This window comes from Amphibalanus amphitrite, unplaced genomic scaffold (genome assembly GCF_019059575.1).
Source record: "Amphibalanus amphitrite isolate SeventyFive unplaced genomic scaffold, NRLGWU_Aamphi_draft 000043F_arrow, whole genome shotgun sequence".
Lineage (NCBI taxonomy): Eukaryota > Metazoa > Arthropoda > Thecostraca > Balanomorpha > Balanidae > Amphibalanus > Amphibalanus amphitrite.
Genome location: NW_024881539.1, coordinates 584,927 through 719,558, shown reverse-complemented (window position 1 = coordinate 719,558; position 134,632 = coordinate 584,927). Strand labels below are relative to the sequence as shown.

General features: G+C 46.4%; 7 protein-coding genes and 3 long non-coding RNA genes across 20 annotated transcripts; 3 read left to right on the top strand and 7 right to left on the bottom strand.

The window, feature by feature from the left end:
* Nucleotides 1-43,449: 43,449 nt before the first annotated feature.
* LOC122377293 lies at nucleotides 43,450-45,388 on the bottom strand. Its single transcript, XR_006255837.1, has 3 exons — nucleotides 45,073-45,388; nucleotides 44,698-44,833; nucleotides 43,450-44,012 (listed from the first exon to the last, which is right to left on the bottom strand). It is a non-coding gene; the product is annotated as an uncharacterized LOC122377293 (long non-coding RNA).
* A 10,727-nt stretch (nucleotides 45,389-56,115) lies between these two features.
* On the top strand, nucleotides 56,116-57,711 carry LOC122377287. Its single transcript, XM_043357233.1, has 2 exons — nucleotides 56,116-56,324; nucleotides 56,594-57,711. Exons 1-2 carry the CDS (start codon nucleotides 56,313-56,315, stop codon nucleotides 57,518-57,520), a joined length of 939 nt encoding a protein of 312 aa, XP_043213168.1. The 5' UTR covers nucleotides 56,116-56,312; the 3' UTR covers nucleotides 57,521-57,711.
* Nucleotides 57,616-62,232, bottom strand: LOC122377274. The gene is made up of 8 exons (XM_043357224.1): nucleotides 61,551-62,232; nucleotides 60,745-60,866; nucleotides 60,293-60,423; nucleotides 59,721-59,833; nucleotides 59,233-59,438; nucleotides 58,964-59,051; nucleotides 58,554-58,753; nucleotides 57,616-58,289 (listed from the first exon to the last, which is right to left on the bottom strand). Exons 1-8 carry the CDS (start codon nucleotides 61,785-61,787, stop codon nucleotides 58,130-58,132), a joined length of 1,257 nt encoding a protein of 418 aa, XP_043213159.1. The 5' UTR covers nucleotides 61,788-62,232; the 3' UTR covers nucleotides 57,616-58,129.
* A 3,209-nt stretch (nucleotides 62,233-65,441) lies between these two features.
* LOC122377257 (endocuticle structural glycoprotein SgAbd-9-like) lies at nucleotides 65,442-68,932 on the bottom strand. Its single transcript, XM_043357217.1, has 3 exons — nucleotides 68,863-68,932; nucleotides 67,048-67,270; nucleotides 65,442-66,359 (listed from the first exon to the last, which is right to left on the bottom strand). The coding sequence occupies exons 2-3, from the start codon at nucleotides 67,060-67,062 to the stop codon at nucleotides 65,784-65,786; spliced, it is 591 nt and encodes a 196-aa protein (XP_043213152.1). The 5' UTR covers nucleotides 67,063-67,270; nucleotides 68,863-68,932; the 3' UTR covers nucleotides 65,442-65,783.
* A 7,531-nt stretch (nucleotides 68,933-76,463) lies between these two features.
* On the bottom strand, nucleotides 76,464-87,403 carry LOC122377265. The gene is made up of 3 exons (XR_006255831.1): nucleotides 87,191-87,403; nucleotides 80,932-81,076; nucleotides 76,464-80,399 (listed from the first exon to the last, which is right to left on the bottom strand). It is a non-coding gene; the product is annotated as an uncharacterized LOC122377265 (long non-coding RNA).
* A 2,874-nt stretch (nucleotides 87,404-90,277) lies between these two features.
* LOC122377242 (PAX3- and PAX7-binding protein 1-like) lies at nucleotides 90,278-102,203 on the top strand. 2 transcript variants are annotated; one of them, XM_043357207.1, is made up of 16 exons: nucleotides 90,278-90,367; nucleotides 90,668-90,915; nucleotides 91,840-91,973; nucleotides 92,302-92,512; nucleotides 92,814-92,928; nucleotides 93,215-93,351; nucleotides 93,571-93,656; nucleotides 93,930-94,093; nucleotides 94,543-94,732; nucleotides 97,798-97,921; nucleotides 98,612-98,815; nucleotides 99,529-99,734; nucleotides 100,095-100,254; nucleotides 100,511-100,920; nucleotides 101,203-101,321; nucleotides 101,793-102,203. In XM_043357207.1, exons 2-16 carry the CDS (start codon nucleotides 90,669-90,671, stop codon nucleotides 101,875-101,877), a joined length of 2,592 nt encoding a protein of 863 aa, XP_043213142.1. In that variant the 5' UTR covers nucleotides 90,278-90,367; nucleotide 90,668; the 3' UTR covers nucleotides 101,878-102,203. The 2 variants fall into 2 exon arrangements, with proteins under 2 accessions (XP_043213142.1, XP_043213136.1); XM_043357201.1 differs by having other exon boundaries at nucleotides 90,284-90,331.
* Nucleotides 102,204-102,272: 69 nt separating this feature from the next.
* On the bottom strand, nucleotides 102,273-110,854 carry LOC122377198 (transmembrane protein 267-like). 6 transcript variants are annotated; one of them, XM_043357167.1, is made up of 4 exons: nucleotides 108,500-108,629; nucleotides 104,008-104,170; nucleotides 103,281-103,749; nucleotides 102,273-103,016 (listed from the first exon to the last, which is right to left on the bottom strand). In XM_043357167.1, the coding sequence occupies exons 3-4, from the start codon at nucleotides 103,554-103,556 to the stop codon at nucleotides 102,693-102,695; spliced, it is 600 nt and encodes a 199-aa protein (XP_043213102.1). In that variant the 5' UTR covers nucleotides 103,557-103,749; nucleotides 104,008-104,170; nucleotides 108,500-108,629; the 3' UTR covers nucleotides 102,273-102,692. The 6 variants fall into 6 exon arrangements, with proteins under 6 accessions (XP_043213102.1, XP_043213123.1, XP_043213117.1 ...); XM_043357188.1 differs by lacking the exons at nucleotides 104,008-104,170; nucleotides 108,500-108,629 and adding an exon at nucleotides 110,834-110,854; XM_043357182.1 differs by lacking the exon at nucleotides 104,008-104,170 and having other exon boundaries at nucleotides 108,463-108,629.
* On the top strand, nucleotides 110,305-117,567 carry LOC122377159 (geranylgeranyl transferase type-1 subunit beta-like). 4 transcript variants are annotated; one of them, XM_043357137.1, is made up of 9 exons: nucleotides 110,305-110,529; nucleotides 111,651-111,749; nucleotides 112,650-112,771; nucleotides 113,017-113,215; nucleotides 113,775-113,907; nucleotides 115,636-115,755; nucleotides 116,086-116,196; nucleotides 116,440-116,569; nucleotides 116,903-117,567. In XM_043357137.1, the coding sequence occupies exons 2-9, from the start codon at nucleotides 111,658-111,660 to the stop codon at nucleotides 117,043-117,045; spliced, it is 1,050 nt and encodes a 349-aa protein (XP_043213072.1). In that variant the 5' UTR covers nucleotides 110,305-110,529; nucleotides 111,651-111,657; the 3' UTR covers nucleotides 117,046-117,567. The 4 variants fall into 4 exon arrangements, with proteins under 4 accessions (XP_043213072.1, XP_043213064.1, XP_043213057.1 ...); XM_043357129.1 differs by having other exon boundaries at nucleotides 110,484-110,518; XM_043357122.1 differs by lacking the exon at nucleotides 110,305-110,529 and adding an exon at nucleotides 110,537-110,881.
* Nucleotides 117,568-117,609: 42 nt separating this feature from the next.
* Nucleotides 117,610-119,563, bottom strand: LOC122377186 (dehydrodolichyl diphosphate synthase complex subunit NUS1-like). Of its 2 annotated transcripts, none has more exons than XM_043357151.1 (2): nucleotides 119,179-119,563; nucleotides 117,610-118,657 (listed from the first exon to the last, which is right to left on the bottom strand). In XM_043357151.1, the coding sequence occupies exon 2, from the start codon at nucleotides 118,645-118,647 to the stop codon at nucleotides 117,814-117,816; it is 834 nt and encodes a 277-aa protein (XP_043213086.1). In that variant the 5' UTR covers nucleotides 118,648-118,657; nucleotides 119,179-119,563; the 3' UTR covers nucleotides 117,610-117,813. The 2 variants fall into 2 exon arrangements, with proteins under 2 accessions (XP_043213086.1, XP_043213078.1); XM_043357143.1 differs by lacking the exon at nucleotides 119,179-119,563 and adding an exon at nucleotides 118,977-119,140.
* Nucleotides 119,564-123,604: 4,041 nt separating this feature from the next.
* Nucleotides 123,605-125,983, bottom strand: LOC122377153. The gene is made up of 3 exons (XR_006255808.1): nucleotides 125,750-125,983; nucleotides 125,189-125,332; nucleotides 123,605-124,666 (listed from the first exon to the last, which is right to left on the bottom strand). It is a non-coding gene; the product is annotated as an uncharacterized LOC122377153 (long non-coding RNA).
* Nucleotides 125,984-134,632: the final 8,649 nt, after the last annotated feature.

Here is a 134,632-nt window from a genome sequence, read left to right as displayed (position 1 = left end):
ATTTTTCAAATTTTAGGTGGGGGTGGATTTTCCCATTATTTGGTCTATTCTGATTCCATCTGTGCCAAAAATAGTGAAATTAAACGATTTCTAGGGGTCGCGAATTCAAAATGAAAATGCCAGTTTTAGCGAAAAATCGACCAAATTAATGCTATTTTATTTTGGAACAAGGTTACCATGCTAACAGGTGGGAGTCAATTTTCCCATTATTTGGTCCATTCTGATTCCATCTGTGCCAAAAATAACGAAACCAAACTATTTCTAGAGGTCACGTATTCAAAATGAAAAGGTCAATTTTAGCGGAAATTCGACCAAATTAACATTATTTTATGTTGGGACAAAGTTACCATGCCAACGGTTTAGGGTCGATTTTATCATTATTTGCTCCGTTCTGGATCTAGCAGTGACAGAAATAACGATATCAGACCACTTTTAGGGATCGCGAGCTTGCATTGGAAGTTTTAATTTTACTTGGAAAAATGACTTCATATGAATGGATATAAATGCGCAAAGCCTGATTGTGTTGCAGTGGTATTCGACGTGCAGCGGTAAAAGAGAGCACCAAAAATATCATTTTGGTCAATGAACAGCATATGCTCATTTACACTCACTGTGGCTTAGACCGTCATTAGTACCTACATATATACAAGACCGTAACTCTTAGAACGACTGGCTATGTAGTCAGAGGGCTCAAATCAGTGATCGAAGCTTTCTCATTAGGACCATTTAGTTTTCAATGAGTCGTCTTATTCAGCAAAAGAAATGACTGAACCCCAGGACGTAAACAATGAATATTGACACAATCTGGGTGGGAGGGGCATTAAAAGCCGTTACGGATGTGACGATATAACTCGTGTGTCGTATTGTAACGGAAATATGGCATGAAGATCTTTAACGAGATGAAAACAGCACTGAAGCTATGCCGGTATGCATGACCTTTGCCAATTCGCTAGCCGACCTCCCCTATAGTCCCGGAGTTGCAGACACGGCTGAGGGAGGGGCGCAAGCTTTACACCACCGCGCCGTTGGGTGACTGCTGTATGAGTGTAGCTTTGCCCCTCTCCCACAAACACCCACACCCACATACAGACTTTTGTTTAGACTGTTGACATATTGTTAACTTGAGACAGGTGCAGATATCATGTCATGGAACTAGTGCCTGGTGATGGCCGCTGCCAGCAGCGTCCTTGCAAGATAACGGACCTTACGCTGCACTCTACATGCCCAGTCCAAACCCTCAAATGGTGCTGAACTGAAGTCGAATGGCATTGGCTAAAGCTGGAAATTAGGAAGGTGCCAAGTCTAAACGACTCAGCCAACTCCGAGGCAGATCCGTTTACTGACTCCTGGCATTGCCTGGGGGCCGACACATTGGGTGGGCTATGGACCTTAGGTGGCGGACCTAGTTCTCGTCTTCAGCTCTGCACGCACACTCTTTTATATGACGCCGCGTCCTGGTTACCACCATATACGGCCCATGCAGGATGAAAATCTTCTGCTTCATTAGGTTCTTCAGATTCATACGCCAATCACCTCAGATCACAAGTGATCTGTGCAAGGAGCAGTGAAAGGTCTTCGTCACTTATCAGCTATGCACGTATCAGCGCATGGCTAGTCGCCCGTGGTCGAAAATGCAAAGTCGTAAATGATGTGCAATGTGCATTGTATCGGAACCTCTTACACTTAAGACGTGTACTCGTATCCCCACTGAAGAAATGGAATAGTAGGTACATGGTTGGTAGGCATGGAAAGAATCGACGCTTTGGAGTTTATGTTTTTGGATTAGAAGCTGATATTTTTGGGTAGAACACCCAGAGTTATTCTACCTTGTCTCATACGTGTATTACATCGTAGCCGTCAGCGACAGTAGCGGTGGAACGCCTTCAATTAAGGGGGGCACTGCCGACTTTTGGTCCCATTCTTTCCAAGCAACGCCCCTAGGGCTAATGTTAAAATGCCAAAATCAAAGGGGGGCACGGTGCTCCGGTGCCCTCCCCGTTCCGCCGCCTGTGGTCAGCGATCAGGACGGCGTGTCTTGTGGAAGTATACGGTCAAAATGGTTTAATCGTTTTTGAATTACATGGTTTGAAGTCCATTCGGAGCCATAACCTGTGAGATGTATCCTGACCTAATTTGCGGAAACTTTAATTGTATGGACACAAAAAGCCTGTCATGAACTGAGATGTGGCAACTGAAACGTCATATTTAAGTTTGACCTCACAGGTCATCAAAGGTCACCAATACCAAAGGTCACCAAAGGTCACATGAAGGCAGAAGATATAAAAAATGATTACACGCCGACCAGAATGATACCAACAACAGGAGCAAAACATCACGGCGCTTTTCACCAAATGTTGCAATATCGACTTGTATTGATCGCTAGTAAGGCATTTAACCGGAACCACGTGATGGAGCACATCGATGTGGATGAAAAAGGAGCGCTCAATGACCCCTCTAACCGACTTTCGAAACAAAAAGTTTGCCTTTGGTGCGATTTACTATCAGCGTAAAATAGGCATATTTCTAGGTAAATACGCAAATTTCAATCTCAATTCGCGACCCCTAAACCACCTTTGATTTCAATATTTTTGGCATCATTGGAATCAGGAGCCGCGAAATAATGGGAAAAACCACCCCCACCCTCAAATTTCCAAAATCGGGAAAAATGGGTACCCCTATTGTTTATACTTCGACCAACATCTATTCAATTGTCATACTATTAACACCATTTTTTACAATATACACCTGCCAGCTCAGTATTTTTCACCGCATCGCACCGCATAAAAAATGAGTTTGTTTCCGCATCGTGCCGCTGCCGCCTGGGCGCTCATTTCGGGTCATTGGATGCGATTAGTTCTTGGCTCATGTCCTCCTCATTGAACAAATATCGATCGGGCGGTGATGATGAGTCGCGCTCTCGGAAGTTTGGTCATCCGATCGGAGACGGAAAATGGGAGCCAGTGAGGGAGAGAGAAAGAGAGAGAGAGATAGAGAGAGAGAGAGAGAGAGAGAGAGAGAGAGAGAGAGAGAGAGAGAGAGAGAGAAGGAGAGAGAGAAGGAGGAGGAGGAGACTGGAGGGAGAGAGAGAGGATATATGTAGATAGTTAGATAGAGGAGAGGAAACTAGAGAGAGAAAGAGAGAAAGAAAGAAAGAAAGAAAGAAAGAAAGAAAGAAAGAAAGAAAGAAAGAAAGAAAGAAAGAAAGAAAGAAAGAAAGAAAGAAAGAAAGAAAGAAAGAAAGAAAGAAAGAAAGAAAGAAAGAAAGAAAGAAAGAAAGAAAGAAAGAAAGAAAGATAGAAAGAAAAAGTTATAGAAGAAAAGGTCTGGGAAATATGGAAAAGCGAGTTTCAAAAGTGAAAATATGATAGTGTCTCACAAACCATAAGGACTCACTTTGAATTCGGACTTTCAAGTAAAAATATTAGTACGAGTTGGCAAGTAAAAGTACGAGTCCAAAGTGCGAGTTAAACTCGTACTTAAAAGTACTCTTATTTTCTTACTTACTCGTACTTTAACTCGCACGCCTAAAGTACGAGTTAAGCTCGTACTTTGGAATCCTGCCACGTCTGATGAATTTTACCACCAACAGAAGGCAGAAGGCATCCAACCTCCAAGAAAAATAAGCTAAAATAAGCAAAGCTTTTGTTCACAGCTCATCATAATTCACCACCGGCACCCTAGGGATCGCGTATCGGGTTTCATCTGTCTCTGACTTGAGTTTATTTTGACCACATTGCATCTCGCCGCCTGTCGCCTTCTATTCCGTGGCGGCGATGCTCCCGACAGCAGTCCCGAAGCCACCCGTCGTCCCCCAGATTGCCTTTCCGGGGCTGCTATTTCCTGGGAGCCTCCTGCGCTCGTACGCCGCCCGCGGTCCGCCCCCGCCCCCGCCCCCGCCCCCGCCCCCGCCCCCGCCGCCCACAAGAGACCGACACCGGTGCCGTACGTGTTTAGAATATCCGGGCATCTGCCACTAGCTCAATACCGGCGTGCGACTCCCAACTGGAAATTGCGAACCATTGCCGCGCGCCGAAATCCCAGCCCGTCGCCAACACTTTGTCGAAAACCGGAACCGAGAGGCGCCTAGGAATCGCGCCGGAAGGGTGACTTTGTATCCATCGAAAGCTACGGCGTGTGACAAGATAGTGCGTGCTACGTGCAGCGTTTCTCCAGATTTACTGTCCCGATTGCCGGGATCGCGCACACCATTGCTCTTGTGAAGATTGGTCGTGCGGTGTCACGTAATGCATACGGCCGAAGCCTTGGTCCGGAGGGTGGATCGCAGCGCGATAGGACGCGGTGCGGGGCTCAGAGCCGGATTCCCAGACGTAATGGCCACGGCGCGGTAACTGTCTCGGTCTCGATAGCCGGTAAGATGGCAATCAAAAAGTTCATCCAGTCGATGGCTATTGCTGTGCTCTCATGTCCGAGTTTTCGAAAAGTTGGGATGTGACAACTCAATCTTCAGATGATATTCTATTTGCTATAGATGTACGGACTTTATACTGCTCTGCTAAACAAAATGTGAGGAAAAATCTTCATTTTCCATCTTCTTCTACACCAAGGTCTTCCCTACACCATGAGCTTCAAAATGCAGCAACGCTTTAAAAGAAAAGATGAAAATTAATTTCAATCTTTTTATTTATAAATTTATTTCACTGTTATTGGGATTCAGGTCATTTCTGAGGCCTGCAAATAACCTAAAACGACGATAATCCTAAAACTGAGCCGGGGCATTCGGGTCAGTTGGCGGGCTGCCGGACATCGGAGTCCCATCCTGGCCGGACATTGGAGTCACATTCTGCAGCTCACGCCACATCAGCCGCGACAGCCGGTGTCACGTCATTAGGTCCATTGGACGGCCGGCTCGTCACCCTGTTATCTCATCCAATCCTACGGCTGTCCTTCAGAGCGTGAGGTCCATTTCGCAGTGGCACGGGGCGGGGGTCGAGGGGATCGGGGGGCTGTCAGACTGAGATTCTTGTGCCAGCGACAGGACATTCCCAGAGCCGGGAGTATCAGACAGGTCACAAGACGTCAGTCACCAGTGTTGCGGGAGCCAGGTTCATCAGACGGATATTGAGCCAGGCATTCGTTTTCAGGTCTGCGTTACGAATCCATCCGGCCACATACATTTTGCAAAAGGCTGTTTGCCGTTGAAGCACCTGCATGACTTACTAGTACCTCACTTATTTTTGATGCTATGCATTTCCATTGTGAATATATTTTTTATCAGTGTGCTATCAAATCATGGGATTATATTTTTATATTTATGGTACTTATTTGGCAGCTAAATTCATGAAGCGTAACAATCTTCCAAGCACAAATGCTCGCTACAGAAAGGTGCGACACTGAGTCTGGGATCATTGTGATAAGCTTTAGGTGCGCTGCCTGGGCAGTCCGGGGCGCTCATTACATTAGCGGCAATCAGAGCGGTCCAGCCGCGCGGCACGTGCCGTCCAGGTCTGCAGGGAGGGGACTGGCAGACAGGGTGGGAGGGTAGCCGCTAACAGCATTACCAGACACACTCCGTCACTGCGGGTGACAGGGTGCGCAGCTGAGGTGTGCTGACCACGTCTGGTCAGAATCTCGGTCAACATGCATGGACACATCTGGGAATGCAGTACTCAGTTAGTATAGCTGCAGCTACAGATAGCACGCGGCTAACAGCATGATGGCCGGGAGTCCAGCTATTGTGTTTTATTGTGGTGACTGGCAAATGTGTGTTGCCTGCGTGGTCAGTGGCGTCTAAAGGGAAGATTCATGGTCTTTTGGGAGTGGGACACATCACCGCCAGCGCCGGCGTCTCCAACGCTCATTGGATGTCAGCATAGGACGGGCACAATTTTATAGCGAAGGACATTTGCTGAGAACATTGACGGTCTCTTGAATGTGATTGCGTACTGTGTAGTGCTTCTGGTAAGAACAAACATTTTCTTCTTGATTGACTCCTACATTGACTCTTGATCTTGATTGACTCCTACAGTTCAAAGGTGAACCCAACAAGAAAAGCCCTTTCCAATTTTTGTTCCAACGGGCAGGGGTTGATTGAAACGGCGACTGCTTTTATAAAAATTTTACAAACAGTGCTATAAAATTATGTAAGCTAACATTTGCTTGTCTCGGGAAGTTTCGCGGTTCTCGTTTTTGACGAGTAAATTTGGCCAGCTGTGCTATTATCACATGGCCTAAGGAGCCCGTTAATGTCGTCATAAATTGAGCATTTGGTAATTTCTTGCCACGTTGGCCCATAACGCTAGCCAGTAGCTTTCTCCGAGCTTCGGCCTTTTCTGTGATTCATGTCATTATGATGAATAACTGCTTTTTAGCATAAAGTTGAATCGGTGACATATTAGACCGAGCTGGCTAAAGAAAGTTGTTGATGGTTCAGAGAAAATGAGCAACTATGTTTTTGAGAAACTGGCATCTAATCAACATGCCTCTAGTAAGATATGTGAAAAACATTTCCCCACTGCAAAATTCAGCCTCCCATTTCTGCTTATACCTCGGACCGTCAGCCAGGCTTTTTCCAGTGAAGAGCCTCATTACTGGAGCGAGGGGAGATGCTCGACCCCTGTTAGCAGCGCTGCTGGAGTCGTTAGAGAAGTTCAACAAATTTGCCCAGAAAACCACACCTTTGTCGGGGCTGATTACGGCGCTGAGCACTTGAGAAGTTTCTAACAAGCTAACAACGAGAGTCATTTTTGGATGATACAAGAAAGCATCTAATCACTCACGCTAATGAGAGTGGTATCCTGGGAGTAAGAAAGCTGCTCATTATCCTCTGTAATTACAGGAGCTTTGTAGAGGGGTTTAGATGAAGGACTTACCTTTTTCAGGTGCGTCAAAAAGTGCCTGTATTGCATATTAGCGCCGCACCGTCTATGCTGTTCGCATTGAATATAACCTTTTTTGACGGCATGACGTTATCCTCGCTGGGAGCGATTGGCGGATTTTCGGCCGCTCAGCGGCCATACTGTTTGATCCTTCATAATGATGCATTGCTAGATAATAAAGAAAATCTGTTTGATGCGTCCTCCCTTATTGGTTGTTTACGAGGCAGATCGCCCAAGCAAACTAAAAACATGCATCATCTATAAAAGAACGGCATGCTTGAATTAATATTTCCCTTGTGAAACACCATTGCTCATTCTTAATTTTTGCTCTGCCATTTCATTGTGTTTGCAAAAGAAGAATCGAGAGACAAACGTTAACATCGAACTGCCTGTGGTTTGTGATCAATGCTTAAACACTATTCGTTAGCATTGCTAATGTTTTAATCGTTGTCATATGGGATACAAGGCTCGAAAATATTTTTGTCAAAACGCATGTGTAGCCATTACCAATTCAAAAAATAAAATTCATATATATATTGTATATATATTGAACGGCTCTGAATATATATATTGAACGGCTCTGGGAAAGAAAAATGGAAACCGAAGTCTTAAAATTGTGGGCACGAGGCGTAGCCGAGTGCCGGAGATTTTTTGAAGACCGAGGTTTCCATTTTTCTTCCCAGAGCAAGTTCAGTAATATATTTCCCATACGTCGTTTAATATCTATTCAGAAGCTCACAATTTAATTATTGAAACCACCTTTTTTAATATTTTTATCAAAAAATCACCAGAACTGTAGGTCATCAACCCGTGCCGGAAAACAGTGCAGGAAAGATCACGTGCAAATGTTTACCGCACGGCTAGGATAATGCTAAAGGGATATCTCGGCGTATGGGAAAATGTATTCCTACATGCCGGGGTATGTCTTGAGCACAGCACGAGCCGGGCTGTAAAACTATGACCAAGAAACTGTCGGTGTCAAAATGCAATGTTATTTGATAGGCCGGGCAGGAAACAAAAGTTTACTGCCCGGGTTTACTGCCCAGGGCAATGACCTCTAAACTACAGTTTATCGCATTAGCCCAGATGTATAATTGACAGGGAATGTATAATTGACAGCATTATTGCATGATATTTGCCGCGTAAAATTAGAAAACTAACATTTTTTGGTAAAAATATCTGCTCTGGGTTTTGAACTATTTTGTATTGGTTACAAAGCCGAAATTATGGTAAGATATGCGCCTATTAATCGAAATCCGTTATCGCTTGTTGTCTTATCTTCGTTTGATCTGTCCACTGATACCTTGGGCCTAAGTTATTGCGTTATTATTTGACAGATGTAGTCCTTTCCTCGAAACAAACATGTAAAATATGGAAAATATAATGTATTTCACGAAAGTTTAGCCATAGGGCATCAACAAAGTACCTACGATTACATAAATAAAGAAAAGATTCTTGTAAGAGCACTGGAAAATTCACGTTTGATAACTAGGAATATTATGCCTTCTTCTTGTTCTTATGTCGTGGCAAATTATTTATGTATTATGTTCCTTGGATATCCAGTTGTGCCATTCTGAGGTAATATTTTCAGAGACGATTCCGTTTGAAGTAAGGTATTTTGATGCATTCTCTTCTATGAATTTCCTTCAAAGCTTTATCCACAGCAGAAGCGCAATTATTGTTAGGAAATTATGGACAAAACAATTGTATAACAATAAAACAATTGTATACGTTTTAATAGGCATGCCAGGGTATATTGAATTAGGGGGAAGGACCAAGTTTAGTAGGCATGATCTCAGCAATTGTCTTGTTTTATATGGCGGTTTTCATTATCACAATATTATTTTTGATATCATGAAGTTTGTATATCTCGGTTTTCCGAAAAATAGTAGGGCAACAAAGATAAATTTCGCGAAAAATAATTTTAGTTGGAAACATCCATTCTGGTATGCAAAATTCAGTATGAAGCCCAGTATATTGACCGTCTAGTGTGCTTCCAAGGCTGAGTACCTGGTACCTGATACACGGACGTATAAATAAACTGGACTGACGATCCCAATGGACCTCCTATGGAAGATAGTGAAGCCGACAAGGCGCCATTTTACGTTGCCAAAAACCCGTGCTCTGAAAGGTCATCGAGCCAATACAATTGGAATTGCGTCTAAACGGATGATCGGATCGAGATGCTGGTGGTACCGTTCGACGGGTAATGCTTTGAGGCAGGTGATGATGCATGTCACAGGTCTCTCGGTGTCACGTAGCGCGTGCCACGTGCCGACAAAGTCAGGAAGGGCAAAACCTTTGAGCGACGCTCCAAATTAAACGGTGGGCGGCACAGGTGCCAAATTCACGGGTCACATGTCCCGGTGTTTGACCATTAACATATGGTATGCTCGGCAGCAGGGGGTGGGGAATGCACGCGCCAGGGGCGAAAAACATGTTTTGAGGAGGCATCCTCCGATTCCGGAAAACCTTGACCTAGGCACACCAAATTTGGCACACTGACACGACTGGACGAGCGCTTTAAGGCGCTGTGCAAATAGATGTGCTGGGGTACACGGTGCACGTGCTGTGCACGTGCAAACCTTTTGATGTTGCACTCTGTGTCACATATACGGGCAGAGCGGGTAGCGCTAGCAAGCTCAAAGTGCCAAATTTACACAGGCCACCCGGAATGCATTCCCGCATAGTTATTGAGCATATCCATCTCCTGGTGGACCCCGAAGGTGCGCTCTGCACGTGCAAAAAATTATCCGCGCCGGGCGGTGGGGATGCTTGGACACCCCATGTAGGTTTATGTAGATATCTCGAAAACGGCGTTGTGGAGCGCCGCCGTTTTTAGCACACCCTTTCATGCATCTTTTTCACACATGCTGCATAACTTTCAGACCCAGGTCACTCAAGGTTAGGTCACCAGGTTACGTCCAAGTGGCCTTACCTTAGCAAAAGTTAAAATGCCCGTCATAGCTACACAGACTGAACAATCGGTCTAAAACGTTGGCAGCGATTACTAAGAGCACCACAAAACGTAAAGTACCTCTACCTCCGGTATTTCACTGTCACTGTCCTAGGGTTCTGTTGATTTTGCGACCTTTCTATTATAGGTAAGTCAATGGGAGACAATTGAACTGCGCTTCTGTTGCACGAAACTCATATTAACATACTAAACAATGCACTCAAATAACGGGACACGGGTAGCAGGGAAACGTGACATATTTAATCGGGAAATTGCACCTGTGACCTCTACTTATGCCCTGGGGTTATTTCAGGTCATGACAGCCATCCACAACATTTTGACAGTAACCTTTGGTAGAGACATGCAAGAGCGCTGAAAACACTTTTGATATGTTTAGTTCAACTTCGTAAATTGAGGTTGTTGCGAGTTCTACGGGTCATTTATCAGGAATGTCATGTTTGTTTTGATCACAGCTGATGTTTTCATGCATTTAGGCCAGGTCGGGTCAGGTCAGGTCAGGTCAACCAGTAGGTGTCCTGCCGCTTATCCATAGTAGGTGCCAACCACCACTGATTGCGTCGTAACATGTTACGAAGGCAATGAAACTATAACTTCTTAAATGTTAAACTGAATGCTAAATTCGAAATCAGCTCCAAAAACTGTCCTAGAAACATGTAAAACTCGAAAAGGTGAACCAAGGTCATTAAAGGTCAGTGACCATGACCCAATTGTCACGTGACCTTGACACCCACCATATTGCATGTGACCAGCATCCTGGCCGATTGTTCAGTCTGTGTAGCTATGACGGGCATTATAACTTTTCCTAAGGTAAGGCCACTTGGACGTAACCTGGTGACCTAGCCTTGAGTGACCTGGTCTGAAAGTTATGCAGCATGTGTGAAAAAAATGCATGAAAGGGTGTGCTAAAAACGGCGGCGCTCCACAACGCCGTTTTCGAGATATTTACATAAACCTACATGGGGTGTCCAAGCATCCCCACCGCCCGGCGCGGATAATTTTTGCAAGTGCAGAGCGCACCTTCGGGGTCCACCAGGAGATGGATATGCTCAATACCTATGCGGGAATACATTCTGGGTGGCCTGTGTAAATTTAGCACTTTGAGCTTGCTAGCGCTACCCGCTCTGCCCGTATATGTGACACAGAGTGCAACATCAAAATGTTTGCACGTGCACAGCACGTGCACCGTGTACCCCAGCACATCTATTTACACAGCGCCTTAAAGCGCTCGTCCAGTCGTGTCAGTGTGCCAAATTTGGTGTGCCTAGGTCAAGGTTTTCCGGAATCGGAGGATGCCTCCTCAAAACATGTTTTTCGCCCCTGGCGCGTGCATTCCCCACCCCCTGCTGCCGAGCATACCATATGTTAATGGTCAAACACCGGGACATGTGACCCGTGAATTTGGCACCTGTGCCGCCCACCGTTTAATTTGGAGCGTCGCTTAAAGGTTTTGCCCTTCCTGACTTTGTCGGCACGTGGCATGCGCCACGTGACACCGAGAGACCTGTGACATGCATCATCACCTGCCTCAAAGCATTACCCGTCGAACGGTACCACCAGCATCTCGATCCGATCATCCGTTTAGACGCAATTCCAATTGTATTGGCTCGATGACCTTTCAGAGCACGGGTTCTTGGCAACGTAAAATGGCGCCTTGTCGGCTTCACCTGAATGGAGGTGGTTGTGGGTCCAGTTTATTTATACGTCCGTGACCTGATATCAACAGGAGTTGTTTACTATTTTGTCTTACGTTGCTAGGTGGTTACTAGGGAGCTAAGGATACTCTCTTGCGCGATCATTTGCGCATATTTTTCCTCATTATATTGACATATTGCTGTTTCTGAGACCTAACTCATGCTAAGAAAAACGCAGTTTTCTTAAAATGTGTATTTAAGTGCCGTAGTATTAACACAGCTATGCAATTCGGCTTAAATATCTGCAAAATCCTGACTTCCCGGAAAATTGTTGGTGGTGATGGGGATCGAGCCCGTCGATGAAAAGTAAGTCAATATTCAAAGGCTTCAAAACGTTATTAAGATATCTTCCATCAAATATAAAAATTCTGCCATTGTCTTGCTGTAGAACAGGGTTACTTTCAGTCTCTTGGGAACACGGTTTGCCGGTCTCAGATCGAAGAACACTTCAAAAAGCGGTAAAAGACAATGAAATTTCCCATCTGATAGCATCTCAGGTTTTTATATATCCTGTCTAGAATTTTCATAAATCAGACGTAAAAATGGCCAATTTCTTCAAATTCCGAATTTTTGCCATTGGGTCTAATGTAAAGCATGGCTACTTTCAGTCTCTTGGGAACACGATTTCCGTACCTCAGATTGAAAAACACTTCAAAAGTCGCAGATAGTAGACGATTTATTCTACAAGATAGCATCTCCCTTTTTCTGTATCTGGTCATGTATCTTCATAAAACCCTCTCAAATATAGTCAATTTAGCATTTAACCCTCGCACGACCAGGCCATTTCTCATAACACGAACGACCAGGGGGGGGGTTGTTACGACCCCCCCCTGGCGTTTCGAAACGGAAGGTCGTAGAGCTTAGCGGAAAAGACCAACGGATTGCTCTCAACGAGATCTCGCGATTGGTGGTATATTTTTTGGTCCTAGGTCAACATTTGACCTACTTTTGACCGGTCAAAGGTCAAATTTTCGGAAAAATAGACTTTTTTCAACTTTCGGCGGCGATTGCGGCAAAACGGTGGGAGATATCGACTTGAAACCTTCACTATCGTGTTCCTTGATCAATTCTCTATCGTTTGGTATGTATTTCGTTTCCCTAGCTCTAAAAATGGCGCGTTGGGAGCGCCGGAAGTCGGCAAGGTCACAGTCGGCGGCAGAAATTCGAAAAATCAAAATTTAAATTTTTGAAATCTGATTGTATTTTTGGATTTGGGAGGTCCATTTGCTCCCTGTAGAAGCTAATATTGCTGCATATTCCCATTGAGGTGACAAGAATTAGCAAAATAGTGGTTCGGGCGCTTTTCAAAAATAGTACCGGACGCTGTTCCTCTTGTGACGTCATAGCTCCGTGACCTGACCTGACCCGGTCAAATTTCTTATACCATATGATAGCCAATACTTGCCCCAACATGCATGGGAAGTTTCATCACGATCCATCAACCGATGTCCGTACCACCGGCAGGAAACCTCGGGCGTTGGCACTCAGTTTGTGAAAATCCGGCCGGAGGCTGTACCTCTTATGACGTCATAACTCCGTGACCTGACATGACCCGATCAATTTTTTTTCGGCAAAAGATGCGCAAAGGTTGCCCCATAAGGTACCCAAAATTTGGCGGCGCTGCGCGCCGCCGTTTTTGCACTATTTCCGAAAAACCTCAGGGGGGGGGTTGATACAACCCCCCCCCCCTAGGCGTTCTAGGGTTAAGTCTATGGATTTAGAAGAATTTTCATATCCGACTAGATTTGGGATACCATGTCTGTTGACCGGGGGCCGAGGCATGCGGCATGAAGGAAAAATCTTACTGACCGTTACTGACCTAAGCATATATGGCCTTGACCTGAGCCGTACGAAATTATTTGGAAACTCGGTTTGCAAAATTTGACTCCGGCCCTCGTGCTTCGCACTCGGGCCTACGTCAATTTTGCAAACCTCGTTTCCAAATAATTTCGTCGGCCCGGTCAGTAATTACGGAGCGAGCGAAGCGAGCGTAGTCTTTCCTTAGATTAACGGAAATTTCTGAGTATGAGCGGCCGGCCGGCCGGCCGGCCGTGCGGACGCTTTTGCGAGGCTTATATCTCAGCAACCACTTGACCGATTTACACGGGGTAATTTTTGTAGGGTAGCTTCATTCCTTCTACCAAGTATTGGACTATTCCCGATGCATGTGGGTGACCCCTTTTGCACGTGCCACGCGCAAAACGAAGAGGTGTCAGTTTTGTAATTGTTGCAATATCTCGGTAACTACTTGGCCGATTGCGCTGAAAGTTGGCATGTAGGTAGGCACCCACTAGGCACTGCATATCCATATGCCAGAGTTGGGGTGCTGCTGCACGTGCGCACGTGCAGGGGTCGTTTCCAGATCTCGAGAACGGCTGGACCGATGTCGCTCAAATTTGGTACACGGTTAGGGACCAATTAGTAGGGTGCCGTGCAAAAGTCAGTTGGGACCCATTCTGCACGTGCGCACGTGCAGGGTGCCGCTTCCAGATCTCGAGAACGGTTGGGCCGATTGTGCTCAAATTTGGCACATCGCTAGAGATCGGTTAGTAGGGTGCCGTGCACAAGTCAGTTGGAGGTACCCCCTCGAAATTTCGCACGTGCAAGGCTCACCCTCTCGCTCGCTCCGTTACTCGCCCCAAAAGGCGTTATACTGGTATATAATACTGAACGAGGTCGGTGTAAATAAATTTTCAAGACCGAGGTCCTTACTGAATTTTTGAACGAGGCCGAAGGCCGAGTTCAAAAATCAGTAAGGACTGAGGTCTTGAAAATTTATCACCGGCCGAGTTTGGTATGTATTTTACTGTATGCCAACGATAAAATAATTGTCTAGACCGAAGCTCTTAGCCGTTTTTTGAACGAGGCCATCCCAAAATGTTGACTTGGTAATTCGTTTTTGACCGTGGTCAACTTGCTTACACCAGTTATTACCACACCCCTCTGGCTAATGTATTTGAATAGGCCAGGCATACAGTAATATATATTTCCTCATTGCTTATTCCCTATAACCAGTAACCACTACTCCTCTATTCATTCATTCATTCATAATTCATATTTATTACGCACCAAACATTATGTATCTTATTAACCCTCGCCCATGTAGGGGGGGGGTTGGTGCAACCCCCCCCCTGAGGTTTTTCGGAAATAGTGCAAAAACGGCGGCGCGCAGCGCCGCCAAATTTTGGGTACCTTATGGGGCAAACCTTGCGCATCTTTTGATAAAAAAAAAATTTGACCGGGTCATGTCAGGTCACGGAGTTATGACGTCACAAAGGGAACAGCCTCCGGCCGGATTTTCACAAACTGAGTGCCAACGCCCGAGGTTTCCTGCCAGTGGTACGGAGATCGGTTGATGGATCGTGATGAAACTTCCCATGCATGTTGGGGCAAGTATTGGCTATCATATGGTATAAGAAACTTGACCGGGTCAGGTCAGGTCACGGAGCTATGACGTCACAAGAGGAACAGCGTCCGGTACTATTTTTGAAAAGCGCCCGAACCACTATTTTGCTAATTCTTGTCAGCTCAATGGGAATATGCAGCAATATTAGCTTCTATAGGGAGCAAATGGACCTCCCAAATCCAAAAATACAATCAGATTTCAAAAATTTAAATTTTGATTTTTCGAATTTCTGCCGCCGACTGTGACCTTGCCGACTTCCGGCGCTCCCAACGCGCCATTTTTAGAGCTAGGGAAACGAAATACATACCAAACGATAGAGAATTGATCAAGGAACACGATAGTGAAGGTTTCAAGTCGATATCTCCCACCGTTTTGCCGCAATCGCCGCCGAAAGTTGAAAAAAGTCTATTTTTGCGAAAATTTGACCTTTGACCGGTCAAAAGTAGGTCAAATGTTGACCTAGGACCAAAAAATATACCACCAATCGCGAGATCTCGGCGAGAGCAACCCGTTGGTTTTTTCCGCTAAGCTCTACGACGCTCCGTTTTCAAACGCCAAGGGGGGGGTCGCACCAACCCCCCCCCCCCCTGCATGGGCGAAGGTGGCAGATCGCCGTTTACGGGCGAGGGTTAAACTCATGTTATAATTCGTCTCAAAATATAAAATTTAACTGCTTTCGATAAAAGTTACCAATGAATTGGTGCAAAACTGTTCCTATTCCAGTTGTTTATTTGGCGACTCTTACTAACAGTGACATTGAAATAAGTGCGTTAGCGAGCTACTATATTTTTGACGACTTATGCTATGGGGAAATAACTATTTTTCATAGTTCTTTCATTCGACATAGCGAGAAAAGCGCACTACATTCCACTGTGTGCTAAGTTTTCTCATTTTTGAAAACTCACTGCCACGCGTAACCTGTTCGAAGCACGCCCATTTCTGCTGTGGTCTGTTCCAATCATGTGTACGGGCATAAATCCGTTTCCACTGGGCGTGCACGAGAATGAGACATCGGCGCTGGGTTGCGCGACGCTGGCGGCGGCGACGGCGGCTGGTTATTCGAACTGGCCCGGTCCCCGGGAGGCAGGCGAATGCCCTCTGAGACACAGCAGCGGCCATTGTTAGACACCGTCGTGCCGTACTGGTGGTCCAACTCATTTCCGGCTGAAAGACGTCCAACCGGGCTCCTTTCACGTGTGCTTCTAGTACTCAGCTGGACGGCTTTGAAGACATGACGAGTGGTATTCAGAGAAAACCGCGACCACTGCAGACCAAATAATGGACCCTTGGGGACGGACGAAGAAACACAGTAATGACTTAGATTTACACGTGAAATACCGGGGACATTTGCGATATGCGTGTGCTTGGTATGTGTGCCTTGAATACATACGCATCCTAGGTTGTAATGTACAATGCTTTTATCTATGTGCGTTTTTTTTGTGTGCAGCTTTTTATACATTTGTCGCATGTTAGTCAAGTAGGGCTCATTCCATCCAGATGCACAGCGCTATTCTTTTATAAATGACAGATCAACAGAAAAATAATGCTCCAAAATGGATCGGAATGATTTATTGGCTGAAGGCTGAGATATTGAATGACTTCCAGGGGCTGCCAAAACATGCCACGCTCTGAAATCTACGACTGTTTTCCCTTCTCGACTGGAATGCAACAGTTGCCCGCCCACGGGCCGCCATTATCCACCACCTCCCCCAACACACACTCTGATGTTCATCACGAGGCCGGTGTGGCCGGAGCTCTCATTTATTTACGTTGGCCACCGAAGGTGATCTGCTTACATTGGCCGTGCGAGACTCGCACCTTGACTCCTTGCGGGCCGACTGCAGGGGCAATAAATTGGCCCGGCAGCCGGCCAAGACCCTCCCGAGAGCGTGCCCTAATGGAAAGTGATGGACGCACTCTCTGGGGACTGCATATGGGAGGCCAGGGACGCGTCTGTTGTCCAGCTAGAGACTGCATATGGGGTAAGGCACGCGTTTGCTGTCCAGCCAGATAATGCTTATGGGGCGATGACACGTTTGCTGTCTAAGCAAGGACAGTATAAAGGCTTATTATTGCATTGGTAGCTACAAATAGGTAAGAACATTATTCTACGGTCCGAAAAAGGAAAAAGTCTAATAGGATGTGAAATGCGTAAGACATCTGTGAACCTTTGACATAAATTGACATAAATTGAGGAGTTGCAATTTATGTCAATGATAAATATGTTAAATCCTCATGTGATATAAAATTAAGCACAATGTCATGCACCCAATCCCTTTTTATTGAATGTCAAATAACAAGCATAACTGGAGTGATTGTTGGCATTATATACAAACCTCCTGATTTGGTAAACAACTTGTTTCTAGATGAACTCACAGCCTCTCTTGAACAGATTGAGAAAAAGAATAAATCAACATTTATTGCTGGTGACCTCAATTTTGACTTACACAATATTGAACAGGACAGTGCATGTCTAGAATTCTTCAACATCATGACTTCTCACAGCTACTGGCCAACAATTTCAAAATCAACAAGAGTCTCGGAGGACAGATGGTCACTGATTGATAATATTTTTTGCAATAACCTTGAGCTCTTGTCCTATTCTGGCATCATATATGATGACTTTTCTGACCACTTCCCTATATTCACATGCTGTACTAAAAAAATCAACCCACCTGAAGACAATTGGATTACCACCTTCAATTATAACAAAGTCACTGAACTACAAGAATACCTATCCCAACAGCTCTCAACATTCCATACCATCCCTGATGCAAATACTGCAGCTGATACACTTATCAATGCATACTCTTCAGGCATAGCATTGTTTAGCATTAAGAGGAAGTGTACTAGGAAAACAACAGCCATAAAACCTTGGATATCTTCAGCAATTCTCACCTCAATAAATACCCGTAGCACTCTATATAGAGAAAAAACAAAGAATCCTACAAATAGAAACAAACTTGCCTATCAAAGACATAGAAACTGCCTCAATGGCTTGATAAGGGAAGCGAAGAAAAAGTACTTTCAGGAACAATTATTGCTTCATAAGACAAATTCAAAGAAAATGTGGGAAATACTCAACAGTTGTATAAATAAGAATCCTAGAAAATCTGAAGTATCTACTGCTTTCAGTGATGCGCATGGAAATCCCATTGAAGACACCAAGCAAGTAGCTCACTTATTTAACAATTTTTTCATATCAATTGGTGAGAAGCTTGAAAAAGAAATCCCAAATACCAGAACTGATCCCCTGGATAGTGTCACTTCCAGTGAAAACACATTTGATCATTTTCACCCAACAAATTCTGCAGAATTAGACTCCATGATAAGAAATATGAAAAATGTTGGTGCTGGTATTGACAACATCAATTCAAAAATATTCAAAAATACATATTCAGCAATACTCAGTCAATTGGTTCATTTAATAAACATATCGTTGAGTACTGGAACATTTCCTGAAAGTATGAAGATGGCTGTGGTGAAGCCATTATACAAATCTGGAAGTAAAAATATATTTAGCAACTATAGACCCATTAGTATCCTTCCCTATCTTTCCAAACTTCTAGAAAAGATTGTACAGTCTGTCTTGAAAGTACCGCAGCATGGGCTGCGGCGGCCCGGCGAACTAAAGGTCGGGAGCTCGGTGGCTTGAGAGCCCCAGAGCACGTGACGGCAGTGAGCCAGGAGAGAGTGACCGGGCAGGTCGCGTGGGGTGCCGCTCTCCCTTACTCTTTCCACCCCGCTGCGGCGCCTGTCGCCCGGGGGCACGGGCCGTCTGCGAGCACGAGTGGAGAACTTGACCGGCCCGGCCGATCCCTCGGTGGCCGGATCACCCTTGGAACCGTTTTATTCTCGACGAAAAGACAGACGAAGCCAATCTAAAGGCTGAGCGCGACTACTTGCATTGTTATCAGAACATGACATATATTGAACAAATGAACAATAATTTACGATCATGGAACGGAGCAGAATAAATGTAATAAAACTGAAATAACAATGTGAATAACAACACAGAACAATGTCAACGCAGTAGTTTGTCGAAAATCTCATATTACAATGTAACTATGGGTTTAAATCTGATCGATTGATTCAGTAACTTAGGATAAAGTAATTTGTTTCGTATTTATTTATGCGAGATAAAAAGTAAAAAAACTCCCATTCTCACCACCCTTGTTGAGATTGAAACACAATAATATTTAAACGAAAGCCAATGGAAGTAAGATGGAATGGTAACCTTTTGCTCATAACTAAAGGAAGCCAAAGCAAATCCTACACTTGGGTGTTTTTGTCTTCCTTTAGTTATGTGCCAAAGATTACTATTCCATCTTATTAGAAGTATAACCATTATCATGGAAAAAAAAACACTAGAAGGCAAATGGCTGCTACATAAAAAACATCACAAAATAACTAACACATTATACCTACTCCTTACTTCCTATACATAAAAGTTATAGGCAAATATTTTCATTTTACGATCGACTGGCCAAGCAATTGTTCGTAGCGCCTACTTCCAGTTACAGGATTGATTACGGAGCGAGCGAAGCGAGTGGAGTCTTACGTAGAATAACGGAAATTTCTGAGTATGAGCGGCCGGCCGGCCGGCCGGCCGTGGTCACGATTCTGCGACGCTTATATCTCAGCAACCACTTGACCGATTTACATGCGGTAATTTTTGTAGGGTAGCTTCATTCCTTCTACCAAGTATTGGACTATTCTGATGCATGTGGGTGACCCCTTATGCACGTGCCACGTGCAAAACGAAGAGGTGTCACTTTTGTGATTGTTGCAATATCTCGGTAACTACTTGGCCGATTGCGCTGAAAGTTGGCATGCAGGTAGGCACCCACTAGGCAATGCATATCCATGTGCCGGAGTTGGGGTGCTGCTGCACGTGCGCACGTGCAGGGGTCGATTCCAGATCTCGAGAACGGCTGGACCGATGGCGCTCACATTTGGTACATGGCTAGGGACCGGTTAGTAGGGTGCCGTGCAAAAGTCAGTTGGGACCCATTTTGCACGTGCGCACGTGCAGGGTGCCGCTTCCAGATCTCGAGAACGGCTTGGCCGATTGTGCTCAAATTTGGCACATCGCTAGAGACCGGTTAGTAGGGTGCCGTGCACAAGTCAGCTGGAGGTACCCCCTCGAAATTTCGCACGTGCAAGGCTCACCCTCTCGCTCGCTCCGTTAGTCGCCCCAAAAGGCGTTATACTGGTAATCGTATACCAAACACGGAGTATGCGTATTTGTGCGGAAGGTCACTGAGATTATGGGTATGAACAGCTAGCGGCATATTAATATTTCAGTTCCTGAGTGCTCACTGTTCACTGTTCAGCTCAAGATGAGAGTTGAGCTCATACAAGGCTGTATGGTGTGAATTTTATTCGTTTAATGATCTCTCTCTCTCTTCTCTCTCTCTCTCTCTCTGTCTCTCTCTCTCTCTCTCTCTCTCTCTCTCTCTCTCTCTCTCTCTCTCTCTCTCTCTCTCTCTCTCTCTCTCTCTCTCTCTCTCCCTCCCTCCCTCCCTCCCTCTCTCTCCCTCTCTCTCTCTCTCTCTCTCTCTCTCTCTCTCTCTCTCTCTCTCTCTCTCTATCTCTCTCTCCTCTCCCTCCATAAGATGCTGAAAATTTTAGCGGACTCCAACAAATGTTGCAGAGTCTAAAATAGCTACCAAAGCAGTCCGGAAGAGTTACGTCAATCCCCGTGCCTGCAAGTGATACGTTTATGCTTATGGCAGTGCACTGGTCCGGAGTCAGAGTCGGAGTCGGAGCCGATCAGCAGGCCGAAGTCAGATTTGGAGTTGCAGTCGTAACAGCGCCGTCGCGACTCAGAACCCTTCTTCTTTATATTTTCGGCTTCAAAGTAGCTGGCTAGATTTATTGCTTCACAAAGCAGGCTCTCTGCACACTGCTGCGTTGGGGGGGGGGGGGCTGCAACGTCCCTCCACACATACCTGATATTGCATCTTTTTTAAACACTTTGATGGCGGAAAGAATCAGACCCAGATCTTCCGAGGCCACTTTGTCATCGGGTCACTTAGGTTACATTATAGTGTCCTAGCCTCAGGAAAAGTTATGATGCTCGCCGGCACTAAAGAATGCTCGAGAGGTCACCGGTTGACCTGAGATCTTAACCTTCACACGGTTCCTCACGGCTTTTTCACGAATAACTCGCGTAAAATACGACCGACCGACCGACCACGACCAAACTTTCAATATCCTTGAATTGATCAATGTTATATCTTTCCTGAAAATGACCCTGAACCCAATGGCCTTTGACCCATAACTTCCTTCTCGACACCGTCACCATGTCAGGCCAAAATGCCGATTCCGTGCATGTCAGCGCATATTATGATCAGGGCCGACCTGATCATTTCACATATCCGATCAGGAGCCGAACGGCTGTAAGGCGGGTTCCTACGGACCATTTCCATCAGTAGATGCTATAAAGCAGCCAATACTGTCAATGTGTGTCTCGCAACCACGCACACAACTTTCTAGAAGCCCTAGCTTAATCTGAGCGAAACGACGGAGGCCGCATCCGCTGTCCTCTGGCCGGATTACAAGTGTAACAAGTAAATGTCTGGCGAGGCTCGAAAGGGAAGCTTCACTTTCCATTTATCAAAACTTTCATGTCAGGAAGAGAATTACTACGCTTAGCTGGTGTCTCTGTATATCGTATTCATAAAACAGCGCCTTGTCTGCCGCACTGGCAGCACCGAGAGCCCGCTCACTCGCGCCCACCCATCTCCTCCCTCCCTCTCCTCCCTTCCCCCAAGGGTCAGGCGATCCAGTGGCCCTCAAACCTGACCGCCCTCCGCTGCGCCGGCCCACCAGCGCCACCCTGCCATGCTGCGGTACTTTCAAGACAGACTGTACACCAGAGAATCAATGCATACCTCATACAGAATGACATATTATGTAAGGATCAATTTGGCTTTCAAAAATCCTTATCAACATACATGCCTATAGTACTCCTGCAAGAACGAATAACAAAAAGCATGGAAAATGGGAAAATGTCCTCAGCAGTATTCATTGACCTTAAAAAAGCATTTGATACAGTGAACCACAACATACTCATCAGCAAATGTCGTAAATACGGATTTACTGGTCGTGCTCTTCGCTTTATCAAGTCATATCTCACAAACAGACAACAATGTGTAGAATTTAAAAGTACTAGATCCTCTTTTCAAAGTATTAAGCTAGGAGTGCCCCAAGGCTCTATCCTAGGCCCCTTACTCTTCCTTATATACATAAATGACTTAAAAAATGTATGCAAAAAATCAGAATGCCTTCTATATGCTGATGACACAGCCTTACTTTTTGAAGGTGAAAATACACAGGAACTACAAGAAAATATGAATAAAGAACTTGAAGCTGTATCCATTTGGCTTCAAGCAAACAAACTCACACTCAACGTACAAAAAACCATTTACCAAGTATACAACCAAATGGGTAATATCATTAATTTGAACATTATGATACATGGTGAAAAAATTGAAATAGCAGAAAAAGTAAAATATCTAGGCATCACTATTGACCCTGCCTTGAAGTGGAAATACCACATCGATAACATAGCAATCATTATCAGTAGAAATATTGGAATCTTGAGTAGAGCGAAGTACTTTCTTCCTGAAAAGTCATTACTCTTGCTCTACAACTCACTGATTCTTCCTTACTTAAACTATTGCTGCCTAATCTGGGGTTTCACATATCCAACTTATCTCCACAAAATCGAAGTATTACAAAAACGAGCAGTTCGAATTATAGTAAATGAACATCGTCTTGCACATACTATGCCCATATTTCGTAAGCTCAATGTTCTTAAAGTAAACGCACTAGCTAGACAACAACTTATCATGTTCATGTATCGAAAATTCGCTTCACGTTTACCATCACAACTTAACCAATTGTTTGCTACAGTAGATCAGGATAATATAAGAACAAGAAATAGACAACATTTTCACGAACCCTTCTCGGCAAAACGTTATCGTGCACAAATAGCATCATGGATAGGACCGCGTGTCTGGAATAATGTCGTTGCATCCCAATTCTCTATAACAACCATTAACCCGCGCCCCGTAGGGGGGGGGGCCGAAACGGCCCCCCCCCCCCTGTCCTTTTCGGTCGATATCTCCTAAACGGCTGGAGATATCGCCACCAAACTTTCAGGACCCCTCCGGGCATCAATTTTACACATTGTAACCAAAAATTTTCCAGAGGCTATGATAGGTTGGCCACAAATGACGTCAGAGTGACGTCATGTTCTGTCATTTTCGACCGAAAAAAGACCTTCGCGAGAAGACCTGTCAGGACTACAGCTTTGAAGATACAGAAAAATGATCAAGACGTAAAAGGTGTAGAATTGACAGGGCTACAAAACTGCTATCTCGAATTTTTGAAATTTTTGAGTTTTGACCCCCAAAAATCAAAAAAGCAGTTTTTTGGATATATTCGCCAAAAAATCCAAAAAGTTTTTTGAGTTTCGAAAAAACCGGAATATATGTGATAGTGCCTACCGTCTTCTATCTACATACCAAATTTCAGATCGATACCTCGTTTTTTGGCCAAGTTATAGCGAAAAAACTGTTCAAAAATGATGACGTCAAATTTTCAAACTCAATTTTTGGCAATTCTAGAACTCGTAGAGAAAAACGAAGACCACGATTAGACTCCCCGTGACGAGCTGCATCGAATCGATACCCATTTTATGCAAAAATATCAACTTTGAAATTTGACCTAATTTGACCTGACCTTGACCTGACCTTCACAAAAACGTGACCTAGGATGGCCCCAAAGGCTGCCTAACCCACATAATCGCATTTGTCATGTAAAATGGACCATAAAACATGTATCACACGACACATTCATATTGTGACCCCCGGTGACCTGACCTCGCTGTGACCTGACCTGGTATCAGTGACCTCAGATAGCAAAGTATGTGTTTGACGAACAATGTACCATCGATGGTTTTCAATAAATTACCAATTTACTCGCTTTCACAGCACATTTCTTGAATTGCCTGTGAACGGTGAAAATCTGACCTTTGACCTGACCTGTGACGTCATCGGTTTGACCTAGGTCAATGAAATTTGGTCACAAGGTAGTTCCCGGGTGGGGCTATCGAACGCCGTTTGAATTTTGAAAATCGGCCGGTAACTTTCCGAGATCTTAGGGGGGGGGCCGAAACGCCCCCCCCCCCCCCTACGGGTGGTAGGGTCCGCCGGTAGCCCTACGGGGCGCGGGCTAATCAGATGTCTAAATCTCAGCTAAAAAGACACGTCAAAGCATACTTCATACAAAATATGTAAGCTTTCTCGAGAATTTCCTCTTGAATTCTCGCTATCCTTTCATTGCAACTTAATTTCAAATGTACTTGCCTCAAAACTGCACTAATTGCAAGTAAATCACGTTTCATCGAAATTATTTTCATCATCGTCACCATGAATAACTCTGGCGCTGGAGCAAGGAGCCTGACCAGCAACAAGCTTCGCTTAGCTGGAAAGGCTTTTCTGCCCTCAGCATTGACCGGCCGAATTTTTGACCAGAGCGAATCCCCACGTATGTTTGTATGACGTGTGAATGAGCGATTGTTTTTTCTACTCTAGATGAATGCATGCCCTTCTGAGTGAAAGTTGCTTTCGGTATCGTAGTAGAGAACAGTCATCTGTCTGGTTTCAGCAGTGGCTACTTTCGCATTCTGTTCTTGTCTCCGCCTAAACCCGCTACCCCTTCTCTCATTTGCTTTTTTTAGTTTTATTTCCTTTCTTAGCAGGGAGTGCCGCGACTTATCAGTTTATTTTATCTGGTGTTAACGTAAGGTTCTGCTAGTCGCTGGGTTTGAGGGCGGGGGCACTCCTGGTCACCTGATCATGGGTGGCGGAGTAGTTCGAAAAAAAAAACTTTTCAAGTAGAATATGCGAGGAATTAAGTGAAATCACCACTTTAGATCAAAACGTCTACCTAACAACCTGCTAACAAGCATTGCATCTATCCTAAGGACCGCTACTAAAAAAGCACCAGCCCCATCAAGAGGAACTGAAGGAAGCGGTCGCCTGCATACTATGTACAGCGCACCCTGTTTTTCTCCGAACTCATACGGAAGCTAGGCGGCAATACCATTAAAAGGATAAGCGCGGTGGCCCATATGCGGGCTGCAGAGCGGGCAGGCGTGCACCACCGGCCCGTTCCCGCAGCCGCCGACATTCGAGGCAATCGTGGTCTGAATGTCAAACAGTCCGCGCCACCGGTCCGCTGGCCGGCGCCGGACTATTTGCCACTAATGGCCGCACGCCCCCAAACGGCCCGCACTCTCAAAGCACCTAGCCGACAGGTCGACCGCGTCCGAACGAGCATTTGGAGAACTCGGCTGACATTCAGAGCCGACGACCATGTTTTAAGCAAGCAGGCAGAGTGGTAGGATTGCTCAATGATGTAGAGAGGGAAGAGGAGAGAGAGAGGTAGAGAGCAACGAAAGAAGAGAGGGAGTCAACGGGAAGAGGAAAGCCGTGGCGGTGATGTTTATTGAAGCGTTTGAAGAAAGGGCGAAAGGAAAACAGACAAATAAAATGAGAATGCATATGCTAAGTTTACGTGTGTCTGCGCGTATGTTTTAGCCACTGATAAATTATTATGTCTTTTACACTCACATGAAGACTGCAAGTATTGTGATTATACATGGAACGGCTGAATTAACCTCAGCATAAAGGTCAGGAAAAATAATTTGAGAGGATTGTTATTCGTTTTCATATGCCTAGTTAGTTTCTTTTTGCCAGTAAGGCGATTGAGGCAAAGCATCACTCCATTTGGTGTTTAGGGAAGTGCTCACCTGACCCCAGCCCACGGCGGCCTTACCAATCCGTTCGGTGTCGCCAGCAGTGCCGGCGGCGGCACGACGCGCTCCTGCCGAGCCATGGGTCGTTATTTACGCCGTAATATGGCGCCCCGACCAACTTTAACCGGACGCGTCGATGGGACAGAATGGATGGCCCAATGGCTGCCCACTCACTGACCGGGTGGTCTCGGCGGCAGTAAATTCGACCGTCCCTGCTGCGCTCCGATACCATAACCTGCATAATGCGGAGGTGCGACTCAGGCCCCCCCCCCCCGTGGTTCGGAGGCACGACTCATGTACCCAAACCACCCCAGGGTACGAATCAGGCCTTGTCATGCTCCTTTTGTATCCTCAGTACCTATATGTATCAGCCTATATGTACCTATATGTTCAGGTTAACCCTCGCCCGCACATGCCATTTTCCCATCCTAGAACGCACATGGGGGGGGTGGTTGCCACCCCCCCCCCGCGCCATTTCGTTCCTGTTGGAGATAGAGCTTAGCGGTAAGACCAAAAAGATTCTTTGGGAAGAGACGAATCCAATGATACCCAGTTTTACCTTCTCAGGTCAGTCATTGACCTTCCAGGTCAGGTCAAACTAAAAAATATTGCTGTTTTGGGTCACCGTTGGATATCAAGTGTGCTGCTTATCAAATACCGATGACGATGCTGTTTTCTGGTGCCAAGCCAGCTAGAACCTCTTTGTCACACTACCCGACCAGAATTTTGCTGCTGAGGTCATCTCAGGTCAAGTTAGGTCAAGGTCAATTATATGTGTTTGTATGTCTGTGTGTGTCTGTGTGTATACTGATGTGTGCACCGATTGTTTTTAGGTCCATATTACATGAAATCATGATCTGAGAAGCTTTTACCAAAAATGCAGTCAAAAAACTTCAAAAAAAGTAAATTCAGCTTGCCTAAAACGCAATTATCTTAGATGACCTAGGTTGACCTTGACCCTGACCTTGACCCCTGTACATCGTCGAACAACATGTTCCATGATAGGTGGGAGGTAAGACTGGCAAAAAAGGCCGAAATCAGGGTGTCAAAAGCTCATAAGGCCCATGCCAAACGCAATATGTTGAGAATTGGCCATTTGGGTCATGACATGACCTGACAAACAAGGTCATATCTCCGAAACCAAAAATCACAGAAACTTGAAATTTTCAGTGGACGTCAAGAAAGGATAGAGGAGCAGCTATACGAAAAATCAGCCTTCTAGCTCTAAAAATGTTGAGTGCAGAGCAGAAAGACTACCTGGGGGGGGTGGCAACCACCCCCCCCCCCCCCATGTGCGGGCGAGGGTTAAAACGTCGTTCAAGTTTAAGATAATATTGGAAGGGAACCAAAAACGAAAAATGCCAGCAAAAGATGTTTGTGATACAAGCAGGTGAAAAGTTCTGAAGCAGGGGAGAAGCTCTCGCAATCTTCTGAGAAAATTACATCGGACAGGCAGATTTGGCACTAGAATGTTTTGTGTGTAAGGACATTGCAATACTGCTTTTCATCTAGGTTAGAAATAAATATGATCCTGCAGAACTAGGGACGAAGCAGAACAAGATTGCAGCTTGCATCATTTTTAGGCATTTAGCTTTTTTTTTAGACAACCCAAAACAATCCAAAAGAAAGTTTTGAGCTATCTTCTAGAACCAATGTGTACTGACTAAGCCGCTCGTTACGATAACAGCCATCGATCTCTCCTATCCCGGCCCATCCGTCGGTCTCGTATTACATATCGTGTCGTCGGCCGCCCACCAGCACCGATAATCCGACCGCCGCCGGCCAGTTGGGTCCATAAAGTCGGTTCGGCTCCGTTCCACATGCTCGACAGTGGCTGTCTGACGCCATGCGACACCGCTCGACGAGCCGTTCCCGACCGTTGACCGGGTAATCTGAGCCGGCGATTATGTCTGGTCGAGGGGCGCCGGGACGGCCCTGAGCTCTGTCCTGTTCCCTCCCTCCGTATCTGCCTCCGGTGAAAGGGCATGAGTCACAGCAGAGACGTCAGTGTCGAGAAGACAAGGGAAAACGGATGCAGCGAGAGAAAAACGTGGTTGATTATTCGACAAAAAATATGACTGCAGTTGGTAACAGCAATTCAAAACATGCATAAAAAACTACATATATCAGGTACTGCAGCATTTCATTGTGTCGAAAAATAAAAGATAGCGACGCTAATGATATTTGAAAGAATAGCCACAGCGGATTTGGTCCCTCAAACAAAGGTGATTTTTCAAAATCAGTTCAATACAAACCTAATTGAGCCTGTTTTTTGCATGTAAATAAGTGCCTCAATATCGTTTGTACCTTCCTCACTTGTAAAAATATGATTTTTTAATCGATCCTTCTTTGGCCGACATCTCTGGGCGTATTATGGCTTCGTCGCCGATACCAGAACATGCACAATAAATCAATGAACTGGCACATTTAAGTGTGAGATGAAAATTGTAAGCACCATGTATTGAACTTAATTTGATGTTTTTACTGATAAACAGTTTTTACACCTTTCCCGGATCTCCCTATATTGCGATTTCAAGCACCAAAACACAATCATATTTCGTTTTCTTGCCTGTATCAGGGCTTTGTTCAGAAGCAGCTTCACAAGTTCCCCGGCTGCCGGTTTATTGCTCTTTGTCTAGATTGCCAAGCAAAACCACGCTCAGACGCCTCACGAATGCGAAGACTTGGCGGATTCGAATTAGTGTGGTCAGCTGAACGGGGGCAGGCAGCCAGAAGAAAGAAATCCAACACGGGGGCATGTCGGAGCGTCTGATTAGGTTTCTGTGGAGGCTGAAGTGACGGGCGTGGCCCCCTCAGCTTCATGGTATCGCCGTCCAGGGCGTGGAGGAAATGTGACTGCTTGACAGGAGATCTGAATTTGAAAATGTACTCCGACATGACACAAGACAGGTGATTACTGCTGCTCTGACCAGGCTCGCCAAATTCAATATATGTGCAGTTGCACTGAACTCCGTTGTTCAAATGACATCGGAAATTGTCACCTTAGCGGCGTGAGGCATTTCCACCTTATAGGTGGAAATGAATATTAGTCATTAGGCAAAACTTATTCGACCAACATTCGTCAAGCGCTTTTTAGTCAGTCAAAATTCAGTTAACCAAAGTGTTTGTTAGTCATTAGTCAGTCATTAGTCACTGATTTTGTTGCATATTAGTCGACTAATTGTCATGGTTCGTAAGGTGACCTGACCCGCGCCCCACTGGGATCGCCGGCGAACGCGCTCGACTGGGTGGAGGGGGTTAAATTTTACCCCCTCCCCCCTTCTGTTATCTCCTGAACCAGGCGTCGTAGCAGCCGACTTCATCGCGCGCAACGCAGCCATCTTTGATGCGTAACTTGTAAACGGTCATAAGCTGTACTTTACCTAACAGTTTTTGTTTCAGCAAGGCATAAAATGTCATTTGCCCAGTGCCCACCATGGCAAACATCCCCAGCTGCTTATTGCACTGCTTGTGTTCATTGTGTTCATTGTGTTCAAACAGCACAGGTCATACTACATGTTCTGCTCGCACATAAGCTGCTCGCAGTGTGTTCCATTACAGTTTATAATTTTCATGTTCTGAAATATGCTCTGAAATGCTAAATGAAATAAACATTTGACCCTTTCTACATACGCGCCGGCCGAGGGGGGGGGGGGGGTACGACCCCCCTCGCCGTTTCGCCCCTGGAGCTAGCGCGTCGCGGAAAAAAACGAGCGTGTGCGCCGTTACGAGACGCAGAGATTGGTACCCAATTTTAAGGTCCTAGGTCAACCGGTGACCTCTGAGGTTAGGTCAAGTGCCCCAAGGTACGGTTCAGTTTTTGGTTAATAACTTCGCAAAAAACGGCCGCAGAGCGCCGATTTTGGCAGCATCGTGTTCGTCTCGCTCAGGCGCGTCGAATGATGTACTTTTTGTCCGGGTCAGGTCAACTTGGGGTGTTGACCTCAGGTCAAGGTCAGGTCAGCGCCCCTAGGTCACGAAGTTGGTCGAAAGAGGTCATGTCGCATATCATTCGATTCGGTAGGCCTTCCTGAGTCCATTGGTGGCTTTCCCGACTCGCTAGCTCAATTTGATCAAGAGTTATTGACGAAAAACTAATATGACCTTGCTGACGTCATAATGACGTCACGCAAGGTCAACATTGCAAAAGTGACGCATCTAACCTTGCAAGGAGTGCATCAAATCACGATTCTGTGTGCTTGAGATAGTTGGAGATCGTTCCCGGCGCCAGAATAGCTGTTTTCATTTTTCCCCATTGACTTATAATGGTGAGGTCACGAAAATGACCTGACCTCATATGACCTTTAGGAAAAATCCGAGATATACAAGTTGTGGAACTCATAATGGATACTAGATCCTGCAAGTTTCATTTCCCTGTGACATCTCCTCTGGCAGTGAGGGCGTTGCGAAGTTGCGACATCTGAAGACCGTGCAGAGGTTCACTTATGACGTCATAGGTCAGTGACCTGACCTGACCCAAAAATTCGGTTGGTGTCAAAAGATCCGGCTTGGATCAAAGGTCAGGTAGGCCAAGTTTCAGCTCTCTAACGCCAGCGTGTTGGGAGCTATCGCGAAAAAACCCTAAGGGGGGCGGCACCCGCCCCCCCCCCCTCGGCCGGCGAGGGTTAACCCTCACCCTGGCAAGGGGGTAATGCACCCCCCTAAGGTTTTTCAAAGATAGCGTAAAAAAGCCCTTTTTACATATGACCTCAAACTTTCAGGTCCGGGTGACCTTGGGTCAGGTCACCAGGTCAGAAAAACCGGTACAACGTCATGGTCAAATTTCAACTTTCTTTATGCACCTGTCCAACTCACAGTTTTGACTGATTTCCTTCAAACTTTCAGGATATGCTAAGTTCACCGAGTTGTATAATATATAGTTTGGGTTTTTTATGTCACTGACCTGAGGTCAGTTAGAGCCTAGAGGTCATTACGTCGTAATGTTAAGCCTATGGGAAAATACTAAATTCGGAAAATACTGGAGATATCCGCTTCGTTCTATCACTTTTGTGGCAGGTCATTTGGTGCTTCTTAGTTGGGTGTATGTACTTATCCATGGGTCAGGTCAAATGAGGTCAACTGAGGTCAAATGACGTCATTATGTGCCAATAACTTGGCACATATGACGCTAGAGCTTAAAAATGGTGTCATTGTGTTCCTGGTGATCAGCCGAATCGAATGATATCCGATATGATGCAATTTGGTCAACTCGAATTTAATTAATTAATTAAAGCTTACTTAATAATTAAGAATTTGCAAAAAAAGTATATCATTCGACGCGCCTTGATGTGCTGAGCTCACTGGTGCTTTTCTTTTTGCTCTATCTTAATTAGATCAAGAGTTATAAGCGAAAAACCTTTGACCTGTTTTAGCAAAATTTTTACATTTATACCCCCCAAAACCCCCCTAAATATTGACCTAGAGCAACCAAATTTGCACAGGGGCGAGAACTCCATGGCGCCCACAATCCTACAAAATTTGGTGTTTCTAGGTGCCATAGGAGCCAATCGCGAGGGGGGTCGCATCAACCCCCCTGCCAGGCCGTGTTATAAAAAATGCCCTACCAGGGCGAGGGTTAAAAAAAACATGGTGTTATTCATTGTTTATATTTCTTAGCGTATCGGCAGAAATTAATTTACGCAGTGCTAACAAATTTCGAAATTTAGTCACTTATTAGCTAAAATCAAGAAAAATCGCGTTAGTCATTCATTAGTCACTCAAGCTTTTTAACACGCGCAGTGGAAGGGTTGCGAGTACTACGCCCAGTGGAAGGGGGGGGCGGATGTCGCCCCCCCCCCCCCTAAGATCTCAGCTCTCACTGGAGCTAGAAAGACGAAATTTGGAGGGTAGGTGGGGGCCATAGGGAACTCTGTTGTGTGTAAATTTCATGGCCCTAGGTCAATATTTTCAAGGTCAAATGAGGTCAAATGTGGTCAAATCTGCCATATGAGCGACTTTTTTGCGTTTACACGCCGATAACTCAAAAAGTTACCGGCCGATTTTCTTTTTTCTTTCATTATACGAAAGAACAAACATTTGCGGGTATGTATGGTGAATTGCTAGTTAATCTAACAATAAATATGGCAGTTAGAAGCCTGCTAAGGGTAAGATGTCGCCGGCTGAAGCGGGATCGGCCGACGCGGGAAACGCGGCAATCACAATTTTGTGTTTACACACTCATAACTCAAGTTATTACCGGCCGATTTTCAAAATTATTTGACCATGTGATTGCCTGTACATTTCTCAGTCTTCTTACCAAATTTGACGCGAATCTAATGTAATCAGCAGTAAGGAGCGCGATGTAAAGACGGAACCGTCCCGCCCCGGCACAGTCTACAATTCAGGCGGCGCGTAACGGCTAGCGCCGGCCGCCGCGCCGCCGCGGCGGCAGGGTGTTTGACTTTACACCGTTATTACTAGAAAAGTTGTGAACCGATTTTCTTATTTCTTGCACGAGAAGATCCGCAATTCAATTCTGGACAGGTAGCCAAAATTTCACATTAATATGATGTTTGCGGCGCGAGTTATTGGCGAAAAACAGGAGGGGTGGGCGAAATCCGCCCCCCCCCCTTCCACTGCGCGTGTTAAGACGAAGGATTAGTCAGTCAAGTCAGTCAACCAAACTTGTTATTAGTCGTTAGTCAGTCATTAGTCAAGACTTTGGAAAATGTTAGTCATTTTCACATCTCTTTGCAAGTGTTCTAATTTTTTTCTTGCCTTACTTATCGGTAAATGCATATTTAATATGACATGGAACTAAAATAGCTAGGAAGTAACCTTCTCCCAAAAGCTAAACTTTGGTCGACAAATAAACAGTTTTTATGCTAAAGGCTACCTGAATCGTTTGATTGTGCCTATAACTCATTTAGCACACTTTCGGAACAAATTGCGCAAAAATAATCGAGTCTGCCATCGATGGGCTCAAATGTGGTCGTTTGAGGCCAACCTTGTGTGGAAAATGGCTTTTTCAGAAATAGCTTTTAAAATTATGCCCAATAATCCGCCCACACAATACTGTAAGGCATGTAAATCATATTAACTACAAGCAGCAAGCCGATAATAATGAAAAGGCGTTTACCTGTTCATAACGGAAGAGCAATCACCAAAAAAAAGAAAAAAGGGAAGATGGAAAGGAGACAGAGAGAGAGAGAGAGAGAGAGAGAGAGAGAGAGAGAGAGAGAGAGAGAGAGAGAGAGAGAGAGAGAGAGAGAGAGAGAGAGAGAGAGAGAGAGAGAGAGAGAGAGAGAGAGAGAGAGTGAGGGAGTAACATTCGTATCCCACCAGCCCATTTGCAGTGGTGGGTTTGGTCGAGCCCCATGCAAGGGTGGCAGCCAGCAGGTGGATGGGTGGCAACGGCAACTCGTCAGAAACTCATCCTAATCAGCTTCTGATGTCTCTCTCCCCCACCCACCGGCCATAACGGGGCTTCGTCCAGGTCTAGTCTCGGGGCTAGTCTCGTCTCCAGCGGGAATGACATAGCGCTTCAGTGACTTCACTTGTCTGCCAGGGCAACGGCAGCCGGTCAGATGTTTCTGACCTGGATGCTTCTGTATCTGATGTGAGCGCTAGCGAGAAACGTGGTTTTGTACTGCTCCAAAATACAATGGATTTTTATTCCCGAACCATAATGTCGAGTTTCGGTTGTGAACATATTTTGTGAAGATAAAAGCTGGCAAGCAAGCAATGTAATGCTACAACTATAGTGCACTATTGAACGAGTGTGCATGTTAGCATACAATGTCAAATTTGTGAATATCCTGTTGTCCATGACCAGAAAAAGTTTCCTCGTGGGCACATCCCAATAGCAGAAAGGCACCAGCAAAACGAAAACACCCAGTGAGCTAGTGCGCAGAGCAACAACAAAGGGCAGCCGGTGTTTCCTTTGTGTTTGCGGCGCGTTGAGCTCGGCAGGGCGACAGAGCTTTGACAGCCAATAACTGGTCGTGGTCTCCGGGGAGAGACCCATCAACTGTGCCGGAGCCGTTATCAGTCGGCAGCCAGCGGTCCGAGTGCGCCTCCCGCCTCGTTGGGGAGGGGACAATCGCAGACGGCACTGGCTAGAGAGGGCGACAATCGCAGACGGTATATGGCTAGAGGGGGAGGGGAGACAACCCATGGTGTGTCAAAAGTGGAAATAGCCGCCCGGCTTTAGTTCGCCAGCCTTGTCAATAGATGGCAGTACCACAATATGGGCAGCGGATCGTGCAATTGACGTCAAATTTTCGTTATCTGCTAAGAATTGAATGGCGGATCTTTTCATGCAAGAATCTAGTAAATCGGTCCACAACTTTTCTAGCAACAGAGATATGAAGTCAAACACCCTGCCAGAGCGGCGGCGCGGCGGCCGCGCCGGCGGCGGCCGCTACGCGCCGCCTGGGAGACTGGCGGCGCTGAACGGTTCCGACTTGGCACTGCACTAAAACCTGTTAACTGCTTGGAATAGTTATTATAGCAAAATTTTCATTCAAGTGAGGAATAACCAAGGGCAGGAAGTATGTACTATGTATGCTTGTGTGCGTAGGTACTGTGTAAGCCAAGAAACTGCATTAGCAGATACTCGCTAATATTAGATCCAGCCAAGTCCAAACGCATTCCAGGGGCTGTGTTTCTGATGGGTCAACAATATTTATCGTTCGAGGGCGGATACAGTTTTAACAATACAAAAAATATTTTTGCACAGCTCTATTCCTTGAATAATTCTCTTCAACGCCTCATTCCTAGTTAAGCGAATTAGCCCACCCTGGTTGAATAAATAAGGCGATTTCGCCACAAGGTCGCGGAAAACCGACCGAAAACGGCCGCGCTCAACGTTAATTTGGGCATGCAGACTCTTAAAAACTCGCATTGGGCGGGTAGGGTTTCCCAGGTATTGGCTCCAAAACACCGTATTCGGCTCCCGAATACGTCCAAGTGACCCGCCTCGTTCCTAGTTAAGCTCTAATTAGATCAAGTGACTCATAAGGAGCGAAAAAGCGACAAAAAGCATTAATTTCCCTATGGCGGCGGGCTGCCGGGTTGCCAGACGGCGCACCGGCTATTTCCACTTTTGACACACCATGCTCGGCCGGTACCGGCCAATTTCAGCCGATTTCGGGAGGACAATCTCAGATAGTTCTGGCCAAAGGACAATCTCAGCCAAAGGTAAAAAAGTCTCAGCCGGTAGGGCAATAGCCAGTTGATCGGGAAATGACTGCTGAGTCTTTTTGGCAGCATTTTTTTAGAAGAAGGGACAACTACTAACTTTGGCGCTGGGGACAATCGGGAGTCTGGGGCCTGTTTGGGGAGTCGGGGACACAACTTCAGCTATTGCTAGTCGATGCCGACCGTTTCTCAGCGACGGCATAGAAAAGCAGAGAATGCAGAGACGGCAAGCGGAGACGAAAAGAAATAGCTTCTCGCAGTGTGCTCCATCACGGTTCATATTTTTTTGCGCAGCCGGTAAGACACCAGATGCGAGGTAGCGTCTCGTAGATCCCGGTCTGCTTATTGGGGTGGGAGAAACAACGACAATCCAGCAAGCGTGGCTGATGTTATGATGCAGCGCGCAGCGATGCATTAATTTGTTATTCCGAGAATGTCGAATAATAACGACACTGCAGAGCGAGCTCTCTTATGAAATTCTGGATGCCATTCGTAGCAATAGCACCAGAGCAAATATATCTGTCATAGTGTTGAATGTCATTGTTAGCTAGACCGTGAGTTTCATCTGTGGCTGTCACATTTGAAATCATATGATGGAGAAATATGGTCACAATTTAGAAACTCCGATATTTGACGCTTTCTGTTGTGTGGATGACTCATGGCATATGTCGCCTGCTTCAAAATTGCAGACTTCATGTGATATCATTTTAATTTCATTATGAACCTTATGGAAATTTTTCCCTTTTACAAGAAACCTTGAGCTGCATGGTTACGGTATATGCCAGCACAATTACTTTGAGCTGGATAATTTTTAGCAACACACCTGGAAAGCAGCAAAAGGGATGCCAATAGCTCCCGTCACATCACGATGTTTAGCTGAATAGAACCATATAGCTGAATGAATAACTCGTGTCTTTATTGTTGCGGGCGCCATACTTAAGAGAAAAAGGATTGAAACTTGAAGTAATTGCCTCAGATCGAACACAAGTTAACTTCTTCAGCTGCACCCTGGGGAAATTCAAAAAGCTGGCCACCACTTTTAACCCTTTTCAGAATGCAAAACGTCTGGTTCAAAATTAGAATGACTCTTGCCAGTTCCCAGGGCACGCATACATCCTCGTTCACCCCTGTTGGTGATCAGCAGTTCAATCTGGCGGTCCGGACAGTAATTTCCCAACAGAGTACGACCGGCATTGAATGGAGACCGCTGAAAGGACCCACTGCGTTCGTCTCTCTAGACAAGCTAGTAGCCACACCACAAAGGCAGACCGACCTGACCAGCTAGAGACGCTGCATATCCCAAGCTAAAGACATTGTGGATATCCCGATGTAATTAGGTACTGAAGACCGCACACATTGTATGTGATTCTCCTTACCGACCACATAAGATGTATGTCCCTACTGACCGACAGCACACTCTATGCCTCTCCCTAATGATCGACCACAGACCCGCTGACCAACCATAGACCCCCGACGCCGCCGTGGCTGGTCAGACGCGATGGCCCATGTCCACTCGGAGCACCGTTTACGGCCGCCGTGGGTCGGACCCGACGGGATATGAGCCGGCCGGCCGCCGGCAGCGGTCATTCGTTATGATCAGTTCCGATCTACCATGATGGATGCGACCAGTGGCGGTGGGGCGATAGCGGGCCGGCGGCCGCCGAACGGCATCTATGACAGATAGGTCAATAGGGGCGCCACCTCGGGGATCACCGCACACACAAGGAGGGGGAGGGAGGGGAGGGGATCGCGGACGGCTCTCCACCGCGCTGGGCGTGTAAAAAAAAATGTTCCATGCTTACGTTGTTTGATTGCTGGGGCATTCCACGATAGATCGTACCAGGCCCGTCACCCTCATCTCTCAGATTTTAATGAAAATCGGTCTTAGGGGTAATCATAGGCCCCAAAGACGCCTGGCAAAATATCAGACTTCTCAGATCAAAACTTTTTGAGTTATATTGCATTACTTTTTTTAACTTCGGTTTGTAACGGTGAGTTTGATGGCCTATAACGCAGGAACGGGTTATGCAACCAACAAACGGGAAACAACACTAAGCTTGCGATGAACCAAAAATTGATATTACTTTTTAAAAAATTCTTTTAAAAAAATTTGATTGCTGAACAAAACCCTTAATCTTTTTTCATTTGCCTCTAATGACTTTTGGGACCAAAATTTTTCACATTTTTATTTTTTCAAAATGAACTTCATGTCATTGCAAATCGACATGCAAAAAATTAGAAAGGTGTTCTTTCTATAAGTTCCTCATTTTCCCGCAAACAAAATGGGTTTCGGAGGGGTTGATACGACCCCAGCACGCCGTTTTGCTTCTAATAGAGGTAGAGCCTCGCGGAAAAAAACGAACGTGTGTGCCGTTACAAGTCGCAGCGATTGGTACCCAATTTTAAGGTCTCAGGTTAACCGGTAGCATCTGAGGTCAGGTCAAGTGACTGAAGTTACGGGTTCGGTTTTTAGTAAATAACTTCGCAAAAAATGGCCGCAGAGCCGCGATTTTGGCATCATTGTGTTCGCCTAGCTCAGGTGCGTCGAATGGTATACTTTTTGTTAGGGTGAGGTCAACTTAAGTAGTTGACCTCGGGTCAAGGTCAGGTCAGAGCCCCTCAGGTCACGAAGCTGGGCAAAGGGTATCATATGGCATATCATTCGATTTGGAAGGTCTTCCGGAGTCCATTGGTGGCTTTCCCGACTCTCTAGCTCAATTTGATCAGGAGTTATTGACGAAAAACTCGTACGACCCTAGTGACGTCATAAATGACGTCACGCAAGGTTAACAATGCAAAAGTGAAGCATTGGACCTTGCAAGGAGTGCATCAAATCACGATACCATGTACGTGAGATAGTTTTAGATCATTATCGGCGCCAAAATAACAGATTTTATATTTCCCCATTGACTTATAACAGTGATGTCACGTGACTCATGTGACCTTCAAAAATTCCCAGATATATAAGTTGTGAGACCTCTGGAGGACACCATGTATGCGTCCTGTAACTCTTATCTCGGACAGCTATGGTCATTGGCGTCCAAAACAATGTCAGAACCAAACAGCCTTTTTCACTCTCGCGCTTATAGGAAAGAGGGTTGGATGAACCCTCTTTTCATTTTTTTCAGATGACTAAGACTTCAAGTGAAATTTCAGTAACCCGTGATGTCACTAGGCAGCTTTACCACGCCATTTGTAAGCTCCCCTCCCAAAATCACTATTCGAAACCGTTATCGTGACGTAAAATAAATACATTTATAGAAAGAACACCTTCCTAATTTTTTGCACACTTCTTAACAATGAGCTAAATATTTTTTTTAAAGAAATAAAAATTCAAAAAAATTTGGTCCATAAGTCCAAAAAATGCAAATGAAAGAAAACTCGATATGTCATATATCAAAAATAGCGTATTTTTCGAAATTTCAAAAATACATATTAATCTCTGTTTCATTGCAAGTTCAATGTTATCTAACATTTGGCATTTGAATAATCCGTCTTAGAGTTACAGCCCACCAAACTTAGCGCTGCAAAGCAAGATCCAAAAAAATGTTATACGCCATAACTCAAAAAATACTTATCTGATGAGTCTGAAATTGTTACAGGTAGATTCAGAGCCCCAGATTACCCCTGAGACCAATTTTCGTCAAATTCCGAGAGATGAGGGTGTCAAATTAGAAAAAAGTGGTACGATCTATCGTGGAATGCCCCTGCTTTGAATGATATGGTGACTGGTGTTTTTTGTTTAAACGTTTTAGTGATTTTTTATCAGGCGCTTGGTACAAGACAGGGTTAGGAAGTTGGATTAAATCAAAATCACACAAATTGCATGACGAAAACCTTAGGGTGGGTCGAATCGACCCCCCCCCCCCTGCCAGGGCGAGGGTTAAGTTTTAACCCTCGCCGGCACAGGCCATTTTGCGTCCTTCGACGGTACAAGGGGTACGTTGGTACGACCCCCCTCGCGTTTGGCCCCTGATCGAGCTAGAGCTTCGCGGAAAAAACGAGCGTGTTGCCCGTCACAAGAGGAAGCCGATGATACCCAATTTTAACCCTCGCATGTGTAGGGGGGGGGGGTCGGATGGACCCCCCCCCCATGGTTTTTCGCGAATAACTCGCGTAAAAAGCGGCCAATCGCGACGAAACTTTCAGTACCCTCGCATTGATCAATTTTACACCTACCCTGAAAATTTCATGACCCTGACCCAAATGACCTTTGACCTGTGACCTCTTTTCCGAGACCATGTTTGGCCGGAATCGCGATTTCGCGTATGTCGGCTCGCACTAGCCGCGTGTTTGCAAGCTTTTCGTGGTTTCAAACGTTCAAACATGTGATTTGATGTTACTCCCGTGTGTGTCAAGGTCACCTGAAGGTCAGGTCAGGTCATTGACCTTTGGTGACCTCGGGTGACCTCGGTTCACTTTTTCGAGTTTTACATGTTTCTAGGCTAGTTTTTGGAGCTGAATTCGAATTTAGCAACCATTTGAACATTTACGAAGTAGTTTTGGTGACTTCGTAACATGTTACGAAGCTGTCAGAGGCGGTTGACACGTACTACGAATACCCGTCACGACGCCTACTGGTTGACCTGACCTGACCTGACCCGACCTGGTCTAAATGCTTCAAGACATCATCTGTGATCAAAACTAACACGATATTCGTGATCAGCACCCCGAAAAACCCCTTAGCAGCCACAATTTACGACTTTCTAACAGGTCCCGATTTTCCCGACTTTGGGTCATTGACCTGACCTGGAAGGTCAACCAATGACCTAGGACCTTAAAATTGGGTATCATCGGCTTCCTCTCGTCACGGGCAACACGCTCGTTTTTTCCGCGAAGCTCTAACTCGATCAGGGGCCAAACGGCAAGGGGGGGTCCAACCGACCCCCCCCCCCCTACACATTAGAAGCTGGCAAACGCCGCACACATGCGAGGGTTAAGGTCCTAGGTCATCGGGTGACCTTCCAGGTCAGGTCAATGACCCGAAAACCGGGAAAATCGGGACCTGTTAGAAAGTCGTAAAGTGTGGCTGCTATGTGGTTTTCCGGGGTGCTGATCACGAATATCGTGTTAGTGTTGATCAGAGATGATGTCTTTAAGCATTTAGACCAGGTCGGGTCAGGTCAGGTCAGGTCAACCGGTAGGGGTTGTGACGGGTATTCGTAATACGTGTCAACCGCCTCTGACAGCTTCGTAACATGTTACGAAGGCACCAAAACTACTTTGTAAATGTTCAAATGGTTGCTAAATTCGAATTCAGCTCCAAAAACTAGCCTAGAAACATGTACAGCTCGAAAAAGTGAACCGAGGTCACCCGAGGTCACCAAAGGTCAATGACCTGACCTGACCTCCAGGTGACCTTGACACCCACCCTAATGCATGGAAGCAACATCAAATTACATGTTTGAGCGTTTGAAACCACGAAAAGCTTGCAAACGCGCGGCTAATGCGAGCCGACATAAGCAGAATCGCGATTCCGGCCAAACATGGTCTCAGAAAAGAGGTCACAGGTCAAAGGTCATTTGGGTCAGGGTCATGAAATTTTCAGGGTAGGTTTAAAATTAATTAATGCGAGGGTACTGAAAGTTTCGTCGCGATCGGCCGCTTTTACCGCGAGTTATTCGCGAAAACCTTAGGGGGGTTGCATCAACCCCCTGTGCCGGCGAGGGTTAAGACAGGGTTAAGATCGTTTCAAATTACGTTTGAAGTGTATGTCCCACAACTACGTTGGTAGCCAAGGCCAGATTGAAAACGGTCACTTCTGGCTTCTGCAGATATTTCCCGTTGCATAGGAAGTAACTACCTCGAGATGTAACATAAAGATAAAACAAAACTATCTCGCTATTTCCAAGCAGCATCTCAGCTGTCATTAGCTCACTCAGTTCACAAATCCCCTTATTTTCAATCCCCTAAATTCTCAGGATCGTCTGATTCTATCTAATCCTTTTAATCATACTCTGTGGTCCGGGCTGAAAGTCACCTTTATACCATCCAAAGACCGAGGAGTTACCTAGATATGTTGCGATAGGAACACTTTTTTCGACGTGACTGGGCGGCCGGGGGTGACATGCCCCACCGGAAGATTCGGCACTCCCGTCCCAACAAAAAAGTTTTGCTGACGTGGTGCACCGGTCAATTGGTCAAATAACTCGCGAATAACTCGCCAATTGGTCCCACTTTCGTCCAGAAAACGTCACTGAAGAGGCTTCGGGCTAAGGCTTCCTATACACAAGTAAAGAAAGGTCAGTAGATGAAGGTGGTCCGTTATGCAGATTGCATTTGCCGAATAAACTCTCAAGGCTAATGAGCAATCAGCTCATTCACTCATCAGGTTCTGTCCCATCAACCGGTCGATCCGTAGCGAGGCACTCATAAACCTAACCTAACCTAACCTACCTGTATGATGGCAGCAGACCCAAACGCGCGTAGCGGCACCTACATGCAGTCTGCACCGACCGGACGGCGACATCTATGAAGTCGAGGGGTACTGCGCTTCGCTGACTGCACTCTGTCGACCTAGATTGTGGGACGCGTTTACGCTTCCCAGGGTCCATGGAACTCGAAGATGATCTAGCATACCCTGCATAATGCATATCCTCCTGCACATCCTCTCATACGCATAGCCAATGGCAACTCATTCTTGCAGCAACTCAAACATTCGATATACCTAGCTTCCCCAGTTAGGCACAAATTCTAACAGAAGTGGCCTGAGGTCAACGATGTTCCTTCCAGGGCTGCGGAGTCGACAGATTTAACCCGCGCCCCAGTGGCGGTCTCAGCCAACTTCGCCCTAGTGGGGGGTGGGGGCATATATGTTACCACCCACCTCTAACTCAAAAACTAAGAGGGCTAGAAAGACGCGGTAAAAAGCAGTCGATAGTTCTCAATGCGTATGTTTGAAATTATTGCGGTCATTTTTCATCTAAGAGCAATATTGGGGTCACTGGAGGTCATCAAAGGTCAACATTTGCCAAATGTCATTATATTTTCAGAAAACATGCAGTTATCACAGGAACTATGATAGCTAGAAAAACGCATGGAAAGGCAATCGATAGCTTTGGAACTCTTCTTTTGATGTCATCATCGAAATTGACCTCAGGTCAACGGTTAAGCCTCCATTGGTCAAATATTGTGAAAATAGCTGTTTTTGGATAAAACTTTTATTTTCACGAATAACTTTTGAATCAGCAAAGATAAAGAATTGGCAACGGCACTATCGTTTTTTCTCTCCTTCAGCCGCTTCGAAACATATATTTTTTACATGGAAAGGTCAAGGTAAAATTTTGACCTCAGGTCAAGGTCACGTGGTGATCCAAATGGGTCATGTTGCATATCATTCGATGCGTAGACAAGACAAACGCAATGAAGCCATCCCCAGCGTTATATCTCTTTCCAATCGGGAGTTATTGGCAAAAATCTGTTTGTAGCCTCAAATGACCTCGGATGACCTTTCTAGAGGCTATCAGCAAAAAAGACACCTTGGTCGTTAAGGGTGGTTCTAAATTTTTTGGACTGTTCCTATGCGTACACACGGATCTAGAGGCATTTTCATTTTTCTCCATTGACTTATAATGTAAAGGTCATCCCACTGTCTTGACCTTAGGTCACAGATATAAAAATCTGAGATATATCAATTATACACACAAAAAAATATTAACACCGTTAGCGGTGTAATTGCACAGTACATATCTGAGCACTTGAGGAAAATTAATTTAGTCCCTTCCCCGCTTAAATTACTCGCGCTTCTAAATGAACACCAGGAAGAAGGTAATAGGACACTGTTAGGAGGGTTGGGTGTTTTACTACATGTAGTAAAATGTGTAAAATGTAGTAAAATGTAAAATGTAGTAAAAGTAAAATGTAAATATAGTAAAATGTAGTAAAACATGTAGTACTACATGTAGTAAAACACCCAACCCTCCTAACCCAGCCAGCAAATCGGAGCTTTCCCCGTACGGGGAAGGCCTGTGGCGAGCTTGGGGCAGGCTCGGGGAAACCCCAACCGTTCTCCTGGGGAAAACGGAGCGTTCGCTTGGGATTTGAGACACTTTGTACGGGGAACTTTATGCGGGATTCGTACGGGGAAACGGTATAACTGCCCAAGCGTTCCCCAAACGTCCCCCAAGCTACCCCGCGCCGACTATGGTTAAAACCCGTTGTTAAGGTCGGTTCCCCGTACGGGGCTTTCGAACATTTTCCCCAAGAAGATCCTGTGCGAGCCCCGCACATTCCCCCACCCGGCTATACGGGTTTATGCTTACTGGAGACCTTCCCCGATCGGGGAAACCGTGATTTCCCCTAACGTTCCAAGACCTTTCCCCCGCGCGAACCCCGGCCGTTCCCCGACTTGGCAATGGCCCCACTGCCTTGTCTGCTTTTTTCCCCGTACGGAGAAGCCAGTAAAAACCGCACTGGGAAACATCCGGGTCCCATTAAAATTGACAATGACTATTTATTTTGTCCGTAAACATACAAATATTTGTATACACATACTTGTATAAATACAAACAAAATTGTCCACTTGTTTCCCCGCAATAGGGAAATGATAAAACCACACAGGAAAATAATTAGAACCAATCCAATTGGCTATGCCTGTTTATTTCCAGACTTTCAGGACGCTTCAGCGACTAGATCACTACACAACAGTCGGCCAAGCATGGTATGTACCACCACAGCCTATCCTATTTTTATGTGGAGTCCTTCATTTGATGAAAGGTTAACATAGGTACTTGATATACTCGTTACAAATCAAGACAAACACTAAAAAGGTTATTATTCACTTAAAATACATTGTGAACGCTTAGCAGGTGGCAAACATGACATACAGCAGCAGCACAGCAGTGACAAACAACAGGTGACGAACACGAGCACTGGTAACCGGTCTAACCCCAGTTCTAACACGTCGAACCCCAGTTTTTCCTCTGCAGTAGGAGTCTGTTCAGCAGATTGAGTACGACGGCTTTGCTGTAGTCTCCCTACAGCTGGTCCCGCCTTCCGATCAGTAGTGCCCTGGATCCACAACTCGAGTCTTCCTTCTGGCTGTTTCAGACACATATCAGCGGTCAGCTGCCGCTGAGAGCCACCTTGCTATGATCCATGTCCCAGCGCATCTCCAGGAATTCTGCGGCTGTGGACAAAAACAAAAATATGTGCACTTGTAGGTATATCAATCAGGTTTTACAGCTAGCTACTACATGAAATGTCCTTATATGGAAACGTCAGCTTACGCTGAAACATGTTGAATGCCATTTTATAAAATTACACTTATTTATAACTTTTTTCCACGAAAAGTGCTTAAAAATTGAATGTGATATACTTAGAATAATTAATTAAATCAGGAAATAAAATTCAATAATTAGATTTGTACTTCTAAACATTTCTCATTCCAGGAAAAGTCATTAGGTAATAAATGTTTTACGTCTATATTACGCCTTACGAAGTTCCTCGCGAAAGCACTTGACAGATAAATGAACGCCGTTTGACAATTAAAATCGGTTGCTATATAGTTTTTCAAGATAACAATCCCTTTCACAAGCAGAGCTGTCTAGTAGAGCCGCTGAAACAGGCTCTTCCCGAAGACAGAAAATGGAATGCGAGAGCCTATTCAAATGCATGTTATTTATTACAATCGCGTCAATTGTTCGCACATCCCTGTAAGTGGTTGATGCGATCGTGATCTCATGTGTTTAATTAATGGGCTCTCGCATGAGATTTTCTGGCTGTAGAAAGAGTGTGTCTCAGCCTTTAGACTTGGGTGAAGGACAGGTTGTTCAACAGCTCTAAACTAGCCCCCACCCCCATAAACTGCTTACCATCTTCGCCTGGAAGTCGCTCTTCGGTTGCTCATGCGAGCAATTACGCATTAACTCCACGCCGGGTTCATACTGCTGTTGTGGGTTCTGCCAAGTCCCGTCGGAAACCTTCCGGTCGTAACCGGCAGACGTCCCTCTAGAACAGAAGCAGATGAAGCATTAGGCTGATGACATTATATTGTCCGGGCAATTTAAGGATAATCTCAGACGGAGGTTGATGACCTTAGTCATTTTTACGTCATATTCTGCATATCCTAGACAGTTATCAAGATATTGTGTGTATCGAAAGCTTTGTCTTTTACAATAAACTTGAGTTAGTATCGTCATTTTATATCTGTCATGGATTCGTTACAATTAAGTGCTTTAGTTCCTTACCAACACAGCATAGTTTCCTCGTCGAGCTGCGTCCTCCGTTGTTGCCGAGTCCAGCTTCTCACGCACTGACCCCAGCGGCCAGCGGTAGATCACGACTTTGAGCACAGGTCAGTCAAGCGGTCACCACATCTCGCCGTTCACCGTCTTCGTTCACAGCTCTGTAGTGTCGCCGCACTCTTCAGTGCCAACCATGGTCTGACCTGGAGCGGTACCTAGCCCACGGCTTGCTCACACAACCGCGCGGCGCAGTGACTCTGGACCGACTTCCCCCGTTCGTCCCGTCTGACACGTCGTCACGGCCCCATTCACGATGACAGATGGCGACAGGAGACGCCCCTCAACCAGATGTGCGAACGGAACCGACGGCGGCCGGTCGTTGCTACCCCTCCCTCCCCTCCCCTCGCTGCGTTGAGGCGACACATGTATGTCGTAGGCAGTGTGTTGTTGAAATTTTGATGCTTTTGTAATTTCAATGCGATGAGTGATGACAGAAGAAAGAAAACGTAATGTTTATGCCACAGCAGTGCGAGAAGAAACAAAGATCCTGAAAGTTGTCAAAGTTGTTTTTACCTCATGAAATAAGGGCACCAACGTTCGTTCAAAATAATGACGTGTGCGTGTCCTCATCCTCACGGCTTAGCAGGACCCGTAAACCAAGACGGCTTTACCTCTCTTTTAGGTCGGAAATTACATACATCAAATGCCTCAATCAAATGTCTGCGAATAACCGTTTTCATGATAGGTAACTGGTACACAATTGGTAGGCATTTGGTCCAGATGCGGTGCCGATTTGATCAATTATATCATACATTATTTTCGATTAAAACACTGAAATAAATAGGTATATGATATAAAGATATTAAAAAGAAATTTGGTGCAAATTTGGTCAGGTTTGATGCATTCGCCAGATCACCTGTCATGAAAACGATTATAAAAAAATTATATCGTTATAGGTATCGTTTTATCGTTATATCGTTATAAAATCGTTATATCGCTAATTTTTTTATTAATCTCCCTTCAATCGATGCTTGAACCTATAGCTCTAGAACTGCTCCTAAGACTGCTTTTAGCATTCCCAAGATGCATTTTTCTTTATTGAATACTTGTGGAATTACATGCTGGAAGTCGATCTCAAGACGTCCTACTGGCGGTTGGGATTCGTCTGGGGATTAAGTGTAAAATCCCGAGCGGGGAATTTCAACAGTTCCCCTACTTTTCCCCAATCAAACTGTTCTTGAAAATGGGTCGGGGATAACGCACCCTTCCCCGTTTGGGGAATCTGATCTTTTACCCGACCGAACCCCAACAGTGGGGTTTGATTGGGGAATGCTGCTCTTTCCCCGTACGGGGATCGGTGTAATTTCCCCATGTCTTTTGAACATATTACCAATACAGTCGGGGAAGGGATGGGGAACACGGACCGTTCCCCGATCCGATAGGGGAATTGTACGTTCTCCCCAAGCTTTCCCCAACACTGTCCCCGCACTTTCCCCAACCGAATTGCTGGCTGGGAACAGTGTCCTATTACCTTCTTCCTGGTGTTCATTTAGAAGCGCGAGTAATTTAAGCGGGGAAGGGACTAAATTAACTTTCCTCAAGTGCTCAGATATGTACTGTGCAATTACACCGCTAACGGTGTTAATATTTTTTTTGTGTGTAGGCGCCCATGATATAATGCGATCCACCAAGTTTAAAACCTCTCTTACAAGCACTGCAGGCTGGGCATGATTGCAAACTTTTGTTTAGGCTTGGTCAGTTTACTTGACCTGGTGACCTGACCTGACATGACCTGGGGTCAAAAATTTCACACATTGTCCAAAATTGATGTACAGAAAGATACTCCAAGCGGTGCGGCGCTACGCGTCGCGGTTTTTTATTCACACGCAAAAAACGCGACAGGGTGGTAACATATGCCCCCCCCCCCCCCACTGGAGCGAATGGCTTCAACTCCGACTCAGACTCCGGCTACTAAAATCGACTCCGACTCTGACTCCAACTCCGACTCCGACTCCGGACAGTTCTACTAAAATCCATATCATGATCTTGAGAGCTTGAAGTTCATAATGGCTAGTCACCGTGATAATGGCGATGTTTTTATCCTACCTGAAAGAAACGATCCCTTGTGCGTTCCAAGGCTTTGCGTTGCAAATATGCAACTAATAGGGTTAAAGGGACCCTCCCACCTTAACATTAGATTTGAGTTGAGCCATAGCCAAAATGGGGTCTCTGGCTCACAATTACCGGTTTCGGCACTCACAACATCGAGAAATGCCTTAAATCGGAAATATTGAATTTCAAAATTGCAGCATTTTGATTCAGAGGGGCTAATGCATAGGAATACCCCTCTGAATGTGTGACGTCAGGCAGATATCTAACGATTTTTAAATGTTTGACTAAAACGTTTTGTAGCACGCGGTGGTATATGCTGCTTTGCGCGCAACAAGTGCCGCACTTTCAGCTGCCAAACTATTGCTTCCAAATAAAGTCGCTAGGAACAGCGGAGATCGCAAAAAGTAAACAAAAGTAGAAGTCCAATATCTTGAAAACCGGTGAATATTTTTCGGTGAAATTTAGTAGATATTCGTTTTCGCTCTTTCTGAACCGAGTGCCACTTTCATCACTTTCGTGCCAATTCATAAACTTTTTTTAAGGTGGGAGGGTCCCTTTAAAAATAGCATGCAGAATTAAAAAGCAGGTTCTGGGGAATTCGCCGTTTTCTGCTTCTTTGATTGGCGTAGAAACAGGGGGGGGGGTGCATGCCCCAACCTCTGAGCCATTTTAAAGTAAAATATTTATTTTTGATTTAAATACAAAACTAAGAGCAGGAAATAGTTCAGCAAGGTGAGATGACCACAAAACTGCAAAGAATTTCTTCATAGGGGTATTGGGGCTCCCAGAAAGTGACATTGAAGTTTCGCTGCCCCCCCCCCCCACACACACACACTTTTCGTGAGGTTCCTACGCCCATGGCTTCTCTCGCTGAAAACGTTCTTCCAAAATAGCAAAATGACCTTTTTCGACAAAATCTTATTTCAAACGCAGCATCGTCAATCAAACAGGTGCAGTGCATGACGCTGAGCCATGCAGCGTTAACTCCGACTCCGGGGTCGGAGTCGGTAAGAGTTTGGCGACTCCGACTCCGACTCCGACTTCGGGCAGAACTGTCGACTCCGACCGACTCCAACTCCAACTCCGACTCTGACTCCGCGGCCCTGGTTCGTTCAATAGCAAAATATTAAATCTGCACTTATTTTGAAGAAAAAAGCACTTACGTGCAATTGTTTTAGGCCCCATACCCTGTATCATTGACTTAGCCCTCGCCGTGCCTATATACCGGCTCTCTAGATGCCTGCGCCCCAGCCAAGGGGGAGGGGAGGGGCGGTCTCGAGCCCTTTCGCCCATTCGTCCCTAGCTAGCCCTGCCTGTCCCACCTTCCTGCCCGAAAAAAAAAAAAAAACTGAGCATTTGCGCCGCTTTGAGTTTTGAGACGCAGTGACTCGTAAACGATTTTGGGTTGCAGGTTCAACGATGACCTTTGAGGCCCCCAGGGATCCGGTATTGGGTTAATGACTTCGAAAAAATGTTTGCATAGCTGCAATGTTGGCACCATTGTGTTCATCATGTTCAGACGCGTCGAATCTGTATGTACCTAATCGTTTACTTCTGTATAGAAAAGGTCAACTTATCAAGTTGAGTCACTCAGGAAAGGGAGCTCGTCAAATGAGGCCACGTTGCAATCTTACTCGATTTTGCATGTGTTTCTGAGTCTATTAGCGGCTTTCCCGACTCGGTAGCTCAATTCTATCGGGAGCAATTGACGGCCTATGACTAAAGCTACAACTATCTCTGACGTTGAGCTGTAGCCGTCATAGACGGAAGAGATGACGTCACATGAGCTGGGCGTTGGGCACTCCTCTGGACCGGTTGGTCGTTCCCAAGGACAAAGAACGGGAGAGGTGACAGCGAGGTCAGGTCATGAGGCGCAAACGGACCTTACAAATTAACTTCATTCACTGAGGTTTTCTTACTGTTGAGCTCCTAAGTCTAAAATGAATAGGATACTTGGTCCGGACATTTCAACCTAGCTTTTCGAGAGGCAGATAATGACCTCGCCGTCGACGCAATCCCCAGTCCCAGTCCCCCTCCCCCCCCCCCAAAAAAAAAGAACGGCGAACGAAAAAGGAGACGCCCCGTGACGACTTATTTGCAATCGCTCGGGAGTCACTAAATATAGACAGCTGGAATTATATGCATACCAGACCTTCTCCACCCAAAAAAGGAACTTCACAACGCTTCAGGGCTGCGGAGTCGATGGATTTTAAGGCGATTCCGACTCCGACTCTGACTCCGGCTTCAAAAATCGACTCCGACTCCGACTCCAACTCCGACTCCGACTCCGGACGGTTCTATTAAAATCCACATAGGCCGTTTTCACGACGGAATAGCAGGCATCTATTTAATTCCCATTTGATCCTTTGGTTCCTCAGGAATTTTAGTAGTTCTTTTTAGTAGGTTCCCCAGCTTTCGAATGAATGGTGCGTTAGTTTGCTATTTTTCTATTAAATATCACATCGATTTACTTTATCTAAGGATTTATCACTAATATCAACATAAAGCGTAAGCACAATTATAAAATTATGAAATTATTAAATACTAGTACAATAGTTAAAAAAAGATACTGAGTTGCCAGGCTACAAAGAATATATTCATTTATGGCGCACGACAGACATTTAGAAAGCAGCGCCCTGTTTTATTGCACGCTGCTAGCCGCTTCCATTGGGTTTTGCAGGCCGACGTCATTGGTCGTTACACGTATGATGTCACGCAACTTGTGGCCTGTCACGGCTCTTTAATGATCTCCACTAAATGAATGCAACAATGGCCTTTTAAGTTGATCTCTGTGGCCATCTGTCTATGGAGCGACCAATATGAAAGTTGGGTGAATTTACCGGGGTTACATGACTATGAGCAAGCAAATGTATATCAGGAATGGATTTAGGTGGAGAATTGCGCTGGACCATGAGTGCTCGAACGCTCCCAATTCCACGCCGGTTTGGCTTTGGAGCCGAGACAGACGATGCGGGTCAAGGTCACCGCTGGGGTAACGGTGGATTGGCTGCGCCCGAGCACCCGTAACGCGGCACAATTGTCCATCTATGGATTTTCCTATTCGCTCAGCATTGTGATAGGCGTTCGTAATAGCATTTACTCTGCTCATGTACCTATCCCCGGTTATTTAAAAGAAGTTTTTGTGGGGGAATATCACGGCTTTAGGTACTCGGTGGCCCTATTCACGACTTTCAAAGAATGCTCCGATAACTAAACACCGCACAGACCTACTGCATTAGTGAATCTGACAGAAGGTCTGTGGAATTACATCCCCCCTCACCACACCCCTAAAAACTCATCCAGTGTCCAAAACCACTTTTATCGACTCGCCAAAAAAAAAAAAAAAACACACACACACACATACACACACAAAGCATGGGGCATGTCAGCTCTCAGTTCATTTATCATTGTCTTTGCCATGGTTCAATTGCATTGCGCGATTTAAAGCGCGTGAGTGCCTATATAGTATATATGTAGAAAATAATATCTACAGCAAAACATCCAAAATTACAAAGGCTACAATGCTTAAAAAGTAGGTTCATCAAGGAAGCCCATTTTTACTTGCGTTGTGTTCCCAACCATGCGATTCCAACGCGGGCTATTCGCAACGTCTGTTAAGGCACGTTAACAACTGACAAGCCGCCACCGCTGCCACTTATTCATAGATGGTTGATATCGCAGCTTGGGCGTCAGCAGCGCGGCCCACAACGCGTCGGCGCCAGCGCACGCAGCTGTTGGCACTCGGCAGCCGGTGTTGCGACTTAACGGCCGGCCGGCCCCATGAAGGAGAAGCTCTTGGTGAAGCTTTGTGATCGCCTCATAGCCGCCTTGGATGTCATCTTTCTTGGCAGATCCATCCGTTCAGATGGTACGGTGCAGTCTGGATAAAGGACGAAGTCCAACGCCGCTAACCCCGCGACCGCCACCCCACAACGTGGCCGCAGACCGAACGGGCGTGAGGGCCGTAAGGGCCACCCCGCCATCCGGTAGGTGGCTGAGCAGCCGGGCGCAGCGGCGCCTGGGCGGCGGCCGCGCTGAGATGAAGTCCCAAACCGCCATGTCGCCATCACCGCCATCACCATTGCTGCAGCTGTTCCCAACCGCCTCAATCGCCGCCGTTTTGCCAGCAGTCGCGCCGCGGAATGGCAGAAGCTCCAGAGTAGCCTCCAGCGCCCCTCTCCGCACGTGTGCAGGTGCACTGCGGCCGCCGGGTCCGACGTCCAGGCAGAACATGATATTTCCATGCTGCTCCGACGGTGGGCTGGTCTTGTTTGGGCGTTCCTCCACTGTGACGTCGGTCACGCCTGCCCCGGCCAGGGCGCAGAGGCCGACGTGTCACCATCCGGTTGCAGTCCTCAGTCGGGTCGCAACGTGTACCTCTTCCGCAGCGTGGAGCGCGCTCCCGCTGGGCAGCGATACAGCCAAAAGTAGCATAGCATGCGGGCGGCCAGCGCTGCGCCGGACAGCGGACCCATGCCGGGGGTATGCCGGTCTCGGCCATTAGCGGGGTCGTCGGGGCCGAGGCTGTACATACAGCTGGTGACCGCGTGAGCCGCCAATCGAAGCTCACGGCTTATAAGCTCGACGCGGGCATCACACGCCGTCCCGATGGGAGCTCCACGACGCCGCCGCGAACTCCAGCGCGGCTCGCAGCGCGAAGACCAGTACGGACGGCCGGGGCAAACGGCGTGCGGGAGTCGCAGGCGACGTTCTGCGGACAGAAAGGGTTGGGCATAAGCTGGTCGGCAGGACACTCTTGAGCCGAGCCTTTGATGTAATTACAGATGATCCAGAAGCATGCACAAAAATTCATGACACACTATTCTCATTTATGTATTTGCTACATATGATATGATATACCAGCTCATGATCAGTGACGCATTCTGGGCAATATGTTCTAAAGTGAAGTAACTGAAGTTACAGCTTAAAAGCTTAAAAAAACAGCTTAAAAAAACACACACACATTCGATAGCTTATGAGAATAACATGCCTTGTGTGCTTAATGCAGGAAAATATTTTTTTTTCACTTTTTTAGAAACAGCAAAAGAGTTGTCAACAAGCCATGTCAACTATCTAAACAATTTTTATGGAAACTGCTCTAGCTAGCTTAACCCTCGCCCGTAAACGGCGATCTGCCACCTTCGCCCATGCAGGGGGGGGGTTGGTGCGACCCCCCCCTTGGCGTTTGAAAACGGAGCGTCGTAGAGCTTAGCGGAAAAGACCAACGGATTGCTCTCGCCGAGATCTCGCGATTGGTGGTATATTTTTTGGTCCTAGGTCAACATTTGACCTACTTTTGACCGGTCAAAGGTCAAATTTTCGGAAAAATAGACTTTTTTCAACTTTCCGCGGCGATTGCGGCAAAACGGTGGGAGATATCGACTTGAAACCTTCACTATCGTGTTCCTTGATCAATTCCCTATCGTTTGGTATGTATTTCGTTTCCCTAGCTCTAAAAATGGCGCCTTGGGAGCGCCGGAAGTCGGCAAGGTCACAGTCGGCGGCAGAAATTCGAAAAATCAAAATTTAAATTTTTGAAATCTGATTGTATTTTTGGATTTGGGAGGTCCATTTGCTCCCTATAGAAGCTAATATTGCTGCATATTCCCATTGAGGTGACAAGAATTAGCAAAATAGTGGTTCGGGCGCTTTTCAAAAATAGTACCGGACGCTGTTCCTCTTGTGACGTCATAGCTCCGTGACCTGACCTGACCCGGTCAAGTTTCTTATACCATATGATAGCCAATACTTGCCCCAACATGCATGGGAAGTTTCATCACGATCCATCAACCGATGTCCGTACCACCGGCAGGAAACCTCGGGCGTTGGTACTCAGTTTGTGAAAATCCGGCCGGAGGCTGTTCCCTTTGTGACGTCATAACTCCGTGACCTGACATGACCCGGTCAATTTTTTTTTTTATCAAAAGATGCGCAAGGTTTGCCCCATAAGGTACCCAAAATTTGGCGGCGCTGCGCGCCGCCGTTTTTGCACTATTCCCGAAAAACCTCAGGGGGGGGGTTGCACCAACCCCCCCCCCCCCTACATGGGCGAGGGTTAAAGTTCCACAACGTTTCCGGAGCACCGTACCCAAACTCAGTTCATGTTACAAGAAAAAACAGTAATAATGCCTCCTAATTTTGAATGAAATATAGGTATGAGTAATTTGATTTGGAAAGCAACAAATTTCCGCACATCATTTTAGCAAAATTACTATTTTCTTCAGCCATCAGGTTACACAAAACTATAGTAAACTTTATGATCTAGTTTACACAAAACCAAAGCCCCGATTTTAACAAATGTAGATAAAATTTAAACAATTTTAAAAAATGTATCGTGGAGAAAATGAAAAGCGTAGATTTGTAAAGCCGGGATATTTCAATTTCACGGATTAGGCACTTAAAGAAATATCTTCACCTTTCTTTGAGCCACCAGCCTTCACCCAAGTTTTACACGAATGTAGTGAAGCAGACAATGTGGCAACTCAAAATTGTGATGGTTTGAGATAATTATGACGGTAAAAGAAAAAGCAACACAAGGTTCCTTACCCTCGTTTTTTTTCACATCAACATGGGTTCAGATGAGGCTTCAACTGTTGCCGACCTGAGGAGCTATAGGGACTTGAGCTTTCCAAAACTTGAATTTCTAAATACACTGAGCAGTGTTTGGCTTTCACACGAATGCGATAGTAAGTTATATGAAGTTGACAAAGCAAGCAAAGCAAAGCATGATGCCCCGCGCGTCCGCCCGCGACCACGCCCCGCGTCCGACTCCCCAGGCCCATGTCGTCCCCTATCTCCGCGTGTGTCCACTAACACGAATGACGTCATGCATGTGGGCGGAGCTATGGGCGGAGCCTAACGCACGCGGCAGTCCAAGCCGCCATATTTGAATTTATATTTTAATAGAATCTTGCCGATATTTTGGGTAAAGTCAATTTATATGGATAGCTTGGTGACAGTTTAGCTATACGAATAATTATTTATTATGGATGTGCGTATATTCAGCTTGGAATTGCAACTAAAGTTCCGCACCGCATAGATTCGAGCTCGGGACCTTTGGAATACTGCGCGGGCACGCTAACCACTACACTACCGCGACCGCGCGGCGGCCGGCGGCAGTGAGGCTGCGGAGACATGGGGGGACATTTTACGCTTTTGTGAAAAAAGCAAAAGATTTAGCGAAAAACACGTAATAGATAACTTGCAGAAAATTGTCTGCTCTTTCAGATAAGATACTTAGGTTTGATATATCTTGTGCAGACTTCATTCTACAGTGCTTCGAAAATCGCTCATTTACATGGGGATTGAACAGGGCTTCGAGACTTGACTCCAAATGACGTCACGAGCTGACGTCACGAAAAGGTAGAATCGCCGGACGACCCTACCTGGTATATAGGGCCTTGCGACTCCCGACCGCCGCGTGACCCGAGGCGCCCGGCGGTCACGTGACCTACCGGCCGAGACTGCAAACGGCCTTCACCACCATTCTTGTATGACGTCATATCCTACTGAGGTGCTGATTGGTCGGAATTAGATACCTGAAGGTAATTATCTGCCGTAGTTATTTTTGTTTCATTGTTTTGCGTGTTTTCTTATCTGAAATGTAATTAAAAAGTTTGTCATATTTTTATCACCATTAAAACATAACTGAATAGGTATAAAAGAGAACTCGATATATACTTTCCTTGTTTTTAAGAATTCCGGAATTAGATACCCGAGGGAGCAAAGAGGGAGCAAGTTGCCACGCTGATTTAATACCTCATAGTCGAAAGGTGGGCTACTAGAACCAAAAATTGCTGTGTTTGTAAATAAATAAGTGATTTGAGGGCAAAAAATGCCCGGATTTAAACTTCTAAAATTATTTTGAACATAAAAAATTTCAGTTTGAGGGATGTTAAGGCCTCTAAGGGTAGGTACTTTTTAGGTATCAAATAAGTTCCTCTGCGAAAGTTCCGTCGTGAAAACGGCCATAATGATATTTGAAGTTCACAATGGAAATGTTTTATCTTGCCTGAAACGATCCCTTGTGCGTTCCTAGGCTTTGCGGTGCAAATATGCATTAAAAATAACATGCAGAATTAAAAAGCAGGTTGCGGGGCACTCTTCGTCTTCTGCTTCTTTCGCTGAAAACGCTCGTCCAAAACAGCAAAATGGCCTTTTCCCGACAAAATCTAATTTCGAGCGCAGTATTCGGCAATCAAACAGGTGCAGCGCATGACATTGAGCCATGCAGCGTTAACTCCGACTCTGGAGTCGGAGTCGGTAAGATTTTGGCGACTCCGACTCCGACTCCGACTCCGGGCAGAACTATCGACTCCGACCGACTCCAACTCCGACTCCGACTCCGACTCCGCAGCCCTGCAACGCTTAGGTACCTACATCAAGTGTCAAGTTTTTTTTTGCACGGAGACTAAATTTCCAGAATCGGAAAGCTCCTGATTTTTATACTATAAATTCCTTATCTAGCCTGGCTTTTCATAAAAGCTACCTGCTGCGGTCAGATATATTACTATTAGATATATATACCTAACTAAATGTGGAAGTACTGAAAACGTTTATATAGCAATTTGTAACTCTTTTTTCGAAACAAGGACGACTTGAAGGGCAAATTTTGTCCAACTTTAGTGACCTAGACACTGAAACGAGTGAAGATGACCTTACCATATACTTTTCAGAGCACTTGTTACGAGCTATCGGTTGCTTTTCCGCATCTCTGAATTTCTTGTTTATTTTTCCGCGACACTCCCTCGATTTTGTACTTTTTGGAATAATTGGGGGTAGACGAATTCCCCCTCTCATCATGGAGAAGTTGACTGATATGCCCACCTGGAAACGGGTTAATATATATTTTTTTCTAAATATTGCCAGCAGCGTCTTCCCTCTCCACTTAGGTAGGTGATAGGAATGTCTACTGTCTGGGCACCGGCAGGTGTCTGTCCTCCATATCCGAACTGAGGAGATACCGTGAAGACACGACTCTGCCAAGGTCGGGCCGGTGCGACCGGAGGGAGGGGAGGACGGGCGTGGCTCGTCCTCCCACAGCCACTCTCCCTCCCCAGCGGCGACTCTGCCGCACTATAAAGGCGGCCGCCTCACGGTCACAGGCACCACAGTCATCAGCGAGTTCAACCATGAAAGTCCTGGTAAGGAACAGAGGTGCACTTACATACATGAGCATTGAGCATACACAATAGCAGAAGTCATAATAGTTCTAAGCTGTTTATAAATTGTCGCTGACCATACATAATGCTGCTAGTGCAATGAAATGCAAAGCCTTTCGTTAGGTAGAAAAGCAAAGCGAGTAAAATGATAATTTTGCCATAAGCAAGTCAGTCTTTGCTAATCGTTATATTGGGTCATATCGATGTGTAAGTACACGCTCTTATATTCGTGTTTTCGTGTTTCATTGCAGGTGATCGTGTCCGCTGTCCTGGCCGCTGCGGCAGCCCAGTACCTGCCCTACGCTGGGTACGGCTACGCGGGATTCCCGTACGCCGCCGGGTACAGCCTCGCTTCTCCTCTCCACAACACCTACAATGCTCATCCCCTGACCTACACGGCTGCTGCCCCGTACACGACCTACAACGCCGCTCCGTTCTCGTACGCTCCGTACACCACGTACGCCGCCCCCGTGCCGGCCGCCACCAGCTCTCAGTACCACGCCCAGGACGAGCTCGGCAGCTACAGCTACGGCTACGCTGACGGCCTGAGCACCAAGCACGAGAACAAGAACGCCTACGGTGGCACCGTCGGCTCGTACAGCTACAGGGACGCCAACGGCATCGTCCAGACGGTCAGCTACGTGGCCGACTCCGCCGGCTTCCGCGTGAAGGCGACCAACCTGCCGGTGGCCCCGAAGGCCGACCTGGCCGCGCCCGTGCACTCGCTGGTCGGCCCGGCTCCCGTCGACGACACTGCCGAGGTGAAGGCCGCCAAGGCCGAGTTCCAGCGGCTGTACGACGAGGCTGCCGCCGCCGCTGATGCTGCCCCTGACGCGCGCAAGAAGCGCAGCGCCGTGGCGCCTCTGCCCGTCAGCGACACCCCCGAGGTGGTCGCCGCCAAGGCCGAGTTCGCCCGCCTGTACGCCGCCGCCGCCGCCGCTGCCGACGCCGCCCCCGACACCGACGGCCCCGTCTACACCGAGCCTGCCCCGGCTGTCTACTCCGGCTACACCCCGGCTGCCTACTCTGGCTACACCCCGGCTGCCTACTCCGCCCCGGCCGGGTACACCAGCAGCGCCCCTGCCTACACTGGCGTGCCTGCCTACACGGCCGGAGCCGCTTTCTCTTACGGTTACAACTCTGCCCACCTGCCTGCCTACGGCAACTACGCCTACTAAGGAGGGCATGTGTCCACTTCTTCTAGTCTCATTTGATACAATGTGATGCTTTCATCGAGTGGGTTGTCTGCCACTTGATTTTCTTGTTTGTCCTGTCATTTGTTTGTACCATGTGTTGTGATCATCAGCCATTGAAAATGATCAAAAAATCTTCACAAATATTGTGAAGAATATATGTGATGGAGCGAGTATACGTTTGTTTCTTGACGACAAACAGTTGAGACAACTTAGCAAGACGGACTCTCCAACTAAATGGGATTTATTGTGGCTTATGTATACTGTCATGGGCTGTGACAAGAACGATCTTACCACCAATTCGGGAATAATTTAATGTAAAGTCTTCAAAAGGTAGGCATATCTAACATGACTACTAGCAAAGAAGTTCAACAGTAAGCTACACTATCCGAGGCACAGTATTGTCCTTAAATCTTCCCAGCTATTTTGAACAAACTGAATTTTACTTTAGTTATTATTTAAGCGATATCGAAAGCAGAACATAATTGGGTGAGCAATTCAAAAAGGAAACGTGACTGACTTAAATCTGAGGTGGCCATCGGTAGATTTCTGCACCCTCTCGGCACTCTAGCGAGCGCGTTTTATACTATTGGTTCAGAACTTGGCCCTGACGACGAGCAGTCGGGCGGCGAGGCCTTTGCGGCGAATGCGCCAGTTGTTGAGCCACTTCACGCCGTCAGCCAGCAGGTCCAGGATGGAGAGGAGGGACAGGCCGAGCAGAAAGCCCAGCGTGCCGCCAACCTCACCGATCATACTGTGGGTCAAATACAGAAGGTCAGATACATGCGTAGCGACTTAATTACAATGTCACTGGCTCTTGATGCTTTGACATCGGTCAAAGCACGGGTCATTGGGTAAGCTCTAATAAATTATGCGGAACACTGTACAGTGTACAGGCCTGTAAACGGAATAAAAGTTTGATAATCGGTACACAGTGCATTACTCATTTGTTCAATCAAAAATTTAATCAAACTCTTGGAGGAGAGGTTAACTTATCTCGCTACTGATCATAACTTACCTCCAAAAGTCATAATTTATTACTTCTTCGATTGCCGTGTAGTATGTGTCACGGAATCGAAATTTGAACTTGGCCTCCTTATTTTCGACGAGTTTGGTTTGAACGAGCGAGGAGTACTCGACGCCGCGATAGTTGTATGTGACGCATGCCTGGTCACAGGAGGCCTCGCACTCGGGATGGTCTTGTGAGACCGTGAGGCCCTGTAGGAAGAACACCAGCGCTGAACAGTTTTACAACACAAGCCGCAGTTTATTGAATCATAAACAATAATCCAATAAAATTTTCACTTGGGTAATAGAACATAATTATATATAACAATGATAATTGATGTAGTCTTCTCAGCAATTACATCAAAATATTCATCAAGAAATCGTCACTATAATAAACCGTTTCCTTCCAAGTTAATTCACCTTTTCTTCCACCACTCGGCTAAAATTCAGCACGGTATCTTCTTCAGTACACAGCGGTGCAGAATGATGTGGAATCATCCAGTCCAACCTGTAGACAGACATAAAGACATAAATTTTTAGATCAGAAGCCGTCACGCCGTTCGAATAAAGCCAACCGTGCTCGAGCTCATAGCATATCAGTGTTACTGTTTACCGTTGTGAACACATTGTCACGCTACAGTCATTGGTTTCGTCAAATGCAGCATGATCAAAACATGATCAATTCTTACTTGCAGCGTGGTCCCGCCTCGATTAGTTTCTCCTCAAAGCAGAAGCGGAGGCAGCCCACATAGGTGTACCCAGGCTCCTCCCGACACATGTGGCCGTAGCCGTTAAGGTATTTGGACATCTCCACCATCAGCTCCAGCTTGATCGACTTCCCAAGCGGTATCTCGATGTTGCGGTCCAGGCCGAGGACGAAGAATGGGTTGTAAGCCTAAAGAACAAGAGGGACACACAGGGAAACATTTATGAATCCTAATCGGGCCCGAATCACAGATGTTTTATTAGAAGAACCAGGACTGAGCAGCCTTCATTTTACAAACATAATAAGTGATTATCATGATCTCGAGGATTGCAGATTCCCGGGTATATGAATCACAAATCCTATATGATAAAGCCAATTGCTTCGTCATTAACGTTTGTTGATAAGTAAGTGAATCGTGCAGCATGACAGTAAAATGGTGGTCACGTACATATAAATAACATGCTGACTGACCTCAGCCTTTCCGTGAAGGTAGACCTCCACCTTGTCTTTGACTATGTCGTCAGGCTGAAACGCCAGTCGCATTGCTATTCCGTTATCCTTTTCATTCAATGGAGCATTTTGACCTGCAGTAATATGGAATCATCAACGTCTTGTTTATGATAAAAGCGGAACTGTCAGCATCGAAATGGATAAAATTTTGCAATGATTACAGAATATTCATTGCTAAACGTTACGTTAAAAAGCTGAAGGAGACATCACGACCTATAAGCCGCTGTATGCACGTCTCTTTCGCATGTAACGTGGCCCAAAGACAGAAATTAACAAACCAGCTTCCGCATGAAGCCTCCGGGGAAGATTGCGCATTATTAGCATTCGCATTCATCGTGGACCAGGAAAAAAAACGAGATAACGGGAAGAGAAAACAAGAGCAATAAAACTTATAAAAAGAGACATGGAAGGAAAATGAGAGTTATGGAAGTGACTGTTGTAGATGCACTGCGTTTAGGAGATAAAATGAATAATGTAACTGATCAGACTTCAGAGAATGGCGGCGATGAAATGAACACAAGCTAACTGCTCACTTGTGGTGAATGTGAAGCATCTCCTGGTGTCCAAGTTCACCGTTGTTACCTCCAAGTACTTGCCCATAGCCTCTTCACAGGTGTCAGTAATCACATTACACTCCAAAACAAACTGGTCCAGTGTCAGATTTCTGGAACAACATATATTTATTAGACAAGAGTCCTTAAACCTAAACCAGCTCGGTTTTAATGATATTTTGTATGATATAAGTATCTTTCTATGGTGAAGCAATTTGATTTTAATCCATTCTTCCAGCATAATTTATGTATTTATTTGAACAAAAATGGAGCAGTCCATTCGGTGGAGAATTACCAGTAATGTGGGTGTTCGGGCAACGCAAATCCGCCGTCCCAGCACCATTGTGAACTTGACCTCCGCCGCCTGATGCGGCCCCATAGCCAAGCCGGTTCCTTGCAAGTCTCCACCTGTCAGCATTAAGTGACAAACTTACGAGTTGATGTTTGTGTACGAGCAGATGGTCACGGCTGGGAGAGGAAAGCCTTGCTCGAAAGGCTTCCACTTTACCGTCGATATCGTATTATTGTACAGAAGCTTCGTCACGCTGACGAATACCTGAAATTAAAATGGGTTTAAGCTGTGTTTTGCTATTTCGGTGATGCACACGCAGATGTTGCAAGCTGCACGATGTTCGACAGACACTTCGCTAGAAGATTATCAGACCCTTTGCAGACATCAGCGACATGAAATCAAAGGAACCAGCATTAGATACCACTGTGAGCGATATAACACTATTACACTATGAGCGTCTAATGAGCGTTTATTATGACAAAGACCTGATAGAATACTTGTACCGATTCATACATTTTTATATTGTTACAAATTCTGAAGATAAAGTATATTGAACGCAAAGTTGCTGCGAAAACGAAGAGCCACTTTGCGCGTCTCCCACTAATTATCGACCAATTAGTCCTTTGGAATAAATTATTTGTATTTATTTCAACGTTTTTATCATTCCATTTTCCAAGTTACGCCTGTGGTCCCTGTAGCCTGGATTGTCGTACTTTTTATATTTTCAATTTTACTCTAGTTGAACGTCTACTCTTAATTTGAGTCTATAAACTCGCAGTAAGCACTTCATTCCTAAATGATATATACCGCATCCAAATGCATTTTGAGAATACGGGAACCGTTTCAAAGTCCCAACATCATGAAAACTTCAATTTCTATTAAGGAGCGACTGTTTGCTACACGCACATCATCGTATACGCCGGTCGATTACGTGTTTCCTTCACCTACCTGTGTGAGGAACAGCACCGCAAACACGGCGACAATGACGGCTCGAACTCGCAGCCACCAGGCGGTCGCGGCGCCGGCGGGCTTCTCTGCTGTCCCGCGGTCCGGCTGCTCCGTCAGCCGTCTGATACGCTGCAGCTTCCCCGCCTGCTCGCCAGACATGGCGCCGGCGAGGCTCCAGCCGCCACCCTCGACCAGGAACCGCTCCAGCGTCCTGTCCGGGTGGCGGGGGCGCTTCATTGCACGCCGGCCCGGGTCAGGTCGGAGCGGCGGCCACCCGCCGCGTCGACCCGCCCTCCCAGCGATCGTGCGTCACTAGCGATGCGTCGAAGCTCGCACGCGATCAGAGCGTGACAGAAGACATTGCGGCACGAGCTGTAGCTCGGAGGTGCACTGGACGAATGGCCGACTGAAGAGGTAGTCATCTGGACCTGTTCTCATGGAGTGGCGGTGCACTAAACAGCCGCACAGCGCTGTTTCGGTGACGAATGGCCAGGGCGCCGGTGTTTCCTTTGTGCATGCTCATTATGGCACTATTGATGCGGCTCTATTGTGTTGGCTGGGAGAAATGGCGTAAACTGCAGTCGAGTCGTCACAGCGGCTGTCCTCTATAAGGCCGATGACATTGGCACACTGCCTGACAGTAGGCCGGACAGTGTTTACCATTGTTCGACGAAAACGCGTGCGGGTAAAGGCGTCTCCTGACCTTAGCGACGGTATATACCGCTAGTCACCACCCGAAAATGACGTTTTAGATCGTAGACAGGGGTGTAATTTTATATCTCTTTGTGGGGGCAGTGCACCCACAATCCTAAATTATGCCCCCACAATGATAAAAATGCACCCACAAGTCTTTTACAAGCGTCCTGTTCGAGAGCACGGCGCCCTTCGGATGCTCTAACGGCGTCCTCCTGACCGTCTCGCGTTCCTGGATAATATAGCCTTTTTACTTGGCGCCCTTCTGGGAGAGTGGCACTCACTGGCGCCCTTTTGACAGCACCGCGCCATTCGCATGGTCTCACGGCGCCCTCGCAGCCGTCTGGCGCCCCTACGTCCCCACCAACTTAGCATTACTTGACAGTGCAGCGCCCTTCTGGCCTCTTAGCGCCCCTGGACCACATAACGTTTTCAATCACTCGGCGCCCTTCTAGGAGAATGGCGCCCTTTTCATGGTTTCACGGCGCCCTCGTAACCGTCTGGCGCCCCTACATTTGGCCGACCCTCTACATTTGTTTGCGCCCTTCCGGTCACTTTACACTTTTAACCGTGTATTTGCTTAGTCAGACATGTCACTTGAAGCGCCCTTCGGCTAGCAATGTTATCAAAGTCGGTGTTAATTTAGGCTCCACAATCCACATAAAGAATATCTATTGCGCCCCAAAGCGGCCTGGCGCCCCAATACAGCTGGGCACCCACAATCATTTTAGGAAAGTTACACCCCTGATCGTAGACAATTCGCAGAGCTTTTCCATGCCCGATGAGTTACATTCTGTTTGATTAGGTATATAATTAATTGAAAAGACAGCACATTCTTATTGAAGCAAGCAATTGTCTTCCAAACACTGACAGCTATGGCAAAGCAGATCTTCATGCCTCATTCTTCATGCTATAATACCCTCGATTTTCGCCTCAAACCCTCAATTCCACTAGCCTGTACCTTCAACCCTTCTCGTTCGTGCACCAATATTCCACTGCGGTTGCTCCACTCGACCACTTGACCTCGCCGGAAGGTGTGTTTGACGGCTGAGCCGCCGCTCAGATATGTGTCCGCCGTCTTCCCATTCCAACCGCGGACCTCTGCCGGTCACCTCGGCGCCTCCTGCCCCACCGGCACGCCCTCGTCCTGTACGGGATCACTTCCGCCGCGCTGCCGCCGCCCTGTCGCGACCTTGAGACCGCCCGGGGCGAGGGCGCGTCAGCCGGCCGCTTCCTGTATCGGGAGAGCGAGATAGGCGGATGGCCCCGGCGGTGCACCGCCCAAACCGGTCCGAGGGACGACCCACTGCCACTGAGACGCTACGGATGACGGCACAACCGACCAACTCTCGCTCGGCTGCGGCTGAAAGGATGTCAATAAGCTCGAAGCTTGTCAGGTAACTACGTCATTAACTACAATGAAACATTTGATGAGTCTAAAAAAAAAACGCTTAAACACATGGAGCATGTGAGCAATTACCCACCTTGACTTGAATCTCTCTCGGGAGCTTAATCAGTAATTAATTGCAATGATCGTGCAAACTGTAAGGGCGTGGCGTGTAAGGGAGCCCAGCTGAAGCACATCTTAATGTGCATGCATCCGGCCAGAGTCCCGATCGTCGCATCCTGCGTCGTGCAGAAGGGGTCGTCGAAGAGATATTTCGACAGTCATGATAGTCTTGATTCCTTGAAGTCGTGATAGCTGGCGCATTGGACGCTGGTCCCGGAACCATGGGTAGACAAGTAATTTGTCCGGAGACCACGTGGTTGGGAATTAGGAAACTATAAATTCCTAGTTAACTTTAGTAGTAAGTTAGCCTAGTAAGTAGTAGTAGTTAACCTAGTAAGTATAACTTATAATAGCAAAAAAAAGAGGACATCATTGCTCGCTGTTCATTGCAGGACCTACCACTCAGTAACCTTTCCCACATCACCTTGTTCGAGCTGTTGGCTCCAACAGAACCGGTAATGTCATCCCATATTGAGCAGTCTCCCTCGGATAACTGGTTGACAGGGTCAGGGTGTGGGCTATCCCGTGGGGACACTCCCGGCCTTCCGCGGGTGAGCTTTGCTCCTTTGGTGCACTGTCGGTGCTCCTCTCAATCCACACTTTCAAGACGTAATTCAAAGCTGTGGTCTCATTTTCTGTGAAAGAAATTATCGCTTGCCTCATTGCGCATTACCACGGTATTACTCAATGTCAAATGGCATTACCGATAAAAAATATCGGTTGGAGCGTTGGCATAAGACTACGAACAAGCTCACTTTACGAGCATAAGAGTAGCCGGCCGCAGTATTCTCAAGATTTTCGGTAGCCCGCTGAAAAAGGAACAATGCGAAAGACTCAAACAGCCGAAGTGATTTTCGCAGCATGGCAACTATTTACTCGCGCAGTTCGTGAATTTGTGGGCGATTTTGGGCCTTCAAATGACAGCAGTGGTTGACTTTTCGGTTGATGAAAGTTGAAACTGACCTCAGGTAATGAGAGATCATAAGAGATTACCTATACGTAGACGTGCCTCTGGTGTGTGTTCTCCGGTCTCGTGTGTGTTCTGTAGATGTTGTCGAGAGCCAACACTGTATTGACGACACAGCGTTCACAATACGAGGAGAGCACTGAGCAGTGAGCAACCGCCCGAGCCGCCGCGCAGCCCGCAATTCCCTCACGCGCATGGCGTCTGGCCCAGCGCCGGGTCGGGGCCGCCCTAAGGCAGCCAATCAGCGACCGGGAACGGTCACCGCCGCGGGCGTTCCAGTATCTGAAGCACAACAGTAGGGGCGGACGGGAACAGCAGCCACCAGCAGGCGCCAGCAGTAGCATGGCGCCTGGGAGGGGGGGCGGGCACTCGTTGCCCCCATGCATATATATTTTTCAGCTGCTTTTCCGTTTTCGTTTTCAGTAAATCTAGTATATGGGTGTCATCTGTAATTCTTGATTGTTTATTTAGCCAGTCATCCTTCATAAGGTTGAGCACAATAGAGTCATATGCCGTTTTTGGACCTAGCTTGCAACGTTATCAAACATCTTATCCGTAAACTTGATTGCTGAACTGTTTTCTGTATAAGTTATACCTCTTCTTCACGCTGTCGCAATGTTATGTCGTAGGATTTTCAGCACCATTCCATATAGTGTTGGTGCATGTTCCTTCATATCGTATTGCGCTGAATGAAGAACACAGCGAACCTTAGTTTCAGGCGTTTGAGGGAAATACTGCGCTATATTGTGACACATATATGACACTTGATGACACTGGAATTAGATTCATGCTGCCTATGTCACCGTGCAACATGTGATACTACAATGACCCTCAATTTTACAAACAAAATGACCAGAGAGGTCGGCGCTTGACGAACGGTGGGAACATTGGTAAACTGTAGCAAACCGAGAACACCGATGCATCCCACTTCTTCTCACAATGACTGACCTGCAAGTAGCTATTCAACCACACAAGACACAGATTGGTGACTTTTTAAACATCATGATATATTGTCAGCGAAATAAATGAAAATGACACTTCTCAGAAGCAAACATAAAGTCTCTTAAGCACGGCTGAAGAGCCTGGCGATCCTGGCGTCGAAATCAGCGAACCTGCTGTCGAACTCCTCCTTGGCAATCGGCTGGGCGACCGGCCGGGTCACGGTGACGGGCGCGGGCGCCGGGGCGGCGGCACGGACCGGGGCGCGGGCGGGGGCCGGGGCGGCAGGGCGGCTCTGGCTGCGCACCGGCGCCACGGGCTCCTCGTCGATGTAGTCGTAGTCTTTGCTGGACTCGTCGACGAGGGTGGGCGGCGCCACGGTGATGCCCTTGCCGGACGGCTGGAAGCCGTGCTGGTTGGCACCGTACTCGATGGTGATCAGCTCGCCCTGGGCGTCGATGTAGCCGTACTTGCCGAACACCTCGCCGTTGGCTTTGCGCGTCTCCAGCTTGAAGGAGCCGTCGGCGGCTTCGTAGCCGTAAGTGTAGGATCCGTCCTCGTTGGAGTTGGAGATCTGACGCAGGATCGGCACGGGGGTGGTGGTGGAGGGCCGCGCGGTCGGCCGGAACTGCTGCTGCTGCTGAGCGAACTGCTGTCTCTGCGGAGCAGCCAGACAGGCCGCCAGACAGCCGCACACAACCTGAGAATGAAGAGAGACGCGTCAGGTGGGAGAACTTTAGCCGCAGTACCGTCGAAACTGGAGGACGTTCCAATCGTCTTTCAACAGTTCACTTCAGAAAGAAACGACTGGAACAGATTGTCGAAAAGAATCCGGTCCCTGCCGTGTGAGATCCGTTGGATACAGATTCAGATTGTTTCAGTAACAATTTGGTAGTGCGAACACTCTTCTCAGTTAACAAATAAATGTTTTCACGTAGTAGCTCTATAGGTGAGAATAAGCAAAGCTGGCATTTATTCACGCACGATCACTCGCATTGGATGCGGAGAGAAAGCTGCTGCATTACGTTGACCTTCGACTTAGACATGCCTTTTGTGAATTCAGCAACTTATTATTACAATCAACGATCACGCAAAATTACATTTTTTATGCCACATTTCAAGATTACAAGATATTTCCTCACGCAAGATCACATTTGTGATTACATGCATGAGATGCCGAAACAATGTTAGGTACTATATAACGTTGACATTTGTCTTATCTTTTGGCCTTATACCTTTATTGGCCGATTTTGGTAGTCACTGGTCGGTAAACTTTTGAAAATGCAACTATTGCCGAAAAACAGTGTATAGTCAACTAATTAGCGCATTTACACCAACAGAAAGTTGCATTACACGGATCATCCACAGGGAGCATCCGTCGAACTCACCAGCAGTCTGAACATTGTGTTCCGAGTATCGGTGCGTCGATCAGCACTGGTTCCACCGCCGCGGCACAGTCAGTGGCGGCCCGGCTCCGCAGCCAGGTTAAATAGGGGCCCGCTCGGCCGGCGGGATCGGGGAGCCCCAGGCGCGCCACAGACCTTGGGCAGTGACCGAGCTGAGACGGACCGCGAAACCATCCTGCCGCTCTTCCTGACACGTTTCTCTATACTGTCTCGGAATGTGAAGCAGCCATGACAGGACATTTCAGCAGGGAATAAAGACCTACAGGGTGGGGCAGCATAATCGGGAATGCTTTTTGGGCTCTGGTCATGAGTAGGCATGGCATTATTTTGATAAATTATATCATGGCAATGAAACGCCCAAAAGTTGTGCATCATCTGACATGACTACATCCATGAGCATGCAACTTCCTGGAAAAGAGCAGCAAAATAGTTCGACGGTGCTCCAAGTGCTTTGCGCGCGCCCATAGACACTAATGTTAAACGAGTAAAACAAGAACATTTTGTTTAAAACAATGCCATTCCACGTAAAGGTTGCTGGACAGGTCAACGTGTTATCACGGACGATAAGGATTGTGTGGGGATACTTAGGACAAAAAGTTAACGTAATCGTCGTAAAATAACTCTTAGCAGAGGACATACAAGATGACTCACTTGAATATAAGGAAGAAGCTCTTGAGCATATTAAAAAGAAACAATGTTCAAAACTTCAGCGACCAAAAATCTTATCACCGACTGGAATACGATAAAAAAGAATGGCATGCCATATAGGGGATTGTATCGAGAATATTGCAGCGGTCATGCAAAGTAAACATCCTGTTGAGGTGATGGACCTATGGGTGGTCTTCAAGGGAGGTGCACGTGGTGCACCCTACTTCATCGAGCCCGGATAAAACGAGCACCTCTGGTAAATACATCCACACTCTGGCAGACTCACGTGGAGTCGTCGGAAGAGAGGATCACTGACGGTCCAGATCACGTCTTACGAGGACTCTGTCCGTGCTGGTACTGCAGTGAGGACGACATGTTATTGTGTAGGGCACCTCCACCTGAGATGAACCAAAAACTTCTGGTCCTTCAACTCCGCCGATTTAAATCCGACCAAATTCTTTATATGGAGCGTTTTTTGGTAGAAGTTTAATGAACAACTTATCATCAGTAAAAACGGTCTTCAGTGCAAGGTACGAAGCTGATGGGCGATCATGGACAAGCAGGAGGCTGCACGTGCATGCGCGTGCTTTTGGACCCGCCTTGAGAAGGTCATCGACGCGAAGGGCGGTCAAATAGGATGAGGGATAGGTAAAAGGTGACCGATTGATGGGATGTTGTTAAAATAGTGCTTGGAGCTATATTTTTAAATTCATGACCAAATAATCCCGTTTGATATTTATTCCCGATTATGCTGCCCCACCCTGTATGTTGGCTAAGCAATAAATTCAACCCTGGAACTAGCCGACTTGATGAGAGAGCTGGAGTCGGATCACTTAGAAAACGTTTGATAGGTAATAGGCGCGTGCTTAAGAAACCGATTTAGACCGCACCCGTTGTGCGTCGATGTAGTCCTAACACATGTTGATCTATTACCAAGAACTTATCGTGTCGTTATAATCGTAGATGCCTTGTGATTCTAGACTTATTAAATAAATACTTAAAATGCCTGATAGGCTTCTTATAAATAGGCAAGCTCCATTAAAATAACTCGTTATCTATTGCATCATAATCTACATAGCGTACCTAGATTATGCATAATGTACATAGCATAATGTACATAGCGGTCCACCTCCCAGTCATGGTACTTACGTATGTAGAACATCCCGGCTGATACGTTATTCATCTATGGCGCGCTCATGCAAGCCGTCCACGGATAATTGTTTGCTGCAACAGAGGTAATCCACGACACAAGTGTGAGCGGTATGGGAGCGAGTCAGTGGGTCCTCGGCCCACCACGCAATGACAATGACCCACCTGGGACGGCACCAGGTGCAGCCGGACCGGGAGTACCTACACCGCTGGTGTGGTGGAGTGCCATTGACGTGGGTAGGTATCAGGTCCACCCAAATCATAGGGTAGCCTGGGGCAAGACGCCCCAGATAATTTATTTTGCTTCATAACTTTTGTCCTACATCACCTGGAAGGCCAAATTTGTGCTCAATGCGTTCTTTGGACATTTTACTTTAAATTCCACCCCTCAAATTCATTCACTTATGATCGGACTCCCAGATATGAAGTGATTTGTGAAGCAACTGCAAATGGGGCATTTTGCCCCAACCCCAGGGCAAAACGCCCACGGCCCGGGGCAAGAAGCCCCATACTGTAGATTAAAGATTAAATATGCTAGTTGACCAAATCTTATATGAGAGGTCCGTTAGACCTCGGGAGGCACGGCACTGAAGTTAGCACCTTCCATCCTATCAGGTGTTCAGCTATGACACTATTGTATGAGCAGGTTTTTCACCTGCTTCATAAGGCCAAATAATAAATTATTGCCATGCAACTGTCAACCAAATACTTCCTTTGCCATCCGGTTGCTGAGAAAACTACACATAAATGCATAGAAACTTACTGTTTGCCAGCTACCGAACATTAGGAAGTAGGTAGTACGAACAACACATGAGGCAAAACGCCCCATGGGGCTTTTTGCCCCGCGACCTACTGGGGCGTTTTACCCCATCACGTAGTTCGGTCAGAAAACAACGCCTTGTACTCCAGCAAGACATAATTTAACACGAACCAACCCGGCATTATAAGCGTTAGATAACAGTTATTCAAAATACATAAAAGTCGTTAACCTGATGTGGACCATAAAAGAACGCCATGATGCATAACCTGACAACAAAACATAAAAATCATTCCAAAAACACATTTTTGGCTATATCTCCCTAAGGAGTCATCACAATTTCTTTCCAGTCTGGTCATATACTGATCATATAGTGCACGTTTTATAGAAGAGAGAATATTGCCCCAGATCCTTGCCAGTTCCGAGAAACATCGGTGAGGCGTTTTACCTCGGCGGGGCGACTTGCCCCGGTCTACCCTACTGTTGTGATACAATAGCGACACCATTATTCTATTTGCGCCCCCCTGCGCAAGTGCCATGGGCGCAATTAAAATTGAGGTACTTTTTAATAAAAGTGTAGAAGTTATCATAAATATACTAAAGGATGTTTACTGTTTCAGTGAAATATAATGAAAAAAAAAAGTTTTTTTTCTAAATATCACTCTGAAAATCACACACGTACCTATCGCATAGGTATTTTTATAGCCAACGGGTCAAAATACTGCAGAAAAGCTAAGAAAACGCCCGGTAATATCTTTGCTGGCGTAATGAGCCCTGCTGATTGGCTTCGTCGGAGAGCTTGGGCCATAAAATGAATTATCCAGTGGTGAAAATATTGTTTTCGATCACAAAATTCTAAACATGCCATTGAATTCGTGGAAATGTTGGTGGGCGCAATTGGTTAGGAGGGCGCAATACACCCACTTTCCCCTATCTGCTATGGCAGACATTGAAACTTGTAATGAGGTGAGGTCACTTGAAGTGACCTGTTGACCTGACCTTGAGTGATCTTGGTCTGAAATTTTCTCAGCATTTGAAGAGAAGATGTTTGATAAGCCGATAAGGTGTGCCGCCGCCGTTTTTGAGATATTAGCGAAAAACCTGAGGGGCAGGGGCGCGGGAACTATACTTTCCGACTGGGGGGCACACCATAATAGAGATTAACCTAGGGTACCCCCATATCTAGTTTTCTCACCGGTTTTAGGCCACTTATTTTTCACCCCTCGGCTTTTTCAACAAAAAAAGAAAACATTTGCAAAAAAAGTGTGGTATTCCGTCTCAAAGCTGTGGGGACACCGCCCCCACGGCCCCAGAGTTGGGGGGGGGGGCAAGCTGCCCCCACTGCCCCCCCCCCCGGCTCCCGCGCCTATGCTGAGGGGTGTCAACCCCCCAGCAGCGGCGTATCTAGGATTTCTCTCAGGGGGGATCCGAAGTCAAAAGGGCCCTTGACTGACTGGGTTGAAAGGGCCCTTAAGTGGCAAAAGGGCCCTTGAAGCCTGAGGTGAAAGGGCATTAGCCCGCGCCCCGTAGGGGGGGGGGGCGAAACGGCCCCCTGTCCTCTTCCGTAGCTATCTCCTAAATGACTGCAGATATCGCCACCAAACTTTTAGGACCTCTCCGGGCATCCATTTTACACATTGTGACCTTTTTCCAGAGGCTATGATAGGTTGGCCGCAAATACGTCAGAATGACGTCATGTTCTGCCATTTTCGACCCAAAAAAGGTTTCGCAGGAAGAGCTATCAGGCCTACAGAGCTGTTGAAACATGAAAATGTTCCGATATAAAAAGTGTAGAATTAACAGGCTTAGGTCAAATCTGAGCACAGTTTACAGTAAGAGCGTTAAAAGAGCTTTGTTTGTTTTGCTGGGTTGGATCCAGGCCCTTCGGCTTTCGGTCTAACGAGACCATTTCAGGGCCGGAGGGATGATAGGAATTGAGGGAGACATTGGTCTGGGCGGGCACCTTGGTGACTCACTGGGGCTGAGCCTGTCCAACAGGACAGGCCGACCAGCCTCCCAAGTGCTCACTGCACCCGGTTACGAGTGTGCTTCCTTAGGAGCTGCAGTGCGCTCCAATGGGAGCCGCCCGCATGGAATAAAGTTGCCCGCCCAGGTCCAGTCCGGATCAGGGGTTGCGGCATGGAGGAGAAGGATTTGAATGTCCTGAGGATGGAAACGGCGAAAGGGGTGTTAAAAGAGCTATTAACTACGCTTTTCCCCGGTACTGTAGCTCTATTCATTTCCGAATCATGCGGTGGTTTGTTGAAAATTGTCGAAATTGGACCTGAAAATTGGCGAAATTTAACCTTGGATGACCTATGTGAACTGAATTTTGAACTGATCTAAAAAGTGACTGGCGTAATTTCGTCATTATTGTTTGCTTGCGTCCCTTGGAACACTGCCTTAGGCGTGTTGGTACGTGGCTCAGAAGCCGAGTTATAGATGCAGGGGTGCGGAGCCGAAGCTGGAGCCGGAGGAGCCGCCGGTGCCGGCATATTTTGCCTGGAGCCGGAGCCGGAGCCGTGAAACAATATAGCCCGGAGCCGGAGCCGGAGCGGCAAAAAAGGCGGCGACTCCGGCTGTTTTTTTTTTTGCTTTTTTTAAGAGGAAAACATTATTGACCTAGTTCGGTTTCACAGTACCTACAAGGCACTAGGCAGTAAAATATGTGGTATTCAAAATAGCCTTGTTATGCAAATACAGAAGCAACGTCAACCAATCCTTCATCTTTTCTTTTACGCCCGTATGTATTTGTATAAAGGATGAACTGAGTACTGGAGTCGAAGCCGGAGCCGGAGCCGGAGCCGAAACCGAATTTTTTTTCTCCGGAGCCGGAGCAGGAGCCGTCTGAAATTTCCACGCCTCCGAATCCCTGGTTAGAAGGACCCTGGCCGGCCGGGGGGGGGGGGGGGCGTGGGTGCCACCACATCGTTTTTTTTTTTTTTGCGACAGCTCGGAACACGTCGGCAGGCAACAGAGAGCCAAAACTAGGCATAGCTACCTGACCTTTGATGCAAACCGGGCCTTGTGACGCCCGCATTTTCACGGAGGGCCTCTGGTCGTCTTAAGGACCCTCTGTTACCCTCAGAGGGACCCTCTGATGGCCTCTGAAGACCATCACTGGCCTCAAAGGGTCCTCTAGTGGCCTCCATGGACCTTCTGGGTACCTGAAAGATCCCACTGTTTTCTCTCCAGGGGCCCTTTTTACCTCAAAAGGTTCTCTTTTACTTCAAATGACCGTATGTTGGTCTAATACATGAGGCCCCTAGTGGCCTAAAATAGCCCTCATATCATCTAAGGTGACCCCCTGTTTGCCTTAGAAAAGAGGTCCCTCCGGGTGCCTGAGAGGCCCTGTTTGTGTCCCAAAGGGTCCCTTTGCTGGCCTCATAAGGCCCCTAGTTGACCTAAAAAGTTCTCTGATTGTCCAAGGGCCCTCTGTTCGCCTCAGAGGGCCAGCTTTTTCCTCAGAGTGCCTGATGACCTCATAGAGCCCATAGTGGCCTGACATAGCCTTCATATCACCTCAGAGGGCCCTCTGTTGTAAGGCTCAAGTGGCCTTCTCAGAGGGCTCCGACTGCCCTGTGACTGACAATTGTCCACTCTTATCCCTCTTTTGGGTGACCTTTCCCCCCTCTGACACCCAAGCCAAAATACGATTTTGGGACACTGACTCCGAGGGCCAGTTGATTTTCAGAGGGCCCTCTTTGAGGTGGATGTTAGGGCCCTCTGTTCGCCTTAGAGGACCCTCTGGTGGATTTAGACTTCAGAGGACCCTATTTTGGCATCAGAGGGCGCCTCTCTGTGGCATCAGAGGGCCCTCGGAGGCCTCAAATGGCCCTATTACATCTCAGAGAGCTGTCTTTGACCTCAGAGGGATCTTTTTTACTTCTTTGTGGTGTCTAAGGGGGCCCTCTGGCCTTTGTTCGCCTCAATGAGCCTTAAGGGGTCCTCCGATGACTTCCAAGGACCCTCTTTGATCTTTGATCTTTGATCTCTTTGATCTCCTGATGACCTCATAGGGCTCACGGTGATCTGACATAGCCTCATATCACCTCAGAAGGCCCTCCAGTGGCCTCAGAGGGCACTTTGTCGCCCTTGAAGGTCCTCCATTCGCCTTAGAGGGCCCTCTTTGATCTCTTTGATCTCTTCGATCTCAGAGGGCCCTTTGTTCACCTCAGAGGGCCCTTTGGTGACCTCCAGGGACCATCTTTGATCTAAGAGGGCCGTCTGGTGGCCTCTTAGGGTACCTTGTGGCCTGACATTGACCCTCGTACCTCAGAGGGCCTTCTGTTCGTCTTAAGGGGCCCTCTGCTGGTCTTAGAGGGCCCTTTGTGTGCCTGGGAGGCCCCCCTGAGTACCTGAGAGGGCCCTCTGTGTGTTTGAGAGGGCCCTCTGTGTGCCTGAAAGGGTCCTCTGTTTGCCTGCGAGGGCCCTCTGTGTACCTGAGAGGGCCCTCTGTTTGCCTGCGAGGGCCCTCTGTTTGCCTGCGAGGGCCCTCTGTGTGCCTGAGAGGGCCCTATGTGTGCCTGAGAGGGCTCTCTGTGTACCTGAGACGGCCCTCTGTTTGCCTGAAAGGACCCTCTGTGTGTCTCAGAGAACCCTCTGTGTGCCTGAGAGAGCCCTATGTGTGCCTGAGAGGGCACTCTGTGTGCCTGAGAGGCCCTATGTGTGCCTGAGAGGGCCCTCTGTGAGCCTGAGAGGGCCCTCTGTGTGCCTGAAAGGGCCCTCTGTGTACCTGAGAGGGCCCTCTGTGTGCCTGAGAGGGCCCTATGTGTGCCTGAGATGGCCCTCTGTGAGCCTGAGAGGGCCCTCTGTGTGCCTGAAAGGGCCCTCTGTGTACCTGAGAGAGCCCTCTGTTTGCCTGAGAGGGCCCTCTGTGTGTCTAAGAGGACCCTCTGTGTACCTGAGAGCGCCCTCTTTGTGCCTGAAAGGGCCCTCTGTATACCTGAGAGGGCCCTCTGTTTGCCTGAGAGGGCCCTCTGTGTGCCTGAGAAGGCCCTATGTGTGCCTGAGAGGGCCCTCTGTGAGCCCTAGAGGGCCCTCTGTGTGCCTGAGAGGACCCTCTGTGTGCCTGAGAGGGCCCTCTGTGTGCCTGAGAGGGCCCTCTGTGAGCCTGAGAGGGCCCTCTGTGTGCCTGAGAGGGACCTCTATGTACCTGAGAGGGCCCTCTGTGTGCCTGAGAGGGCCCTCTGTGTGCCTGAGAGGGCCCTATGTGTGCCTGAGAGGGCCCTCTGTGAGCGTGAGAGGGCCCTCTGTGTGCCTGAGAGGGCCCTCTGTGTGCCTGAGAGGGCCCTCTGTGTGCCTGAGAGGGCCCTCTGTGTGCCTGAGAGGGCCCTCTGTGTGCCTGGAAGGGCCCTCTGTGATTCTCAGAGGACCGTCTGTGTGCCTGAGAGGGCCCTTTGTGTGTCTCAGAGGGCCTTTGTGTGCCTGAGAGGGCCCCTGTGTGCCTGAAAGGGCCCTCTGTGTACCTGAGAGGGCCCTCTGTATACTTCACAAGGTCCATCATTGGCCTAAATGTGTCCTCTAATAATCCTCAAAGGGTCCCTAAAAGAGTTCTACAATACTTTTTCTTTTAGCGAATAAAATGGAAAGTGGTCAAAAGGGCCCTTGAAGTCATTTCAATTTTTTCCGTGTTATAAAAAAAAACTTTTTTCTAGGCTCCAGGGGGGATCCTAGGACCCCCAGGATCCCCCCTTGGATACGCCACTGCCCCCCAGCAAGACGCGGGTTAATTGATATTGGCTTATATGGAGAAAATGTGTGAGCATACGTGAACAGGTCAAACGGCCTGTGCCACAATAAACGGCTGGAGTTGTTATCCGAAATGGATGTTCGCGCTAAGAGTTCCGAAAAGTCTCGCCAGGTGGCAGCACGGTATGCTTTGGACACAACGCGCCGGCCGGGCCGGGGATAACACTGCGGGCCAGGGTTACCGCTGCTAGGGAAATTTCCCTTTTCTATGGAAATCAGCGAAGATCTAGGGATATATGGATTTGCCACGAAATCTAGGGAAATGCCACAAACCCGAAAAATTGTTGTTTTTTCAACAATCGAAATCATTGTTCACATGAGTTATTCTTCCGCATGTCATATGAAATAAATATGAGAACATTTTTCACAAAATTCAGGTTTGATACTCTCGTTTGAAATACATAGGGAGAATTACATAATTATACATGCATATATGATTCTTGCTATTATTTCAAAACAAACTGCTTCCATGCTTTGTATTGTACCATATCGGGTGCGGCTAATTTTTTTTACATCAAAGTTTTTGTTTTGGCGCGATTTTTACAATTTCTAGCGCATTTCACTTCTTTACGGTCAAACTGACGGCGTGGGAAATAATGCATCGACTCGTCTCTTATCGCCAGCACTACCTATACGGTACAAAGTCATCTATAGAATACGGTATAGTTTCCCGCTTCCCGCAACTCACCACAATTTGCGATATACCACGCACTTATATTATACCACATACAGTAATTTGCTATAGGTATGCCAGCAATTTCATTACAATCTCTTACGTTAACGTAGCAGAATGTAGTAAATTGCTGTTTACTACGCAGCGACTATAACACGAATGGTTAAAATGACGAAAGTACGTCAAATTCCAGGAAAATAGCCGCATCTAGGGAAATGATTTTCAAAATAGGGAAATTTTCGTGAGAATCTGGGGAAACCAGCAAGACGCCAGCGGTAACGCTGCTGCGGGCGGCGACGGCGGCCGACGCGCCGCGAACGGAAACTGCGTTTCATGTCTTTTTCAGGTTCATCATTTTGCTAAAATGAGTAGCTACAGTTGATTTCGATACTAGGAAGACAATGACGCGTGTGAAAGGCAAACTACTACATCGTCATTGAGCGGAAGGAAAGGGAGCTGATCGAATGGTCACCAAAAGCTACGGAGTACGAAAGATACGATGTTATCACATATTTTAACTTACACAGTTGAAATTAAAAACCCTATTACATTCAGACATATATTCACACGCATGAAACAATCGATTTACAGCACACATTCCATGACAAGAACGCATACCTACGGACTTAAAGGGACCATCCCACCTTAACATTAGTTTTGAGTTGAGATAGCCAAGTTTGCGGCCAGGCTCAGAAACCACCATTTATCCTGGTCGCAAACCCCGCAGCTTTATGGTGTTCAAGAAATTTCTTCCCTTTACTTGCAGGGTGGGACCAGCTTAGTCCCTATCTCTTAACCATTAGCGGTTTTTTGATGACGTCAGCAGTCATTTCAACGCCCGCCATTCCTTGAACCCGAAATTTGCTGACCTTGAGCTCCCTTCTTTATCAACGTGAAATCCGTCGTCGGCGCTGATAGTATTCTATGACCGTGGGCGCTGAGAAAGCCTGTTGCTTTTCATTTTAATTTGAATATTAGAAGATACCCACCACTGGAACTTGGACTGATATTATACCCAAGGCCATATATATTATACCAAGGCCGAAGATGATCAAGCTGCCTGCTATATCTGGAGCTTGGTGTTGAACTTAAACATGGAATAAAAAACAAAATATCAAAGCAAACTGGATATGGTACTGCAAGTTAAAGTCCAAAGAAATTTGAAGAGCTGACAATTGACATTAATTCTTTTCCTGCAAGGCTTTCATATGGAGATCACACCATGGAGAAATATTTTTGATGTTAACAGTTGAAAGGGGATTGATCTTCCAGTTTTGACGAAAGACGCTGCTGACTGTCTTTGGAAAAGGATGTCGGCATGAGGTGCAATTGTGCTTGTGAAGTGGTTATAACTGGTCTTTTCACAGTATTAAATTAAATGTGTCATTGCAGCCAAGTGTGTTATCATGTAAGGTAAAATCAAAACTACAATGTTGGTTTTACGAGCATTGAGAAGGCTGGTAGGTAACATCTGCCTGTGCTCATAAATCATGCTGCCAAAGTATTCTAAATTAATTTTGTCATACACTTTTGTTGTCCAGAATGGTTGCACTATTGTTTGGTATCATATTATTCCATGTAAATATGGTAGTGTAAAGTCCGACCAACATGTTACCAGATTTGAAGCTGTTACGTTACCTAAGTACCTGTTTTTTACTGGCGTGGTGAATGTCACCTGGATTTTGTTTTGAGGTGCAGACCTAGTAACTCTGACTACATGGGTTTGAAGCTATTATCTATTCTGTTTTTACTGGCCTGGTGAAGGTGAATGGCGACTGATGTTGTCTGTGGATGGCACTGAAACAAATTTTGAGTGTCATGTACAGTGTTTTATTTTAATACAATGCTGAGGGCTGAAAGTTGTCTTGTTTAGGGTGGTGAAAGTTCAGGATATGCCAGCCACCATGGTGGGTCAGAGTTAATGTGTTGCAGTCAGTTCGGCTTCGGCAAGCACACGGATGGGCATACGCATCAAGACCTGCTCTGCCATACTTTCAGCCAATTTTACCTAGGTAAGTCTTTTCTTTTTTTTCTGCCAAAAGCTATGACATTGTGAATTTCAGTGCTGTGGCCTGTGTGTAGCTTTCAGGAAAGCAATTCTAAATAAAGCTCTGATAAAGTGCAAAATCAGCAATGCAGCCCTCTAATACATTTTCTACAACATCTTACTTGTTCCTTGCATGGAGAGAAAAATGCAATGTTATGAATTCGTTTATTCACATAATTTGACAAGCATGCAGTTACCTGCTACTATCACTGCAGAAAACATCAGTTGATCAAACACAAGACACAACAGAAGTTTACAACATAGGGCTGCCGAGCCTGCTTCCTCCCACCACAGTTGATGCCATTTCCTAGCCTGGCTTGATGTGAGCACTGAATAGCTGCTTTGTCTAATTACAGCTCACTACCATTCAACTTAAACTGCTCTCTTTAAAGTAAGAGTGAGAGCGTTCAGTGTTCATAGCAGCTCAACTGACGACAGACAACAAACATCTTGACAAACCAACCAGTTTTTGATTTGGCTAATGATTTATGTGCTTGTTGTATCATGGCCAAACTACTTTAACAGCAATAATCCCTGTTTCATCTTGATCTTGCTTTTATTTCCATTTGAACTCAGATCTTGAAACAATCATCTGAAGTGATATCAGATACTGGCGCCTTCTGTTTCTCTTGAAAGCAATTTAAAACAACAATGATAAACTAAGGCAGGAGATGTGAGCTGTGGCAGTAGATTTTTGATTCAACATATGTCAACCTTATATTGCTTGAGACCTCTGTGACAGACAAACTAATATTTATAGTTTTTTGATAGTTTGGATTCTTGGCTTGATTTAGCAGATCAGCTGCGAACCTTGACTTTGAAATCACATAAATGTCATGGTACCCGAACGAATTCTCGCATGACATTTCTTCGTAGCACAATTTTTCGTCCGCATTTCTTCGTCTACAAATCTTCGTCGGTGCATTTATTTGTCCCTCAATGCTTACTCTTGCATATATTTGCGTTGAAGAAGAAATGCGAGCCGATTTTCATATACCCTGATGCGAGACAAAGTAATGCGATACGAATAAATGCCCTGACGAAGATTTGCAGACGAAGAATTGCGATACGAAGAAATGCCATAAGAAGAATTGTCCTGGAATCCTTTATTGGTCATCATATATTGACCTTGATAAGATAAACGCATCATTCGCGCAATATTTGTCGCACTTTGATACCAAACTATTGCTTCCAAATGCCGACGTAAAGAAAACCTTTATGTGACGTCACAGAAACAGCGGAGTTCCCAAAAAGTAAACAAAAATAAAAGTCTTATATCTCGAAAACGGGTGAATATTTTCCGGTAAAATTTGGTAGATGTTCATTTTCGCTCTTTGTGATTCACGCTACATCACTTTTATGCCAATTCATTAACTTTTTTGAAGGTGGGAGGGTCCCTTTAAGTTGACCTCTAGCGCTCGTCACTGTCAGATAAGTCAACCACATCCCTGTAGTTTGTAGACTATTGACTTAACCCTTCATCCGGCATGCGTTCATTCTGTAATGATGGGCAACGAATCACCGGCCATTTCTGCGTGGCTCTATATGACATCCTCGGTCAGGCTTGATGGATCCACCGTCACTTTCCGCGGTACTTTTAAGACAGATGTACCTTCTACCAACACGACTGACTGATTAAAATCTGATGAGGGACAATATCTGTCGGTCTATCAGTTAAAGTTTAATATTCAGCGACACAAGTGTGAAGGCTGGCTGGAAAACTTACAACAAACTAAGTAAACTAAGCTTGGCTTGTAATGGGCACAAACTTGTAATAAAGAGGTACTTAATTAACAAATCCACAATGTTCTGTTCAGGCAAGTAGCCTTCACATATGAAGCATTGCTATGACTACTCTTCTAGAGCTGATTGATAGCTTTTGAAGGAAGGAGCTGAGTGGCTGAGCCCTACCATTCACCATTTATCACCTTCAACAATTGCTTAAGGCATTCAGTTCTCATCACTAGAAAATATCTGACAATTTGTTAGCTCTCATTTGTGTATGATGCAACACGCTTTGCATCAGTGATACTATGACACGAAATGTTGAACACTAGCATAGGTTGCAATGTAGATCCAAGGTGTCCCAGAAGCCAGAGCAAAAAATTGACACCTTAATCAGCTTCATGATTGTGGCAAAACTCCACTGCTTGACTACACAGAGCATCAACTGTTTGCTCCTCTAAACTTTCACCAAAGGAAGTGTTGCTGATGTCATTTGTAGCAGCAGTGACACTGGTAACTTCAAATCACAGGATCTGGTAGCATCCATGCTCTTGAATCTGGATCTTATCAATGCAGCATTGCACCTGTGAATAAATGAAAAATGGCATATGACAGTGGGGAAATATCTTGGCAAGTCATAATGAGATACCCGTATGTTTAACATGCATGGATAAAAGGACATTATATACTGAAGCAATTAGCAAAACATTGCAGTTTAAGCACAGTTGAAATCTGATATGATGAACTGGATACAGTGACATCATCAAGACCCATGAACTTTACACAAAGCATTTGCAATTTTGAAATGCACTTTTATTGCAGTTACCTATACAAATATTCTAGAAAGTGAAAATTTATTTTAAAAAACAACAAAAAACTTGCCCGTATTTAGTTGCTAAAAAGCTGAGTGAATATTCTAAAATAGTGTTCACTTCAGTCAGTGTGAATCAAAAATTAGAGTAAACAATTATTTACCTGATGAAATGAAGATATTATATCAATAATAAGTAGCTTTAGACGGGTGATGAGTTAAAAAAAACATTTTGCAAGAAAGGCTATCAGTTAGGTACTTCTGGATGATATACTGCAGTGCACAAGCTGTTCACCAACTCCTACCTGGTCTTTCAGTGGGATCCCTCTGTATGCACCTCAGAACTTCATCCGCAGGGCTGGTTCCTTCATACGCAGGTCCTCTGCCTTCTTTGATTCCTCGGACTCCATCCTGACAACTCCGCACCAGAAGCATGATTGCACTGGGCATCTGTAACACCACGTAGGATGATCAATACTTGTAACAATTCATAATTAGTAGGTAGCTTAGTGTTCTATTACATATACCTCCTGGTTGCTGGTGTCAAAATAGATCCTATTTCAATTTGTCTTTTTCCATCATAACCTTTATCTGCATGCAATATCTTTGGTACCAGACAAAGTAGAACACTGCTAAAATGCTTGCAATGAATCTTATAAAAATGCAATGAATTTATATAATCATTCTCAGCAGCATGTATCAACTTTTAGTGCCTTTCTCAAACGGCAGGTCAATTTCGTATATTGATACCAGCATCTGCGATGCTGGGCTCCGCATCGCGGGACCGCAGGTTGTTTGAGCAAGCACCTCTGTAACGCCGCAAAAACGCCCGCCGCCAAACGAGAGGATGAGCCTTGCACGTGCAGCCCGGAGCGGGTGTGTCACGAACTGACGTGCACTGCACTCTACTAACCGGTCTCTAGCGGTTTGCCAAATTTGAGTGCAATCGACCCGGCCGTTTTCGAGATCTGGAAGTGACACCCTGCACGTGCGCACGTGCAACCTGGGTCCCAATTGACTTGTGTACGGCACTCTATTCGCCGGTTCCTAGCGATGTACCAAATTTAATCTGAATCGGTCTTTTCAAACAACCTGCGGTTACCAGCATCTGCGATGCTGGGCTCCGCATCGCGGGACCGCAGGTTGTTTGAGCAAGCACCTCTGTAACGCCGCAAAAACGCCCGCCGCCAAACGAGAGGATGAGCCTTGCACGTGCAGCCCGGAGCGGGTGTGTCACGAACTGACGTGCACTGCACTCTACTAACCGGTCTCTAGCGGTTTGCCAAATTTGAGTGCAATCGACCCGGCCGTTTTCGAGATCTGGAAGTGACACCCTGCACGTGCGCACGTGCAACCTGGGTCCCAATTGACTTGTGTACGGCACTCTATTCGCCGGTTCCTAGCGATGTACCAAATTTAATCTGAATCGGCCCAGCCGTTTCCAAGATCGGGAAACGACCCCTACCCGTGCGCACGTGCAGCTGCACCCCAACCGTGGCACATGAAAATACATACTAACTGACTTGTGCACGGCACACTACTAACCAGTCTCTAGCGGTATGCCAATTTTGAGCACAGTCGGCCCAGCCGTTCTTGAGATCTGGAAGCGTCAGCCTGCACGTGCGCACGTGCATAACGGGTCCCATCTGACTTGTGCACGGCACCCTACTAACCAGCCTCTAGCGGTGTGCCAAGTTTGATCACAATCGGCCCAGCCGTTCTCGAGATCTGGAAGCGTCACCCTGCCCGTGCGCACGTGCAGCGGCACCCCAACCGTGACACATGGAAATGCATTGCCGGGTGCGTGCCAACATCCATGCAAAGTACCAGCGCAATCGGCAAACTAACTACAGAGTTATTAGACTTGTTACTGAACTGACTTCTCATCGTTTTGCACGTGGCACGTGCATTAGTGGTCACCCATACGCATCGAGAATAGCACACTACGTGTAAAGGCCGCCGTCCACTGTGCGGAACGCGTGCGGTCCGTACGGAATTTAACACAGAACCCTATGGGCGCATCCGGTCCGTACGGAAATCGTGTGCGCTCCGTCCGGACCGCATCCGAACGGCAATCAGCTGTTGATTTTCCGTCAGCTCTCCGCATGCGTTTCGGATGCGGTTGCTACGGAGACGGAAGAGTGATGTTCGACGCGTTGAACTTTTCCGCAACCGGAACGTCCGGAACAGACGTGGTTTGGGGCCGTATCGGAGGCAAACATTGTGAATTGTACGAAGAATTGGAACTCGATCATCATGAAGAAAGTAAAAATTATTTCCTTAGAATGGCAAGAGTATTCGCTGCTGGTTACTTGCAATATTTTATTTGGTAATAAGTGATAGGAAACATTTATTAGCTCTCCGCATCCGGACCGCATCCGGACCGCATCCGGACCGGATGCGGCCAGCGTGCGGCGACATTCCGGACGGACTCCGGACGGAATTCCGTCGCAGTGGACGGCGGCCTTTAGAAAGGAAGAAGCTATCCCACACAAAAGACCGCGAGTGAATTGGTCAAGTAGTTGTGGAGATAGAAGCTTTGCAAGGCGCCCCCAAGGCGGCCGAATGCTAATATTTAGCAATAATCAGTGTCGCATCCGCACACGGGAGGTATCCCCGTCACCTGTTCGTATACTCTAATGTGGTTGGGTTCAAGTCACAGTCGAGCCCTGATTTTTTACAGCTTTTCTTAAAAACGGCACATCGTGCAGTGACGTCCAATGCATCAGTGGAAAGAGCATCAAAAGTTGTATATTATATTAACTTTTCACCTATATATCTTACTAAAGATAAAAGTTATAGAGGAATAAAGACGCTCCCATTGACTTTCCATGTTAAAAATTTTAAATTTCAAATTAACTTTAAAAGAAAAAATGAGTTTTGCCAGCTTAACGAAGCATAACGGCATGTACTATGCTCTTTCCTCTACAAGATATAAGAGTTTGGGCGAAATCTATCTCTAAAATTTTGTACAAAGATCGAATGAAAATGTCTCTGCAAAGTCTCGACATCGCCGTCCATTGACTTAACATGGGACACAGCAAAATTCCAACTTTGACCTCATGCAAAGACACGTTCCGAGATTCTGAGGGGTATACGGCGCACACTAGCGTGTACCGGAACGTGTTTGCCATAAAATGCTGGGAAGAAAACCACCCCTTTCTTGGCTCGTTTTTCCGCCATTCCCGATGGCGCAAAAAGTGCCCCAAACCCCCATTGACTTAACATGGGAAAAATGGAATGGCACGTGCCACGTGCCACGAGGTTTTAAGCGAGTAGCGACCGGTGCCATAAGGTAGATCGCCTCCGGGAGCCCATACACTGAACTTTTTACGAAGATTGTACATTTCGTCTAGGCCCCAATCAAGTTGCCCCAATTCGCTGCCAGACTTGCAAAACATAGCCCGGAGAACGACCGCTCCGGTTGTTTTTCAATAGAAAAACACAATTCTAACGAATAGTGTTTGTCTTTTCAAACAACCTGCGGTTACCACCCGCCAAACGAGAGGATGAGCCTTGCACGTGCAGACCGGAGTGGGTGTGCTAAAAACTGACGTGCACGGCACCCTATTCGCCCGTCTAGAGCGGTGTGCAAAATTTGGGTGCAATCGGCCCGGCCGTTTTCGAGATCTTGAAGCGGCACCCTGCACGTGCGCACGTGCAAGCTGGGTCCCAACTGACTTGTGCACGGCACTCTATTCGCCGGTCTCTAGCGGTGTACCAAATTAAATCGCATTCGGCCCAGCCGTTTCCAAGATCTGGAAACGACCCCTACACGTGCGCACGTGCAGTTGTACCCCAACCGTGGCACATGAAAATACATACTTACTGACTTGTGCACGGCACCCTACTAACCAGTCTCTAGTGGTATGCCAAATTTGAGCACAGTCGGTCCAGCCGTTCTTGAGATATGGAAGCGTCAGCCCGCACGTGCGCACGTGCAAACTGGGCCCCATCTGACTTGTGCACGGCACCCTACTCGCCGATCCCTAACGGTGTGCCAAATTTGATCACAATCGGCCCAGCCGTTCTCGAGATCTGGAAGCGTCACCCTGCCCGTGCGCACGTGCAGCGGCACCCCAACCGTGACACATGGAAATGCATTGCACGGCGGGTGCCTACATCCATGCCAAGTATCAGTGCAATCGGCAAACTAACTACAGAGTTATTCGACTTGTTACCGAACGGACACCTCTTCGTTTTGCACGTGGCACGTGCATTAGGGGTCACCCATACGCATCGAGAGTAGCACACTACGTTTGGGAAAGGAAGAAACCATCCCACACAAAAGACCGCAAGTGAATCGGTCAAGCGGTTGCAGAGACATAAGGTTTGTAAAGGCGCCCCCACGGCGACCGACTGCTAATAATTAGCAATAATCGGTGTCGCGTCCACACATGGGAGGTGTCCCCTTCACCTGTTCGTATATTCTAATGTGGTTGGGTTCAAGTCACAGTCGAGCCCTGCTTTTTTACAGCTTTTCTTAAAAACGGCACATCGTGCGGTGACGTTCTATACATTGTTGGAAAGAGCATCGAAAGTTGTATATTTTATTAACTTTTCACTTTGATACATCTGCAACGTAAAAAGTTATTAAGCAACAAAGACGCTCCCATTGACTTTCCATGTTAAAAATTTTAATTTTCAAATGAACTTTATAAGAAAAAATGAGTTTTGCCAGCTTAACGAAACATAACGGCATGTACTATGCTCTTTCCTCTACAAGATATAAGAGTTTGGGCGAAATCTATCTCTAAAATTTTGCACAAAGATCGAATGAAAATGTCTCTGCAAAGTCTCGACATCGCCGTCCATTGACTTAACATGGGACACAGCAAAATTCCAACTTTAATCGCGTGCAAAGACACGTTCCGAGATTCTGACGGGTATACGGCGCACACTGGCGTGTACCGGAACGTGTTTGCCATAAAATGCTGGGATGAAAACCACCCCTTTCTTGGCTCGTTTTTCCGCCATTCCCGATGGCGCAAAAAGACCCCCAAACCCCCATTGACTTAACATGGGCGAAAATTCAAACGCACGCGCCACGCGCAAAAGACTTCTTAGCGAGTAGCGACCGGTGCCATCAGGTAGATCGCCTCCGAGAGCCCATACACTGAACTTTTTACGAAGATTGTACATTTCGTCTAGGCCCCTACCAAGTTGCCCCAATTCGCTGCCAGACTTGCAAAACATAGCCCGGACAACGACCGCTCCGGTTGTTTTTCAATAGAAAAACACAATTCTAACGAATAGTGTTTGTCTTTTCAAACAACCTGCGGTTATCAGTGGGGGAAACTGTGGTCAAATCTTCTATTTTTGGAAGCCTTCCATTTTTGGAAGGACCTTCCATAAATGGGTATGCATTTTCCAAAAATGGAAGGCTTCCAAAATTGGAAGGTCTAATCTCAGTGTTCCCAACTGTGATTCACATTCTTTGATTTAAGTTACGGCCTTTTTAAATGTGTAACATTAATAGTTGATTTTGCCATTTATGATCATTGATATAAGGAGAAGCAGCAGTGCTAGTGTTGGTAATACAGGCATGCTATGTCAATGTACATAGTGATATAATAGCATGGTGTCCTGGCGCACTGCTCTCTTTTTCTACTTCTAGAGGACACACAGAAATTCAGAAGAGAAAACAGCTGGTCAATAACCAACCAGGAGGAACACAGCTATAGCCCTGACAAAAAATGGTTTAAATTAAACTTACTATTCCTCATATAAATTGAAGATTCATGAAAGTAACACGAAAAACGGCGCAGCAACGCCTATTTAATTCGTCCCATATTCCGGAAAAAACATTGAAAAATGACGAGACCTCCACCCAAATGTTTGGCAAAAGCCTTAAAAAATTGAAATCAACCACACAATATGCTAATAAATGCAGAAAACGGCAACAAATACAAGTTTTACTCGCCACTACACTCCCGAAACCGCCGCACTCTGTCCAGACAATTCCGCACTGTAAATAAAGTCGGCGGTATCGAACAAGCATGGCCCGTCACTAAAGTACTTTTAAGGATATTTACTTTTCGTTTTTGATGCTTCTTGCTTACAAAATGTTTGATAAAGTCTTATAAAACCATCGTTTGTCGGTAAATTTTTGTCAATTTTCCACGACTCATTACTTTGAAAAATTACCTAAAATACATCCACGCTAGGATTTAGGCATCCACGCTAGATTATGGACACTTCACTATGGCGAATAGAAAGCGACCAGGGGCGATAGTCGCATTTGCCTCATGTTCGGCGGAAATCGGTAAGTTCCAACATATGCGCAATATTTTCTATATTTGGGTACGATGACGTCGTCAGCGTACCCATTTTTGGAAGGTGCGTACCTATATATAGAAAATCCTTCCAAAAATGGAAGGCTTTCTAAAAATGGAAGATTTGACCACAGTTTCCCCGACTGATATGCCCATAAACTTATACAGGTAAATTACCTCATATGGGCAATACAAGATCCAGCTATGAGTTAAGTTAGACTATTTTATACTCTTAGTTAAGTTCGCCATAAAAAAAATGTCTGGAAACGTGTTACATCCATGGAATTACCGTTTGGAGTCGGTCTATCTTCGGCTTCTCGCCTCTCTTCGGCTACGTCAATTGAAGCCTTTCTAAGTCTCCTGTCCTTTGTAAACTTGCCTTTCCATGTTTGTGACACTTGCTGTATATAAATTCACAACCCATCTGAGCAAAATTCAAATCATTTGCTATCAAATTCACCGAAATTCAGCCCCTCGGGCCGACACCGCACGGACTCCACCAGGGGGGTACGCTCCGGCCGTTTAGCATTACGAAAAATGGTGACAGACGTTTGTGGAGGATTGTCGACGAACTCTTGTTCCGCGAGCAGTACTTACACGCTAGCGGAAAATTCACCAATCAGCGCTCGGCAGTACTCGACGCTGATTGGTCCGACGCTCGTGACGAAATTGCGGGGGACCGCAGTTATTCTCTATGGACCCGAATAGGCTTTTGGATTTCGGAGGGGTTTCTTTAAAATTATATGCTGTTTGGAGCTGTTTTCGAGTTGAAATATATTTCTTATGACTGTTAGCTATATAATGACACCATAAAATCATGATTTTAATAAATATTACCGATGTAATATCGGCCGAAAAGACATGCTGTCATGGCACGGACTGCCCTGCGGCTGATGTGGAGCCCCTAGTGCCAGCGTATGGTAATAATGGGTTGACGAAGGGTTATTGGAGAAACTTAGAGCCCCATCAGCATTCAGTATAGGGTCATTAGACGCCGGGAATGTCCATCAGGGGTCTGAGTAGGCCTGTCATAGGGGCATACATGACACATCATGGCCCATGGGTCAATGTAGATCCATTAGGGGCCGTTGAAGGGCCATCATTGTTCAGCGTGGGCTCGCAATTACCTCTGATGGGCATATGCCGTGCCCCGATGGACTATAACGCTGGCCCCTGATGAACCATCACCAGCCCCTGATAGGTCTACAAAGCCCCCTGCTGGGTCCAAATTGGTCACTGATATGCCCAAATGGGCCACTGAGAAACCCGTACAACATCCCCTGACTGCACCTGCTGGACCAGTGCCGTCCCCTCATGGGCCCACCGCAGCTCTTGAATGACCTTTTCAAGTCCCCTGAAGTGCCTTTATTGGCCTAAATGGCCCCTGATTGACTTATGTGGTCCCTATTGGTCCTATATGGTCCCATGAGCCCTCAACGTCCCTAGACAGCCTTACATTATATGCCACTGGCCGGCCCTGTTGGGTCACCACCGGCCCCTGATAGGCTTGCACTGGACCCACCGGGCCTATACCGACCCATGAAGGGCCTATGTCGAGCCCTCATGGACCTCCGATGACCACACGCCGGCATGTGTGGCCCCATCAGCAGTGGTCCGTCTATCCCATGTACTTACGGTCTTTTTGGGCGATGTGACACCGGTAGTATATAGAAATGTTATGATTAAATGTCGTTATTACACAGTCAAAAGTCACAGAAAGAATATCCAAGCTCAAAAATGGCCTCAAACCCAACAAAAACTAGTATAAATCACCTTCAAAAGCCGTAAGTCTATTGAACGCCATAGGGGAATAGCTACAGTCCCCCACAATTTCGTCACGAGCATCGGGCCAATCAGCGTCGAGTATTGCCGAACGCCGATTGGTCGATTTCCGCTAGCCTGTAAATGCTGCTTGCGGATATAGTTTTGAACAAGTGAGGGTCGCGGCTACTAATTATCGCTTGTCACCACTTTTTCGTCGGGAACGTTCTACCTGGTTTATATAGCCTTGGACTCCACACAGTGCAAAACACAGTGGCGCCAAGGTGATGTAACGGAAGTTGGCACAGATTCAGCACAGATTCAGCACAGCACAGATTCGGTAGGGGGAAAAAAGGCCCCGGTAGAGGGAAACCTTTATGACCCGTTTTCCCCTAGAAATGACGTCACAAAGAGGTAAAAATGGGTATCAATCGAAAGCTCTCGTTTACCCAGACACAGTCCTGCAGGAAAATTCCACTTTTTCCCCATAGGAAAGTTTTTACGGGAAAATCAAAATTTTGGGTCAATGGGGGGTCCCCCCCGATTTCGTTCAAAATCGGCACACAGGTGCCCCACCACCAGCCGAGAAACTTTCCCCAAAACGGTCCCCGTTGCATTGACGTTTAAGGCCCTTAAAGCCCCGTAAACTCGTAAAAAATCCGTAAATTCGCCCTTGTACGGCCAAAAACGGGGCGCTAGGGTAAAAATGGGTATCAATCGAAAGCTCTCGTTTACCCAGACACAGTCCTGCAGGAAAATTCCACTTTTTCCCCATAGGAAAGTTTTTACGGGAAAATCAAAATTTCGGGTCAATGGGGGGTCCCCCCCGATTTCGTTCAAAATCGGCACACAGGTGCCCCACCACCAGCCGAGAAACTTTCCCCAAAACGGTCTCCGTTGCATTGACGTTTAAGGCCCTTAAAGCCCCGTAAACTCGTAAAAAATCCGTAAATTCGCCCTTGTACGGCCAAAAACGGGGCGCTAGGGTAAAAATGGGTATCAATCGAAAGCTCTCGTTTACCCAGACACAGTCCTGCAGGAAAATTCCACTTTTTCCCCATAGGAAAGTTTTTACGGGAAAATCAAAATTTCGGGTCAATGGGGGGTCCCCCCCGATTTCGTTCAAAATCGGCACACAGGTGCCCCACCACCAGCCGAGAAACTTTCCCCAAAACGGTCCCCGTTGCATTGACGTTTAAGGCCCTTAAAGCCCCGTAAACTCGTAAAAAATCCGTAAATTCGCCCTTGTACGGCCAAAAACGGGGCGCTAGGGTAAAAATGGGTATCAATCGAATTGTATGGATTTTTCTAGTCTGGTACTATAAGACGGAAGACCTTAAAGTGACCATCCCACCTTAACATTAGTTTTTAGTTGAGATAGCCAAATAGGGGTCCCTGGCTAATGGCTTGTGCTTACTGGTTTGGGCATTCATAACATCAAGAATTGCTTTAATTCTGAACTATTTAATTTCAAACTTGCAGTTTTCAGATTCAAAGAGGCTAATGCATTTGAATGCCCCCTTATACTGTGTGATGTCAGCGGAGATCTAATGATTCTTAAATCTTATACTAAAGTCTAAAACCATTGTAAACACATGGTGGTGTATACTGCTTTGCACACAACATCTGCCACACTTAGGATGCCAGATTATTGCTTCCAAATTAAGTGGCTAGTAGAAGCACAGATCCCAAAAAGATAACAAAAGTAAAAGTCTTATATCTTTAAAACCAGTCAATATTTTTTGGTGAAAATTGGTGGATATTGATTTTTTTCTGTCTGAACCTCTGGACATCGCTTTTGTGCTAATTCATTAGCTTTGTTGAAGGCCAGACGGGAGGGTTTTTTAATTGAACTTTGTGAATCCAGAAGTATTGTCTTAAAACTTATTTCATTATTTGCAGGTAACATACCTTTCCTAATTCCTATCCCTCATCTTTCTTAGGTTCAATACCTAGTCGTAGTCTGGCATGTTTTTTCTGAACTGTTACATTCTTGTTTCGGCAGTATGTCACTGTTCAAGAAACCTAAGAAGAACATCAGACAAAGAGTTGCTGTCAATGACAGTGATGAAGAAAATGAAGCAAGCAATGATGCAACAGAGAAGGATACACCAAAGACTGAGAATGATGACAGCATGGATGCTATGGGACTGGGAGATTCAAAAGAAAACAGCATGGATATTGATATAAGGAAAGAAAAGAAGAAAAAGAAGAAGCAAAAGGAAAAGGCAGTTATCAGTTTTATTGATGAAGGTAAATACTTGCTGTAAGATAAAAAGGCATGAAACACAAACTGAGTAGGATAGCTATAATTATAACTATATAACTAGCTATAACTATATCATGTTTGAAGTATGATTATTTATCAGTTTACCACATCAACTAGTCTCAAGGGTGTCTGCCCAGTAAACATGCCGACGTCGGCCCAACGTCGGTTCAACCTTGGCCCGACATCGGCTGGACGTCGGATATGCCCGCATGTTTCGACGTCCAGCCGAAGTCCAACCGACGTCCAGCCGAAGTCCAACCGACGTCGAGCCGACGTCGGGCCGAGGTCGTTTGCCGAGGTTGACGAGATCGTTTGTCGTTGGACCGACGGGGCCGACGTCGGCATGTTTATTGGGACAATGCGCCAAAAATATCAACCGGCGCGGCGGCGGGATTCGAGCCCCCCAGTCGCCGACGTCGGCATGTTTACTGGGACAACACGCCAAAAGCATCATCCGGCGATGGGATTCGAACCTCGTGTCATTTGAACCCGAGGTTAGTGCGCTAACCACTACACCACGCAGCCAGATATCGAATTCGGTTTGTTTTGTTGTGTTATGCCCTTTCGGTCTGACAACACCATTTCAGAGCCGGAATTATGATAGGATAGAGACATTGGTCTTCTTGGCGAGCACCCTGGGTCCAGTTCATATAGAGTCCCTGGTCCGACGTCGGCATGCCGATGCCGAGTTGCCGACGTCGGCCGACGTCGGCATGTTTACTGGGTGCTGTCCAGACATTCTAGCACAAATCACCATTATGATGGGCAGCAACACCATGACCTCTCTGCAGAAGTGTAAAATGAGTTTTCATACTTTTCTTGTGTGCTGTTTAGCCATTGGTTGTTTGTTGGGGTGTTGGACATGTTCAGCCTCAAGGTTTTATTTTATTTTCTTCCACCGTTTTCAGAGGAGGAAGGGGAAGTTTTTCAAGTAAAAAAGTCAAGTCAGAGCAGGAGACTAATGAAGCAAATGGAGAAAGAGAAGAGGATGAGAGAAATGCAGAAGAAAGAAGTCAGTAATGGTGATGCCACTGAAGTGAAGGTGAGAACGTGCCATGAATCCACTGATGTGTCTGACCTTCAAAGTCAGCCCAGTGTTTTAACTTGTGGGACTTGAATATTTGTTAAACACACTATAGTATTAAAAGCTGCTGTTTGGTGATTATTCACCTAGTTTGCAAATACCAACTACTGTACCCCTCATTTTGCTGTTGTGACTAATCAGCATCCTTGCACGTACCTTATGGGTACTGAGTACTACTGACCTTTCTAAAGCTAACCAATCTGCCTTTTGCACTGGACTACTGGCCTCATCTCATCTCTCTCTACCACTGTTATAGTTTGACCCGCTCCCCATCATTCACCTTCAGAGCGAGCCCATGTCTCCCCGCGCCAGTCCAGCGCCCGACAGCGCGGCAGTGCGCCGGCCTCCGCCACAGCCGCCCATCCTGAGCGGCAGAGATGCCGAGATGGCTGGCTATCACAGCTCAGACGATGAGAAGCCGAGCAAGACGGCCGGCCGGGGCCCGCCCGGACAGCATGCCTTCACCCCGCGCGACTCGTTTGATAGAGTGCTCAAAGGTGAGAGGAGCACAAATGGATATGGATGTTTTATTTTCTGAGTGCGTTCGTCCCCATTTATCTAATGTGTGCGTGCATTGTGTATTTCCCCCTTATTGCACTTGCTGGATTGATGCAGTAGCTGCCTATCCACAGACATGCAGGCCACATCGAAATGTATTGGTTCCTTTCTTGCTACACAGTGGACAATGCTGTTTGCATACCACCGAGCCTCGCTCAGCTCCTGGCTCCCAGACAGCATATTGTCCTCAACAGCCACTCCAGCAGTTAACTCTAACCCACTTGAATCTTTTCCCTGCAGGTGGTGCCATCCCGGATGCCGCCATGATCCACGCGGCTCGTAAACGAAGAGAGCAGGCGCGGCGACAACACGAGGCGGCTCCCGAGTTCATACCCATCAACTCTGAGGGAAACAGGTTAGCAGCTGTGGTGATGTGCGGTGTGCGTACGGAAAACAGCTGAAAATAGTTGCTTGTTGACCGTTGACGACGTTGACATTGCTGCTACGCAACAAGCTCCACTTAGCGTGATCTCCAGCTCTGCCAATCCATCTATTCAAACATTCGAACTATATTTGTAAAAGAGGGTGCCGGTGAACTAAGTCTGGGCGTCCTAAAATTACAAATCATCATCGTCGAATATGTTTAGTTCCAGACGACACTTATCAAACTCCCTCTCACCATTTGTATCTGTTCCACTCAGCTCGGCGGCCGGCCGGTCTGCGCAAAGGGAGGATGACGATAGTGGCCCAGAGGACGACCGAGTGAACTTTACTGTCAGCACCGTGGCACGGGACCGGGAGGCACGGCGGGACCAGTTCAACGCAGCGCGTGATCAGGGTATGTCGCGGCAGCTGGTGCCTTGCCGTGGGATGTGGGTGGTGTGTTTCTTCGCTGTCTGCCATGACTACATTCAGGATGACGATTGTAAATACTTGCACTTAAGCTAAATGTTTGCCTGTGCTTACCCAAGTTTTGGGGTTGTCGAGACTCTGGATAACCCAGGTGATGAGCGTCAGATAACTTCGTTCATTACATCCATTGGCCTTATCCTTGCAGAAGGTGGACGAGCATCAGATGAAGATGACAGGGAGCTGGCGCAATGGGAGAACCAGCAGATCAAAAAGGCCTTCTCGGGCGCTCAGGTACGATCCAAGTTGATATCACGCTTACAACCATTCACTATCTAATAGAAGAATTTAGCATTTTGACATTTCGAGAAGATCTATGATTTCATATCGTACTTTACATGCTCGGGATGTACTTGTGAACTCTTAGAACCACTAGAATGTATCACAAACTGTTACTTACTCGTGCATCCCTGCAATTCATTTACATATGCCTGTATCACGGTATTCCCCACATGGCGTCCTCACTGCAGCCTCAATCACTAACCTCTTTCCCTCCTCTCCACCCAGATGGCGTCTGTGACGGCCGAACACTACCTGCTGCCGACCGGCGAGGACGAGGTTGGCGCGGCGGCGGCGGCCGCGGCGCGGCTCTCCGACCCGCTGGGCCGCCGCCAGCGCCGTCCTCTGGCCGAGCTCACGCCGGACGCTGTGCGACAGAGACTCCAGCAAAAGTACGGTCCCGGGGCCGAGCGCAGACGGCGGAACCGTCCGCGGATGGACGTGGCGGTCGCAGTTGGCTGCCCTGTGTGCCTGTCTGTCTGTATGTCTGTATGTCTGTATGTTTGTATGTCTGCCTGTCTATCATTGTGAGAGTTAAGTGTAATTACCGAGTTGTCCAGTTGTGGATGCTGTTACATTTTCATGCCTGTGATTTATTTGTGCTCTGATGTTTTGTGAATGGGTGGTCATTTTTTCAGTTCCTTAGTGGAGTATTGTGCGCTTTTGTTCTTGCGTTGTGTGTTCATTGTGGATCAGGTCCTCCTGGTACTTCGTTCTCCCCTCGTCCTTGTGAACATGTGTCCGAATTTTACTGTCTGCTTCTGCCAGAAGCCATGTCTGTGTGTATCCATGTTTGATCCGTTCTGATCAGCCGTTGACGGGTGTCACGTGGTGCGGCCAGGCTGTCGGAGCTGCGGCTCGCCCAGGACGGTCACGTGACCGGCCGGGACCGCACGCTGGATGACCTCGTGTCGGGCCAGTCGGAGATTGACCGGCTCGAGCGGGCCGCCCCGCGCGCCGCCAGAAGATACCAGTACTACCAAGATATCCGTGGGTATGTCACAGATCTGATAGAGTGCTTTAACGAAAAGGTATGTAAAACTCGGCTCTTATTCTCTATGGATTTTGGTGGGATGGTGTTGTGGTCGGTTTGACTGGCGGCGGTGGTTGTCTTTCTGGAATTTTTAAAGCGGTTGGTGTGGGCTTCCAATTTAAATCTATATTTTCCTGCGCTTATCAAGTCGCACATATATTTATATTAATCTGGCTTTACTCTTATGCAGAGTCATAGAAGAATATGTGTGGTCTACTTTCTGCAATTTGCTGAACAATTTCGGCACGTCACATCCATAAACAATTTTTAAACTTGCGTACATATATCTTTTTACGGGACTGGCTTTCTAGGAGCCAGTGATCATTTAGATTGGGGCTAAAATAATTCAAGCAGATCCATTTTATTCGGAATTGTCTTCAGCTAATAGCCCTGGGGAACTCATTTTGGCATTTTCACGCGCCGCGCCCCTTCCCCCCTTTCCAGACACTCTTTTCATCAGCCAAAGCTGTCGTCGAAGCGTCTCTGATCGATAACAAGGGTTTTTATGATGACTGTGGTTTGCTAATTCCTTTGCAGAGCCTCGTCTCCCAGCTGCGCCCGTTATGTTTTCCTCACTCCTACTCCTCACTTACCAATGACATAAGCTGTGATGTGCTTGAGTTTAGAGATGTACGCATGCTAACAGCGTGTGTTATTTAGTGTGTTTCTGTCAGTCTTTCCATTACGTGACTGAGCTGTTAGACACCTACCGGTGGTGAGAGCCGGGGCCTACTCGATTCGGAAATTTATGAGCGAAACTACAATTGTGCGGAGCAGGTGCGCTTGTTTGAAATCAGTCAATGAGAGACCAAGGCGTTGATGAAAACTTGCTCATATCTGCTTTTAAACTCCCATAACTTTATTCAACTTTCGGAAAACATCGGAACGCTGAGTTCAGGACATAGCCCCTCGTGATCTCTGCCATCTTCAATTGGAACGCTCCATCCAAAAACTTCGATCTAAATTCATTTATCATTAATTGTTTTATTTAAAGCGTAAAACGGTAGTCGGGACTTATGATTCTTTATAGCTTTCCGCATCCTCGTTGCTGTCCTTCCAATTAATTCTTCTGTTTTTCTTTCGATACCTTTTGATGACGACCCATTTGATGGAGTCTGGAGATGCATTTAGTTATAGGCAATCCCTTTTCCAATGCAGAACAAGCCATTCTATTTTTAAGTTCTTGTCGAAATAAAGTATCTCGTCCAAAATTAAGCTTTAACCCGCGCCGGGCCGGTGCTCTGAGATTCCGCGCCGGGCCGGGGGGGGGGGGTGTCTGAACACCCCCCCCCCTTCTAACTCGGCTCCTGGGTCACGTAGCGACACGCGGTAAGCGGCAATCGAAAGAACGTCCAAAATAAGGACGAAAACACTTCGGTCATTTTTTGGGTCAGGTCAAAGGTCAGGGCACCAGAGGTCACCAAAGGTCAAATGTCCGCTATTTCAACATTTTGGAAACTGCCAACGGCTATCTCGGGAACCGATAGAGCTACAGCGCCGCGGAAAAGCGCATTCGATAGCCCTTTTACAGACCTTTCTGAGTAATGTTCTCAGATTTGACCTCAGGTCAACGGTTTAGCCTCCAGGGGGCAAAAACTCCAAAAATAGCCGTTTTTACGAAAAACGTTTTTTCGGCAATAACTTTTGACTCAAAAGAGTCATGACATTACTTTTACCACCATCGTGTTCCTCTCGTCGAGACGCGTCGAATGAACTATAATTTGACCTTGAAAGGTCAACTTGAAAATTTGACCTCAGGTCAAGGTCATGACCTGACCGGAAAAGGTCATGTTGCATATCAGTCGATCCGCAACGTCGAGCCGAACACATCTAAGGCGTTTTCAGCGCTCTAGCACGTCTCTATCAGAAGTTATTAGCGAAAAACTGTTAGATTCTGTTCGTGACCTGAGATGACCTCGGGGACATAACGAGGGGTCAGAGTTGCTATTTTCTTTTCAGTGTGTCCATTTTACCTACATCTCGATGTTTGAGAGTGTCTAGAATAACGTTCGTGCAAAACAGACGCTTTTCAATTTTCTCCCATTGACTTATAATGGAGAGGTCGCAAAATTGACCTGACCTTAGGTCACCGATATCAAAATTCCGAGATATACATTTTATAGATATTGTTGCTCTAATCAATCGCTGAAAGTTTCAAGGCAATCGATCAATCGGTGTAGCTATGACGAGCATTCTTATTTTTTCTGAGGTGAGGTCACTTGGCGTGACCTGGTGACCTGACCTAAGGTGACCTGGGTCTGAAATTTTCACAACATGTGCGAAAAAGATGCACGAACAGGTGTGCCAAAAACGGCGGCGCTCCGCGCCGCCGTTTTTGAGATATCTGCGAAAAACCGCAGGGGGGGTGTTCAAACACCCCCCCCCCCGGGCCCCGGCCCGGCGCGGGTTAAGACGCTGAACATTTAACTCTTGTTAGGGACCTGTTCCAGGGACATTTTCCCGGCCTTCTTGGCTGGCGTCACCCTGGCCGGTCGTTCTACCTGCATGTTCCACAGGCTAGCAGCTGGGGGAGCAACTACTGTGTCGTTTTCCACTATCGCTCACTATTCACTCTTTCATTTCGGGATGTCTGTAGCCGCTGTAATTACAAGCGCTATTTTTACCATTCGGCCCCTCAGGAGCAGGCGAGCTGAGACCGGACGCCGCTTTATCCAAACAATATTCATGTCTGTCTGGGCAGGACCGGTGCCGTCACTCCGCTCAAATAACCTGACATCTCACTTTGCTTCCTACCTCGAAATCTGAAATACAAATTAATATTCGGTATTCATTTCGGAGGTGGTCTTGGCGGAATAAAAAACTGTGTATCGGAGTAACAGATGAACAATGGATGATTTTTTAGCATCGCCCAAGTCAGTCCTTGGATATGTAACCTGCAGTCCATGTACGAATCAATTATTCTTTCTAGAGTGGACTCAGTGGAGTGACACCGCCGGCCCTGCCCGGGGATGGACGCGGCGGGTGGCGGAGCCCGTGCTTCGTCCGCCCGCCCCACCGCGCACCGTCCTCTCGCCCTCCGCTGACTCGCCCGTCTCTCAACAGATGGCGCTGATTGAGGAGCTCGAGAACCGTATGCTGGAGGTGCAGCGGGCACGCGCGCAGAAACTGATAGTGCGCCGACGGACGGACGTGCGCGACCAGCGTATGGAACTGGACGCCAGCACACGTGAGTTGGGGTGTGGGACGCGACGGGTTTTCAGGGAGTGGAGGAAATCTTGACACTGACAGGTCTAGATATCACAGAAATGATAAAGGGCTGTTTCGAATGGTCAGTGTTTGTTTAGACCTTTTGTTTAGACTTTAATAGGCTGCATAAAAACGTGCAGACTGCAGAAGTAACGCTACCTTTAGCTATCACACACTTCATTTATTTGCAAAGGTTATCATCAATTAGCATACCCTGTTTCAACTTGAAGTTTTTCCCAGAATGATTGTTTAACTAGCAGTTCCCAACGGTGTGCGATTGTTACAGAAAACCTACGTGCACACTTTTCAGCTTTTTGTGTTGCAAGTCCGTATTATGAGGTATGGCTGTATATAGCAGTGCAATCAAACGCCTTCTGCCATTGCTTGCACGGATTACTCCTAATAATGTACTGCGATAGCTTCAGTTTTATGTTGGTTGTAGCGTAACGTTGATGTAATTTTGATGGTTTCATTGGTGACGATTGCGTTACCCTCGTTTTTGCCGTTTAGGTATGTTTTACGTATGTAAATACACTATAGAGTAATTGTAAGTGCACTGCGGTAGGATAGGACTTAGAGCTGTGTAAAGTGAAAAGCGCCTCCGAATGCCCGATACCCCAGCCTGCTCCCATTGAACCCGCTGACGTTTGACTGGCCTCGGCACGGGCAGAGCGGTCCGGTATCCATTTCTCGGAGCAGTCAGCGGAGGAAGTGGCCTCGCGGCGAAGGCGGGCCGCTGAGCGCGAGGGCCGCCGCACCCGCCGGCGCCGCGCGCGCGAACTGTCGGCGGCCGGCGGCGCAGACCACCAGGACGGTCTCAGCTCGGATGACGAAACCGCGCCGGCAGACGGCGAGAAGTTCACCAAGGATCGAGGTGAGACAGGCGACCGTTAGAGAAAGCTGAGGTAGTAGTGATAGAGCCAGGTTTGGCGACATGCTCTCGATGTGAATAAATGTAAATATATACCTGCAATCAAGCGCTACCTGCCAAATGCTTGCTTTTGCCAAGTTGTTCTGCCAAGTACATGCATGTCTGAACCCACTAGCACCCTGCGGTCTCTCATGAGCCTTTTAACCATTATATCTGGCCAGACTGGACTGGCCAGACTTGCTACGTACCCCGAGCAGTTGGATGGGTCGTTTATTGGCCACGTATATAATCTGTGTGGTGGGAATTTCGGCGCTATCATGCACATCGCTGCTGGGTACGTCGATCACGACATAGTCCGGGCACCACTCCAAGAAAGCGGTCTTATAGACAGTTTGAAGATGGTTTTGGCAAGTAACTGTCAGGCCTCGCGGCGCCTGTTAAGACTACTAACCTCCTGAGTGCTGATTAACTGTGTGTGTGGGTGAGGGGGGGGGGGTATGTATCTTTTTGTCGCATGACGATGCTGAATAAACAATAATAATAATAATAATAATAATAATATCAAGATATATTTGACCTGATGCATTAGATAAGGGACATAATGTCTCCCATATCGTCACGATACTGAAGCTGAGTTCCATTGTCTGTCGTGTTACACCATTTGGAACCGCTCTGTTCTCCCCTTTATTCACTCTCCGTGTTGTGCCGTATCGCAGAAGCCATCATGGAGGCGGCTGAGGCTGTGATGGAGGACGTGGAGGACGACTTCAGCACGCTGGCCGGCGTCTGTCGCCACTTCCTCGAGTGGCGGCGCATCGACCCGCAGGCGTACCGCGACGCCTTCGTCAACCTCAGCCTGCCCAAGGCGCTGGCGCCGCTGGTGCGGCTGCAGATGATAGGATGGAATCCGCTGACCGAAGGCGTGAGTGATAAGGGAAGGAGGAGTGAGAGGTTGGGTGATTGGGAGGGGATGACAGTGACGGAACTGAAAGGAAGCTGAGAAACGAATGTGAGCTGGCGCCGATCTACCAGCGAGAAGAAAGAATATGAATTGATGGACGAGGGGCTCAAAGTTCCGGTTTTGGGCTGTCTGAATCGTTTGGCTAAATGTTTTGTTCTGAGTAACCTGACTCGAAATAAACGCATTTGTTGCGTAGTAAATGTCAATATTTTATTGGAGCTAGTGTCTTCTGCAACGCTCACCCTCGCACTAAATAAACAAACATTGTTTAACGTTTGCCACGAGTTCAGTGACAATGCCGTGTCCCGCCGTGTTCCTCAGGAGTGTCCCGAGCTGGAGAGCCGGCCGTGGTTTGCCGAGCTGGTGATGTTCGGAGTCGGCTCAGACCCGACCGCCGAGACGGAGGACTCCATTCGCGACGACCCCGACTGTCTGCTGGTGTCGCGCGTCGTCGAGAGGGTGGTGCTGCCCAAAATCACCGGTACGTGTGACACGACTGAGATTTGGGGCGGTAAATGTGTGCTAGTTGGTACTGTCCTCGCGGCATACACCATGAGAGGAGAAAAGTGTTCAACCATATAGCTGTAAAACTCAAGATATTGTAGTCGGTCTTTCATAATAAGCTAGTTGGTGACTATGAACACGTTGCATGGAATATGCTTGGTTCGCCGATTCGCTGACCCATTCTTCCACCCCTTCCACTCTAACGAAGTGACTCCGTCTCCTGTGTCCGGCAGCGCTGGTGGAGCGCGTCTGGGACCCGCTGTCCAGTTCCCAAACACTCCGGCTGGTGCACCTGGTGCGTCAGCTGGCGCGAGACTACCCTACCGTCACCGGCGGCAGCGGTCCCCTGCGCCGCCTCCTCGAGGCCGTCGTCACCGCGTTCACCGAGACGGTACGCCAGGACGCGTCCGTTCCGCGCTTCACCAAGCAGCAGCTGGAGAGCCGCTCCACGCCGGCCGCCGCCTTCTTCTATAGACAGTTCACGACCTGTGTGAAACTGCTGGGTAATATGATGAGCTGGACGGAGCTGCTGTCGGATGGAGCGCTGCAGAAACTGGCGCTTGGGACGCTCCTCAATGAGCAGATGCTGCTGCCGCTGACACAGGTGCCGGATCCCGTGGAGGCGGCCAACCGGTGCCGACTGGTGAGTGGTGAACGGTGGCGGGAGGGGGATGGATTGGATAGGCGAGGGAGGGGGACCGGGTCAACGATGGCAGGAGGGGGGGGGAGTGTAGTTGCTTGTCGGGAAATGGGTGGTATGCCTTGCGATTCAGCCGTATGTGCGAGCCGAGCTGAGGATTGTGTGAACAGAGTTTGTAATGCTGGAGGTGGTGTCGGTGAATATGCCCAATAATGTATGATTCGTCCCGCTATTGGACTGTATTTGCTACGCTAACATCCGCTGATTGCGTCGTTTGTTCGCCAGGTGGCCAACACGCTGCCTCGCAGCTGGTTCCAGGGTGACACCACGGTGCCCCAGCTGGCCATGTTCGTCAGCTACCTCTCCATGCTCGCCGTGCAGCTCGGCAAGGCCGCCAACAAATCGTAAGTCATCGACACGTCCAATTATAACTCTTGCTGCTTGGGATGCGGCCTTTTCTATGGGTGGCGAGTTTTGCTATAAAGGGGGAACTGCACGGCCGGGTGCACTGTGGACTGTGGAGTGTAATAGAATTGTAGCCAATCACTCACGCCACGAGGCGATCCCTAGCCCATCCGACTGGTGGGATCGGATAATTTGTCTCCTTGTCGCAAAACAAGCTTCTAATGTAATTTTAGTTCGTCAAACGTCTGGCTACATTGTCCCGACTGATACATACGGCCACGGGTCTCTTTTCCTTATTCGGGGGCAATGAAAATAACCGGCTATAGGTCTTGAGTATCCGCTGGTGATACAATTTGCATGTTTTGATAAATCCGACATGTGTAAAACGCATGGTCACACTTTGCACGTAACAGTGTCTGTTACTACACCCCTCTTCGGTCCGAGTTCTGACCGTTTTACGTTTCTCGCAGGGAATCGCTGAAGAGTATCGCAGCTGTCCTGAAAAAGGTGGGAGCCACAGAGGCATACCAGAAGATATCGGCCCTAGTGGAATAATGGTGCTCGGTTGTGGTGGCGGTGAGCCGCCCGAGGGAGCTATTAGCTCTCTGTGAATACGAACCAATGTGAAATGTGTGTCTCGTTTTAGTATGTGTGTTTCAGATGTGTTCGGCGTGATTTTCACAGTATACATGTGACTGGGAGTCTGAATGCGAGTGAGAATATGCTGGGGTATCTGATGTCCTTGAGCATGCCATGTGTCCATTTTAAAGCCGATAGTGCTTAGAAAGTTCATTCGGTATTGAGTGCGGTGCGACGTCCGGCGAGTGTATGCTTAGTATGGTAGGATGGCTCACGGGATGAATACATGACCAATCAACCCAGCTATTGTCTGTTGATGTAGTGGCAGTGTACGACAGGTCAAAGGCAAATGAGGCACGGAAAACAGCAAACGCAATTGTCACATTGATATATTCACTTTAATAACAAACACAAGGCAGTGCGAATGGACTGGGCACAGTACAAAAGGGTCTGTATGCTGGCGGTCCGATCTTTGGTAGCGAACGCGAAAATTGACCGGCAGATCTACAGGACGTAGGAGTTATCACAGATGCGCAATGAAAGAGGCGGAATAGCCCTACCCAACACCATAGCGAAACGACCACTGAACATCAGTAATTCACAGCCCTTTCGGTACTTGAAGTACTAACAAGTAAGTCGGCTCGACAGCTATATAACTTTTCCAACAATAAATAATGAATATGGTTCTCGCAAGCATCGCATACCCGTTAAATACACGGTAGCCCGTCATGCGACAGATATCGATCCATCGTCCTCCGTTGTCTGGTTCACCCGCGACCCATCACCTCCAATCACACCGACAATAACCGCGCTGCGTCCAGTACCGTCCGACCAGCAGCGGGGACAGTGGCACTACCTAGCGCGTGCCGCAGCCCCAGGCACAATACCACCTCCAGGGTCAGGTAGATCGGTGTCGGCAGCGGCGGCGTGGAGCCGAGAGGCGGCAGCAGCAGGCCGCGGCGACCGGCGTCACGGAGATGGTGTGACAGTCCAGCGGCGAGCAGCAGGGCGGCGCCGGTGCGCCAGACGCGGCCACCCACTGCCAGCGGTATTAGCAGCAGCAGCCACGGACTGGTGGCGTGCAGCGGCGGCCGCGACGGCAGGCTCACCAGCGCCTGCGGACGGCATGGATGGTCAACGCTGAATGCACACAGATGTCGGAGTGCAGGAAGATGTGCCGGGAAACGGAGGATACGACGGTGAGATCATATTTCATGGAAATCAACGGTAGATAATTTCACTCCGTCATAAAACGAAATTGTCGCACGAGACGGATCAGACATTGTTGAACTTCATACGGAGTTGTGATCTCATCACTTATCACTGATCTTTCTAAAAAGCGCAAGAGTTGACCGTAAAAAACGTGCTTCCCCGCTCACCTCGATGTTCAGACTGCCCGCCATCAGCGCGTGGTCCAGATCGATCACGGCACCGCAGAAGCCGGCCAGCGCGGCGAGCCTCCAGCTGACAGTGCTCCAGGTGACGGCCGTCCACGTGAACAGCGCCACCAGGCCGTGTGTGGCCGTATCGAGCACGGCGCGCGGCCAGCAGGGGCCGGCGGCGGCCGTCAGGTGCAGGGCCAGGTCACCAACACAGCAGGTCAGCACCAGCAGCACCAGTGGTGCCACAGGAGAGTCAGTCAGCACACTGAGCATGGCTGAGCCAGCACCAGGTGCCAGGTTCTTTGATAAGCCTCCAATAGCCTCTCTCAGGTGACAGGCACTAAGCACTAAGCAGTTGCCAGTGGCTTACTGGTATCTTCAGCAATGGTTTCAGATTCTCAAAGGCAGTGCAATCACAGGTAGGCTGTCTGGCTGTGTGAGGTCTCCTCAAGCTCCATTATGTGTCCTGCAACAATGTCAGGTTAAAGGTACACAGCTGGTTTAGATGTATCAATATCAGACCTATCAATATCAGACCTATCAATATCAGACCTGGCCCTCGAAATCGCCTGACGATCAATGTCAGTAAATCACAAGTAGCTGTTTTTGGCTCTAAAACTATTTTGAGGCGAATCAACTTGCGGAGCATTACTATCTTTGATGCTGTGATACCCGTCAAAAGTACATTGGTGAGTCTAGGCGTGACAATAGACAGTTGTTTCACCTGGAGCAGTCATATTGACAGCGTCGTAGGCCGATGTATAGGCATGTTAATCCGCCTAAGTCACCTTCGTCATGTGTTACCTCCCAAAACCATCGTATTATTGATAAATGCTCTAGTTCTTCCTCATCTTCGCTTCTGTGTGTCTCTTTGGGGCACATGTGGTCTGGCTCAGAGGAAGAGAATATCAAAAATTGTCAAATTTGCGCGGCGCATCGCAGGTAGAGAACATCAAAATATTGCATGGCGCGGTGACCTCGAGTTGGAATGCAACATTGCTGTCCTCACCGTTGTTCGCCAGTGCCTACTCTATCCAGAAACCATGTCGCCGTTACTTTCATCCCTCTTTAGGACCAGGAAATCGGAACGTAATACGAGACAGGCTTGTAACCTTGATCTTATTGCTCCTAAAACTGACTTCTTAAAACGCTCCTTATCATACCAGGGTTCAAAATTGTGGAACAGTTTGCCGACACAGATAAGAAGTGCATCTAAAAAGGAATTGATTAAATATCTTCAAACAAAGGAGCACACAGTTTAATTGTCATACATGGGACACATGGTTATTTATATCTCCGCGTATGGATTGCTTCACACTGCGCCGAATATTGTGTTAGTCGATTATGTGTTCATATATGAATATGTGTGAAATTGTATGCATGTGTGCGTCTGTTTGTGCTATGCCACCGTAATGCCCACTGTTCTGTGGTTGGTGGATGTTTGACATAATAATAATAATAATAATAATCAACTGCAAGCCTCATGCAGCTGTTCCAGACCTCTTGTAAGCTGTAACTAAAGCAGGTGTTCTAATGCAGCAAGCATTTATAAACAAATCCTGTGATTGTTAATGATGACAATGATGGGCAGGAGCTATCCCCAGCAAATAAAAACAAAGCATTTCACAGTTCACACATAGGACACCTTTCACAAGATTGACAACTGGAGTTTTTTTTTATTTCAGTTAAGTCCTTTTCCTTTATTTCAGTCCTAACACATGATTGACCTGGTAGTCAGCCCCATGCAAGGCAGAAGATCCTGTGACCTGATAGGATCCTATGCAGATTTGACCTTCCCCTCTCCATATGCCCCATGTGATGTGCAGGCCGTGCAGGCCCTCCTTGTCCTAAGATGTAGAGACAGCGACAAAGACCTTGCGACCTGGATAGGTAGGTACCCTTCAGACTGAATTGTGATCCCAGCCCTATCCTCATCTCAATTTAACATGTTTTTCAGAGCATACACATATCTTACCCATTTATCTATAATTATATGGCTACAAATGTGCCTTTAGGCTTTAGGTATGAATCATGATACCCACCCATTGACCGACGCGTCTTTCTTTTCCTCCGCTATTACTACAGAGCAAAAAGTGTTCGAAATCACATTGCGGTACCAGCAATGGAGGCGAGGAAACCAAGAACCCGACGCCCACTGCGTAGATCGTGCTTTCTACCCGGGTGCCTTGAGCAAGCTCATCAACTGCTAAACATTAGGCGCACTGAAGTTACTCTAAATCCTCCTATGATTCCATTTTGGCTCCTCAAAGACCTATCCATTGAATTTCTTTTTGATTATAAGAAGACCAGTATACGTCCGGTGGAAGCTCAAATGCTCTTCCAGGAGTATGTAGAGCTCAACTGCGACTCTGCTTTTTTCTTCACAGATGGCTCATGTCACGAAAATCAGATAGGTTCAGCAGCCGTCGGCCCTGGGCTTAGGTTTGGGACCCGGCTTCAAGAATTTACGACAGTCTTTAGTGCCGAAGTTCACGCAATCGAAAAAGTTATGGAGCACATCAAGGCAGAAAAGATTGATCGGGCAACCATCTGTACTGATTCGAAATCCGCTCTTCAAGCACTGGAAAGGACCGATAATGTTACCCACCACGGTATCTACAATATTCTCAGGATCACATCAGATCTCAATGAGGGCCAGCATGTGACCCTTCTTTGGGTTCCAGGTCATTACGGTATTGCAGGAAATGAACGTGCGGATGTCCTCGCAAAGGAGGCTGCAATGCGACCTGATCCAGTTGTGGAACCTATGGCCCAAGGGGACGCTATTCATATGATAAAAATCAAATTCGCCGAGTACCTTCAACGCAAATGGGACCAACATCATGCTGCACATATGTATGCGATCAAACGAGAACTTAGAACATGGGTCACATGTAACCAACCAGACAGGATACGCGAGGTGACCCTGGCCAGATTGAGGTGTGGTCATACTCGCCTCACCCATGGCCACCTTTTTGATAGGACGGGCCCTCCGATTTGCCACACCTGTGACACACGCATCTCCGTAGAGCACATTTTGATCGCATGCACGGCATTGCATCACGAACGAAGACACATCACTAACTATCTTGCGGTACAACACCTTAAAAACGACCTCCCGACGCTTCTCGGGGACGACACAACATTGACAAACCTGGTACTTGATTTCGTCCTAACATCACCCTACTCAGAGCTACTTTAACGGCCTTGACTGTTAGCAGGCGCCCGTCAGTAGGCGGAACTATGGTCAAGCGTACCCATTTTCGGGAACGCATTTTCGTTCCCATGTTTGGGAACGATAAACCCAAATATGGGAACGCCATGTAGGCATTATTTAAAACAAGAAAAAGAACCGTTAAATGACGTCCAAAAAATATAAAACGATTGTGAACCGCCTGATATTTGTCTCAATATTGTTGGGAAAGAGTTTGATATTGTAAGGCCCATCGTAGTTTCAAATCATTCCCCTATTTCTAAAGCAGTCCATCATCCGGGCCGCGAGCCCAAATTTGGGAACGCTCTCGTACACTGGCGCTGCAAGCGTTCCTTATTATGGGAACGGCGTACCCAAAATTGGGAACGATTTCACCGACGCCTTTCAGGGGCTCTTTTCATTAACAAGCATCACGTCCAACGCCGCAAATTATTGTTAACGCAACAATCATCAGATGACCTTTCCGGCAAGACCGTCGCATGTTTCGCCCGGTCTTCTGCGCTTTTATTCCCGTCGATCTCGCAGCGGGCACGCCCCCCTCTGCAGGATTACGTAATTCACAACGCTCAGCGATGTTCAACAAGGTCTTCCATACCTATATCCACCGTCCGCGCTGAGGGTGGAGACATGTCAGGCACCTGTCTGTTTATCACCGATAGTTGACGAGTACAAGGAAGTATCCAAAAATGGGAACGCTGAATATGTCACACCCTCAAAACACCTAGTCCCAATGAAAATCTAGTTTTTTCCTTTCTTGATGAGTGTAAGTGGCAAAAGGCCTGGTAGGATGGGCACGAGGAATTATCGAAATCAGCATAAAAATTATAAATAAGCCACACAGAGCGAGCTATATAAGAGAAATTCCCCCAAAACGATCACGCTTAGAAACACGGAAGACAAAAACCACGCTCATGACGCTCCTTATAAAACAGCTCTAAACAGCTAGCATCCAAATAAAATATGTCTTTCCAGGATGATAAAATACAGCTGGATAATTTTCAACCGCTTAAACTGAGTTTACAACAGTAGCTCGGTAAATTCACTCACGTTCCACGCGGTCGTCCGCCCCGACACAAAAGTCAACAATATTACCTCGGGACCGTCCGCGTCTTCGCTTGCATTTGTCAGCATCTGGTGTCGATAGTATGAAAGTTCATAACCACGCGAAAATTATTATACTTTACCTCAAACTAAAAAATGCTTCATTTTCCTTAAAATTGCATGTTAAATGTCGTATAACCCATATTTCCACCATTCTGTCATTTTCAAAAAATCATTAAAAATATCATTCCACGGTCAATTTCCTTGTTCCACGGTCAGATTAAAGATAACTTTATGGAGATTTAGTATATACTTAAATCAGCGTGCACTTTTTTGAGACGTGATGCACTTTTGAGTTTTAGTGGGAGAACGGCCGAAAAATTGCCTTCCGTTCTCATAAATGGGAACGCCCGTTCCCATATTTGGGAACTCCGTTCCCAAAAATGGGAACGTTCCTATATTTGGGTACTCATGACCATAGTTCCGCCTACTGCCGTTGCGCTACCACCAGGCTGACTTGTGATACGGGATGGGTCGGGTTTTTCACTGGTGCCGAAACACAGAGCTTCGGTGGCAGACGGGTTTTCTCCTGCCGCTGGAGTAGGCTTAGAGGCTCAGCGGCCCAGCGAGCTACACCAGCGGACCCCGGCCGCTGAACAGCGGCGGCGGCCGGGTTGAACGACCACAGACAACCGTCGGCCGCCAACTGCAGCAGCGACAGATTCCCCATCCTCCAAACCATTCCTTTCATCGTGACGCTTAAAGGGACCCTCCCACCTTAACATTAGATTTGAGTTGAGATAGCCAAATTGGTGGCCATGGCCTGAAAATACCGGTTTGGGTCGGAGAGGCCATCATAACCAAGCGTTTTTATTGTAGTTAATTCAATCTGATTAGTGTCATGCTATCTTACAAAACACTTACTCTTCACATTTACACCAAGTTTCCTGCAAAATCTTACCTTGAAACACTAGAAAAATCGATGCAAAACCGACTGCCTCAGAGCACACGAACCCGCGCCATTACGATCTACTTTCAAGTGGTCGGCCTCCGCCATGTGGACAATTGCTGCGCAGCAAATACAAAACACAGCAAAATGTGGCAATGAGTGGTGGCCACGAAATTAAAAATATATGTTTACATGTAAATACTTTGACATTTGGTGTTGTTTTTTGTGGTTCACCACACATCGTTTTTAAATGAATTATATATTATATGTAAGGGCATCGTATTAGCTAAAATAATGTCCCTAATGTTAAATTGTTAGCTGATTGTTTTGCAGCAGACCATGTTGTCAAATTTAAGCAAATTTTAGCGACGAAAAAAATAGTTGGTTGTCAAGTTCAATGCAGTTTTACAGTACTTAGCCTAACCAAATCATACCTAACCTACTGATTTTTGCCTCCCGGGCACATATAAATCTAACCTAACCTAACCTAACCTGATTTTTGCCTACCGAGCTTAAAGAAACCTAACCTAACCTACTGATTTTTGCCTACCAGGCATAAAGAAACCTAACCTAACCTAACCTAACCTAACCTACTGATTCTTGCCTACCGAAGATCCTAACCTAACCTAACCTAACCTAACCTACTGATTTTTGCCTACCGGGCATAAATAAACCTAACCTAACCTAACCTTACCTACTGATTTTTGCCTACCGAAGATCCTAACCTAACCTAACCTACTGATTTTTGCCTACAGGCATAAATAAACCTAACCTAACCTAACCTAACCTAACCTAACGTACTGATTTTTGCCTACCGGGCATAAATAAACCTAACCTAACCTAACCTAACCTAACCTACTGATTTTTGCCTACCGCGGGCATAAATAAACCTAACCTAACCTAACCTAACCTAACCTACTGATTTTTGCCTACCGCGGGCATAAATAAACCTAACCTAACCTAACCTAACCTAACCTACTGATTTTTGCCTTCCGGGAGAGAGAAAGTTACTTGCAGGAATAGATTGCAAGCAATAGTAAATCAAATATTTTCAGGTTAAGTGGTTATGCATCAGGCTTCAGGCCTTCGGCCTGAAGCCAGATACACAACCACTTAACCTAAAAATATTTGATTTACTATTGCCTGTAATCTCTCCTAAGGCATTGCCTACGGCAATGCACTGCTTCGCTCCGAGCACGAGGCAATACTTAACCTTACAGGTTGCGCTAGAGCACCATTTTCCTCCAAAAATGTTACATTCAGACATTATATATCCGATAGTCTACAACCTTTACCACTGTTTTCTTCCTACCACGGAATATTGAAGGCTGAAGTAGCATAATATAACCAGAAATGCCACTTATGATGCGAACTGAGCAAATTTAGTACAAAAGCAGACATTTTAAGGTGCTGCAAAATCCCGAAAAAAAATACTAAGGAACCGGCATAAAGTGCTGATGACTGATTGAAACCTCATAAAAATATAGGTTTATTTCTTCATCAATATTATCATAGCTATAATGAGCCTAAAAAATAATTAGCTTCGCTATGAATATCAATTATCAAACAGTCCTACCAGCACTACCAGAAACTACCAGTACTTGACCAGTACTACCTCATTAAATGCAAAAGTTGAAATGTTGCTCATAACAATTTTTTCTTGAAATATCACAATCATGTGAAAATAATCCCCCTCCCCACCCAAAACCCCGATTCCCCACATTTCCCCTAGTGTGTTGGGCTAAAAATAGGTACCAGTACTACCAGGACTGCCAGTACTTGACCAGTACTACCTCATTAAATGGAAAAGTTGAATTGTTGTTTATAACAAAAATATTTTTCTTTTCAAATATCACCGTCATGTGAAAACATTCCCCCCTTCCCCACCCAAAACCCCGATTCCCCACATTTCCCCTAGTATGTTGGGCTAAAAAAAGGGTACTATATTTCTGCGTAGATGTTTCGCAACAGCTGACTGCAGGTTCTCACGACAGCTGACATGTTGAAAACAAACTGCGGGTGGAAATCGTGGTGAGATCACGGTAAGTTAGGTATAGCTGGAAATTGTTGGTTAGATTAACTGCATGACACAATATTGTTACTAAACGCGAGTTTCTCTATAGAATGATGTCTATATTATAGGAATTAACTAATGTCTGAACCGGGACGGGTGGCCGGTATGACCGTTTTTGCTCTTTCTGAACCGAGCGACATCACTTTCATGCCAATTCATTAACTTTTTTGAAGGTGGGAGGGTCCCTTTAAACATTCACAAACCCCATCCCTCCCAGCGACATATCCCCCACTCTTCAAACCATTCCTGTCATCCAACTCTCGTAACCTTACCATTCACAAACTTCCTCCTTCCCTCCCTTCACAAACATCAATTTACCGGTAAGTTTCACTGTCATTTATGTGTCTTAACGTAAATTCATGGGTTTTTTCCCATATTCATGGCATAGTACATGGATATGGGTTTTCCCATGTTGTCTTGCTGTAAAAGTGGCCACCGGTCTTAGTTAGGACGGCCGGTTTGTTTTGTGCGGCGTAGTTAGGTCGCCGCCCTCCTCGCGAGGCCGGTAACGTAAGTTAGGGCCACAAAAAAAGCTTCCAAGCTAGTTAATTGTGTTTAGAAGAAATATTACAGGCACTGCATTTATGGTAGGTAAGCGATTGGGGATTGAAAAATGTTCTCAAGACTTTGCGCTCCCTCGCTCTTTCAGAAAATTTACATAACAATAGCGTTACAATAGCAAAAGTTACGAGAATCAGTTGTAGCCTGTTATTAGAATTTATTACCCAAATATTTCCAGTATTCTATTTACCATTGACTAAGCTGTCGTGCAGAATAATAATAACCTGAATTGTATTTTCATTGTAAAATTGTGTGACCACACAGGTTACAGGTATGTGGATGTGAATCTACAAATGAAGTTGAAGTAATTGGTTTCAAATCAATGCTTTAATTTTGCACATATTTTACCAACTTATTAAACATCCAGTACTCAGCAGTGACTCAGAAATGAGCAATTAACTAACCTGCTGCATGTGTAATTAAATCCTGACCTATTTAAATTGAAACATATATATTCCCTTAGTCATCTATGCTAAATGCCTTATTTTGATAAACATCACCACCTGTGTTGACCTCTTCCTTTTTCAGATATTGCATGATGGAGTTCTTGCACAAGAGACATGCAAGGTATTTTAAATTTTGTATGGACTCCATTCCGGGAGAGTATACCTCCTTAGATACCAGCAGGTATGTTTTGGAGCTGTTCTGCATGATTTTGATGATACCTCATAAGACCTGTTAGTGTAACATCATTCTTTATTTTTGACAAAGACGAAGTCAAATGTATGGCAAGCATCAACAGTGATGTGGTCAGTTAAGAAATTATAATTTCAGTGAGTATGTGCATTTATGCTTACTACAGCATGCTTTTTTATAAATGAAGTCATTGGTTGAATGGATGGGTGAAGGCCAGGCTACTGCTATAGGGCCTTGGTTGCTGCTAATCTTTGGTGTGAAATTGGTGACCAGGCAATCTCTTTGCATCTGATTGACTTATATAAATGAAGTCTCAAAGCTTATCTAGCATAGGTACCATTGCAGATTGATATTAATTTTTTTTTGTGTGTGTGTGTACCGTGTATGCTGTGTTGCAGCCCTTGTTTGTTTCCATCCATTCCTACCCATTACTAACTCAATTTATGCAGCTGCAGAATAACTACAGATTTAGACTCCACCAGACTAGTGAAACAATTAGCATCTTCACAGCTTTATCAGGGCTTCTGTCATTGACCTGTGTCTAAAAGATGTTCTATTGGCCCTTTATCCAATAGGTAACCTAGAAGATAAAGCCTTGAATGGATTATCATGGGATATATATGAAACATTTTCTTATTCCTTTAATGATTCAAAGAGATCAACCCTGTCACATGCTACATTTTTGCATGTGTCCTGAGTCTGACTTTTCTGATAACATTTCTAGGCAACAGGACCTAAAGGCAGCCAGTGATAGTTTGTCCTTTCACTGGAAAAATGCCTGCATTTATTAGTTCAGTGGCCTCCCTACTGATCTACATGTCAGAAATGTTTGCAAGGTACTTAATTGTTGGTACCTACTCTTTTAGTTTTTACGATATTGTGTGTTTTCAGGATGACACTGCTGTTTTATGCTGTGTCTGGTTTGGATCTACTGGGACAACTGGATCTCGTCCAGGATAAACAAAGTGTTATTGAATGGGTCTACAGGCAACAAATTACCTCCGAGCTATGTGGTGAGCTCGGTGTGGTCAGGGAATTCTATAATCTTGTACAACACCCCACTTTGACAAGCAAATAGATAATTTCAAGAATTCAGGGCTTGTGTATGGAATTGATGCCTACAATTTCCAGTGTTATTTCTAAAACAATCAATGATTTGACCTGTTCGATTTCAGTCAATCGTGCTTGTATAGTGTGTTATTTCATGCTATTTGTCATTTTTAGTGAACTAGTTACTTACCCTGACTCTTGTTTTCAGACGGCGACCTGTCGCGCGCGGGTTTCCGCGGCTCACCGGCCAACTCGTCCGGCGCTCCGCTCAACCAGTGGGACTGCAGCCACGTGACAATGACGTACACGGCGCTGGCCACACTGCTGGTGCTGGGTGACGACCTGTCGCGAGTGGACCGTGCCGCGCTGCTGTCCGGTCTGCGCGCTCTCCAGCTGCCCGACGGCAGGTTAGAGAGACTGGCAGAGTGTCCGGCACCAGATGCCAGGCGTGGTAGTGACAGCCAGGTTTTTGACGTCTGAAAAGCCCGGTGGTCATTCTTTGTCATGTTGCTAGCTGCTGAATGATAACTTTACATCAAATTCGTGATTTACGTCAAATTGGCGTGGTGTGTCCGTAAACGGTTGTCAGCCTTCACGGTAGTGTCTTACAGCACCGCTGTTCCGTCAGATTAACACTATAGTCGTTTATAAAATCACTGTATCTTCAGCTTTCGCGATCAAATGTCACTGGCTGACGGCTGTCAATTTTACGATATTGTCGGCTATAGAGTTCCTTTGCTGCCATTTTCACGATACCCTGAGATGCTGTCATTTTTTTTTTCTTACAAAATCTGGGATATGCCGTCATTTTTTCACGAAATTGTCCGACGTTGTTTCCCTGTGCCGCAGTTCTCCACAAAACTCAACCATAGAATCCCTTTCCCGCCAGTGTTCGCGAATCGCGATGCTTTCAGTCCGTGTGATTTCAGTCCGACTGAGTCTGACATTAGCGTCCCTTTCCGTCAGTTCCCTGTCTAGCCTGCACGGCGGTGAGAGCGACATGCGGTTCGTGTATTGCGCGGCGGCCGTCTCCTACATGCTGGACGACTGGTCCGGTATGGACCGCGAGAAGACGCGAGAGTACGTCCTGCGCAGCATGGTGCGTGGTGCCAAGCCGAGGTTCGGTTCAATGTACCAATAGTGTGCCTTGTTGAAGCACTTGCTGTATGTAAGGCATAGGTATAAGTTCTATGAGAAAAAAAAAACTTTTAAATGGCCTCCTTACAATGAAATACCGAAACTAATAATGAAATAATTATTGATGATTTCGACCACAGGTCATTATCAAAATAAGCCAGACAGAACCTGTCTGGCTGGCTTATTTTGATAATGACCTGTGGTCGAAATCATCAATAATTATTTCGTTATTTCATCTTTCGGTATTTCATTGTAAGGAGGCCATTTAACCCTCGCCCCGTTGGGGGGGGCCATTTTGGCCCCCCCTGTGGTTTTTCCTGAATAGCAAGGAAAACGGCGGCGCGCAGCGCCGCCAAATTTTCAGTACCTTCCCGGGCATCAATTTGACACCTTCACACCAAATTTCAAGTCTTAGGTCACCTTAGGTCAGGAGTTATTGAGGTCAAACTGAGGTCATGTTCGAGCAAAAATGAGCAGAAAACATGCAATCTTGAAACGCTCACCGAATCTACAGTTATCAAGCAATTTCAAAGTTCTTTATATGGTCTAGTAGACAAAAAGCGGCGCTACAAAATTGCTATCTCGAATTTTCAAAATTTTTGGTTTTTGACCAAAAAAAAATCAAAAAATTGATTTTTTTAGAAAAACTTTGAAAAAATCCAAAAACTTTCCGAATTTCGAAAAAAACCGGAATATATGTGATAGTCCCAGCGCTCTTCTATATACATACCAAATTTCAGATCGATATCTCGTTTTTTGGCCAAGTTATAGCGAAAAAACTGTTCAAAAATGATGACGTCAAATTTTTTAACTCAATTTTTAGCAATTCTAGACCACGTACGGCAAAACAAAGACCACCATTGAACTCCCCGTGACGAGCTGCATCGATTCGATACCCATTTTATGCAAAAATATTAACTTTGAAATTTGACCTAATTTGACCTGACCTTGACCTGACCTTGACCTGACCTTGACCAAAACGTGATCTAAGCTGGCCCCAAAGGCTGCCTGACCCATATAATCGCATTTGTCATGTAAAATGGACCATAAAACATGTATCACACGACACTTTCATATTGTGACCCCCCGTGACCTGACCTCTGTGACCTGACCTGGTATCAGTGACCTCAAATAGCAAAATATGTGTTTGAAGAACATTTCCCCATCGATAATTTTCAATGAAATGCATTTTACTCGATTTTATAACGCATTTCTTGAAGTGCCTGTAAACGGTGAAAATTGGACCTTTGACCTGACCTGTGACGTCATCGAGTTGACCTAGGTCAATAAAATTGGGTCACAAGGTAGTTCCCCGTTGGGGCTATCCAACGCCGTTTACCGCTTGTCGCTATGTTGCGTGGTTCTCGAGATCTTAGGGGGGGGCCAAAATGCCCCCCCCCCCCCAACCGGGCGCGTTGCTCGGCAGAGCCCAACGGGGCGCGGGTTAAAAGTGTTTTTTCTAATAGTGTGCCTTAGTAAATTGGCTAATAGTGGTTAATACATAGTGGCTGGTTTCAACATCGTCGATGCAGCGGTCTTATTTCGGTTTCATGAAAACGGCCTAGCAGTGCTGTTTATAGGATAATAACAATCGAAATTATTTACTACTATCCCTGATATTAACTCATTCATTGATAGTACCTGTATCGATATCCAGTCGACTGTGTGACTTTTATGTTCTCTCTCGCAGAGGTACGACCACGGCATCTCGCAGGGACCCCTTCTCGAGTCGCACGGCGGCTCCACCTTCTGTGCCGTGGCCACGCTCGCGCTGATGGGCGAGCTCGACTCGGCGCTCACCGAACAACAGGTACGAACCAATCCTCGGTTAGTGACTGTCGGCTGTGAGGCATTCCAAGCAGCCACGTGCCACTGGAGGAGGATTCATTTAGGACGTACATCGTTTAATTAGTCGTAATTTTAGGTACTCAACGCATTCACCCCGTTATTCAATTGTAAATTTATATGACATTGCTTTGTGGTTTTTGCCCTACTAATTGGGTAACAATCAACTTTTGTAGCTGTATTTCTGTTGTCTGGAAACCAGTTTTTGCTGTGGGATGTGGTTGCGTTAGCAGCTGAGGCTGTACGTTGATATACTCATATCTAATCACATGCTCCCCTCTTGTTCCGCGTACAGCGAGACGGCCTGGTTTTCTGGTGTCTGAGTCGGCAGGGTTTGGGCTTCAACGGTCGACCGAACAAACAGGAGGATTCGTGCTACACCTTCTGGATCGGCGCATCACTCAGGGTGAGCGGCTGGTGCCCATCTCCTTTTCCTATGATGCTGCTCACTGAACACAACCTGGGAGCTATGAGCTTTTAATCCCGGTGTTTTTGTTGTCGTCCTTTTATTATCATATCACATCCAGCTCGTATTCTTCATCTGGACTGATCGTCTTCATCTGGACTTATCGCTCTTACCCAGAGTGCCGTTCTGTGAACTCGTTGCCCTCACCACTGACCTGTGCTGGCTCCCTCTCCCCTCGCTCAGTTACTGGATGCGTACCAGTTCGTGCGGACCGACCTGTTGCGGGAGTTCGTCTACTCCACCCAGGACCCCATCACGGGCGGTCTCTCCAAGTGGCCGGGACACGGCGCCGACCCCCTGCACACCTACCTAGGTGAGACGAATACGTGAAACGAGGGTTAATGATCGAGCTGCGTGTTTTGGAAGAAAAGAAGGGAGATGTGACCGGGTTCCTCCCTCTCCCTGACCAAGCGAGAGATGGTGTAGTGTTGGGTGCTTGCGCATTATTTTGAGTCAGTAATTGCGACAGTAAGCATTGAAGCACAGTACAGTAAGCGGCCGACTATGTAAGAGTTGAAACATCGTATTTGAATGCAGATAATACCGTCCTCCCTACCACGTCTATCGTAGCATGAGCAGGATGGTAAGCAATGAGTGCGTCCATCGTAATTTCGCACCGTGACATTTTTTGTTCTTCTTTCAACAGGTATCTCGGGCCTCTCACTGGCCGGTCAGGAGGGTCTGAAGCCGATCCACGCGGCACTCAACGTCTCCTCGGACGCCGTGGAGGTGCTGCGACGCGCGCAGGCGCGGTGGCGTGACCTGCCCCCGGTCAAGGCCGTTGACTGACCGGGGTCACGGACTGGACGGGTGTTCAATGTGGGGCGGGAGGGTAGGACGCTATACGCGGCTGTTTATTGGTATTATGCAACAACCATTGCCCCTATGGCGGACGGTGGAACGACTGCAGCGGTGCCCGGTGGAACACCATATCGAAACTTGTGATGAAGCAGATAAGTGGGCGCCGCCAATCACCGTATCACTGGCGCTGACACAGTGGTGTAACGCACTCAGTTACCCAGGCGTAGCGGCTGGACTGCGTGTTATGAAGTGGTGATGTGCTAATTCGTGTATTGTTGAGATTTTGTGCATACAATGTGCAGCCGAGGGTCCAGGCCCGACTTTCGCCGTTGAAGTGATGCTTTGTTAGGCAACGTGTCTTCAGTCACATTGAGTTACCAGTCAGGATGTCAGCGACTGGTTGCTTTGCAAGAGGCTTTTATATGTAGAGGCTGTAGAGCTGCAACCAAATTCGCTGTTTCATGTGTTCACATGCTGAAATGATTGATGAAATGCATTGTGTCATGAGAACTCTTTTGCGCGAAATGGATCCAAACTGCTCAAAACGGTATGTTCATCACAAAAGCCCAATCATGTATTGACATTCTAACTATAACGTCAGGTCCAATTATCACTTGTCGGGCACTGGTCTCATAAACAATCTCCATCATAACAATCGATCACAAACCCACGCTGTAGCTAGTGAGACACTGTGGCAACGATCGGCCGCGGCAGGGAACTGACCGTGGAATGCACCGGGACGGGGCGCTGGCGGCCTCAGGTGCCCATCCGCTGCTGGATGCCGCCGTACGCCGTCAGCAGCCGGTGGAAGTCCCGATAGAGGAGCGGCCGGCGCGGCGGTGCGTCCAGTACCTCCGTCAGCCGCAGCTGCCAGGGCAGGTAGCCGAGCAGTGCGCGCACTGGGCCCAGTTTGATGGCCAGCGCCGGGTCGGGCCAGGCGGCGGCGGCGCGCAGCTGCTCGCCGAACATGTGCCGGTCGATGGAGTCGGCGCGCCGCGCGCCGGACGCCACCTCGGAGCAGAGCCGGCGCGCGGCGGCCACCATGTCTCCGACGCCGTCCGGCTCCCAGAGCAGCGCCACGGAGACGTGGTACTGGCCGCCTCCGTCCCCGGAGTGGCCGTTCGCCGTGGGTCCCGGCTCGGCACCGCCCTCCACAAGCGACACCGTGCACGGCACGGCGCCGAACAGCGCCCGCCGGCGCCGCTCCAGGTGCGGCCGCAGCTGCTGCTCCGCTCCGGCCCGCACGCGCCCGCTGCGGTCGTACAGGCTGACGTAGTGGATGCCGTAGGCCGTGCTCCAGAGGATGATGTCGGCCAGCGTTTGCCAGCAGATATCCTTCTCGACTAAGATGACGCCCAGGTGTTCTGGCCGCTTCGCCAGCTGCCGCCCATTGGCGCAGATGTCTGCCAGTGGCGGGGTGACTGGAACTCTAGAGAATTGCCACATGAGCCTCTGCACAGCCCCGTACACCAGCTCTGCACAGGTGAACAGCAGGTGTAGCAGCTTCAGCAGCAAGCTGTACAACAACTGCTTCATCCTGCTGTTTGGTTTGGGTTCAGCAAGCTCTGCTGCTGAATAGCTGTGATCCATTTTGATAAGCCTGAAACATTAAGTCAAGATAGTTTGTAACATTTCATATATAGGACAGGAACTTTGAGAGGATGATGTGAAAATAAAAAAGAACTACCTATTGATGAGTTATATTTTTTTAGAACTTTGCCATGGAAATTGTCACAGGTAATCAAATGTAGGTGTTTTCCTTTCATTATCTTAACATTAAATGAAATATATGCCAATGCCTAATCACAGCAGTTCAAGATAAAAACATGCCACATGGGAAATCTGAAGACTGAATAGGTACAGCTTGTACAAGTTAGTGGCAAAGGCAGTCGCACCAAAACATTCAACAATCAACTTACATAGGTATGCACGGACCTCTCATCAATGACATTGACATGTATCGCTGAAATATTAATCAAATAATTGAGATAAATGTTATCGAAATCAGAAAATAGGTATGAGTAAATAACGAGCTTTGCACTTAAACTTACAGCAGTTCAAGTTCAAAATATTTTAGCATTACGACACCAGCACCATCCCAGTCCCTGAGAAGATACTGACCGGAACTGTGATGCCGAACCTCAATTCGTACACTAATACCAGTGGAAAAATATCAGCTCTTCAGTCAAAACACAAATATAAGTAATTAGTTTTCGGCCCATTCCCACACAACATAGAGTTCAGTGCACACAACACACTCGCTCTTGTTTTCGTCATCGTTTGTCTCTCCTCAACCATTATTAACCCTGTTTACATAGCATTTAGACATTTCCCTAGCTGGCCTAGAGATATCACAAAACTGGCCAGTGACCTTTTGCAACTACACAAGTGACTGTATTCAATGCTACGAAGAGCACCTTTTCGGAATTCAGGCATGATACATCAATAAATTGCAATAAATAGGTTATTTTCGGCTCGAAAAAAGGGTACTATTTCATGCGTACAAAGACTACTTGCAAGCACCATATCTGCTGCCATATCTCCCTGCACCCCTTCGTAAACACTTTGCCATATTAGCTAAATCAAGCTATATAAATCACAATATATGCGGATATTCTTTACAAAAACAAAATATAAAGCGATATATAATATAAACAAAAGTAAGATATAAAAGGCTCCAAAGAAAAACATCTGAGAAAACAAGTATTTGGCCCACCACTAATATCGAGTACTGCTGTCTCTTGGCAGACAGCTCTGCACTCTGATTGGCGGAAATCAAGGCTAGACTAGTGCTGGGCAATGAAGTTATGACCAAGTACAGCATGCTCAGGAACGATGATGACGTAGTTGGGGGTGGTAGATTTAGCGTGAAGACCCACCAACAGATGATTTCCTGTCTTATTACTGTTGGCAAAAATAGCGAAGTTGTATTTATCAACAACAACATTAGGGGTTCTTTTCTGAAAATATAAAAGCATTTATCAGACTTTTCTAAAAACATCAAAATATGACTTCTAAGTGGATCACCTGAGCCGCCACGAAATAGCTTGAACGCCGTGGCTCCCTAATGACGTCATTTTCTGATGAGCAAATCAGCGCCGAGCAGGGCTTACTCTGATTGGTTAGAGAAATATCGAGAGTTTTATGTTGAGGGGACCGGAGTGCACCTTTTGGTTAGGAATTTTTCACGGCGGTGGTAAAATCCTGTGACTTACGCTCTGGCTTGTCTAGCAGTGCCATCTATAATAGAAGTCTTCAACTAGCAGTTTGGCACTTATGATCGCCTAGATGACGCTACCAATCAGCTTAGGTATTTGTTTGACTTTATGAATGAGCGCGACGTGATTAAATAGGTAATTACTGACTCTCGAATCTGCTTAGAAAGTCATTTAGAGCGTATGTGATACTTGTTACCAAATATCTTACGCACTCAGTTTCTGCTTCGTGTTTTCCATGCCTTTTGAATCGATCAAGAAAATATGTCACTGCTCAGAGGTTGAAGGTAAGCGGGAAAAGGGGTGTTACATATTTGATCTTTCTATAAAGGAATGTAGAATAACCCGCGCCCTGCTGGGGGGGGGGGTGTTTGAACACCCCCCCTTGTGGTTTTTCGCGAATATCTCAAAAACGGCGGCGCGGAGCGCCGCCGTTTTTGGTACACCTTAGCATACATCAATTCTACACATGTTGTGAAAATTTCAGACCAAGGTCATTCAAGGTCAGGTCACCAGGCCACTTGAAGTGACCTCACCTCATAAAAAGTTTCAATGTCTGTCATAGCTACACCGAGTGACCGATCGCTTTGAAACTTTCAGCGATTGCTAAGAGCAATAGTATGTACAAAATGTATATCTCAGAATTTTGATATCGATGACCTAAGGTCAGGTCAATTTTGCGACCTCCCCATTATAAGTCAATGGGAGAAAATTGAAATGCGCCTCTTTTGGACGAAAGACATTATAAACACTCCCAAACACCGAATTACAAGTGGTTTAGACACACTGAACATGAAAATGGTGTCCGTGACCCTTGCTTATGCCCTGAGGTCATCTTAGGTCACGAATGATATCTAACAGTTTTTCGCGAATAACTTTTGATAGAGGCGTGCTAGAGCGATGAAAACGCCTTAGATGTGTTCAGCTCGACGATACGGATCGACTGATATGCAACATGACCCTTTCCGGTCAGGTCATGACCTTGACCTGAGGTCAAATTTTCAAGTTGACCTTTCAAGGTCAAGTTATAGTTCATTCGATGCGTCTTGACGAGAGGAACACGATGCCGGTAAAAGTAAGCTCGTACAAGGCTTGGGTCAAAAGTTATTGCAGAAAAACTGTTTCCGAAAAAATCGGCTATTTTTGCAGTTTTTGCCCCCTGCAGGCAAAACCGTTGACGTTAGGTCAAATCTGAGAGGATTACTCAGAAAGGGCGTTAATAGGGCTATCGAATGCGCTTTTCCGCGGCGCTGTAGCTCTATTGGTTCCCGAGTTATGCGTTGGCTTCTTGGAAATTTTTGACATTCGACCTGGAAATCGGCGAAATTTTGCCTTCAATGACCTCTGGTGACCTGACCTTTGACCTGACCAAAAAATTGACCGAAGTGATTTCGTCATTATTTTTGACGCTCTTTCGAACGCCGCCTTCCGCGTATCGCTACGTGGCCCAGGAGCCGAGTTACAAGGGGGGGGGTGTTCAAACACCCCCCCCCCCCAGCAGGGCGTGGAAATCCAGGACCCCCAGCCGGGCGCGGGATAAGAATAAATGCAATCCGCTAAATATAAGCTGCAAGGAGTGCATCGAACTCAACAATCAGCTTTATTTTCATCGCTTTCATGGAAACAATTTAGTCTCATGCTTAAATGATGGGTAAAAACTTTGCAATATTCCACTCATATGATGCCCAAATGTATGACACACAATTCATTTGAAGCCCATGCGTCGTTTATTATCAAAACTACATAACATGAAGAGCATCATAAACTTGGCAGGCTTTTTCTATTTGGTGGCCAGAACTCCATTACCACATTTCTGGATTTTGTATTTGCTGCGCAGCATTTGTCGACATGGCGGAGGCCGAACACCTGAAAGTAGATCGAGCTGGCATGTGAATCTGGCAACTCCTATGTAAACGGGGCTATTGTAATCATTCTCCATGGTCATCACAGCTGAGTTATGCTTGAATAAAATGCTAAATATATCTTTTATTGATTAGTTTTCATAAAGTATTTACAATTTAAAATGCTTAAAAATTTGAAAGGCAGCGTGAACTATCATAACATTATTTCAACGTTTTTCATCACTTGAAAGTTGTGAAATGGATCTTCGACTTCTTCCATGTTGTGCTTTGCACCCTAGAATTAATGAATAAAGCATTATAAAAAGGCAACATTATTGTTAATATTAACCTAAATTTCATTCTGACATTTAATTTTGTGTTTATCTTACGATTGATGATCTTTCTTTTCATCATTGGCTTTAATCGTTGCACCTCATCAGCTGGATGATGTTCTTCTCAAATCAGCTGTTTGGACAGGGCTGCTATCGCGGACAAAAATTTGGACGCCATTTAATTGCGTCCCAGAAAAGCTATTTCTGGCACCTAAAAGCTGACTCGCCCCAAAATTGGTCCTCAGCACCTATTTGGTGGATACCAGCACCAATCATGGAAAATGACCTTAATTAGCTGTTTCTGGCACCTATTCATCGGTACGCCTTACTCTTTTTTCTGAATCTGGCACCTAAATGCTGAGCGTAGCACCAATCTAGCAGAAAAATGAACTACTGGCTGGTAGAATCATGTTGTTCTGGTATAATGACCCCTGGAGTCTAGCCTAAAGGTTGCCAGTGCAGCTACACTCTAAGACAACCCCGTAGTGATCTCAGCGTCAGCATTGTATATGACGTTTAAGTAAGCAAATAATATTGATTTGTTTGAAAAAACAATGTCATTTACATATTTAAAAGTATTTATTTGTAATGCTTAAAGGGAAACATTTTTGTGAGTAATTGTCTCGATTTTGACCATTAAAACGGGTATTGTATTTTTGACGTCATCAAATAGTTCCAAAAAAGAAATGTAATGTTTTCATTCCGTTCAAGGCCGCTGAAGAAACGCGGGATCTTGCGTGGGACATTGTCCGTTGTTTGCCGCGCAGAGTTGTGCCTTGGTTGTGCCTTTTTCATCCGTTTCTTACTGGGGATGTTCGCGCTAAGAGTTCCGAAAAGTCTCGCCAGGTGGCAGCACGGTATGCTTTGGACACAACGCGCCGGCCGGGCCGGGGATAACACTGCGGGCGGCGACGGCGGCCGACGCGCCGCGAACGGAAACTGCGTTTCATATCTTTTTCAGGTTCATCATTTTGCTAAAATGAGTAGCTACAGTTGATTTCGATATAAGAAGACAATGACGCGTGTGAAAGGCAAACTACTACATCGTCATTGAGTGGAAGGAAAGGGAGCTGATCGAATGGTCACCAAAAGCCACGGAGTACGAAAGATACGATGTTATCACATATTTTAACTTACACAGTTGAAATTAAAAACCTTATTACATTCAGACATATATTCACACGCATGAAACAATCGATTTGCAGCACACATTCCATGACAAGAACGCATACCTACGGTCTTAAGTTGACCTCTAGCGCTCATCACTGTCAGATAAGTCAATCACATCCCTGTATATAGTTTGTACAGACTATTGACTTAACCCTTCATCCGGCATGCGTTCATTCTGTAACGATGTGCAACGAATCACCGGCGATTTCTGCGTGGCTCTACATGACATCCTCGTCCGTTCCCCAGGTCAATTGGTTCGGTGAATTTCAAATTATAGCAGGCCCTTCCTCGGTCAGGCTTGATGGATCCACCGTCACTTTGCGCGGTACTTTAAGACAGACTGTACCTTCTACCAACACGACTGACTGATTACAATCTGATGCGAAAGGGACAATATCTCGTCGGTCTTCAGTTAAAGTTTAATATTCAGCGACGCAAGTGTGAAGGCTGCCTGGAAAACTTGCAACAAACTAAGTTAACTAAGCTTGGCTTGTAATGGGCACAAACTTGTAATAAAGAGGTACTTAATTAACAAATCCACAATGTTCTGTTCAGTCAAGTAGCATTCACATATGAAGCATTGCTATGACTATTCTTCTATAGAGCTGATTGATAGCTTTTGAAGGAAGGAGCTGAGTGGCTGAGCCCTACCATTCACCACTTATCACCTTCAACAATTGCTTAAGGCATGCAGTTCTCTATCACTAGAAAATATCTGACAATTTGCTGGCTCTCATTTGTGTATGATGCAACACGCTTTGCATCAGTGATTACTATGACACAAAATGTTGAACACTAGCATAGGTTGCAATGTAGATCCAAGGTGTCCCAGAAGCCAGAGCAAAAATTGACACCTTAATCAACTTCATGATTGTGGCAAAACTCCACTGCTTGACTACACAGAGCACCAACTGTTTGCTCCTCTAAACTTTCACCAAAGGAAGTGTTGCTTATGTCATTTTGTAGCAGCAGTGACACTGGTAACTTCAAATCACAGGATCTGGTAGCATCCATGCTCTTGAATCTGGATCTTATCAATGCAGCATTGCACCTGTGAATAAATGAAAAATGGCATAAGACAGGGAAAGATCTTGGCAAGTCATAATGAGATACATATGTTTAGCATGCATGGATAAAAGGACATTATATACTGAAGCAATTAGCAAAACATTGCAGTTTAAGCACAGTTGAAATCTGATATGATGAACTGGATACAGTGACTTCATCAAGACCCATGAACTTTACATAAAGTATTTGCAATTTTGAAATGCACTTTTATTGCAGTTACCTATACAAATATTCTAGAAGGTGAAAATTTATTTTAAAAAACAACAAAAAACTTGCCCGTATTTAGTTGCTATAAAAAGCTGAGTAAATATTCTAAAATAGTGTTCACTTCAGTGTGAATCAAAACTTAGAGTAAACAGTAATTTACCTGATGAAATGAATATATTATATCAATAATGAGTAGCTTTCGGTGGTGATGAGTTAAAAAAAAAACATTTTGCAAGAAAGGCTATCAGTTACATCTGGATGATATACTGCAGTGCACAAGCTGTTCACCAACTCCTACCTGGTCTTTCAGTGGGATCACTCTGTATGCACCTCAGAACTTCATCCGCAGGGCTGGTTCCTTCATACGCAGGTCCTCTGCCTTCCTTGATTCCTCGGACTCCATCCTGACAACTCCGCACCAGAAACATTATTGCCTGGGCACCTGTAACACCATGTAGGATGATCAATACTTGTAACAATTCATAAATAGTAGGTAGCTTAGTGTTCTATTACATACACCTTCTGGTTGCTGGTGTCAAAATAGTAATTTGTCTTTTTCCATCATAACCTTTAGCTGCTTGCAATATCTTTGGTACCAGACAAAGTAGAACACTGCTAAAATGCTTGCAATAAATCTTGAATTTATATAATCATTCTCAGCAGCATGTATCATCTTTTAATGCCTTTCTCAAAGGGTGCAGGTCAATTTCCTATATTGATATGCCCATAAACTTATACAGGTAAATTACCTCATATGGGCAATACAAGATCCAGCTATGAGTTAAGTTAGACTATTTTATACTCTTAGTTATGCTCGCCATAAAAAATGTCGGGAAACGTGTTACATCGATGGAATTACCGTTTGGAGTCGGTCTATCTTCGGCTTCTCGCCTCTCTTCGGCTACGTCAATTGAAGCCTTTCTAAGTCTCCTGTCCTTTGTAAACTTGCCTTTCCATGTTTGTGACACTTGCTGAATATAAATTCACAACCCATCTGAGCAAAATTCAAATCAATTGCTATCAAATTCACCGAAATTCAGTCCCCCGAACCGACACCGCACGGACTCCACACAGTGCAAAACACAGTGGCGCATTCGCCGCCACGGTTTCTGTGTCCAAAGAAGGCAGTGCTGCCACCTGGTGAGGAAATAAGCCGAACATCCCCCTTATGTGTGCATGAAGCTTTGATTTTGTTTTTGGTTATTGTGTGGCCGGTCAGTCAAACGCCCCTGTAGAAACCGGATGCTGCGTTTGATCGAGATGGAGTCAGACGATGATTGCAGAAAGCTAATAGGTAATATTGAAAAGAGGGCCGGTTGCGTGGCATGTCTGTTCAGCATGGGTGTAGGAGCGCCAAAAATATTGGTGAAGGATGTCACCTGAACCCTCGGAGAAGTCACCTGAACCTTCGGAGAAGGTGCAGGACGGTAGGACCTTACCGCAGTGGAGGGGGGAGGGGGGGAATTTCGTCAACTCCTGTTTTTTTCTCGCAAATGTCTCACGCCATTATCATCTTATTAACGCCAACTTTTCAGTACATGCCTAAAATTGAATTTTTAGGTATCCAAGCATGCCTTTGGATACCTACCAAAGGTATCCACTATCCAAGCATACCTTTGGAACCTAAAGGTATGCTCCACTGCTCTTTTTTCGTGACCAAAGTCTTACAACTTTCCCACGAGTAAAAACAAGCACAAGCCAATATATTTTGATATTCACGGCATTTACTGAGATTAAAGGGACCCTCCCACCTTAACATTAGTTTTGAGTTGAGATAGCCAAGTTTGCGGCCAGGCTCAGAAACCACCATTTATCCTGGTCGCAACCCCCGCAGCTTTATGGTGTTCAAGAAATTTCTTCCCTTTACTTGCAGGGTGGGACCAGCGTGGTCCCTATCTCTTAACCATTACGGGAATCTGATGACGTCATCAGGCTTTCGAACGTCCGTTAAATGTTTGACTAAAACGTTTTGTAGCACGCGGTGGTATATGCTGCTTTGCGCACAACAAATGCCGCACTTTCAAATAAAGTCGCTAGGAACAGCGGAGATCCCAAAAAGTAAACAAAAGTAAAAGTCTAATATCTTGAAAACCGGTGAATATTTTTCGATGAAATTTGGTAGATATTCGTTTTTGCTCTTTCTGAACCGAGCGACATCACTTTCATGCCAATTCATTAACTTTTTTGAAGGTGGGAGGGTCCCTTTGACGGAAATTTCTGAGTATGAGCGGCCGGCCGACCGGTCGGCCAGCCGGCCGCGGTCACGGTTCTGCGACGCTTATATCTCAGCAACCACTTGACCGATTTACACGCGGTAATTTTTGTACGGTAGCTTCATTCCTTCTACCAAGTATTGGACTATTCCCGATGCATGTGGGTGACCCCTTATGCACGTGCCACGTGCAAAACGAAGAGGTGTCACTTTTGTAATTGTTGCAATATCTCGGTAACTACTTGGCCGATTGCGCTGAAAGTTGGCATGTAGGTAGGCACCCACTAGGCAATGCATATCCATGTGCCAGAGTTGGGGTGCTGCTGCACGTGCGCACGTGCAGGGGTCGATTCCAGATCTCGACTATGGCTGGACCGATGGCGCTCAAATTTGGTAAACAGTTAGGGACCGGTTAGTAGGGTGCCGTGCAAAAGTCAGTTGGGACCCATTTTGCACGTGCGCACGTGCAGGGTGCCGCTTCCAGATCTCGAGAACGCTGAACGACTGGGCCGATTGTGCTCAAATTTGGCACATCGCTAGAGACCGGTTAGTAGGGTGCCGTGCACAAGTCAGCTGGAGGTACCCCGTCGAAATTTCGCACGTGCAAAGCTCACCCTCTCGCTCGCTCCGTTAGTCGCCCCAAAAGGCGTTATACTGGTTTATTAAATGGCGTGAATTGTGAAGAAGGTGGGAATAACACTTCATAACTGATAGGATGGGGTAATTGGGTACCTGTTGCCGTTTTAGCAATAGCCTTTTTGTTGAACCCAGTCGTTCTAGCATTGGTGAAGACCCTCACCTGCATTGCTCAAGATTGGTGAAGGATCCTTCACCAATCTAAAACTTTGGTGAAAGGTATCCTTCACCAAAGAGATACGTTGCTACACCTATGCTGTTCAGAGTTGACATTTTGCTTTACTCCAGTTTATGACCTGAGAGCCTGGCTGGAAGTGACGGATCCAAACTTTTCACGTTAAAATGGCTGAGGGTGCAATAATCTCTACATAGCGGGCTGGTATAGGAGCGTCTTGCTATGCTGCACCATAGCTGGCTAGTCATTCTCTTTTGGCTAGAAATGGCATTTATCATTATCTCCACTGGCGAAAATGGCACTTGACATCACCGAATGCAACGTTCATGCTTGTTAGGATACATAAAATCAGGAAGATTGCGCGTATCAGGTAGGCAAACGTGGAATAAAATAGGTGCTGGATGTTTTGGTTTTGGTGCTGAATCAGCAAACAGCAAATACGGAGTTCAACTAGACGATCTGGCAACTTTAGGCTGTGTGGAAGCAATTAGGTGCCAGATTCAGATATTAGGGTCGAATAAGCATTTTGGGGCTGATCAGCAATTAGGTGCCAGAAACAGCTTTTTAGGGACCAGAAACAAATATTCCCCCAAAAATTTCGGGTGCGGTTATTTTTTCTCATCTTAGTTTGCTATTTTGGCGCGATTTTGACAATTTCTGGCGCATTCCACTTATTTACTTTAGCGGCCATAGGGCAATGGTTTACTAACGGGAGATGTGATGATTTGCAGCAGCAATACTTGAAATACAAAGAAGAAGTGAAGCAATTATGATACCTATTATTTTTTATAATGACAGAAGTAACGTGGAAGAGAAAACATTTTGTGCAGCATGTGAAAACAAGGAAATAGAATGAAAGAAGGGCTACTACTTTTCATGCGCCCGAAACCAGCCACCTCATCATCATAACATGGTAATGATAGTTTAAGTCTATGTTAAAAAAGAATAGGAGGTCTTTGTGATGCCTCAAAGCAATTAAGTCAGGCATGCTTTTACAGACTAAACGTTCAAGTTACGAGACCCCATCATACCGCTCCAGTGGCTGGTGCTTGAGCTTGTCAAATACCTAAATGTTTTGCTCAGAAATTGTTTGCTTTATTGGTTTCTTGAGTTTCACCAGATAAAGATACAAGGTTGGCTGATTTGGTTTTAGCTATCCATATTAAAGTGCACTGTTTGTGACAAGATTATGGAAATTGTAATTTGTAACCTCAATAATGAAATTTCATGCTGTCAAAGCTATGAGATGTTGCCTTCAGTTTGAAAGCAGGCAAACATGGATTGAAGCTGTTTTCTAAAAAAACTGTTTTTTAGTGACTTTCACCTCATAATTTGTATTTATTCAATCTCAGAATGGGAGCAAGGCTGAATCACAATTATCTTTTGGGAAATGCTCTACAAAACTGCATTGTTTTTATTTCTGTGGCATAATTTTGTACCTAATTCAAAGACTTTCTCTGGTGTAGTTTGTAAGATTGTTTGAACTTCTACTTTCTGACCTGTTTGGTGCCAATAAATCCTGCAACCTATTTGGCTTATTTACCCATCTCTCTTGCCATTCCTACATATTTCATGTCAGTCTATTGCATAAATATTGTGTAGTTAACATTCTTCATGATATAGAAATGAATGGTACCTATAGAGGCTCGATGTGGGTAAATGAGAACCAATGAACCTATATTTTTTACAATGGCATCAACTTCAAGTCCTCTTGTCACTGCCATGGATATCACAGAAGATTTTGCTGAACTGCGCAAGAGAATCCTGTGCAAGGAAATGTTTTGCATGATTTAGCTTAACAGCATAAATTTTATTTTCCCAGTTGCATTGGAGCTCTGCTGGAGTTTGCTGATGACAGTATGCTGAAGGGCTGAAGCTGGTAGCTCTGGCAGGAGTCCAGTGTCCACCAGCTCAAGATCCGACGCCGCCGCGTCGCCGCCGTGCGGCACTCCGCGGAGACGGGGACGGCGGTCATGATTGAAGACACCGCATTTCCCGCCTGGACTGTCCGGTCGGAGACTGGTAATCCCTCCGGTGAGCCGCGCACCGTGGAGCTACTGCACCGCGCGTCTCCACCCGCAGCGCAGTGCCAGCAACGGTGCCGTGAGTGCGACATCTGCGTGCATGTGACGCAGTGCGACTGTCACGACTCGCGGCTCAGTGTTAACTGTCAGTGGGACAGTGCGGCTCGCGCTCGTTTTAGCGAGGTGCTCTGTTGTATATAACCACCTTGATGGAGACCTGTGTGCTGCCGCTTGAGTTTCAATGTACAGTTTTATGCATCAAACTAGCGTAAGTAAATGGCTGCTAGAGGTCAATTTGAAGCGCAATTAGTACCCATAACCCAGCTGGGTTGAGCGAGTCATGTGACTAGTCCCGATGAAAGTACTGTTTCGATGTCGTCAGTCGTAGACTTTTGTAAACCATTCGTTTCGGAGCTGTGTGTTGTGTTGTTCGGGATCACAGTTGTTTGAGCAGTTTGCTTTATGCGTCGTACGCTGACAGAACGCGGGTCGTACACAAGTCACGTGTTTCCTTTCGCCCCTAATGGGTTACTGCGGTACCTATGCAGTTGGAATGTGTCTCGAGACACTAACTGGTCGCTCTTGGTTGTGAAAATGACACTAGCTGCCAGCTGGTCGCACTTGGTTTGAAGCTGCGCTTGGAAATCGTGCAATTTTATTTGCATTTTGCAATGCAATTTTATTGCCGTTACCGTATTGGTAGCTAGTGTCAGAAGTTGTCCATTTGATGCGTTGTCACTTGTCAGACGCTGTTGCCTTAGTACTGACAAATTGATGGGCCGCGTTTGTGTTCCTTAAGAAACGGATCTCAATATAAGGTGATTCAGAGGTAGGAACCTGAATGCATTCGTTCAGACCTTTCATTTTATGAGGATGCACTGTTTCATGAGCAAGAACGAGCATGGCTCTGGTTGAGAGAAGCGCAATCGATATTTGTTATCGTGTTTGTAGACTGTGGCCACATTTACATCACTATTCAACTCCACGCACCAGCATTATTTAAACTGCTTGAACCTATACTTCATTTCGCTAAATTTCGGGGGCGTCAACCTACGGTCCGTAGTGGCCGTTATGTTTGGCCAATAACTAGATTTTGTACATATTAACTGGTTCATATAATCACAGCGTGATGCCCCGGACATTTTTTATTTGATTCACTGATAATGAATGTATCCCAATACCGCACAAACTGAGACTAAAACTGGACAACTCGCTTTTCGAGGTTCAAGTTCATTATCTTCAGATGTTATGGTATGGTAAGCTAAGCATTTAATGTTCGAAGAAAATGGTCAGCGTTAGCAGTGCTGAGCGGGTATTATGAGCTTTCAGTTATTTCAATATTTGTTTAGGCTATTATTCTTTTGGTAACCGCAGGTTGTTTGAAAAGACAAACACTATTCGTTAGAATTGTGTTTTTCTATTGAAAAACAACCGGAGCGGTCGTTCTCCGGGCTATGTTTTGCAAGTCTGGCAGCGAATTGGGGCAACTTGGTAGGGGCCTAAACGAATCGCTCAATCTTCGTAAAAATTCCAGGGTATGGGCTCCCGCAGGCGATCTACCTGATGGCACCGGTCGGTACTCGCTAAGAAGTCTTTTGCGCGTGGCACGTGCGATTCCATTTTTCCCATGTTAAGTCAACGGGGGTTTGGACACTTTTTGCGCGATCGCGAATGGCGGGAAAACGAGCCAAGGAAGAGGTGGTTTTCTTCCCAGCATTTTATGGCAAACACGTTTGGGTACACGCCAGTGTGCGCTGTATACCTCTCAGAATCTCGGAACGTGTCTTTGCACGAGGTCAAAGTTGGAATTTTGCTGTGTCCCATGTTAAGTCAATGGACGGCGATGTCGAGACTTTGCAGAGACATTTTCATTCGATCTTTGTACAAAATTTTAGAGATAGATTTCGTCCAAACTCTTATATCTTGTAGAGGAAAGAGCATAGTACATGCAATTATGCTTCGTTAAGCTGGCAAAACTCATTTTTTCTTATAAAGTTCATTTGAAAATTAAAATTTTTAACATGGAAAGTCAATGGGAGCGTCTTTGTTGCTTAATAACTTTTTACGTTGCAGATATATCAAAGTGAAAAGTTAATAAAATATACAACTTTCGATGCTCTTTCCAACAATGTATAGAACGTCACTGCACGATGTGCCGTTTCTAAGAAAAGCTGTAAAAAAGCAGGGCTCGACTGTGACTTGAACCCAACCACATTAGAGGATACGAACAGGTGACGGGGATACCTCCCGTGTGCGGATGTGACACTGATTATTGCTAAATATTAGCAGTAGGCCGTCTGTGGGGGCGCCTTTACAAACCTTATATCTCTGCAACCATTGGACCGATTCACTCGCGGTCTTTTGTGTGGGATAGCTTCTTCCTTTCTCACACGTAGTGTGCTGTTCTCGATGCGTATGGGTGACCCCTAATGCACGTGCCACGTGCAAAACGAGGAGAAGTCAGTTCAGTAACAAATCTAATAACTCTGTAGTTAGTTTGCCGATTGCGCTGGTACTTGGCATGGATGTTGGCACGTATCCGGCAATGCATTTCCATGTTTCACGGTTGGGGTGCTATTGCACGTGCACACGTGCAGGGTGACGCTTCCAGATCTCGAGAACGGCTGGGCCGATTGTGATCAAAGTTGGCACACCGTTAGGGATCGGCGAGTAGGGTGCCGTGCACAAGTCAGATGGGATTCATTTTGCACGTGCGCACGTGCAGGCTGACGCTTCCAGATCTCGAGAACGGCTGGGCCGATTGTGCTTAGATTTGGCACACCACTAGAGACTGGTTAATAGGGTGCCGTGCACAAGTCAGTAAGTATGTATTTTCATGTGCCACGGTTGGGGTGCATCTGCACGTGCGCACGTGTAAGGGTCGTTTCCAGATCTTGGAAACGGCTGGGCTGAATGCGATTAAATTTGGTACATCGCTATAAACCGGCGAATAGAGTGCCGTGCACAAGTCAATTGGGACCTAGGCTGCACGTGCGCAGGTGCAGGGTGTCGCTTCCAGATCTCGAAAACGGCCGGGTCGATTGCACTCAAATTTGGCACACCGCTATAGACCGGCGAATAGGGTCTTAATGCGTCAGTGTTTACGTTTAACGGACGGTATTTTCATGTGCCACGGTTGGGGTGCAGCTGCACGTGCGCACGTGTAGGGGTCGCTTCAAGATAGCACACCGACTCCGGTCTGCACGTGCAAGGCTCATCCTCTCGTTTGGCGGCGGGCGTTTTTGCTGCGTTTACAAAGGTGCTTGCTCAAACAACCTGCGGTCCCGCGATGCGGAGCCCAGCATCGCAGATGCTGGTAACCGCAGGTTGTTTGAAAAGACAAACACTATTCGTTAGAATTGTGTTTTTCTATTGAAAAACAACCGGAGCAGTCGTTCACCGGGCTATGTTTTGCATGGTTGGCCTGAGATTGGGGCAACTTGAGCGGGGCCTAGACGAAATGTACAATCTTCGTAAAAAGTTCAGTGTATGGGCTCCCGGAGGCGATCTACCTTATGGCACCGGTCGCTACTCGCTTAAAACCTCGTGGCACGTGGCACGTGCGATTCCATTTTCCCCATGTTAAGTCAACGGGGTTTTGGACACTTTTTGCGCCATCGGGAATGGCGGAAAAACGAGCCAAGAAAGGGGTGGTTTTCTTCCCAGCATTTTATGGCAAACACGTTCCGGTACACGCCAGTGTGCGCCGTATACCCCTCAGAAGTTCGTAACGTGTCTTTGCTCGAGGTCAAAGTTGGAATCTTGCTGTGTCCCATGTTAAGCCAATGGACGGCGATTTCGAGACTTTGCAGAGACATTTTCATTCGATCTTTGTACAAAATTTTAGAGATAGATTTCGCCCAAACTCTTATATCTTGTAGAGGAAAGAGCATAGTACTTGCTGGTATGCTTCGTTAAGGTGGCAAAACTCATTTTTTCTTTTAAAGTTAATTTGAAATTTAAAATTTTTAACATGGAAAGTCAATGGGAGCGTCTTTATTCCTCTATAACTTTTATCGTTAGTAATATACATGGGTGAAAAGTTAATAAAATATACAACTTTCGATGCTCTTTCCAACAATGTATAGAACGTCACTGCACGATGTGCCGTTATTAAGAAAAGTTGTAAAAAAGCAGGGCTCGACTGTGACTTGAACCCAACCACATTAGAATATACGAACAGGTGACGGGGATACCTCCCGTGTGCGGATGCGACACTGATTATTGCTAAATATTAGCAGTAGGCCGCCTTGGGGGCGCCTTGCAAAGCTTCTATCTCCACAACTACTTGACCAATTCACTCGCGGTCTTTTGTGTGGGATAGCTTCTTCCTTTCTTACACGTAGTGTGCTGTTCTCGATGCGTATGGGTGACCCCTAATGCACGTGCCACGTGCAAAACGAAGAGGTGTCAGTTCGGTTACAAGTCTAATAACTCTGTAGTTACTTTGCCGATTGCACTGAGACTTGGCATGGATGTAGACACCCACCGGGCAATGCATTTCCATGTGTCACGGTTGGGGTGCTATTGCACGTGCACACGTGCAGGGTGACGCTTCCAGATCTCGAGAACGGCCGGGCCGATTGTGATGAAACTTGGCACACCGTTAGGGATCGGCTAGTAGGGTGCCGTGCACAAGTCAGGTGGGACCCATTTGGCGCGTGCGCACGTGCAGGCTGACGCTTCCATATCTCA

Excerpts from the sequence above, each read along its gene's own strand:
- LOC122377274 (XM_043357224.1), bottom strand. The coding sequence starts at position 61,787 with ATGAAGCGCCCCCGCCACCCGGACAGGACGCTGGAGCGGTTCCTGGTC. Across the intron at positions 59,834-60,292 it reads ATGCTTCACATTCACCACAA|GTCAAAATGCTCCATTGAAT; the intron begins GTGAGCAGTTAG and ends ATATTACTGCAG. Across the intron at positions 59,439-59,720 it reads ACCTTCACGGAAAGGCTGAG|GCTTACAACCCATTCTTCGT; the intron begins GTCAGTCAGCAT and ends CTTGTTCTTTAG.
- LOC122377242 (XM_043357201.1), top strand. The coding sequence starts at position 90,303 with ATGCCAGATTATTGCTTCCAAATTAAGTG. Across the intron at positions 93,657-93,929 it reads AGGCCTTCTCGGGCGCTCAG|ATGGCGTCTGTGACGGCCGA; the intron begins GTACGATCCAAG and ends CTCTCCACCCAG. Across the intron at positions 100,921-101,202 it reads CGGCCAACCGGTGCCGACTG|GTGGCCAACACGCTGCCTCG; the intron begins GTGAGTGGTGAA and ends TTTGTTCGCCAG.
- LOC122377198 (XM_043357188.1), bottom strand. The coding sequence starts at position 103,556 with ATGCTCAGTGTGCTGACTGACTCTCCTGTGGCACCACTGGTGCTGCTG. Across the intron at positions 103,017-103,280 it reads CGGGCAGTCTGAACATCGAG|GCGCTGGTGAGCCTGCCGTC; the intron begins GTGAGCGGGGAA and ends TGCCGTCCGCAG.
- LOC122377159 (XM_043357137.1), top strand. The coding sequence starts at position 111,658 with ATGATGGAGTTCTTGCACAAGAGACATGCAAGGTATTTTAAATTTTGT. Across the intron at positions 115,756-116,085 it reads CGGCGCTCACCGAACAACAG|CGAGACGGCCTGGTTTTCTG; the intron begins GTACGAACCAAT and ends TTCCGCGTACAG. Across the intron at positions 116,570-116,902 it reads CCCCCTGCACACCTACCTAG|GTATCTCGGGCCTCTCACTG; the intron begins GTGAGACGAATA and ends TTCTTTCAACAG.
- LOC122377186 (XM_043357143.1), bottom strand. The coding sequence starts at position 119,014 with ATGTCAATGTCATTGATGAGAGGTCCGTGCATACCTAT. Across the intron at positions 118,658-118,976 it reads AGAGGTCCGTGCATACCTAT|GCTTATCAAAATGGATCACA; the intron begins GTAAGTTGATTG and ends TTAATGTTTCAG.